The sequence below is a fragment of the Vigna angularis genome, chromosome 1, assembly GCF_016808095.1.
Source record: "Vigna angularis cultivar LongXiaoDou No.4 chromosome 1, ASM1680809v1, whole genome shotgun sequence".
NCBI classification, from domain to species: Eukaryota; Viridiplantae; Streptophyta; class Magnoliopsida; order Fabales; family Fabaceae; genus Vigna; species Vigna angularis.
Window position 1 is genome coordinate 60,707,530 of NC_068970.1, and position 107,333 is coordinate 60,814,862.

Sequence of the window (107,333 nt, forward strand, 5' to 3'; positions counted from 1 at the left end):
CACTTCGCCGCCGAGGGCGGCAACATGCAGTCCAAGATGGCTTTAGCTTATAAGTACACACGTCAAGACGTGAGTGTGACTTCTCCTCCTTCTTTTTCCTTTCTTTTCCCTTTTCTGACTCGTGCTTCATTTCTCTCTACGATCTCTGTGAATAGTGTGATAAATTGCATCACCATTGGTACAGATGTTTGACAAAGTTGTTAATCTGTATGTTGAATCAGCTGAAGTGGCAATGAATACTTTTCTAATTTCAAAAGATTCTCCTGTGATTAAACTGGTTAGGCTTTACAATGGGGCTGAGGAGAACAAGGAGGCTCTGAGAAAATCTAAGGGGGAAGAGGATGAGGGCTTTCAGATATTGGAATATTAAGCCGAGAAGGGGAATGTTGTTGCCATGTACAAAGTTGGCCTTTTTTACTACTTTGGCCTTAGGGGATTGTGGCGTGATCATTCCAAGGCATTGTAGTGGTTTTTGAAGGTTGTGGAGAAGGGAGAGCCCCCATCTATGGAGCTTCTTAGAGAGATATATGCTAGGGAAGCAGGTGTTGAGAGAAAACGTGACACGTACTTAATTTCATTTGAAAAAAAGAAATGCAACGTGGCATAGAGTAATAAGGAAAGGTGGATACACACGTGGTTCAACGTTTGTCACATCAAAGAAAAATTAACGCCGTTCAATTTTAAGGACTAATCATAAGAGTTTCAAAACTAAAAGGACTAAAATTAATAAACCTTTCAAAGAGGGACGAAACCCAAAATCGCTTGATAGTTTAGGGACTAAAAACATATTTAACCCAACTTTTATTTATAGATTTTTGCAGTGAGCTTTTGATTAACATTGGTCTAATTACGGTCTAACTGTAAGTAATTTACTTTATTTTTAAGTTGATCGGCTTTAAGATTAATCTATTATGACACATAATTCAGGGTTAGATAGTCTGCTCGATGCTCATCCAAGCTGAATGGCTAGCTATTTGAGCAAATGCTTGACTTATCCACCCTGCTACATGGCCGACTAGTCTGATTGATGGTCGGTCGAGCTGTCCTTCTCACTAGCTAGTGATTGGCTATCCGAACTAATACATAACAATCAACTAATATTTAGTCAGACTTACTGATTTATATTCCAAATTATGGAATAACGATCAACTAATACATGGTCGATCGACCTGTCTAGTAACTTGCTAGACTCATTTATTGATCACCTGAAATATAGTTGTTTCGTTCATATCATATTGTACACCTACAATATACTTAGTTACATGTCTACCATATACATCACATGACTAGTATGTGTGCATCAAAAGGTAAGGATCCATTACTAGTGACTCAGATGCAATGTGGGGCAGTGATGTAACGACAAGAGTTCTTAAGATAATTGTAAAGAGTAATGGTATTATGACACACTTTTTACATTCATTTGACACAGAATACAAGGATAAAATTGTCAGAAAAGTGTAAAGTTTTATATTTTTTCAAGAAAAAAGAGAGTAAAAAGTAAATAAGGATAATACAAATGAATGTATAAAATTTAGGTGTATCAAAGAATTATTTTCTAATTGCAAAAGGATGCACTAATGCAACACTAAATTTAGAAGTTAGCGCACTTGTGTATGTATATATATTGCGAACTAATCATTGAGAAAAATATTTAGGTGACACCTATCAAGAAGAAAACCAATGTTGAACCTTAAGATTTCTTTTGGTAGAAGTAATTTATGTTTGATAGAACATTTATCGATTTATCTTATTTCAAGAGCTAATTAATGTAATTTACAACAATTTTAAACATTAACATTTTTAATTTGCACCTAACTCTTTTTAAGTATATGTGAGAAATGATAATTTCAGTCTTATATATAATAATTATAACTATAATTATTTGATAAACCTGAATTTGTGATTGAAAATATTTGTTATACATATTTTAATTACATTTTATCAAAACTTGTTCTTTTTTACTTTACATATTTTTTGGTTATCGGAATATCTCAGACATGCATATAGTAAAAAGAAAATTTTCATGAAAACTTGATATAAAATAAAATATTAACTAAATGAAAGATATGCGCAAAATGATAGCATTCAATATGTTAAAATGAATTAGCATCATTTATATTTTATATTAATTGACTCACCCGTAAAACTAATGCAAGGAATTATTGCAGCAAGTGCTAATTAACAGGGTCTTGTACTGGGCTGTTTGTTTCTTCCTGCACTTTCGCAATTTCATCCTCCACCTTCTTACGCTAGAATAAATAGATCATTTAAGAAGTGTATAAAAATGTTGAATGAAATGTATGGAGGTGCTCGGCAGCTCATGTATTAATAGTAAACCCAATTCAGGTAAAGAAAAGCTTATTATTGGGCCAGAATAAACCCAAAACCAAATTTAGCAATAGAATTCATAAAAAGAAACACGCCGAGTATGCAGATTTTAACGGAGTTTTAAACCTTGTTCATTTGAACGGGTTAGGTATTGAGCAATTCCACTATTATAATTTTATAAATTTATTATCTAAATATTTTCATATATTTTATTATCATATTTTTTAATTGAGTTTTTATGTGAAAATTTAGAAAAAAACGGGTTTATAGAGTAAAAGTTGTCTTAAAATAATGCCATTATAATATTTTAATATTAAAATCTATAAAATATATTTCTAATAACTTGAATTTGTTATTATTAAATCATTATTTTTCTAAAACTAGGTTATATATGTAGTTCAAGAGAGCTCTTGATGAATCAGTGTTGTTCTAGGATCTAGATGATATATTTAGGTATTTAATTGAATTTCTTTTTATGGCAAATTAAGTTTTTCTTTTGTGAATAGAGTTCTAGAGAATCCCTTTGAGAGCAAAGACTATTTAACCAAGATAGAAAGAGTTAATTTTAATTTATTTCTATATGAATGGTGTTTTGATTAGTTGGTGTTGTGGTAATTGATTTTGATTGTTAAATCATATTTAGTGTGATTGACTTGGTGTGTGTAAAGTGTTTAAATATGAATTATGTGATACGTGTAGAACTTGGTTGGCATTGAGATGCAAAATATTGCTTAAGATGTCAAATTGGTATATCTATTTGATATTTGGTTAAATTGATTGAATTTGATATGTTGGTGTGTTGAATGAAGCATGAGATGAATTGTTTGAGTGTTCAGATTTATGTGTTTGTATTATGCAAACTTATTGAATAAGTTTTTTTCTCATTGAGCGACGAACGAAATTGAGTTTGATAGATAATCTTTTTCGAAAGTGATGAAATGTTCATTCTCTTGTTTTGCTTTTTTTTTTTATGTTTCAAAATCTTTTCTTCTTAATATAAATATTTTTTTAATACCTTCTATTCAATGTGAGAGTGAGAAGGGTGGTGGTGGTGACTCTCTTTATTGGTAGAGAGTGTAGTGTTTCTAGGATAGTGTCTCTATAAAAAATAGGTTTCGGTAATGAACCAAAACCTAAAATTTTATATTTATTTACCTTGTCTGAATATGTTTTGGTTAAAGAATCTAAATAAATTTTCTAAAATAACTAATGTCAAAGCCTATAAATGCGGATATCTTTATACATGTATCTGCATATAATTCTATTTACAAGATTTAACATTAACTTCGTGTTGTTTTTATAGTGTATAGATCATATTTTACAATATACCTACATATAACTTTATAATATAATATAACTTAAAACTATTATTGTAAATTTTAATCATATAATAATACCTTTTTACTACACAATACTAATAAATAATTTATTAAATTTAAAAATTAACTAAAACAAATTAATTTTCAAAGTATAATTAAAAAAAAATAAACTCGTATATGCACATATTTATCTCTTATGATTACATGAGAAGAGGAGTGACATAAGAAATAATATTATTATTGTTATTATTATTATTTATTACGTATTATACTTTTTATAATTCGTTATTTTAACCTAATAAATCAATATTAAAATCATATTATTTATTTTTAATTAATTTCTTTATAAAAATGTCCGTTATTAATTATTTTTTTATATGATCAAACTCTTTATTTAAATATTATATTTTTAATTATATATAATTATAACTTTTAAATATAATTATTTAAATAATTTTTTTTCAAAAATAATAATTATACTAATTTTTTAATACAAATATAAAATAAAACAAAAGAATATAAGACTGTGTATACACAAGTCAAAAACTAATTTAGTTAACAAAAAGAAATTGACATGTAGAAATTCAATTGAAAAAATTTCTATTTTTGAAAATTTGATGGACGATAAATTTACGTGAAAGTTTGAAAAGAATTTACAAAGGATTCGAAATAATTTAATTAAGCTCGTTTACAAAAGTATAATGGGATAAAATAATTATTATGTTATTTAGTTAATACAAAATTTTACATATAAAGACAATTGAAACATTTTATATTTTTAAAAATTTAATGAACCATAATTAAATTGGAAATAGTTTAATTAAGCTCTTTTATAAAATTTGACAGTAGATATATAAAAATATACAAGATGTCCTTAAAAAGTTGAAATTATTTTACCATAAATTTTGTGTAAAATTGAAGAAATTAACAATAAAATTCGTGAAAAAAATTGATGTTAAAGTTAGAACAGAAAAAAAAAAGTCTGAACAGTAATACGCAGGAACAGGAATTCATTTACCTCTTGCCCGTAATTGTTTTTCTAATTTAATGGTTGAGTTGTTGTTGAGTGAGCTCAGCCTTCACCAACAGAAGCACAGAAACAAAAGATTACTGCACGAATAAAGTCAAAAAGTCTGAATGGTTTTCACTCTGATCAATCTGTGAAGGTAGTGTTCAATTTCTCTTTCATCGCTATAGTTAATTCAATTGCAGATCTCGAAAGATTCGATTTTGTGTGTAATAACGGAATCAGATAAAATCAATCTTCATTGGAATTTTAGGAATCGAGGAAGGAAGGAAGCGTGAGGGTTAGGGTAAGGCTAAGGGTTGAGAAGGCATAGAAAAAGTCAATTCAAATGCCGGAAGAGGATTTGGTTGACATCAAGTTTAGGTTGTACGATGGCTCCGATATCGGACCCTTCAGGTACTCATCCGCCGCCACTGTCGATATGCTTAAGCAGAGGATTGTCTCCGATTGGCCCAAAGGTCTCTGTCTTGCTCTCTCTTCACTTGCCTCTACTGTAATCTTAAGATCATTCCATAATCTTATTTTATTTTCTAGTTTGCTTGATATAATTGAGTATCATTGACAAAATTACTATTCTTTTGTACAATACTGATAATAGAAGCATTACATTAGAAATTTATGGTAAAATTCTTAGCAAGGAAAATGTGGGCTCTTTCTGTTCGATTCAAATTGAAGTTTGGTGACATTTCTTAACTAAAGAGTGGTATTTAAACATTATAACTCTAATTTAGGTAGGGGCTTTTACATATGTTAGCCTTGTGAGTTTTGTTTTGTTATATTGATTATTCACGGATTTGAGTCCTTTTTTTACAACTAATTGAAAATAGGGTATGACAGGTTCTCTCTCGTTCTTTCATTTTATCTGTTGCCCTTCCCCCCTTGTGTAGGTAAAACGATCGTACCAAAGTCAGCTAATGAAGTGAAATTGATTAATTCTGGTCAAATCTTGGAAAACAACAAGACTGTTGGTCAATGTAAAGTACTATTTGGTGAGATTGCAGGAAGTATTATAATAATGCATGTTGTTGTACAGCCATCTCTCGCAAAAACTAAAGCTGGTAAGTTCCATGAACTTCTTATCTTAGGGAATACATAAAATTTTCAGTTAGTTTTTCTTAAGCTGTTTCAATATGTTACTTGGTATGAAAATTAAGTAGAGCACGTATCAGAACCAATTCCACGAGTTTGCAGCTGGATCTGCATGATAGATGACATGGTTTACTAATACTCTTATGGAACACCTCGGTCTCCTTTATCCGAAATAAATGATGTAGAACTGAGGGACCCTAGTAGATTAATTAGGTTAGCCAGCTTTTTCCATTAGATTAATTTTCTTAAATCCCCAATTTGATCACTGAACTGGTGAAAACACTTGTTTTATTGGATCAACAATAACTAAACTGTGGTTAAATTGGTGACACTTATATATTGTTAATTATATACAATATATTTAGTAATAAACTTACGATAATACCACAATAAATCAAGTTAGAGAAAATTTAAAATTACCTTAAAATTATTATATTGTGTGTCCTGATAATTTCCATCTATTGGTGAACCTGATATGCATTGTAATTTGACTTTAGGCATTTATTTGATTAAAAAAATATGAATTAACAAGAAATGTGTTATATACAACAAAAAGTAAACGGGTTCGCCATTAGTGGTTTTTGCAATAATTTTGTGCATCAAATTATAGAATTTCATTGCTTTGATTAGTTGAATAAACACCGTAAATGTTATTGAAAAGTGAAAATCAAAAGCTATATCGGGATAGTAGTTGATCATCTTTTGATTTTTTTTCCCAAACACAATTAACTTTTTGTGTTGAGCACCAACAGTCTTTGGTCCGGTTAGCACCATCTAATGTTAAGAGAGATTCTTGTGCTCACTTAGTCAATTTATAGACTATACTAATAAGTAATTGAACATGTATTCATTTCAAATGTGAAATTACTGTTTGGAACGACATTTTTTTTTACAATAATTTAACATAAACTTGTGTGTTATTTATCTTTAGTCTGAACAAGTTGCCTAGATTCAACTTGTATAATCGGTATTAGCAGTGAAATATTGTATTTTTGTCTCTTAATTGAGAATTTGATTCTCCCCTGTTTGGTTCATGTGGTAAAGGAAATAGGTATGCTTCTTTTTTTAGGTTCAAAATATAAAATGGTAGTGAAGTATAACTAAACATGTGAAAGTGCGGAATCTGATGTTCTTCAGTGTTATATTCCTATTTTATGTGCGGCACAGGCCTCCACATTCGATGTATAAATAGTAACTGTATTGCTTCGTAAGCTGTGCAGTTTATCATCCATGATCACATGTGGAGGTTTCATTGTCGGTTTGATTGTCAATCCATGTATCTTACCATTACTGCATTACTTCGTTTGGGGAAGGTAACTCTTAAGCAGGACTTGTTTTGAATAATATAACACCTCATACCCCCTAAGACATGTACAACACAATGTTAGTTAGTATTGCTCTGTTTTAGGGTGCATCAATTGTCCTGTGACGGAATTGGATGTGTTAAGTCACAATCGAATTGTGACATTCAAGTTGTTATGTTCTTAACTAGAAAGAGTTGTGTCTTGATTATTAGCTATTACTTTTAGTTTAGTGATAAGTGTTATAACAATTGGTACAATGTATAATTTGATTCTTATTGGAACAATTGTTTAGTAAAAGATTGTTGCGAGTTACACAATTATCCCGAGTTACACAATTATCCCGAGTTACACAATTATCCCGTAACATGGGTCAAGTAGGTTAAGTCACAATCTGACTGTTCGATTTCTGGTTGAACATTGCTTAGGGAGAGATTGTTAGAGGGATGCATCAATTATCCCATGACAGAAGTGGGTCAAGTCACGGAACAATCAGCTATAGCGGCCTAGTGAACATGTTCTGCCATTACGTGTTCAATTTAAATATTTTTTTCTTCTTTTTAGATTGTCGAAGCGAATATTTCCATCGAACAAGATAATTTTTTCTAATGAAAAATAATTATTTTTAAACATTTAGAAAAGTGAGCTTAAACATAATGTAAAATGTTAAAAATAGTTTCTTAGTATTGTTTTCCCTGGGTCGTTATCATTAAAAATTGTCAAGTTTAATAAATTGTTTTAAAAAAGATGAATATTATTTTCTTGATGATACAGTTCTTTGTTTTTGGGTAAAGACGCGGTGCTTACCGTGTAAAATAGTGAACAATTTTACATTTAGTGTGAAGCTTATTATTAGAAAAAAGATGAACGTACAAATCTTGATTACCATAGATTCTGTCATTTTACTTGTGTGTGGTTGGTGTCGGTGGTCTTGTATTTCAGAGATTCTTTAGATTACAAGACACTTGGGATTCAAACATAAGGATCCCTCTTTCTTCACCTCCGCAATTTTGCTGTATTACCTCTCGTTCATTCGGAAATAGGTTTTTTAAAATATCACATCAACTAGAAATAAAATCAATCTAAATTATATAAGTGGGTGTAAATTTCATCTTACAAGATGATTTTGTGAAGTTGAATTAAGTTTAAAATTTACTTCTTATAGAGTCTACCTTAAAGATTTGTTGTTTGTTAAAGATATTTTTTCATCTATTATCAAATCATTATTGAATGCAAACCTTATTTTATAAGTCATTTTTATAAAATTGAGTTAAAGTTTAAAATTCACTTCTTAACCTAACTAAAAGTAGTTATAATTTGATGATAGGAAATACTAATTTTTTTAATAATAAAATATATTCCGACTGGATATACTCAACTACTGAGGAAGGAAAATTTTAATAATAAAAATATATAATTAAGGATTTTCAATGTAGAAAAAAACTACAACAGCCATTTTCCTTTCAATTAAAAAGTTATTAATCTAAAGTGATTTTACATATAACAATATCTTTAGTCATACTCTCAATTGTTTAATAATTTATTCACAACACTTTTCACGTAATCATTAGCACCAAATTGTTGTTTTACGAATAAAAAGTATTATTTTTTCGAAAAAGGTCCTCAAAAGAAAGAAAATTATAAGGAAGGTGGCGTGGAGGACCAGAAGCAGGCCAATTGTGGGATAGTGCTAAGAATTCCAAACTTTTTAAATCAAAGGTAATTAACGAAAATAAATACTAATAATTGGGTATCCTATATTCGTGATTTCCCATTTACTTCTCCCAAAATTTTCGTTTTGGTTACAACTTTAAATACATATTACATCAACCAACAAAGTACTAATGAGCAGAATAATTAATATTGATTAATTAATTAATCCAGCATTTAAGATAGCTAACATGGTCATAGAGTATATGAAAGAAAATTAAGTGGAGGAAACAAACATAGCATGATAATAATAATTATTGGTATTAGTTATTGCATCATGCTCGAACCTTTTCAGTGGCTGGCTACCCAATAATTGAAAAGAAAAAATAAAAAGAGAGAAGCACGTTTATTATTATTATTATTATTATTAATATCCGCATAAAAGAGTAGTGCAACTTCAATTGCCTGTCGCTATAACTATAGTTCACAAGATGGACCCGGCATCATGATGCAAATACTGCCAAAGACGGTGAAATTCACCGTAACATTTTTATGGTAAATTGTATCTGATTCTTAGAGATAAACCCTGCCCTAGGAAGAACAAGAAGAAGAAGGAGGAGGAATTGTAATAAAAATTACGTATATATGAACCAAGATTCCAAAGTATGAATGAGTTGTAAGGCTTTAAGCCATTTGGTGGGTGACACATCAGAAAGAGCCATGGTGGGCCATGGGAATTTCGTGTATGTACCAGTAATAGTACTATGTTACATGATTTACCTCGTCTGAGGGTTCATGTGTGGGAGGTTTTTAAACAAAAGAGGTTAGAGAGTGCAATAAGGTAAAAAAGTATTTGGATAGTGCTAAAGCAAATACGGTGTTTGGGAGGAGCAACTGGAAAGTAGGTTAAAGCTAAATTCATGTTTTGCATCCCTCTCTGCAAGTTGACCAGCTCCTCTTGCTTTTGCTTTTCCTATAAATACCAAACCATGATGTGCATACAGACTCGTCCAGTTTAGAGAGAAATAGAGAGAGAACCAAAAACTTTGAAGGCTACACAAATCTAGAGATATCACTATTCCAAAAAACTTCTGTTAGATTCAATTCTAGAGACATGGCCATGCATCGCGAGTCTTGGGCTTTTGTATTCGGTCTTTTGGGTATACACTACATGCATATATGCTCTTTTACTTTACATTCTTTTCTCTTTCTCTTCCATTCCAAACGTTAATTAGCCACTTCCCTCTCTATATCACGCCACATTATTCACCATCATCATCATCAACTTGTTTACAGTGACCATCTGTTCGTAATATTACTATTGTTGTCTATTATCCAACATTAACTGAGATCTTATATATGCAACGTGCATATTGCATGCATATTTAGTGCAACACCAACAACTGTCAAATGTATTTGTAGGATGAGCTGAACAAAAGTTGTTGTTTGATATATTTCATCAGTACTGATGGGTGTTTCTTTTTCGATTTGCTTTTACAGGCAACATCATCTCCTTTGGAGTGTTTCTGGCTCCATTGTAAGTGGATCCTATTTTATTTTTCTCCTTTAGCATGTGTAATCTTTGTGATTAATCTTGAGTCATGCTGTGAAGTAATTTCATCAACCCTATAAATATCTGTTTGCAGGCCAACTTTTTACCAAATCTTCAAGAAGAAATCCACTGAAGGATATCAGTCACTTCCTTACGTTGTTGCACTTTTCAGTGCAATGCTTTGGATTTACTATGCATTCGTGAAAAGAGAAGCTGCTCTTCTTCTCATTACCATTAACACGTTTGGAATTGTTGTGGAATCAATTTACCTTACAATCTTCCTAGTTTACGCTCCAAGGAAGCCTAGGGTATTTATCTTATATAACCTTTTTTTTTATATATAGTTTTCTGAATTTATTTTCTTTATATATAAACTTTGAACTTAATTAAATGTTCTGATCTATTTTTCTTGGGGATCACAGCTTACTACCATCAAGCTTCTTCTCTTGCTGAATGTGTTTGGCTTCGGAGCCATGCTTCTGTCAACTCTCTACCTGTCTAAGGGAGCAAAGCGTCTTGCCATCATAGGATGGATTTGCCTTGTTTTCAACATCAGTGTCTTTGCTGCACCTCTCTTCATTATTGTAAGCCTTTAATGAAACCTAAAGAATGTTTTGTTTACAAAATTTCGATCTTTTCAAAATTAATACACATGAGCAAATAGTTAATTCAATTGCTATGATCAATCATGCAGAGGCGAGTGATTAAGACAAGGAGCGTGGAATATATGCCATTTACCTTGTCCATGTTTTTGACCATCAATGCTGTTATGTGGTTCTTCTACGGCCTTCTTCTCAGGGACTATTATGTTGCTGTAAGTTCAATGTTGTAATTAATTAATACTCCTACGTAAAACTACGAGGATATTCATGTTCTTTTACCTTTGAACTATTGTTGCATTATTATTCATACAAAGGTGACAAAGGTGCCTACGTGTCTTGCTAACTTTGTCCATTAATTCCCTTTTTGGATAAGCCCCTTTTGTTTTTCGTTTTACTTTAAAGGTGATAATGTCGAATCGATAATAGTACAAAATTAAATGTTTGCGTGCTCCATTAACTTGGAGTTCCATGAATAAATCCAAGTGAAACATGGACACCCCACATTCCAAAGTGCATCATTGTTTAATCAGATAAACTTTTATGTGTAGGACAATGTAATTTTATTTGATTCTTCTCTTCTTTTTGGATAAAGAGATGGAAAATTTGAATTAACGTTTTGCATTTTCGTGATGATGCAGCTCCCAAACACACTTGGGTTTCTGTTCGGCATAATTCAGATGGTGATGTATTTGATGTACAGAAACGCCACCCCAGTTGCACTAGATGAGCCGGTGAAGGCTCAAGAAGCGAATGGCCACATAGTTGGAGCTGTGAAGATGGGAACAATAGAGCCAAACCATGCAGGTGGTGGTCTTGGTGGTGTTGGCAAAGTCTGATTTATGATCAATGACCAAAAAAGAAATGTTTAAAAGAGAAAATAACCCAAACTTTCAATTACTTTACCGAGTGAGGTCACATCTAAGATCACTCATATCTACAATGCAAGAATAGTACGTAGCCTTTGGTATAAGTGTTTGGTTTGATTTATGTAAAGGTGTGGTTTAAATTTGCCAGTTCTGGTAGCTGTAACTGTTGGGCACTCATGTAAGAAAAAGAAAAAAAAAAAGCTTAACTAGCTCTTTAGCCACCCTTATATATATTGTACCACTACGTGTAACGTAGTGTATCAGTCAAACTCATTTCAATTCTCTTTTCCCTTGTATACGTAATTAATGTTTAAAGTTCCAGTAATGAAAATTAATCATTTTAGTAGCTCTTCGTCTCTATGTGATTTTGCAATTTAATTTATATCTTCATCAATCATTATCCAAAGTGTGTGAAATTGCTTATCGCGTTTAATTAAATGTTTATCATAAGTTATTAAAGCGATGGAGAAGTGGATTCTCTTTTCTTTTCATGTGTCATGGTAGGGGGCAGATAAGTCTCCTAAAAGTTTATTAAAAAAAACATTGTATATCTTCATGACAGTATTGTTCCCAGTTAAGGACAAAAATGCCAGACATTATGCATGATTATAGGATACTAATCTAATCAGGCTCGGTCGATTCCATCTTAAAAGGTAAGTGTTGAAATAAAGCAATTCCAATATTTGGGAAATCGCAAAAGCTCGGATTAGAACGCCGATGCTCTATTGACTCTTAATTAATTAAAATTTACTTAGGAGCGTTCTCGAAGTATTAACCTACCATACATAGGACAAAGTCAAACACAAAGAAAAGTGCTCATGATGAATCGTAAAAGTTAACAAGGGCATGGAAACCCACCCGTATCTATTTATCTTAATTTTATTAGTCTAGAATATCCATCAATTCTGTAGGCAATAACTTTTTTATTGAAAATTTAATTAGTTTTATTTTTAATTCATTTTCATTTAAAAATGTTAACAAATTACTTTTAATAAAACAAAATTCTCCTTTTAACATTTTTTCATTTCTAATGGCTAATTTTTTTTACTCCATTGAAAATACATTCTTGATATATTAAAAAAATTAAAATGTATTAAGAAAGCACAATAGAGAAACAATATAAAAAAACTCGAACAGAAAATTCAACTTCGAATAATTGTCTCACTTAAAATCAAATTCATGATCTTTAATCTAATATCAATTGGATCAAACATTTACAATTCTTCATAAGTGCAGGAACCCAAATATTATAATTGTAACTAGTTAAAACGTGATCATAAAATAGTTGATGTTATCTCTAACAAATTAAAACATTATATTGGATTGTAATCTTCATGGTTATAATTTATGTTTTTCTTTTTTTTCTGTCACAATATGTTTTATTAATTTATTAGAACAAGAATGTCTCACGCACTATATTTTATAATTTTACATTCCATTTATTTCATAAACCTTATAAATACACTGAACATTTTTACATCATCTCTCTCTGGTTACAAGCCTGGAAAAACCGAAGAATCTTACTATGTGTATGCAGAAAATCTATCTAAGTAAAACAACCTTATTTCAAAATAAAACAAAGCTGTTTATGGTATTTTTTGTTTACATTAACAGTCCATCTTCTTCAATTTTTGCTGAAACAGTTTTGCACATGGAAGCAAACGTAGCCTTAAAGAGATAAAACATTTTGCCTTTATTTTTTCACTGGTGTTACCGGTTAACTAACTACTTGTTCTCACCGAAATAGTAACTAGTCGGGATAGTGACTTGAGTTGAGTTGAAGGTTTGAACAATTGTACGGATCTCAGGTTAACCAAGTGCATGTGCATGGCATGAGAAATATCATTGTTTGCACTTTTTTTTAACAAAAAAACAAAAAATTGTTGAATTTTCTAGGGAATCTGATATTTTGAATGAAATGATAGAAAACTAGCTGATTTATAATGCCCCACCACCCCATGTTTGGTGGTAACCTCTCTTACAAGGTAGACACTGGCCGTCTCACAATTAAAGACCATACCTTTTTCTTCATAGGCAAAGCAAATCATATTATAGTGACAAGGACAACCTTCTACCATAAGGTATTCCATCTCAAAATTATAAAGTACTAAAATTCTATTCAATTTTTAAATAATATCCAAGTTTCAAAATATAAGATAACTAATAATATTTAATTACGTATCATGGATTAATTAAATTTATAAATAAGTGATATTGTAGAATCACATGATCTTTTTTTTTCTGATAAAACAGGAAAATTTCTCCATGCACCAAACCTTATCAGAAACTATATTCATCGACACAAACACATGCCAAGAAACACTATAATCAAAATAAATAATAATGCTTTCACACACAAATATTTTATATTTATTTGATATTATATTTTCTTTTCTTTTCACAAACACAAACATTCATTTTTATAATTATTTTACTCCTATCATATGTATTAAAATAAATGTCAATATATATCACCGACCATTACTTAATCAAAATATATAATTAAGATAGCTAACACGTTACTTATATATTATTTTATCATATTTGACAAGCAAAAATGTATATTGAGAAACCAAATAACACTAGCACCCACCCAAAAAAAATGAATGTCCAAGGTATACTAAAGCTTTGAGAAGCCTGAGACCAAATCTTAGGTACACAATACTAAAAAACGGCATAATTATTTGTGTAGTGACAAGTCAAAACAAAATCACCAAATGCATCTACCCCTCCAATCAATGACCATGTGGAAGGCCAAATTTCCGTCCTGCAAAATAACCCTTTTTTACCACCTTTGTTTACTGTTCAACATTTGCTTTATTCTACAGATGGTAGCAAAGTTGTGATTTGTATTTTCTTTTTTTCAACTTTGTGTCAGTTTCTCCATAGGAAAAGCTTAAACCTTTTAGAGTATGTGTCGCTAATTGGTGTATGCTTTTAATCAAGTGTCGCGTTCTGATCTGGGGAAGAAAACTACGAAGGATTTGTTTCAAATGATTAATTGAACTTTGGCAATTTGGAGAGTGGGGGATAAACACAACGCAATTAAAGGGAAACGGTACGTAGGAAGAGAAAAATGCACTAACTAAACGTGAAACGAAAAGAATGGGCCAAAGACTGAGAGAGAGATAACGCACGAAAGGATGTTGATGAGTATGCGTCTGAAGATAAGCATTTGATGGCTTTACGCAAATAAGTGAGGGAAGATGTTGCACTAAAAGTCGCCCATGATTGTGTTGAAAGATATAATTGCCATGTACAATACTTGGTTGCCCTGTTCCCGAATGCATAGATCGATAAGGCTGTGATGCAATACACCACTTGTTGGGTATCTTTAAAGACCTTCGTCAACCATACCTTCTACTCTTTCTTTCTCTTCTTTTTATTCCTCTTAACCCAATCAAATCATCTCCACCGCTTTCACTGCAACTCAAATTTTCTTAAACCAGTCTCAGTCACACCGAGGTATAAACGTATACTATGTTAAGAAGTAGATTTTAAGTCAAATTAAATCTCACATCGACTTGTAAAATAAGGTTTACACTTATATAAACTAACCTTAGTTTTAGTTGACTTCAACGTAAAACTTACATCATTTCTCATACCAACTAAATTGGTTTTAACTCAATAAATTAAGAAAATTATCATTGCTTTTGAATTTTCATTTTTATTGCAAGTCAAATTTTCTGAAGTCTCCGTCACAACAACTATCTTATTATCTTCATGTAATCACGTCGAGGTAAAAACATCATCTCAAGATATAATATATTAAAAAATGAATTTTAAGTTTAATTCAATTCCATGTAAAGTGAGATTTACACTACTTATATATTATAAACTGAATTTATCTCTAGTCGACGTGTAACTCCCAACATGTAAAAACTTCCAATACATCATTTCACATACGAACTAAATTGGTTTTTAACTCAATAGAATAAGTCAAATTTTCTTAAACCAGTCTCAGTCACGTCGATGTATAGACATCATTTCGAAGTATCATGTTAAAAAGTGAACTTTAAACCTAACTCAATTCCACAAAATCAATTTTAAAATAAGGTTTACATCCATTATATATTATAAATTGATCTTATCTATAGTTGATCTGAGATTTTCCATACATAAAACTTCCGATACATCATTTCACATACGAACTAAATTGGTTTTTAATTCAATAGATTAAGAAAATTATCATTGAATTTCATTCTATATTAGCCAATGATTGTGAAATAATGTTGTTCTAGATATATATGTATATACACTTATATGATGTATGATTTGGTTTTGGCTGTTTTGATTTATCAGTGACTGGACCTGTACCATGTGTCATGCATAAACTTTGTGGTGGACCTTGCTTAGCTCATACTTTAATTCAATCATATCTCACTCTTCCTACCTTTTCTTCTTTAATTCCTCTTTTCCCTGTTTAAACGTTTCAATCAGTTCAGTTACGGTGGCCGAACATTTATCTCAATATACGTGTTGCATTCGTCCCTCTCATCGTCTGCCACGTGACCGGTTTCAGATTTTATGTCTGCTTCGCCTTCTCTCCAATGAATCTGTGCGTCTGACAAACAAGATATACATGTGCCGATTCTGTCACATGCTCCATTGTTTGTGTCTGTCTCATGCAATATGTTTTCTGCTAACATCTTCTTCTATCGTATCAACTAATTACACTGTTTAAGATTTGGACGCAGTTCAATCGTGCATGCATCAGTACTAATTAACGTTGATATATCCTTAATGACTCATGCACTTTCAAAATTATCATCTTTTCTTAATTTGGTAAAGTTTAATAATTGAAAACTTTAACAAACTTCCTTGTTCCAACGCCCCTCTCCCAATAAATAGAAAAAAATTACGTATCTGTAAATTTATACAGAGTAAGACAATAATATTTTATCACAAATTTATCAGTGATGTTAAAAGAGTCGATTAAATGTTATTTATTTATTTGGAGAAAAGGTGGCAGAGAATTACTTTTGCCTTGTCATCGCAGAATCTTTGAAAAACGAACTTGACATGGTTTGTAAATTATAACGTTAATTATTGATTGATTAACTCTAGTGGTTATCATTGAAGCCGGCAACTTTACAACACTTTCTGTTCTGACCGTAGAAAGAAACTTTAGCGGAATATCATACAATTCAATCGTTTTCAATTTTTACAGTTACTGATAGTGAAAATCAAAACAGAAATAAAAAGCAGTTTTACACGTTGCAGAATTTAAGCCAAACTTTATATATATGTAAATAAAGGAGAGATTCTTTGCTTGTGGATTCAGTTCGACTAAAATTCATGGACTCTAATGAGAAAAAAAAAAGATGTGTTCTTTGGTCTCTATACTTCCCCTGTAAAGTGGACCTCACAGAAATTCTTTCTCCTTCATTATTCAAAATATAGATCTAAGAATTATTTGGTCCACATCTTTTATATGTAAACATTTTTTGGGTACACACAGCTTTTGTGTAGATTACATGCACACAAAAAGTTTCTCTAAAAAGAACAGGTCCCTTTCTTTCATGAGAAAAAAAAAGCCCAACAGCAACAAAAAATTCTTTTTTTAATATGAATATATATATATATATATATATATATATATATATATTGGTAACTTTCACCAGTTGTTTTCTGAAGCTAGTGAATCACATAGTTATTTAAAAAGGTTATGTAGAATTTTTTTTTCAATTTTAACTGATTAAAGAAATGCAATAAATAATATATATTTATTATTTTTATGTATATTAGAGACTAATTATTATTAAAGACTAATTTATATATTAATTCTTTAGTAACTAAAACATTTATAGTTAATGTTATAAACTAATTCAGATTATAATTCACAAGTCAATTATAATTTTTTTATTCATAATAAAAATTATTAATTATTTTTAGTTTATAAATTAATGTTTAAATTAATTATTATAGTGAATAATTATTTTTTATTTTTAAAATTGATTGTTGTTTAATGATTTTCTTGAAGCTAATGAAAAAAATTATATTCTATAATATTAAGTCGTTTATCTTTTAAGTATGGGTAAGATAAAGGTGAAAATATATATTATGCTTTGCGATATCTAACGTATTTTTATAATAAGTTTATTTTAAATATTTCATCTAACCTTAATCATTTATAACATGCAGGTTCGAACCTATATCAAGATCATTAGTATAAGATATTGTGGCTAAAAATCCAGCATATATAATTGTTGGACATTAAGGATTTAATTAAGTAAGAATAATTTAAGTAATTTTACAATAAAGAACTGGTATTTGCCTAATTGTCATTGATTAAAAAAGTATTTCAGGCATGAATTTTTAAGTGATTATTATAAAATTCGCATAATTTTATTGTACATATACATATGTTATAAGATGATAATACATACAATTTATATAATCCTTCATTCTGGTTAATTTTTCATATTTTATTTTATCTCTTATGTTCTCCCTGGAATGAGAAAAACTAATGAATAACATGCCAATATTGTTGTATTAAAAATATTTTAATTACTTTCTTAATTTTTATTCGTATTTTAAAATATTTATTTTAAAACCTAAAGTATAACACAAAATTTAATTTTAAATAACTAATTATATCATAAATGTAGGTCTAAAAGGATACAATTTTAGGTTGAATTAATTTTTTATTATCAAATATTATAATTGTGTAATTTTAAATTTTTAAGAATTTTAATTACATAATTTTAATTATCATTATTTTTATATTAAATATTTTTAAAAAGATATTGAAGTACGAGTAACGTGACAACTGGCCTGTTTATTTTTGGCATATATGTCACTTAATTATACTTTTAATTTATGAGACAAGGGATTAAAGATATATGCTATATATGTTAGATATTACATCAATTCTCATGTCATTGTCTAATGTGATATTAGTAAAATATGGCAAATATTAAATAGAATATTAATTTGATCCAAAATCACATATTACTCTGTTTTTTTATTAGAACTTGTTACACTAAAATCACATTCTAATATCTATCACCCAAACTTTATTTAATACATAGTATAGAAATAAAATAAACATTTAATATTTTTCTTTTGCTTTCATAATTTTCTACAAATGAATTGTATGTAATATGTGCATGGTAAAAATAAGCGTAGGTTTGTTTTTATTAGAATGTACTAATATTAAAATAACTTTTTCTTCGTGTTTTCACCAGAGTTGATATATTATTATACGGTGATTATCTTCTATAAACATTATTTTTTAAATAAGTGTAAAATATATTTTTTATCAATTGACAGTCATGTTCATATTATCAATTTAGTACAATTATATTTGTATACATGGAGCACATCATATAAATATTTCACAAAATATAATACAATTGTCATAAAAAATGTTAATTAATTTTTCAAATTTACTTTATTTATGAAATTGTACAAAATCTTATATTTTTTCCAACAGGAATTCTCATTGTTTGAAAAACCGTACGTAGACTGATATTTTCATACAAATTATATTTTACAAAACATAATTACTCTTATATAAAATGCATGGAAGGAAGGGTTAAGTTAGTGATATTATTGTCACCCAACTTTGATTAATACATATTTGACTTACTATAAATTGAAGATTAACTTGTGATATTAAATAATACACAAATTATTTTTTTTCCTTATTTATCTAACTTATTTTTTTTAAGCTTTAATTTTTTTTTTTTTTTTGTAATGTACTCACTCTGCTTTTATCGCATACATCATCAGCAAATATTAAAACAATAAATATTCCAATGATAAGAAAGATTAAAGCTGAAAAATAATAACTTTGTTATTGCTCTCTCCATCATATCAACTATTTTGTTATACATTGTTCCATTTTTGCTAGGGCTCTATATCTTTGTATAGCATAAAACAAAGTGGCATGAAATGGTTACAGAAATACCATGTTTTCGTTTTGTTTTGAAATTTTAAGGATGGTCCCTTAGTCGATGTTGTGGAGACATGTGTTCCAAGTAACATTCCTTGTTAAACTTGTCTTCCACGTTTCCACCAACCCAGTGTCGGCAAATGCAAAGCATTTCACGTTAAATCAGAAGATATGACTTTGGTTTGACTGGGAAAAGTGTACGCATATATATCTATATTTGTTGTATATACAACATGCTATATGTATAGAAGTAGTCATCTTCAATTTGAAAACCTATCTTTTCACCTTCTGAAAGCAACCCTCAAAACCAAATCAAGAACTCTGAAAACAACATATTCATTAATTATTGTGCTGTGTACTATCCCTCCAATATTTGAACACCAGAATCATTGAACAAATGGAGTTGGTTCAGATGGCATTAATGGATCAAAAGCACTCCCTTTTCTCTTCCTTAATAGAGTTTTCCTTGTGTTGTTCAACTATCATTGTGACATGTCATAGCTAGTTAACAAATATCCAACCCCCACAACCAAAATCTTATTTGCTGGGCAACCATTTTCCAAACAATCTCTTTCAACCCTAATCAAGTAATTATAATAATATGAAATCATTGTGCTTTTCTTTTCTAGTATAAATTTTTCAATCTGTCGTGAATGAATGAATGTTGTAAAAAGCATATAATTTCATTAGATCACACACTGTCAAAAGGTTTATAACTTTATACATCAAAATATTATTTATATTTTCAAGATGACAAGTGTATCTTATACACATACTTTTTATGCATTATTCAACTCTGGTTTTTCTCATTACATAAACTTTTACATGTAGCATGCAGAAAAACTTGTTTTTTTACCGGAACTCTTCTTCTTTGGCATAAGAAAGCTCAAGACTCTTTTGAATAACATTTTTTCTCTCTTTTTATTGGAGTGAATTTATTATCATTGAGAAAGTATTTAAAAAATAATTCAATTGCTATATTCTAATATTTGTAAACAACCAACATATGGTTAGAAAATATCTAGTATGGAAGAAGATATTAATTCTACGCAAATAATTCTTTCTTTTTTAATTTCTTTTTTTGTATTTTTCTGTATATGAATTGAAACAATCCTATTGTTCTTTTTAATATATTTGTTTTTACTCATAAAAAAATATAGAAAAACTAACTATTTATTTTATATGTATGGTAGCTTTCTAAATAAATCTTGGTTTTGAATTTTCGCACAAACATACAATAATGTTATAATTATCTAGCCGAAAAGGAAAAAAAAAATGACAGTCCTAAAATGGAATAGCTCTGAATAGCAAATATTTGGTAGTGATCTTAAGAGTGCTATTACATATTGTTTGAAGAGTGTCACTTTGAGAACACACATGGTTAGTTTGTAGCTTAGTTTGAATTTGTCCAATTAGATTTGGACCCTGCTAAGTTCAACAGTGTGAAGAATGCATTTTCTAAATGGTCAGAAAAGATACTTTGGCCCATTATAAAATTTGGGTATGTGATGATTGCTGAATGCTCCGTGGCCATAGATTTTTTGCCCTTAATGTCTGTCATTACAAATTCAGTAGACATGAAATTTCATCGATTTCATGATCACAGTGACAACCAGAATAGAAACCTTGTAATCATACGAGAAAGTTATATAGTAGATGATTGCTATTGAATATGGACAAACCATGCTCTCACTTTTCACAATAAGCTTTCCCATATCAGAAATAAAGTATTAATATAAAACTCATCAACTTTAGCAAACTGTCTTGTAATGATCAATCTAGTTCCCCATAATAAACATTAAATATATTCTTTTGAAACAAGGTAGCATCAAGAAAGTCGCTGTATCCATGCAGACAGCTTTTTTGTAAACATCAACTTCAGCGCCAAAAACGAACACTGATGTAGTATTTTTGTTTGTGTAACGTTCAATCATTTATACATGATTCTTCCCTTTTCTTTCTCAACTTATGATTGTGGTGAGTATTGTCTGACAATCAAACTTTAATGATGTTCTTGCTACTAAAGGCAAAGAACATAACTAAAGGGACTCTTGCATAGGGAAAAAGGAAAAAGAAGCCATGTTTCCCTCACAACTAACGTTATAAAATGAGAAACAGATACTTCAATGGCTTGTATAAAAGCTCTGGGAGCTAATTTTTAACACCAGTGTTGTGTATTTTCCTTTGGATTTATCTTCATCACTGAGAACTTTTGCATCAAAATATGTTGACTTTCAAGAAAAGGAAGACACTTTTATTATATGAAAAGCTTACGTACAGAAGATATGCATGCAAGTTTATATAAAGACCTGCAGAGATACAGATATAGAAAACTAACACTATAATAAGGAACGGAAAAACTTGTAACAGACTACAACTGAGAGAGCAACAACTAACAGAACCTAAACATGCTAACAAAACATATTGTCAGGTCCTGATTTGACAGAAGATGTGCGCAACTGACCCTCTGTAAGGTCCATCAGTGTACAACATGTCATTGGCAATTGAATCTCCCAATTGCACCAGAATCAAGTCTTCATCAGCATGTAGATAACAATATCAGTAAAAGCAAAAAAAAAAAATCTGCATGATGGCATTTGACTTTCCATTTACGTGTGTGGTTCTTATGGCATTTCCTTTATTTACATCTCTTTCGTGAGTTCTATAAACAGGACTATGACAACTAAATGATTTCCTACTCTTGCAGTTATAGGGTCCGTGCATCCAAATCTGTTCAATTTTAATGTTAAAGTTACTTCAACGTTGACAAATAATAATTAGTTTGACAAATAATAATTAATGTAATAGTAACATACTTACTTGCTTTAAACTTTTACGAATTAAATATGTTTTTAGTTTCTAAATTATCAATTGAATTTTGGATTTTATCCCTCTTCGAAAAGTTTGTTCATTTTAGTCCTCTTAGTTTTTAAACTCTTATGTTTAGTCCTTAAAATTGAACGGCTTTAAGTTTTCTTTGACGTGGCAAACGGTGAGCCATGTGTGTATGTCACGTTGCTTTTCTTTTTTCAAGTGCTCGTGCTCTCTCAGGAAGACTTCAAGGATGACCCTAGCGCCGAACCTGATTCCTCCACCGAATGGGATGAGTTCGGCGATGGAGACGCCCACAAATCTGAGGAGGACCTCGACCCTGAATCATGGCGCCCCATCTTCGAGCCCCCCTCCGGAGACCCCCAGCCTCTCTCGGAATCCGACGACGCCTACTACTCCGTCGTCGAAAAGCTCATGTCTGGTAACCCCGCCCTCATTGAGGACGGTGCCGTAGAGATCGTTGCCGCATCCGAGACCGGCCATCCCGCCGCGCAATTTGTTCTAGGGTTTTTGTGGGAAATGGGGCTTTTGAGAGAGCGAAGCAAGGGGAAGGCGTTTTTGTATCACCACTTCGCCGCCGAGGGCGGCAACATGCAGTCCAAGATGGCTTTAGCTTATAAGTACACACGTCAAGACGTGAGTGTGACTTCTCCTCCTTCTTTTTCCTTTCTTTTCCCTTTTCTGACTCGTGCTTCATTTCTCTCTACGATCTCTGTGAATAGTGTGATAAATTGCATCACCATTGGTACAGATGTTTGACAAAGTTGTTAATCTGTATGTTGAATCAGCTGAAGTGGCAATGAATACTTTTCTAATTTCAAAAGATTCTCCTGTGATTAAACTGGTTAGGCTTTACAATGGGGCTGAGGAGAACAAGGAGGCTCTGAGAAAATCTAAGGGGGAAGAGGATGAGGGCTTTCAGATATTGGAATATTAAGCCGAGAAGGGGAATGTTGTTGCCATGTACAAAGTTGGCCTTTTTTACTACTTTGGCCTTAGGGGATTGTGGCGTGATCATTCCAAGGCATTGTAGTGGTTTTTGAAGGTTGTGGAGAAGGGAGAGCCCCCATCTATGGAGCTTCTTAGAGAGATATATGCTAGGGAAGCAGGTGTTGAGAGAAAACGTGACACGTACTTAATTTCATTTGAAAAAAAGAAATGCAACGTGGCATAGAGTAATAAGGAAAGGTGGATACACACGTGGTTCAACGTTTGTCACATCAAAGAAAAATTAACGCCGTTCAATTTTAAGGACTAATCATAAGAGTTTCAAAACTAAAAGGACTAAAATTAATAAACCTTTCAAAGAGGGACGAAACCCAAAATCGCTTGATAGTTTAGGGACTAAAAACATATTTAACCCAACTTTTATTTATAGATTTTTGCAGTGAGCTTTTGATTAACATTGGTCTAATTACGGTCTAACTGTAAGTAATTTACTTTATTTTTAAGTTGATCGGCTTTAAGATTAATCTATTATGACACATAATTCAGGGTTAGATAGTCTGCTCGATGCTCATCCAAGCTGAATGGCTAGCTATTTGAGCAAATGCTTGACTTATCCACCCTGCTACATGGCCGACTAGTCTGATTGATGGTCGGTCGAGCTGTCCTTCTCACTAGCTAGTGATTGGCTATCCGAACTAATACATAACAATCAACTAATATTTAGTCAGACTTACTGATTTATATTCCAAATTATGGAATAACGATCAACTAATACATGGTCGATCGACCTGTCTAGTAACTTGCTAGACTCATTTATTGATCACCTGAAATATAGTTGTTTCGTTCATATCATATTGTACACCTACAATATACTTAGTTACATGTCTACCATATACATCACATGACTAGTATGTGTGCATCAAAAGGTAAGGATCCATTACTAGTGACTCAGATGCAATGTGGGGCAGTGATGTAACGACAAGAGTTCTTAAGATAATTGTAAAGAGTAATGGTATTATGACACACTTTTTACATTCATTTGACACAGAATACAAGGATAAAATTGTCAGAAAAGTGTAAAGTTTTATATTTTTTCAAGAAAAAAGAGAGTAAAAAGTAAATAAGGATAATACAAATGAATGTATAAAATTTAGGTGTATCAAAGAATTATTTTCTAATTGCAAAAGGATGCACTAATGCAACACTAAATTTAGAAGTTAGCGCACGTGTGTATGTATATATATTGCGAACTAATCATTGAGAAAAATATTTAGGTGACACCTATCAAGAAGAAAACCAATGTTGAACCTTAAGATTTCTTTTGGTAGAAGTAATTTATGTTTGATAGAACATTTATCGATTTATCTTATTTCAAGAGCTAATTAATGTAATTTACAACAATTTTAAACATTAACATTTTTAATTTGCACCTAACTCTTTTTAAGTATATGTGAGAAATGATAATTTCAGTCTTATATATAATAATTATAACTATAATTATTTGATAAACCTGAATTTGTGATTGAAAATATTTGTTATACATATTTTAATTACATTTTATCAAAACTTGTTCTTTTTTACTTTACATATTTTTTGGTTATCGGAATATCTCAGACATGCATATAGTAAAAAGAAAATTTTCATGAAAACTTGATATAAAATAAAATATTAACTAAATGAAAGATATGCGCAAAATGATAGCATTCAATATGTTAAAATGAATTAGCATCATTTATATTTTATATTAATTGACTCACCCGTAAAACTAATGCAAGGAATTATTGCAGCAAGTGCTAATTAACAGGGTCTTGTACTGGGCTGTTTGTTTCTTCCTGCACTTTCGCAATTTCATCCTCCACCTTCTTACGCTAGAATAAATAGATCATTTAAGAAGTGTATAAAAATGTTGAATGAAATGTATGGAGGTGCTCGGCAGCTCATGTATTAATAGTAAACCCAATTCAGGTAAAGAAAAGCTTATTATTGGGCCAGAATAAACCCAAAACCAAATTTAGCAATAGAATTCATAAAAAGAAACACGCCGAGTATGCAGATTTTAACGGAGTTTTAAACCTTGTTCATTTGAACGGGTTAGGTATTGAGCAATTCCACTATTATAATTTTATAAATTTATTATCTAAATATTTTCATATATTTTATTATCATATTTTTTAATTGAGTTTTTATGTGAAAATTTAGAAAAAAACGGGTTTATAGAGTAAAAGTTGTCTTAAAATAATGCCATTATAATATTTTAATATTAAAATCTATAAAATATATTTCTAATAACTTGAATTTGTTATTATTAAATCATTATTTTTCTAAAACTAGGTTATATATGTAGTTCAAGAGAGCTCTTGATGAATCAGTGTTGTTCTAGGATCTAGATGATATATTTAGGTATTTAATTGAATTTCTTTTTATGGCAAATTAAGTTTTTCTTTTGTGAATAGAGTTCTAGAGAATCCCTTTGAGAGCAAAGACTATTTAACCAAGATAGAAAGAGTTAATTTTAATTTATTTCTATATGAATGGTGTTTTGATTAGTTGGTGTTGTGGTAATTGATTTTGATTGTTAAATCATATTTAGTGTGATTGACTTGGTGTGTGTAAAGTGTTTAAATATGAATTATGTGATACGTGTAGAACTTGGTTGGCATTGAGATGCAAAATATTGCTTAAGATGTCAAATTGGTATATCTATTTGATATTTGGTTAAATTGATTGAATTTGATATGTTGGTGTGTTGAATGAAGCATGAGATGAATTGTTTGAGTGTTCAGATTTATGTGTTTGTATTATGCAAACTTATTGAATAAGTTTTTTTCTCATTGAGCGACGAACGAAATTGAGTTTGATAGATAATCTTTTTCGAAAGTGATGAAATGTTCATTCTCTTGTTTTGCTTTTTTTTTTTATGTTTCAAAATCTTTTCTTCTTAATATAAATATTTTTTTAATACCTTCTATTCAATGTGAGAGTGAGAAGGGTGGTGGTGGTGACTCTCTTTATTGGTAGAGAGTGTAGTGTTTCTAGGATAGTGTCTCTATAAAAAATAGGTTTCGGTAATGAACCAAAACCTAAAATTTTATATTTATTTACCTTGTCTGAATATGTTTTGGTTAAAGAATCTAAATAAATTTTCTAAAATAACTAATGTCAAAGCCTATAAATGCGGATATCTTTATACATGTATCTGCATATAATTCTATTTACAAGATTTAACATTAACTTCGTGTTGTTTTTATAGTGTATAGATCATATTTTACAATATACCTACATATAACTTTATAATATAATATAACTTAAAACTATTATTGTAAATTTTAATCATATAATAATACCTTTTTACTACACAATACTAATAAATAATTTATTAAATTTAAAAATTAACTAAAACAAATTAATTTTCAAAGTATAATTAAAAAAAAATAAACTCGTATATGCACATATTTATCTCTTATGATTACATGAGAAGAGGAGTGACATAAGAAATAATATTATTATTGTTATTATTATTATTTATTACGTATTATACTTTTTATAATTCGTTATTTTAACCTAATAAATCAATATTAAAATCATATTATTTATTTTTAATTAATTTCTTTATAAAAATGTCCGTTATTAATTATTTTTTTATATGATCAAACTCTTTATTTAAATATTATATTTTTAATTATATATAATTATAACTTTTAAATATAATTATTTAAATAATTTTTTTTCAAAAATAATAATTATACTAATTTTTTAATACAAATATAAAATAAAACAAAAGAATATAAGACTGTGTATACACAAGTCAAAAACTAATTTAGTTAACAAAAAGAAATTGACATGTAGAAATTCAATTGAAAAAATTTCTATTTTTGAAAATTTGATGGACGATAAATTTACGTGAAAGTTTGAAAAGAATTTACAAAGGATTCGAAATAATTTAATTAAGCTCGTTTACAAAAGTATAATGGGATAAAATAATTATTATGTTATTTAGTTAATACAAAATTTTACATATAAAGACAATTGAAACATTTTATATTTTTAAAAATTTAATGAACCATAATTAAATTGGAAATAGTTTAATTAAGCTCTTTTATAAAATTTGACAGTAGATATATAAAAATATACAAGATGTCCTTAAAAAGTTGAAATTATTTTACCATAAATTTTGTGTAAAATTGAAGAAATTAACAATAAAATTCGTGAAAAAAATTGATGTTAAAGTTAGAACAGAAAAAAAAAAGTCTGAACAGTAATACGCAGGAACAGGAATTCATTTACCTCTTGCCCGTAATTGTTTTTCTAATTTAATGGTTGAGTTGTTGTTGAGTGAGCTCAGCCTTCACCAACAGAAGCACAGAAACAAAAGATTACTGCACGAATAAAGTCAAAAAGTCTGAATGGTTTTCACTCTGATCAATCTGTGAAGGTAGTGTTCAATTTCTCTTTCATCGCTATAGTTAATTCAATTGCAGATCTCGAAAGATTCGATTTTGTGTGTAATAACGGAATCAGATAAAATCAATCTTCATTGGAATTTTAGGAATCGAGGAAGGAAGGAAGCGTGAGGGTTAGGGTAAGGCTAAGGGTTGAGAAGGCATAGAAAAAGTCAATTCAAATGCCGGAAGAGGATTTGGTTGACATCAAGTTTAGGTTGTACGATGGCTCCGATATCGGACCCTTCAGGTACTCATCCGCCGCCACTGTCGATATGCTTAAGCAGAGGATTGTCTCCGATTGGCCCAAAGGTCTCTGTCTTGCTCTCTCTTCACTTGCCTCTACTGTAATCTTAAGATCATTCCATAATCTTATTTTATTTTCTAGTTTGCTTGATATAATTGAGTATCATTGACAAAATTACTATTCTTTTGTACAATACTGATAATAGAAGCATTACATTAGAAATTTATGGTAAAATTCTTAGCAAGGAAAATGTGGGCTCTTTCTGTTCGATTCAAATTGAAGTTTGGTGACATTTCTTAACTAAAGAGTGGTATTTAAACATTATAACTCTAATTTAGGTAGGGGCTTTTACATATGTTAGCCTTGTGAGTTTTGTTTTGTTATATTGATTATTCACGGATTTGAGTCCTTTTTTTACAACTAATTGAAAATAGGGTATGACAGGTTCTCTCTCGTTCTTTCATTTTATCTGTTGCCCTTCCCCCCTTGTGTAGGTAAAACGATCGTACCAAAGTCAGCTAATGAAGTGAAATTGATTAATTCTGGTCAAATCTTGGAAAACAACAAGACTGTTGGTCAATGTAAAGTACTATTTGGTGAGATTGCAGGAAGTATTATAATAATGCATGTTGTTGTACAGCCATCTCTCGCAAAAACTAAAGCTGGTAAGTTCCATGAACTTCTTATCTTAGGGAATACATAAAATTTTCAGTTAGTTTTTCTTAAGCTGTTTCAATATGTTACTTGGTATGAAAATTAAGTAGAGCACGTATCAGAACCAATTCCACGAGTTTGCAGCTGGATCTGCATGATAGATGACATGGTTTACTAATACTCTTATGGAACACCTCGGTCTCCTTTATCCGAAATAAATGATGTAGAACTGAGGGACCCTAGTAGATTAATTAGGTTAGCCAGCTTTTTCCATTAGATTAATTTTCTTAAATCCCCAATTTGATCACTGAACTGGTGAAAACACTTGTTTTATTGGATCAACAATAACTAAACTGTGGTTAAATTGGTGACACTTATATATTGTTAATTATATACAATATATTTAGTAATAAACTTACGATAATACCACAATAAATCAAGTTAGAGAAAATTTAAAATTACCTTAAAATTATTATATTGTGTGTCCTGATAATTTCCATCTATTGGTGAACCTGATATGCATTGTAATTTGACTTTAGGCATTTATTTGATTAAAAAAATATGAATTAACAAGAAATGTGTTATATACAACAAAAAGTAAACGGGTTCGCCATTAGTGGTTTTTGCAATAATTTTGTGCATCAAATTATAGAATTTCATTGCTTTGATTAGTTGAATAAACACCGTAAATGTTATTGAAAAGTGAAAATCAAAAGCTATATCGGGATAGTAGTTGATCATCTTTTGATTTTTTTTCCCAAACACAATTAACTTTTTGTGTTGAGCACCAACAGTCTTTGGTCCGGTTAGCACCATCTAATGTTAAGAGAGATTCTTGTGCTCACTTAGTCAATTTATAGACTATACTAATAAGTAATTGAACATGTATTCATTTCAAATGTGAAATTACTGTTTGGAACGACATTTTTTTTTACAATAATTTAACATAAACTTGTGTGTTATTTATCTTTAGTCTGAACAAGTTGCCTAGATTCAACTTGTATAATCGGTATTAGCAGTGAAATATTGTATTTTTGTCTCTTAATTGAGAATTTGATTCTCCCCTGTTTGGTTCATGTGGTAAAGGAAATAGGTATGCTTCTTTTTTTAGGTTCAAAATATAAAATGGTAGTGAAGTATAACTAAACATGTGAAAGTGCGGAATCTGATGTTCTTCAGTGTTATATTCCTATTTTATGTGCGGCACAGGCCTCCACATTCGATGTATAAATAGTAACTGTATTGCTTCGTAAGCTGTGCAGTTTATCATCCATGATCACATGTGGAGGTTTCATTGTCGGTTTGATTGTCAATCCATGTATCTTACCATTACTGCATTACTTCGTTTGGGGAAGGTAACTCTTAAGCAGGACTTGTTTTGAATAATATAACACCTCATACCCCCTAAGACATGTACAACACAATGTTAGTTAGTATTGCTCTGTTTTAGGGTGCATCAATTGTCCTGTGACGGAATTGGATGTGTTAAGTCACAATCGAATTGTGACATTCAAGTTGTTATGTTCTTAACTAGAAAGAGTTGTGTCTTGATTATTAGCTATTACTTTTAGTTTAGTGATAAGTGTTATAACAATTGGTACAATGTATAATTTGATTCTTATTGGAACAATTGTTTAGTAAAAGATTGTTGCGAGTTACACAATTATCCCGAGTTACACAATTATCCCGAGTTACACAATTATCCCGTAACATGGGTCAAGTAGGTTAAGTCACAATCTGACTGTTCGATTTCTGGTTGAACATTGCTTAGGGAGAGATTGTTAGAGGGATGCATCAATTATCCCATGACAGAAGTGGGTCAAGTCACGGAACAATCAGCTATAGCGGCCTAGTGAACATGTTCTGCCATTACGTGTTCAATTTAAATATTTTTTTCTTCTTTTTAGATTGTCGAAGCGAATATTTCCATCGAACAAGATAATTTTTTCTAATGAAAAATAATTATTTTTAAACATTTAGAAAAGTGAGCTTAAACATAATGTAAAATGTTAAAAATAGTTTCTTAGTATTGTTTTCCCTGGGTCGTTATCATTAAAAATTGTCAAGTTTAATAAATTGTTTTAAAAAAGATGAATATTATTTTCTTGATGATACAGTTCTTTGTTTTTGGGTAAAGACGCGGTGCTTACCGTGTAAAATAGTGAACAATTTTACATTTAGTGTGAAGCTTATTATTAGAAAAAAGATGAACGTACAAATCTTGATTACCATAGATTCTGTCATTTTACTTGTGTGTGGTTGGTGTCGGTGGTCTTGTATTTCAGAGATTCTTTAGATTACAAGACACTTGGGATTCAAACATAAGGATCCCTCTTTCTTCACCTCCGCAATTTTGCTGTATTACCTCTCGTTCATTCGGAAATAGGTTTTTTAGAATACAAATTTTGCACTCACTAAAGCATACTAATAGGCTTTTTGGAATGTATTGTTTACACTCCATAAAGTATATTCCAGAATTAGTGGGAAGTGTCACAAAAAAACGTGGAGGAAGAAATATCCGAAATACAAGGTGGTGGTTCCCGAGCTGTAATTGTATTTTATCTGGTAGAGGGTATTATGATACAATAATATAGTAATAATTGTTTAAGGAGATACCTAGGTTAGACAGCAGGTGAAGAGTCGACCCAGACATCGAAGCATATTTCCACCTTTGAAGTTTTTTTGCACCAGTTACTCTGTACCTTTTGTTTGAAAGTTGAATAAACAATACAGTTTGATATTTCCATTTCTGCTCCTATTTTAACAGAAAAGAAGGTGGATGATTCACCCAAGAAGGCTGTCTGTTCTTGTTCTATATTATGAAGACGGTTTGTGAGTTGGATTAGCGTAACCTCCTTGGAGATCAAGAGTTTCTTATATGTGAAAGTGTTATTTTAATATAGATTCCCAAACATGATTTTCTTAAAATTGAAAATACTTGTTTATATAAGAAACTTTTAATAATTTAAAGGAATCCATGTTTCTGGAATACATATTAAAATAATACTTTTGTTAATATGAGAAACTTTAGTGAAAGCTGTCCTTGTATATACCCTTATCGATCATCAATGGCATGAATTGTAGAAATCATCTCTGCCGGAACAGACTCCTTTTTCAGTGTCCTTTGTGTAAAGTACTTATATATTAAGGTTGCGTTTGGAATGAATAATTTAGAATTGTAAAGAAATTTAGATTTTAAGAGAGTCTCGATTGCTTCAAGTGAAATTTCTGTATTTTTACATTTTCTTGTTTATATGAACAAATTATTTCGTTTTCCATATTAAAGTTGTGTTTGGGCAAGTCATTTAAATGCTTTCATTTCTCAAGAAAATATATTTGAATAAAAAATAGATTTCTCTTTTTAAAATATTTAATTCATGATAAAATAATTAACTTTCCTTTTTAACACATTATATTATTCGAATGAGGGTTTTTTTGTAATGATTTTTTTGGTTTTGATATTTATTTCTCTAATTGTATTTTCTATTCACAACAAAGGGTTATGTGGTAGTAACTAATATATAATTTGTGCCTTTCATGTTAAAATGACCTAGATGTAGAGGTAGAAATCCAAATCCTACAAAACCAAAACTTCCAAGTATTCGACTAAACAAAGTATATCATATAATAATATAGACTTTTAACTATGCTTCTAACAATCCCAAAATTGTATAAAAACTACTACAAAACAGACTCGTGAGTTTACTTGATGCCCATTTCCTATTTGTCTTGTGAATTTCTTCTTCTGTGTGCGACTCTTGTGCAGCATATTCCACTACACCCACAAAAGGAAATAAAAAAAATTAAACATTTCTCAATCCTTTTAATGACTAATAGACTTAAAACTAGCATAGAAAAAGGAGCTGGTAATTATAGAACATCCTAATAGTGTAAAGATAACTTAAAGCAAATTGCAGAATGTCAATGTAAATAACAATTGTAAATCACCATCAAACGTCATTCCACAAGGGGTTTAGCTTAAATACATAAATCATATGTTGATCTCCACGTTTTCTTTATAATAAATTGAGCAAAGAAAACTACACTACATTTCTTTGATATATCCCAACATATATAGCATAACATTAATAGGCATTACCAATACATACAACAATACGTGAATAGAAGGAACACCAAATAATATAGAAGGCAATACATTCTTTTTTCAAAAATATTTTAGGCATGTAAATAGAAATACCAAAATTGGAAAATAATTGTGTAGAGGAGAATGCAAAACATTCTATATCCTTATCAAATTTGACTACTAGCATAATTTATGATGAAGCTCACTTTGTTTGTCCTAAATTTGAAACTCGTAATCGCATTTTATCATTACTAATATCATCTTATAATTATTATTATTGATTTTTATTTCTAGAGGTCAAGTAATTTCCACTAAATTAGTTCTCCTTGACCGAGTTTGATATTATCAAATGAGACTCTTGTTATGAGTTGTTGATTTCAAAATATGCACAAATACACTATAGTTTTCCATTTTGGAAATCTAGTTATAATTCACTGTGTAGGTCTAGAACAACTACTATTGACCAAACGATACATTTTTATATATGTAAATATTCAATTATTAGTCCCTAATCAATTGAACTGTGTTTTGTGTAACTAAATAACTTCCAATCAACAGAATATGTTACCAATATATATTTTTAATTATTTTTTTTAACATGAAATTATTTTAATTTCTAAGAAGTTGAGAAAATATAAGTTTACTTTTTCTGTTAAATTGAACGAATAATTATGAATTTTTAATATCATTTATATAAATTCGATGTATCATTTAAATTTTAAAAAGGTGCAGATGCTACAAATATAAAAATACACTTTAAATTGAGTAATGTTATATTTTATCTTATACCATGTTACACTAATAATGAAAAAAATCTTATTATTATTTTCTATAATTACACTTCATATATAACAGAAAATAAAACAAAAAATAACATATTAATAGAAATAACAAACTAACAGACTGTATAAAAAATTAACTGACTAAGAAAAATATATTAATCCTTTATATCTAATAAATAAATCCTAATAAATAAAATATGATGTCTTTGGCTACAAAGTATACACACATACATGAAATAGGGAATTAGTAACATGTATAATATCATGATGCATCGAAAAGGAAAAAACCTAATTTCGAAGTAGTCATTTTTAAATCCAATTCTACATGTCAAACTTAACTCCAAAAAATTGTGATGATAAAGAGTATATATGAATATTATTAAGAAGATATACTTTAGGCAATAGACAATCGATTATAAGATCAACTAACTATTGTTATTATATAAGTTTTAGATTTCGTGAAATGTATACTTAATCGTATCGTATTTTTAAATTTTGAATTTTATTTGACATCAGTGATTATTGTTATACTATATTGGCAGAAGTAAATTTTTTCACTTCTAATTTTATATCCTAAATAAATAAATAAATAAAACAAACCATATGAGTAATTAACATGGGTTCTTTTAAGATTAAATAAACGACGTCGTTTTTCTAGACGTTAACTGGTTTGAAGCCGCGTCGATTCTAACGGGTTCAGCCGTTAAGAGCGAATGCGGCTTTCAGTTGATTTAATTCAGCAATTTATTTTTTTTATATTTATTTTGGTATTTAATTTTGGCCTTATTGTTGTTGAGTTCGTTCAGTGCTCACCAACAGAAGCAGCTGAAGAAAAAGGTGACTGCACAGCAAAGGTAGCGAATAAAGTCAAAAGGCGGAATGGTTTTCACTCTGATCAAACTGTGAAGGTAGTGCTCAATTTCTCTTTCATCGCTGTAGATAATTCAATTACAGATCTCTGAAGATTCGATTTAGTGTGATAACGGAATCGAATAGAATCAATCTTCATTGGAATTTTAGGAATCGAGGAAGGAAGGGTTAGGGTAAGGGTAAGGGTTGAGAAGACATATAGAACAAGTCAATTCAAATGCCGGAAGAGGATTTGGTTGACATCAAGTTTAGGTTGTACGATGGCTCCGACATCGGACCCTTTAGGTATTCATCCGCCGCCACCGTCGATATGCTTAAGCAGAGGATTGTCTCCGATTGGCCCAGAGGTCTCTCTCTCTCTCTTCACTTGCCTCCTAATCAATTTCAATTATTGTTCATCATAATTTTTACTTTTGTTTACTCATTCCTTTAGTTTTGATTGTTAATTTGTTAATCAGTCTTTGGGAACTTTAAATTTTAATCGGATAGTCCGGTTTAGAGAGTTCAATCTATGCATGCATCTTTGGGTGTTCAAAATTCCGGGTTTCCATCCGAGTGTGAACATATGTGACTGATCGTTGAAGTTTCAAAGGATCATTTATGGCTGTGGATTGTTTGATTTTTGGCGTTCTGGGAAAAGTCTTATTTAATTTATTTTATCTTAAAAATTGGCGAGTCCAGAATTTGTAGCTTTCATTGAGAACTGTGTGTACTGATATTTGGAAGACTGTGATTGGGTGTGTCAAGTAAAATTTGAATTATATTTCCCAAGTAAAGTTTCGTAACCTGTGTATAAAAGACCATAGATTGGACTGTCACAGTCATAGGTTCATAACTGATGGTTATTGTTATTATTATCATTAAAGTTGCAGAATTGCTTACTTTTTCTGTTGTCATATCTGTGCTAGTTTCATGAATTTGAAAGTGAGCTTATTGGGGTGAGGTCTGAAGAATGAGGACAAAATATTTTCACCAAATTTTTTCATACAAGCATGCAGCACTTGGTTTTTGTAAATGGAGTAAAATATTACTGAACTGCTATGGTTATTCTATTATGACCACTATGATGAAGCATACCCATTTTCTACCTTCCTCAATCACATATTAATAGAAATTAAGGATTTGGTTACCAATTCACATGTCAATATTGGTGAATGGTTTTACACAAAATTTTATCAAGAAATCTCTTGCACTGCTGAAATCAATTGTACCTCTGGAAGTTGTAAGTTATGTTGAAATATGAAATAAGTTTATTCTTGCAAAAGAACAAGTATCAAATCGAGAGGACCAAACCTGAAGAAAGACCGGAGTATGGTTTTCCATGATGTAATAACCAGGTCCAAATACATATTGGATCTATAACTCATGGATGAATCAGGCCAGAAGACTTGAATTGAATTGAATGAAGGTAAACTTGGAAGTCTTGGCACAGCATGGCTACCTGTTTAAGGAGTGGCTAAAACCAGTGCCCAAGGCTAGCAACTGCCATAAAAGTTGAGGCAAGGAAATCTGAACTGGTCAGCTGTGAATATGGATGGGATGCACTGTCATCCAGTGGGACATGAGACTGAGGGCACTGCATATAGCTAGTATGTGTGGGTGTGCGGTTCAGAGGTTTTGCACAATTTCTAATGAAAACCATCTGATTAGAATGGTGCCATTAGTCTGTTGAAAGGAGGCCATGATGGTGAACTAGATATTGCATTAGTGACAGAGAAGAAAAACACGCCAGAAAAGTGAACAGAACCACTAATGTTGATTGGAAAACACTATGGAAGCATAAGTAGGAGGTAAAACTAGATTGTGGTTGTTGTAGTTGCTGCTCAATTAACAGAAGTTTGTAGACACTGGACAAAGTTCATTTGGGAGAGTAGGACCAAACAAATTGAGCTCTTGATATATTGGAACTCAGATTTAGCAATTGAAACTGTGATGGAATTGGTCATGAAGGATGACATTGGTGTAATATTTGAAAAAGGTGTTAAAGGGAGAAATAGTTTATATCACATGATGAAAATGTTATGATACAAAATTCTGACACTCCTATTTATTTATATTGATAATGAAGGACTTCGAGGATTAAAACATAAGAGTTTTGGAAGTAGTAAAATTCCAACCCAACCTGATTCCTAACATATTAAGTCTCTTACAAGAACCCTTATATTCCAACAAGTTGCATATTAAGAGCTTTTCACCTTGTTTCTGTATCACCCTTATTGTGAAAATATAAAATGATTGGGAGATGCTTAGATGAACTAAAGATGGCCAACATGAATTTAGTCTTTAGCTCATTTTATATATTATTTAGCTTTCCAGTTTGTTTGATATCATTTAATGTCATCGACTCAATTACAATGTTTTTGGTAAAATACCGATCACAACATTAAGTTCAGAAGTATTACATTAGAAAGTTGTAATTAAAACTCTTTGCAAGAAAAATTTGGGCTCTTCACTTTTTCAATTTAAAAGGAAGTTTGGTGACGTTTCCTGACTAAAAAACTAGGTGATTAATCATTAACATTCTAACTGAGGTATGGACTTTTATATATGACAGCCTTGTGGTGAATGTTATTATGTTATGTCTCCAACTATTCAGTCAACTTCTTATGATTATGCATTTGGGTTTGGGCCCTTTTTCTACAACTTAATGAAGTTAGGTTATGACACGTGTTCTCTCTTTTCTTTTCTTTCTCTGTTGCTCTTCCTCTGTGTAGGTAAAACGGTTGTGCCAAAGTCAGCTAATGAAGTGAAATTGATTAATTCTGGTAAAATCTTGGAAAACAACAAGACTGTTGGTCAATGTAAAGTACCTTTTGGTGAAATTGCTGGGAGTGTTATAATAATGCATGTTGTTGTACAGCCATCTCTAGCTAAAACTAAAGCTGGTAAGTTCCGTGGACTTCTTGCTATAGAGAATATAAATATTTTTTGGTTAGTTTACTTTAAGTTGTTGCGATTCTTTACTTGGTATGAAAATTAAGTAGATCTCAATCAGAACCAACTTCCACGAGTTTGCAGCTAGATCTGCATGACGATATTCTGACTTGGAACATCTCATTCTCATGTAACTGAAATAAATGAGTAAGAACTGAGGGACGTTTGTTGCTTAATTAGGTTGGCCACTTTTTCCCATTAGAGATTAAGATTTGAAAATTATATTGATGATTGAACTGGTTAAAGAAAGCACTTCTTAATGGTTTGTTGGATCAACAGTAACGACACTGATCAAATATGTGAGAGTTATATATTTTTAATTTTATACAACATATCTAGTCATAAACTTAAGATAAAACAATAACTAATAAAGTTAGCAAAAATTGTAAGCATAAAGTGATCACATTTTATGTCCTCAAAGATTAAAAATAGTAATAATAGCCTAAAAATTTCTATCTATTGGTGAACTTATATGCATTTTGATTTGGAGTTTATTTAATTAAAATAATTCTGAATGAATAAAAATATGCAATATATATATATATATATATATATATATATATATATATATATATATATATATATATATATATATATATATATATATATATATATAACTGGTTCTTCATTACAGGCATTTTCGATAATTTTGATACCAAATTATAGGATTTAATTGCTTTGCGTAGCTAAATAAGCTGTATAATTATTTTGGAAACTAAACACCACTGGCTATAGGCTTATAGATGATCAGCTTTTGATATTTTCATAGACATATTTAACTTTTTCTTTCATGTATTGAGCACTGGTTTTAGGTCCGATTAGCTCGCACCATTTAATGTAGAAAGATTCTCGCGTTCAAATTGGCACATTTGTAGACTAGACCAATAGGTAGTTTGGCATATATTCGTTTCAAATGTAAAATATGGATCAGAGACTTTGACAACAATTTAACATAAACTTATTGTGTGTTATGCATTACATTTCGTCTACACAAATTGCCTAGACGCAAGTTGTATAATTGATGCTAAAAATGCTTATTTAGCAGTGAGAATTTGATTCTCCCCTGTTCAGTTAGGTCCAAATATTAAAACTTACGTATGATAAGCATATGAGAGAGGGGATGCAAAGTCATTCAGTGTTATATTTGTTTGGAAAAAAAATGTTTTTTTAGTCTTAATACTTTCAGTCCAGTGTTATATTTGTACTTTCATGATGATGAATTTAGTCTTCAAACTCAAAAAATGTGAATTTAATGTCTCCTAACTTAAAAAAACATGATGGATTCTTAGAAAGGAAGGACTAAATCCACATTTTTTTGAAGTTTGAGAGCCAAATGAATCAATATGGAAGTATAAGAGTCCAAACATATGAGAATATATGCAGTCGACCTTGTGAAGGTACATATGAAATACAAATCAAACTGCTCCCCAACTTTTCTTTAATAAATTGTCTGTCATGTCAATTTGTTTTGGTCCATCATGCTGAATAGAATTATGAGCTATGCTGATTTCGCAATTGTTATCACATTAGAGCAGCTACACAGGTCCATCCGATTTAATTTTAAAGTCTTCTAAGATAATTTTCAGCCAAAGCAATTCAAAAGCACCTCATGTCATAGCTCAAAATTTGGATTTAACACTAAGATCAAGCTACAACATTATGTTTTTTTTTTTTACTTCTATACAAGTTACTAAGTTTCTTCTAAGAGGTGCATTATCCAGTAGTAGATCTCCTATCACTTAATGATCCAATAAAGTCAGCATCAGTATAGGCTTCAACAATTGTATGTCGATTTATTTTTTTATAAAATTCCTCTTCATAGTATCATGTTAAAGTTTTGCAAAATTCTGTAAGTAGACTTCTCTTGGGCAATGTATAAACTGACAAACCAAACTAACAACAATGCAATATTTGGCCTTGTATAAGGCAAGTATACAAATTTTCCAACCTGATGTTGATACCTCTCGTTATCAACCGCTACACTATCATTTGCATAACACAATTTGAAGTTCGAATCCATGGTAGTACTTATATGTTTACAGGCTGCCCTACCTGTCTCCTTAAGAAAATTGGTGACATTTTTTTGTTCAGATATGATAATATACCTTTGGAGCTGGCCACTTCAATCTCGAAAAAGTATTTCCACTTCTCTAGTGTTTTTATCTCAAACTCCTTTGCTAGATGTTGACTATAATTATTGTTCCTTCCAATCATTACCAGTAACAATAAAGTCATTTACATACACTAACAAGACAATCACTCCCCGTGAATATGAGTGTTCATGAAGAAAGTGTGATCCCTATGGTTTGTTTGTACCCAGAGACTACCATGGCTTTAGTAAATCTCCTAAACCATGTATGAGGAGATTGTTTATATCATATACAAAATTGGTAGGAACTTCACATTCTAGGGGAACCTTTATATAGATTTCTTCCTTGAGCTTCCCATATAAGAAACCATAATTTGTAGCAGGAGGTAGTATGATTTGAACTGCATTCATCTTAGCAAAGGTCAAGTAATCAATCCCATTGGTTTGAGTGAAATCCTTAACAACCAGTCTTGCTTTATATCTCTTAGTCAATCCAACTGACTGCTTTCCTTCCGGCATAGAAACCAATTCCATTCCTTTTTTGTCTCTGATGCCTCCATCTCTATATCCGTTGCCGACTTCCATTTTTTTTCTGCTATTTCCTCAAAAACATTAGTAAGAATTGAGTGAGTTTGAGTTTGCAATAAATGTTTTATGGGTGGGAGATAAATTATGAAATGAGACATAATTGGAGACAGGATAGAGTGGTTTCTCAGTGCATTTTTTGGTTCCTTTCTGCAGGGAAATGGAAGATAAAGATCGTCTTCTACTAATTAAATTTCTGTTACAGTGTGAATGATTATTTATTTTATTTTTTTGTAAAATAGGAAGGTTGGAATTTGTTCCCTAATGTGAAGTAGTTGTTTGGGGCTCTTAATTTGTTAAACTAGGAGTGACCTTCAGTCTTCTTTCATATTCAGTTTGTTTTTCAAATATTTTATCAACTTTAGGATCATTTTCAGTTGATGGGGTAGAAGAGTTGTTTGTTTTGACTTTGGCACCAAAATTGTAAACTCGAGGCTAGGAAGGACAAGAGCCTTAAATGAGTTTCCTTATCTTGCAAATTGTCCTCGAGATAAGGTTGTTTGAAAAAACCTTGATCTTCAAGAAGGTTTCATTTTGAGACAAGAAATTTGAAGTAGGATGTTAACATTTACATCCCTTATGACTAGAGGAGTAGACAACAAACACATATTATAAGACTCTACATGTCTTCCAATACCTTGACTATGAATGTGAACAAAAGAGGTACTTGTAGTAGACCTTTGGTGTAAGATTATTAGTAGTGGGTAAATTAGGATAGAAAACAGGAATTTACATAGCGCTCTTGAATTCCAAGATTATAGAGTATAATCTGTTAATGAAATCTGTTGTCGTGAGATCACCTTCTCCCCAAACAATTTTTGAAACAGTTTTTGGAGCAATAGTACCCTATTTTGAACAAAGAGATGCCCATTTTTTCATTCAGTAGTTTCATTTTGTTGAGAAATTTTAACACAGATTCATGAGTTATACTCTCTTTTGACAAAATGATGTAGTGACATCATTAATATTATTTTCCATTATCACACCAAAGTCTATGGAAAAACCAAACTGATTTTAGTTGTGGAGAAATTGGAAAATAGAACTTGAGACTTGTGTTTAAGAAGAAAAGTCCAAGTAACTCAAGTCATCAATAAAGATTATAAGATATGGAAATAAACGGACAAACTTATTGCAAGACCGGCTATCAAACACAAGCTCAAAACTCTAACAGAAAAGAGGTTGCAAACAAACCCTTAGATGATAAACAAAGGACGAAACATGATTGGAATCAACATGCAAAAGTAACGTGGTTCAACTAAAGTGTTAACAAAGTTCAATTTACGTCCATGACAGAATTCAATATCATAGAGATTACAACTTAAAGCTTCTCTCTTATAATGAACTCTAGCTCAAATCACTTAACACAATGAAAACATTTGAACAACAACTCTAAGTTAGCTTTAACTATCACTATGGCTTCCTATACATAGTACATAACTCCCACAACTAACTTCCACAAAATGTAACTAAACAAGTGGAGAAGACACATGAACCTTGCTTCCCGCTTCTGAGCTGAAATGTCACTTAGGCAATTGTTCTAGACTATATTAGTCTTAGTAGAAGCTGTGAAAATGGTATTGTATTGAATGAAATGGTTCTCTTACATGTTACATCCTTCTCCTTAATCCTATATTTATAGGATTAAGTGAATGGAATACACACTCACATACACTCACATACAGCACATACACACTCATATCTAAATACAAATACAATAATTCTAACACTCCCCCTCAAGCTGGAGCATACAGATTGTATGTACTAAGCTTGGAATAGATGAACTCGGTGTTGAACTAGATGATTTGTCTTCAAGAGTGTGAGGCAAACATAGATGGACTAACAGCAGCTTGTGAAACTTCAACTTCAAAAGTGGATGAAGAAAAGCAGTGGTGGCCAATGACAAACTGCAAGGACTGATTCTCCAATCAATGATGGATGAGTGACGGGATCAACAGTGGTAGCTGAAAGCTAAGAGCTACAAAACTGCAGGGACTACACTAAATCCTCATCAATGATGGCTGGGTGACGGGATCAACAGTAGTAGCTGAAATCTACAAAACTGCAGGGACTACACCCATATACATGTGACTTGCAGTGTCTTGGAAATGTACTCCCCCTTAGTGTGAACGGCGGAAATGTGGAATATCACAGTTGCTGGACCACTAAAACAAAACACAAGATTAAGCTATAATGCTGAAACAAAGGCACCAAAGATCCAAATTGGAGGTCCAAAATTCTTTGCTGGACAACTTCCAAGTGGTGATACGTAGCAGTGTATCACAAGAAGATCGGGCTAACTCTAGCACCGAACAACGGCTGTGCCGAACAGCAGCAAATAATGCAAGAAGATCGGGCTAACTCTAGCACCGAACAGCGGCAAACAGTGCTAACTCTAGCACCAAACAGCAGCAAACAGTGCTAACTCTAGCACTGAACAACGGCAAACAGTGCCAAACATCGAGCTAACTCTAGCACCGAAAAGTGGCAAACAGTGCCGAACAGCGGCAAACTTCGCTTGGACAACGACAAAACGGCGCCGGACAGCGGAAACGGCACCTGGACAGCGGTCAATAGTGGCTGGACAGTGGTCAAAAGGCGCCTGGACAGCAACAAACGGCGCCTGGACAGCGGCAAAATGATGCCGGACATGGGCAAAACGGCACCTGGACAGCAGCAAAGGGCGCGGGACAGCGGCAAATGGCGCCTAGACAGTGGCAAATGACGGCTGGAACAATCAACAGCGGAGACGAAGATGGCAGCAATGACTGCTCTGAGGGTCGGAACAGAGAGAGGGAGCTCCGGCGACGGCTATGGAGGTGTCGCGGTGAAACTCCGACACCAGGAAGGCGGCGCGTGCAGAACACGCGGCCGAAACTCAGCTGGGGACAGGCGGCGCGTGGAGGCGCGGTGAGCGGGTACAGAGACGGCGACCACCGGGGTTAGGCCGCGCTCGAAGAGGCGATCCAGATCCGCTCGTCATCGGTCGAATCTGCGACGGTGGCCGGCGGCGGACGGTGGTCAACGGCGGACTTATTTGGCCCTCGTGGCGGCGCGTTCGGAAGAATCAGACGCCGGCACCGGTGGGGCTGGTCGTCGCTCGAGGAGACGCTCCAGATCTGCTGGTCACCGGTCGAATCTGTGACGGTGGCCGGCGGCCGGCGACGGAGTGGCCGGAAAGAAGCGCTGCGTGGCGGCGCGTGACAGAGAACTGGCTCTCGAAACTGGCGTGGTTGGCCGTCGCTTGAAGAGACGGTCCAGATCCGTAGGTCACCCGTCGAAACTGTGACGGTGGCCGGCGGTGGCGACGGCGGCGGTGACGGAGTTAGCAGCGACTGCTGCGGAAAGAGGCGGCGACAGCAGTGGCTGGCTGGATCTGGACTGGTGCCGACTGTGGCACAGATTTAAGAAGAAGAGAAATGCCCACTGAAATATGAGGGGCTGAAGCTGTAGGGGCTGTCACCGGAAATTTTAGGGGTTGCCGGCGGCCATGGCGGCCGGCCGCCGGCAGACAACAGAGACTCCAGAGGTAGATCAGAGAACCTGCTCTGATACCATGTGAAAATGGTATTGTATTGAATGAAATGGTTCTCTTACATGTTACATCCTTCTCCTTAATCCTATATTTATAGGATTAAGTGAATGGAATACACACTCACATACACTCACATACAGCACATACACACTCATATCTAAATACAAATACAATAATTCTAACAGAAGCCAAAAGACTTGTTAAGAAAATGAACCTCACGACTAACTCAACCTTATAAATTTGAGTTAGGAAAATGAGGTTTGCATCATCTTATATACTATAATTTGGTCTTATCTCTAGTCAATGTGGACCCCTTAACACACCTCTTCACACTATGGACTAGGCATCTCTATAGTGGGATTGGGGGGAACTGATAGCAGGTGACGTGAGACCCAATAAACTTGACTAGAATGGGTTATGAATGATTGTGATACCATGTTAAGAAAGTGAACCTTAAGTCTAACTTAACCCGAAAAAACTAATGTAAGGTGATATTTCCATCTACTTATATATATATATATATATATATATATATATATATATATATATATATATATATATATATATATATTATAATTTGGCCTTATCTCTAGTTAAGATGATTTTTTCAACATTATTAGGAAGTAGACTTTAAACTTAACTTAGCCTCACAAAATTTGCTTGTAAGTTGAAGTTTTGACATTTATCTATATCTTTAGTTGATATAGGATCTCCAATACACACCCTCACGCCAAGGAATGAACATCTTGAACATGGGATTAGATATTTGCGGGTAGTTTAACAAGTGTCCTACAGTGGGTATCAAAGCCATTTAAAGTTTATCCTAAGGAAATTCATTGGATTATTGTGTCACCTCTATTGGGCTCCTATTGGACCATCCACTAATTCTAATCTCATGTTTCAAGATGTTCATTCTTCGGCATGTGGGGTTGTGTTGGAGATCTCACATCAATTAGAGATATGAGCAAATTATAATATATAAGTGGGGTGCAAACTCTACTTTACAAGTTTATTTTTTGAGATTGAATTAAACTTAAAGTTCATTTTCTAAGATGTTTTACTTATACTTGCCGCCAAATATATTGGGAGACACATCTTCTACTAGACAATATGATGAAGTTAGACAGCCTAGAAACCTTGACAAGATTTTACTAAACTAATATCTGAATAAAACACATTAAGCCCCCACACATTTGGAATAGGAGACTGATTTAAAACATCACTTTACACACATTGCTTTTAGATAAAATAGAAAGGAGATGTACTTTTGTTGTTACTTAATGGAAATGGTATGCGCTTATGCTTACAATTTCACTCACATCATTAACAGCTTTCAACGTTTAACTCTAAAAGCAATCATTGAAACATATCCTTGATGGTTTAAAAAACGGGTGTCCTAATCGAGAATGAGAAGGGAAAATTCTCTCCATTTCAACAATATAGACTCTGAAATGGCCTATTCCTTTTTCTAGTGACAATTGTCCTCTCTGAACCTTTGTTCTGAAAAAGACAACAATCATTATGAAATATGACCGTACAAGATAGGTCTTTTGTAAATTTTTGTGTGGAAACAAGGTTCTGTGGCATGAAAAACATTTTTCATAAAGTTTTGAAAGAAATTTTAATATTTCCTATATCATCTGGTGGTTACAAGAGTGTCACTGTAGTTGCAATTATTTTATTTCTAGGACAAGGAGAGAATATGTTTAGGGAGTCATATGATCTGCGATTCAGGAATCGAGTATCCAAAAAGACGGGAAAAATGTGAGGCTCTTTGCCCAAATGGAAGTGGAATCATACTTGAATATACCAAACACAAGTAGTTTAATTTTTCATATTTATTCAAAGAAGACTTGGAGCAATAAACCCCTAAACAAAATCACATGAAAGTTGTCAGGAAGGTTACTGGAAAAGTAGTCAGAAAATTATTAGAGACTTATCAGACAGTAACTGGAAAATTGCCTGCAAGTCACTGAAAAGGTGACATTCTCAGAAAAGCTGACAGTCACCGGAAAATTCTGACAGCTGCGAGAGCCCAATCGAACTTGCTGAACAACTTGATGTGGAAGCAAAACCCCCAATCAGGACTTGCAGATTGACTTACTAAGATAATAAATAACTATTGCTATTCTGAATAGAACAACTAAAACATCACAACTTCTTAATGTACATTAAATTATGCCAAGCATAACTGAATTTCCTGAAAAAATAATGAACATTAAATGCTTTTATTTCCACACGTACCATTGTGGCATTGCATCAATAAATATAACTTACAATTACTGTATTGCATCCATAATGTAGCTTACTATTACTGCATGCATCCATCAATGTAGCTTACCATTACTGAATTAATTCATATGGGGAAGCTAACTGCACGAACACTCCTCTGTTTGGACATGTTTTCAAGCATGTTTTCCCTAACTCCTGTACAAAATATGCTTGAATGATTGAGCATATTTTCTTACAGCTATTAGGACACTGGTATTATGATTTTTTTTAATAAAATTTATTTTTTGATCATTTAAAAAGGTCAACATAAGATATAACATTTAGAATATTAAAAATAACGTATTAGTATTATCATAAAAAGGTTATAAAGATCAGTAAGTTTTAGAAAGATGAATATACTTTTCTTGAAATCTCCGTTATTCTGAAGAGACAGAACTGCTTATATTGTGAAATAATTGTTGAAATGTAATATGTTTTTAGATATAGGCTCTGTAGGAGCCTACTGTTTACTGTTTATTGTTGATTACTGTTTTTCATTATTGTATAAGTATGTGTTTAGTGTGAAGATAATAATATGAAAAAGAGAGTTTCTTTCTCTTAATTCTTCAAAATGGTATCAAGAGCCAAGCACCGGGGCTCTCTTCTGTAGACGCCATCAACCACCAGCTGCCGCCGTCGCCGCCGTTTTCGCCGTCGCCGCCGTTTTCGCCGCCGCCGCCGTCGCCGCCGCCGCCGGTACCCCATTTTCTCAGGAAAATTTAGGGGTTTTGTGCGCCTCCGTGAGCGCGACCCAACCCTGGTGGTCGCCGTCCCTGCATCGCCCTCACGCGCTGTCACGCGCCGCCGCAGCCCGCCAGATCTCGCGCGCTGTTTGCTGAGCCTATATCTGACCTTACTTCCCTGTTTCAGTGGGTGTAATTGATACCTAGGGTTTTCTCTCTCCCAATAGTTGAATATCTCTCCAAGTCTGGTTCATTTTCCGATCTGTAATGGCATCTACTGCAATTAATTCCTCTCTATCTACAACTCCTATCATTACATCTACAAAACTCAACTGGAAAAATTATTTATCTTGGTCTTCGGCAGTGGAATTATGGTTTCTTGGTCAAGGACACCATGATCATCTAGAACAAGATATCTCTATGGTTCCAGATGAAGAAAAATCTCAATGGCAAAAATTGGATTTTCAGCTATGCGCAATTTTGTGGCAGTCAGTGGAGCAAGAGGTTTTAGATATCTTGAGACCCTATAAAACATGTTCATCATTCTGGAAAAGGGCAGAAGATATTTTTGCTAATGATGTACAACGTCTTTTTGATGCAACCCAAAGAGTAGCTTCTCTAAAACAAGTCAACCATGACATGGTTTCTCATATAGCAAAGGCTCGGGCTGCTGTAGAAGAATTAAAGAACTTCTTTGTAGCTGATTCATTAGAAGGGATCAATAAAAAGCTTGACAAGTTTTACATGGTCCTAATTCTGAGAAGCTTACACTCCGATTATGATCATGTACGTGATCAAGTTTTAGCTGGTGATCAAATCCCTTCAATGGATGGTTTGGTTACTCGACTTCTTCGAGTACCTCCATTGGTGAAAGATGAGAATTCAATCGATGTTATTGGAACATCAGCTATGATAATGCCACAAGGAAGAGGAGTGCCACAAGGAAGAGGAGGAGGCAGAAACAACCGAGGACGTGGTGGTCGTAGCATACGTCCTCCTCCTCAATGCACATACTGTAAGAAACTAGGCCATACTCGAGACAAATGTTATGTTCTACATGGATATCCAGACAAAGTTGCTCATGTGTCTAAATCTGGTGATCTAGAATCCAGAATTTCAAATGAAGAATATGAAGAATTTTTACGTTACAAGTCTGGAAAACCGTCTAATCCTGGCCAATCCTCTGTCATGACTAGTGTGCCTACAGCCAGCCTATCTCAATCTGTGGAAGGTCATAATCCATGGATTCTGGACTCAAGTGCCTCAGACCATATCTCTGGTAACATTCCTTCATTTTCTTCATTGTCTTCTCCAAGAATTCCTCATCTCATTACCGTTGCCAATGGATCAAAAGTGAAATCTCAGGGAATTGGAACAGTTTCCTTATCTCCTTCACTAAGTTTAAATTCTGTGTTATATGTTCCCAATTGTCCATACAATTTAATCTCTTTGAGTCAGTTGACTCGTACCTTAAATTGTTCCATAACCTTTACGGCCAATTCTTTTGTTATACAGGAACATGGGACAGGTCGTCTGATTGGAGAAGGACATGAGTCTCAAGGACTTTATTTCTTAAAACCTCATTCCTCAGTTTCCTGCTTTACCACTTCATCCCCCAAACTTCTGCATGATCGTCTAGGCCATCCAAGTTTGTTCAAGTTGAAGATGATGGTTCCAAGTCTCAAAAACATCCAAGTCTTAGATTGTGAATCTTGTCAATTAGGAAAACATGTTAGATCTTCCTATCCTAAAAGATCTGAGACACAGTGTGATTTTCCTTTTTCAATAATTCATTCAGATATTTGGGGACCAAGTCGTATTACTTCATTTGGTTTTAATTATTTTGTAACCTTTATTGATGAATTCTCTCGATGTACTTGGGTTTATTTAATGAAAGAGAGATCTGAACTTTTGTCCATATTCAAGTCCTTTTTTATTGAAATTAAGAACCAATTTGGGAAGACAATTAAAATTATTCGAAGTGATAATGCTAAGGAATACTTCTCTCTAGCATTTTCTTCATTCTTATCTTCCCAAGGAATTTTACACCAGTCAACCTGTCCTCACACTCCACAACAAAATGGCATTGCAGAAAGAAAGAATAGACATCTCATTGAAACTGCACGTTCCTTAATGTTGAATACTAATGTTCCTGTACATCATTGGGGCGATGCAGTCCTCACTGCCTGTTTTCTTATCAATAGGATGCCTTCTTCCTCTCTTAATAATAAAATTCCTCACTCTGTCATTTTTCCCAACGACACTTTATACCATGTTTCCCCACGTGTATTTGGGTGTATGTGTTTTGTTCATAATGTTTCTCCAGGTCTTGATAAGCTCTCAGCAAAAGCTATCAAGTGTGTTTTCTTAGGATACTCTCGTCTTCAGAAAGGGTATAGATGTTATTCTCCCTCCACAAAGAGATATTATATGTCAGCTGATGTCACATTCTTTGAGGATACACCTTTTTTTTCTTCCTCCATGGAGGATCGTTCCTCTGTTCAACAAATGTTTCCTTTACCAACATGTGATCCTCTAATTATTCCTGATTCTGTACCTCAAAATCAAAATCCAAATAACATTGTTCCTCCACCTCTTATCACATATCAACGTCGAACCCAATCTCGAACTCCTAACACTGACGATCCTCGAGACTCAGATCCTTCTGCATCAGATCCTCAGACCATGGATCCTTCATCATCTTCACCTTCTACTGATTCAGATGATAATTGGCCCATTGCCCTCCGTAAAGGTATTCGTTCTACTCGCAATCCATATCCTATTTATAATTTTGTGAGTTATCATAACTTGTCTCCTACATATTTCTCCTTTGTTTCCTCAATATCATCGACTAAGGTTCCTAATAATATTCATGAGGCACTTGTTCATTCTGGATGGCGACAAGCCATGGTTGATGAGATGAAGGCACTTGAACACAATGGCACTTGGGATCTTGTCCCTCTTCCTCCTGATAAGAAGCCTGTTGGTTGTAGATGGATTTATACTGTTAAAGTTGGTCCTACTGGTAAAATTGATCGCCTTAAAGCTCGACTGGTAGCTAAGGGCTATACTCAAGTTTATGGCCAAGACTATTGTGATACTTTTTCTCCTGTGGCTAAAACCAGTACCGTTCGTATTTTTCTTGCTATGGCTGCCATTCGTCATTGGCCTCTTTATCAGTTAGACATTAAAAATGCCTTCCTTCATGGTGATCTGGAAGAGGAGATATACATGGAGCAACCTCCTGGATTTGTTGCTCAGGGGGAGTCTGGATTAGTTTGTAAGTTGCGTCGTTCCCTTTATGGCTTAAAGCAATCACCTCGAGCTTGGTTTGGTAAATTTAGTCAGGTGGTGCAAAAATTTGGACTGAAACGTTGTGAGGCGGATCATTCAGTGTTTTATGGTCACTATTCTCCTGACAAATGTGTTTATCTCATGGTGTATGTTGATGATATTGTTATTACAGGGAATGACATCACTAGAATTAATCACTTAAAGAATCATCTGTTCAATCACTTTCAAACTAAAGATCTGGGTCGTCTAAAATATTTTCTTGGTATTGAAGTGGCACAGTCAAAAGAAGGTGTCATTATTTCACAAAGGAAATATGCTCTTGACATTTTAGAGGAAACAGGTCTGACAAATTGCAAGCCCATTGACAATCCCATGGACCCAAATCAAAAGTTAATGACAGATCAGGGTGAACCTTTCTCAGACCCAGAGAGATATAGAAGACTAGTTGGAAAACTCATTTATCTTACCATAACAAGACCTGATCTTTCTTATCCAGTTGGAGTTGTGAGTCAATTTATGCAAAATCCACATGTTGATCATTGGAATGCAGTACTTCGCATTCTCAGATACATAAAAGGAAGTCCAGGACAGGGACTATTGTATGAGAACAAGGGAAACACTCGGATCGAAGGATATTGTGATGCAGATTGGGCTGGTAGTCCAATTGATCGAAGATCTACTACAGGATATTGTGTTTTACTTGGTGGGAACCTTGTATCTTGGAAAAGTAAGAAACAAAACGTTGTTGCTCGATCTAGTGCTGAAGCTGAATACCGATCTATGGCTCTGACTACATGTGAACTTGTGTGGATTAAACAACTTCTTCAAGAATTGAAGTTTTGTGAAAATGAGCAAATGAAACTGTACTGTGACAATCAAGCAGCTCTACACATTTCCTCCAATCCTGTGTTTCATGAGAGGACGAAACACATAGAAATTGACTGTCATTTTATTAGAGAGAAGTTGTTGTCAAAGGAATTGGTTACTGAATTTGTCAATTCTAATGAACAACTCGGAGACATGTTGACCAAATCTCTAAGGGGGCCTAGAATTCAATTCATATGTTCCAAGCTTGGGGCATATGACTTATATGCTCCAGCTTGAGGGGGAGTGTTGAAATGTAATATGTTTTTAGATATAGGCTCTGTAGGAGCCTACTGTTTACTGTTTATTGTTGATTACTGTTTTTCATTATTGTATAAGTATGTGTTTAGTGTGAAGATAATAATATGAAAAAGAGAGTTTCTTTCTCTTAATTCTTCAAAAATAATGAACAATTGTTTTATTGTTTTGTGAAGCTTGATATTATAAGATGGTGGATATACAAATCATAATTATGAAAATAGATCTTGTTATTTTGTTCGTGTGTGGTGGCTATTTAGTTGTCTTGTATTTCTGAGATTAGTCACGTCAGTTATTTCTTTTAGATCCCAAGAGATTGGGATTCAAATACAAGGTGGGCTCTGGAGCTGTAATTTTATTTTTTTTCTGGTAGATGGTAATACGACATAGTAATAATTGCCAAAGGAGATATCTAGGTTAGACCCAGCTTCGAAGATTGTGTTTTTTTTTTAACCAATTATTCTTTAGCTTTGATTTTAAAGTTGAATAAGCATATCAGTTTGATTGTTGCATTTCTCTTTTTCCTTAACAGAAAAGAAGGTTGATGATTCGCCCAAGAAGGTTGTCTGTTCTTGTTCCATATTATGAAGACAGTCTATGAGCTGGATATGCGTATCCTTATACATCATCAATGACTCGTGAATTGTAGAAATCATGTGCCTGGACAAACCTATTTCAGCATTCCTGTGTAAAGTACGTATACGGGCAACTATATATCCATAGAAAAGTTTGTGTTAATGGTGACTTCCGAAGATGCTGTCATTCTTTTATTACAAGTACTACAGCCTTGACATTGTAACCATTGATTGGTACTGTTGTGCATCAAATTGTTGTTTTGAATTTGCAATGACCTGCGTGATATCTTATGTATCCCAGAGTGCCTAAGCACTTGTGCAGTGTTCACTTTCTCATTCTATTGTCTTCACATCACATGGATAATTCACTCACACCTCTGTTTCCAGGTTTAAAGTATTTCAATGAACTAAAACCTCCCTATCGTACTATAATGACAAAAATAACTTTTAAATTCTTATATTCTAGAGAATGTTTTTCGAAATGTATTATATAAAGTTTTTGGATTATACGTTCTAGAAGTATTTTAGAAAATCTTTTACAATAAGGATTTTGGATATTATTTGGAATATATAATTTGGAATTGGCTTTTAAATATTTTAAATTGATTACTTCAGAAGTGAGCAATTTCATTAAGGATAACATTTTTTTTAGTAATTGGAAATACATTTCATGATACTTGTTCCGGGACACAAGTTTGAAACATTTCATAATGGCATTTTTGGAAAGTAATAGTAAAAGCTTTCAGAATGGAATTTAGAATTTGGAACAATAGAATCTTTTAATTCTTCTTTTTCATCATTTTCTTTTCTCTACTAATAGAATTTGGACAAAAGTTATCTATTTTAACTTCTTTTAATAATATTTTCTATAAAATTTTAAATATACTTTTAGGTTATTACTCAATTATTATTAATTCTAATCATTAAATGGACATAAATATACTTTATTCCTTTTATTTATTATTACTGACATTTATGTTTTTACGCTATAAGTTATTTTTATGCTTTAGATGAAATCAACCTTTATGACTAACTTGAAATTTTTGTATATTAATTAAACCTGTATTAATAAACAAATAGTATAGTTCAACGCTTTAACTTTCCTTACCAAATGAAATAATATTATCGAAACCTATTTTTAATTTATACAATATCAAAATTTAGATTCTCTGTAACAAATAATATCATCAAAACTTATATTTAATTAATTTAGTTAAATTTTTAACACTTAAATTTTAAATAATTCTGATTTTTTTTTCTTTAAAGTTTAGGCAAAGTAATTTAAATCCCATAAAATTTAAAAAATATTACCTCGTATCTAATATATTAAACTTGAAAGAATAAAATAAGTTTAAAATTACATTTTATTAGCTTATGAGAATAAAAAAATTAAATTTGAGAAACTAATTATAAATCCAACATAATTCAATTTAATATTATAAAAAAATTATATTTGGTTTATACATCTATCAGTTAATTGTAGTCTCCATTCATCCGATGGGCAAATAAACATTTTATTCTAGTCTTATAATGAATAAGAAATAAAGTCTCGGGTGAACCAAAAACAATGGTTAAGAAACAAAGGTAGCTGGAACAGACATATTCAAAAGTATCAATGGCACCCCTATAGGAGTAACAAGACAATTTTACTAAGACGTTTTAAAGGTTCAACATTTTAGGATTGATGAGACCGGGCAAAACTGAACATTAGTTAAGAGAAAGGTGAAACATATGAATCATTTCTCTTCTATCTGGCCACAATCTTCTATTACTACGGTTTCCGATGTCTTGCCACTTCCCGAACCCACCTTCTCCATCTCCTTCACCACGCTGTATCCATCAACAACTTTTCCAAACACGACATGCTTTCCATCAAGCCACGGGGTCTTTGTAGTACATATGAAGAACTGAGAACCGTTTGTATGGGGTCCAGCATTAGCCATAGATAGAATACCAGGGGCAGTGTGCTTCAACTTGAAATTCTCATCTTGAAATTTGGAACCGTAGATTGACTCTCCTCCTGTCCCATTCCCTCTCGTAAAATCACCTCCCTGACACATAAATTCTGGTATAATACGATGAAATGTTGACCCCTTATAGTGTAAAGGTTTCCCAGATTGTCCAATCCCCTTTTCCCCAGTGCAGAGAGCCCTGAAGTTTTCAGCTGTTTTTGGGGTTGTATCGGCAAACAACTCCATCACTACTCGCCCAGCTTTCATCTTTCCAATTAGAATATCAAAGAAAACTTTCGGGTTTTTAGACATATTGATCACCACTTCCTCTGCCCGCAATGTAATTTTTTAGTTCCTACACAAATAAAGTTGTAAGATGTCGCTACTTGATAGCATAGCCATGTCTTAGTTTTTCTTTGCTAAGAAATAACAGTAATGATACTCAGAAACAAAAAATACTGTTAATTCAAAAATACTAAAAACGCGCTGGATTTTCTGTTTTGCTTGAGATACAAGAAAGAATGACACTGTTATAATATTTGCCACAATGCGTAAATGCTATTCCATACGAATTGCAAAACACCAAATGACATTCACGGCGGCAATGTTAGATGTAGCTTAGGTTTATGTTTTGTGCTGACGGCATAACTAATCAGCACAAGACCGTCCATAAGCACAGCAACTAAAAAACATCATCAAAAGGGAACAAGTTTTCACCACAAAATGTGGTTCCTCAAAGGAAACAAATCAAAAAGTGATTTAAGCCCTAATCAATGAAAACAAACAGTAACTGGGCTAATTAGATAATGTTCATCATCCTGAACAAAATCCTCAAGACGTGAAATGTAAAAGGATTTTAATTAAAAAAAGGATGACATGCGATTTAGCACAAGCTTTGAACTCACAGACTATAATAGTGGCTGCAAATCTTCGAAATGTGCAATGGCAAACTAAGGTCGAGGGGTTAAAGTTAAGTACGAACAATGAAAGGGGACGACAATGGCAAAAATAGAGAGCATACCGGCACATTAGATCCAAGACAACTGCACAACTAACATGCAGTCATCTAAATATTTACCCAGGTCACTATAATGCTTTAAAAATAAAAGCCTGCATATCTACTCATTAGTCTGATAAACATTCTTAAGCCGAAAATACAACTTTAAGCAGATCTGGATCCACGGATTTGAATATAACAATCACACAAATCCAAAAAATCAAATCAGTAATCAATAGTTTATGAAAACACACAAAAGTAAACAAAAAAGAAACTTCTTTCAAAAACATCTTATCCTTTACAACCAACAACTTCAACGATAATCGAAGGAATAAGAAAATGATTTAGAATACAAACTAATCTATAGAACATTGATGAATTGAAGAGAGAGAAAACCACGGACAAAAATAATCATAAGCTCCAGGAAACACAATCCGATAGAATACGCATCAATATAAGGATTAAGAACAGAGCAAGACACCTTGTAAGAAGCTGCGGCTAAAACCCTAGCCCCGAGTCGAAAGATCGAATAGAGTGAAGAGAAGTGAGGCAAAGAGGGTTTATTTACAGCTGCAATTTTTTCCATCAGTTTACAAAAATACCCTTTTTATTTTATGTAATTCCCTTTGTTACATAATTTATCTATTTGTCTACGTTAAATAAACGACGAAAATGTCATTTTTTTTTATTTGAAAAAAAGGAAAATATCTTCTTAATATTGATTGGTTTCAAATATACGAACAAATAACATAATAACACATAATTAATTGTCAAAAAACTATTAAAATATCATAATCTTTAAAAAAAATTATCAAAACATATGATATTATGTTTACTAAATCGTTTGATAAGATAATAAATTAAATATTTCAATAAAAATGACTCGATACTCTTTAATTTTTGAAAAGTTTAACAATATTTTATCATCGAAAAATAATTTAATAATTTCTCAAGAAAATAATTAACTATGGTTTCTTATGAAAAAGTTTCACCCATATATCAAACATCTTTGAGCTTAATTATTTTAAAGTTGAAATTAACATTCGATTTTTAAAAATTGACAAGGTGGAATGATAAGATCAAACATAAACGTTTACTTGTTCAATTGATTGAGAAGAAATGAACAAACATAGACAATGTTTTTTCTACAAGGGTGAATTCACCGAATAAGAAGGAAATTTGTTGAACAGAGAATTTCAACCCTGTGTTGGTACAATCATGCATCCTCATGCCTATCCCTCTTCAGAAAATACGCCTTCATCACTGTTCAACTCTTGAATATCTTTTTCTGCATCATCCAACTGGTCAAAGAAAAGAAATAAGAAACTTACAATTATACCAAAACTCACATAAAAGTGAAATAAAGACAGTGATGTGACTATACATTTAGCTTGGATCCCCGTATGTAATAGCGCGAGGTTTTTGATCCACTATCTTCAAAATATTCGTTCACCTTTTTAGCTGACTTTTCAGCTGTAAAAATGTTTTGAGTTTTATCCTTAGACAAAGAGCTGTCGCTGATATCATCGTCATCATCAGAGAATGAGTATTCAGTCATTTCAAAAGCTTTAGAAATCCCATGAACCACGAAGTTCTCGGAAGTGATCATGTCAGGTGCCACAATCTCAACACCATTAACGAACATGCCAGGCGCGAAATCCAGAATCCCATCAATCTCAAGAAGCTCATCAGGCACGAGCGTCTTCAAGAGAGTCCTAACCGGCAGAGAAGCGAGTTCTTCGTAACGAAACCTCTCGGGAAGAATATGAAGCCTCACAGCTCTATGAAGCAAAGTCGAAGGGTTGGAGCCAATCAACATGAAATCAGGAGGAGCAAAGATGGTAGCAAAACCCAAACTACCTGAATGATCTTTCTTTATTCCTTCAAGAACCGAACGCAGTGCAACGGAGAACGAAGCGTACCCTTTTGCACGGAGCAAGTGAACAACGCGGTTCCAGCGAACCCCGTTCTTGGAAAGGGAGTCGTTGGAAGAACAAGTGGGGGGTCGAATGAAGAAATCCAAACCCCGTTGAAGAAGGTCTTGCGGGTGCAAGGGGGAGAAGGGTGCAAGAACGCCATGCACGGCTAGTTGGTCTCCGAGGAAGATGTTAGGGTTTGATATCAAGACGTTGTTGATCTCGACGGAGTTTCTTGCAGGGTCAACCTTGGTGAGGGAAATGTTTTTGTGGCGGAGGAGGGTGGTGAGGCAGGTTCCTTGGGACATGTTGAGGAGGTCGTGGAAGGAGAAGGGGTTGGAGGAGGAGGCGGTCGTGGTGTGATAGAGGAGGAGGGTTTTGAGGAACCAGAGAGGGTGTGAGGTGTTTCTGATGGCGGAGTCTCTGATGGCGAAGATGGTTGAGTTTTGGGGCGGTTTGAAGAAGGAAGGAGAGTGGTGGAGAAGGTCTGCCATTAGAAGGAAGCCAGCTCTTCGGAGAGCGTTGGAAGCATTGAGAGAGATATCATGGTGTATGGGTGTGGCTTCTTGGCTTGAGTTCTTGGATTCAGAGGAACGAATTGCAGAGGATATGGCGATGATTCCAAGAGCTATTGAGGCTGCAACGTACAGTGGGAACCAACACCAACGGGAATAAGCCATCCACACCACTGCATCAAACATACAACTTCGGCTGTTTATTTATATCATTGTATCAGAAACTATTCCCATTTTCTTTTACTGAGGGAATGGATGATAGAACTTATTCTAAGCTCATCAAAATTCAAATCAATGCTAGCATTTATACCACGTATTCTCCCTCATCAGATTCACCTTTAATGTTGTGAAAAGAAATCTAAATTATCAAATTTAATCCATAATCATTCAAAACTATATTACATTAAGTCTATTTAAATACATGTATCTCAAACTTAAATTTGTATACTTATATTTTAAATGAACTTTTAGATTTTAAAAATCCAAAATTATAAGTGCATTGAACCAAAAAAACTTAAGACTAGGTTGATACTAAGCATCTCATGTTAAAGATTAATCTAATATGCTCCGTTTATTTTGTAACATCTCATAATTTGTTAAACAAAATATCATATGTTTTTTATAAAACATATAAAAAGAAAATATATAATTTATCAGTTATCCAAAATAATAAATATATCAATAAAATTTAAAAACATATTTATAGAACCTTCTAAAATAAATAATCTCTTTATATATATATATATATATATATATATATATATATATATATATATATATATATATATATATATATATATAACACATAATAAAATTCATAGATTAGGATTTTCAGTTACTCTCCACGACATAATCACACATTTTTACTTAAGATTGGAAATTATTGAAAGTGTCATAATCATCTCCGAAACTCCTACTTCAATACATAATACAAAATAACAACCATAAAGAATTTTCCATGAAATCTTTCTCACATCATACTTAATGCACACTTTTCATTTCATTTGAATACTATCATATATATATATATATATATATATATATATATATATATATATATATATATATATATATATATATATATATATATATATATATATATATATATATATATATATATATATATAACACATAATAAAATTCATGCACAAACTATCATAACATGCAATATTTATCACTAAACAAATATTACACTATCAAACATACCTCCTATTCATAAGAATAAAAGAAAAGAATCAAAAGAACCTAACCCATTAAAGTGGCGTTCAATGTAACTACCCTGGCGCTTAGCCCCAACACTACTGGAAAAGTGAAGCTCAACGTAACTATTCTAGCGCTCAACCCTAGCACTACTGGAGAAGTGGCGCTCAGCGCAACTTTCCTGGTGCTCAGCCCCAACGAGAGCAATTGCTCTTGGGTTTGACAACGCTTAGATGCCAAAAGTGGCGCTCAGCGTTCTGGAGCCCAAAGGCTCTCGGGTTTGACAACGTCGAGCGTCACACAGGATTCTGGAGCCCAAAGGCTCTCGGGTTTGACAACGCCGAGCGTCACACAGGACTGCTCAAAGCCATACCAGATGCAAGATAACTCAAAACTAGCTTTGGTTGCCTTCAATATCCATTCAAATGATCAAAGTGGCATCATAGACACTAAAATTGATCCAAAAGTAGGTTTATAACTTAAATTATATAGCAATTTGGTGATTTGGTCAGGAATCAAAGTTCAACCGATCAACCTACAACTCATAACTCATGTATCAGAATTCAAAAGATTTAAACCATGTTTTCCAATGCACTAACTAGCCAACTAAGTCCTAAATGGCCTTATAATAAACACTAAACAACCACTTTGCTCAAAAGACCCTTCCTCCAAGATTTAACCTATTAAAACCCTTATTTCTTGCCTAAAACTGATCCCTACGCTGTCATGTTGACAAACCAAAAACTCTGAAAGCTTATATACCAAGTTTTATACAATTCACATAAGGTTTTGTTGAACTAAAAAGCTACAAAAGTCTTAAGTGACCTAAAAATCAATCCCAAACACCAGGTTTCCCTATAAAACCACTCCTCAAGAAGATCACCTATTAAAACCCCAAATTAATCCCAATACTAGCCAAAGATTTCACCTTCCATTACCTTAAGATTAAACAACAGTTCTTAACCAATTGCAACCTCAATTACAACAACTCTAGTGATCAAAACAAACAATATACAATAAGAATTCATCACAATCATCTCCCAATATCAAATATCACACATATAGGTCAAGCCCAAGCAATTACACCAACACACAACAAAATCTCCACAAGTTAAATATCTTTAATCAAACTCTAACATATGAATTTAGATTATTAAAGCATTAACATAATAGAAAAGAGGTATTTAACTTCCCTTACCTGTTAAAAACTCAAATCAGCTCTAGAGAACTTTACTCTGCTATCTTTGCTCAAAGAGACCAAATAACACCTACAAACAACGAAAACATGATCAGGGTATGTCATTAGAAGCATTGATCAATATAGAACCTAAGGAAACACTTAGATGACACATGCATAGGAAGCAAAGTACACATAAAGAGTAAGAACTTAAGAAAAAGAGTTGAAACTAACTTACTCTTTTGGACAAATTGATCTGATAGGTTGGTAGACCTTGCATTAAGGATCACAAAGGCGTTTCCTAATCTTCAAAAAGATTAACAAAGAAAAAGAACTCCTAGAGAAAAGTTAGAGAACTCTAAAAAGGTGATTTCTATTCAATTGCTCAATCTAACTACCCAAATTGCACATGACAGTTTTCACTCTATACAAACCAGATTTCTACAAAGTTAAGCCCACCAAATCTTAAATCACCTAAAAACAGTCAACAAACTTCAAACTTTCTCTAATAACCACTCTTACAAAATTTTACCTGTTAAAACCGCCATTTTAAGTAAAAAATGCATCATTCTTCTAATCTATGATAAGACCAAGGTTTTACAACCATCTTTCAAAACAACATAGTCAATCTAACATTCCCAAATTCATTAAAAATCAAATACAATATCAAAATTTCATCTACACACAAGTATTCATGAAGTTCAACTCATATAGCAAACTCCAAATAGTAACTTCACATACTAAATGTCATGAATCAATTATTTTCACAATACAACCACTAAACAATCATACAAACATCAAATAAAACTTGTCTATCAATTAAAATCAAAGAAATCCAGTTTCTCTTACCTGGTTGATGCTCAGACATTTCCAAGAACTCTAGAATTCCACCTACGACTCCAAGATCTCTATTTGCTCCTACATAACAATTTGAACAAAGTATACCCTCAGTACCAATGATGAATAAAAAGTCTTAGAGAAGACTCATACCCCAAAAGAGTGGAGAAAACACCTACATGCAAAGACACCAAATTTCAAGGAAATAGGTAAAAATTAACTTACTTTTTAGTTGAAACCAATCGGCTAGGAATGAAGATCCCTCCTCAAAGATCCCTTAGGCAGTCTCTGATCTTCAGATAGATGAGTAGGAAACTAGAACTTCTAGATAGAAGGCAGAAGAATTTTAAAGAAAGGAGTTTTAGAGAGATAAAGCTTTTTAGATAATGAAACTCCTTATTAAAAATTATATTTATACTTTTGATATTTTTGGAATTAAAATAATGGAGTATCATTATTTAAAACACTATACTGCATCCATTACTCGATTTTCTTCTACTGCATCTAATACTCAACCTCAAAAATTTTAGGTTCTTAACTCTCCCCAACAACAAAAATATTCGACCTCGAAAATTGAACTTACCAGAAAAGAAATGTGGATATAACTTCCTCACATCCTCCTCTAACTATCAAGTAGAGTCACATGTTCTCCCGTCCCAGACTATCTTGACTAAACTGATGGATTTTCCTTTAAGCGATGTTGTTTGGTGATCTACAACACTAACAGGCAACACCTCTAATGAAAGATCTTCCTTAACTTGCAAATTCTCAACATCCAATACATGAGATGAACTAGGCATGTACTTTCTCAACTGATAGACATGGAAAATTGGATGAAGATTAGTTAAATGAGGAGGCAAAGCTATTTCATAAGCTACCAGTCCAATTCTTCTCAAAATCAGATATGGACCAATGAACTTAAAAGATAATTTCCTTGAGTGAATAGCCCTTCCCACACCAGTGGTTGAAGTTATCCTCAACATGCTCCCCCACACAAACTCCAAAGGTTTCCTCCTCTCATCCGCATAAGACTTTTGTCGACTCTGAGATGCCTTCATCCTCTCTTGTATCTTCGTCACCTTATCTGTAGTTTGCTTCAACAATTCTGGCTTGACCAAAACTGCCTCACCGTCTTTATACCAACATAAAGGGGTTTTACACCTTCTACCATACAGTGCTTCATATGGAGTCATCCTGATGTTAACATGATAACTGTTATTATAGGTAAACTTCACTAAAGGTAACACTTCATTCCATCCACCCATATGATCTAGTACACAAGTTCTCAACAAATCTTCAAGTGATTGAATTGTTCTTTCTTATTGTCCATCAATCTAAGGATGATGGACAGAACTCATGCTCAATATATTATCCAAAGACTGCTGCAACATTTGTCAAAATCTAGAAGTAAATCTAGGATCTTTGTCTGACACATTACTTAAAGGTACGTCATGCAATCTTATTATTTCCTTAATGTAGAGTTTTGCCAATTTGACCATTGACATCTGTAGATTAACTGCTAGAAAATGTGCACTCTTTCTTAAACGATCCACTATCACCCAAACTGAATCATGACCACCTACTGATCATGGCAGATGGGTAACAAATCATAGCTATGTTATCTCATTTACACTATGGCACCTTTAATTGTTGTAACATCCTTTCAGGTAGTTGATGTTCAACCTTTGCCCCCTGACACGTTAAACAAGATGCTTCAAACTAAGCCACATCATGCTTCATGTCCGACCACCAGAAAGAATCCTTTAGATCTTGATACATCTTGTTCATACCAGAATGAATACTCAGACGACTTATGTGCCTTTCTTTTAAAACCAACCTATTCAATTTGACATCATTAGGAATACGAACTTTGTTTTTAAACTTGAAAACCCCATCAATACTCATCACAAAATCTTTAGCCGACTCAAATCCAATCAACTTCATAATCTTGTGTAAACTAGGATCTAACAATTGTTTATCTTTAACCAAACTCAAGAAATCACTAGATATTGTCATGTGACTACATCTAATGACATCTTTTTCCCATAACCACCTGCAATTTCACTCTTCTAAACTTCTCCACTAGCTCAAGTTGTTTGACCATCTTATATCCATTGCCTTTCTTTTTAAAGCATCTACAACCACATTAGCTTTTCCCGGATGGTATAAAAGCTCTAAATCATAATCTTTTAAAATTTCTAACCATCGCCTCTACCTCATGTTTAAATCCTTTTGATCAAACCAGTACCTGAAATTGAGCACTACACAAGTAGTATCTCTATGTCTTCAAGGCGAACGTCATTGTTGCTAACTCTATATCATGAGTGGGGTAATTCTTCTCATGAACCTTTAATTGCCTTGAAGCGTATACCACCACTTTCTTTTATTGCATAAGCATGCAATCAAAACCCTGATATGATGCATCACAAAAGACCCCAAAAGATCTACTTGTGTCAGGAATCACTAACATTGGGGCACTAGTAAACCTTTTCTTTAACCCTTGGAAACTCTCCTCACATCTATTTGTCCATGCAAAAGGGCTTATCTTTACTAGTTAACTATGTTAAAGGCGCTACTATCTTGAAAAATCCTTCAATGAACCTTTTATAATAACCAACAAAATCCATGAAACTCCTTACCTCGGTCATAGACTTTGGACGCTCTCACTCTATCAATGCATTCACTTTTGTTGGATCTAGAGAATTCCTTGGGCTGATATAACATAGCCTAAGAACTGCACTTCTTTCATCCAGAATTCACATTTAGACAACTTAGCATACAACTTTTTTTTCCTCAAGATGCTAAGAATTGTCCTCCGATGCTCCTCATGCTCTTCATATGATTTGGAGTAAATAAGAATGTCGTCTATGACGACCACCACAAACTTATCTAGAAAGGTCCTAAAGATCCTATTCGTATAATCCATGAACAAGACAGGAGCGTTAGTCACACCAAATGGCATAACCACATACTTATAATGCCCCTACCAAGACCTAAAGGAGATTTTCTACACATCTTCAGATTTGACCAATATCTGATGATACCCCAATCTCAAGTCGTTCTTAGAAAATACCACTGCCCTATGCAGCTGATCCATTAGATCATCTATTCACGAATATTTACTTTTGATGGTCAACTTATTTAACTACCTGTAGTCTACACATAGTCTTGAACTACCATCATTTTTCTTCACCACAAAATCAATACTCCTCAAGGCGACACACTGGGACGAATAAACAATTTCTTCAACAACTCATATATCTACTTCTTTAACTCAGTTAGCTCAGCTAGAGCCATACGATAAGGAGCAATTGATACTAGTCTTACTCCCGGCATCAAATCAATTGAAAACTCCACCTCTCTCTTAGGAGGCAAACCAGACACTTCATAAAAAAAAACATATGAAAAATCCTACACAAAAGGGATCTTTGTATTCTTTTCACCTTCCTCCACCACCAGATGAGTTAAGATTACAAAGCATAAAGACCCGTCTTTAACCTCCTTAACAATCTGACGCGAAGACACCAACTCAACATTTTTTGGTTGCAATCAATAGAAATATGATTGGCAGATAATCAATTCATCCCTAAGATTACATCTGACCCTTGCAGGAATAGACATATCATATTGACTTTGAAGATATGACCCTCTACCATCATCGAACATCTAACACATACTGTAGATGTCTTCACCAAACCTGAAGCTAAGGTAGATACAAAAGAATCATACCTCAACTCCACCACATGCAAACCCAAATCTTTAACACAATTTTCTGACACAAACGAGTGTGTCGCTCCAAAATCAAATAACACACAAAAACTTCTACCAAATATAACACAAAGTGTGTTTATACCCGTCATAGCATAAACTCAACCCGAAGCTTGAGGTCTTTCACCCGTTTTTTGTTGCTGAACAGCTCGTTGAGATTGAACTCTAGCTACTTCGCGTATCACTCGACTGTATCCTCTGACTCTATGAAAGGTAAAATATCACCTATAACATCTTTTTCTCATACCAAATGGTGATCATTGTCAAAGATATAACAAAACACAAAGAGAATAGAAAACCAAGCAAGCAAGGTAACCTAGTGTACAAAGAAATTATCATATCATAACTTAATATATCAAACTTAAATCAACAATTCACAAAATTCTATAAAACAAATATATATATATATATATATATATATATATATATATATATATATATATATATACACACACACACTAAACTTCGCGTTTCACTCGATTGTATCCTGACTCGATCAGAGGTAGGCTATCACCTATAGAATCCTTTACTCACACCAAATAAGGATCATTACCAAAGATTTAAACAAAACATACAAAGAACAGAAAACCAAGCAAGCATATACAAAGAAATTATCATATTATAACTTAATATATCAAACTTAAATCAACAATTCACAAAAATCTATAAACTCTGCAGAGTTATAAATAGGGTGCTGACATACAATAAATGACCTCTAAACTCAATTATCCGGATACAATGTTGACGTAGACTTCACTGAAGATATGCACCCATGGTAATATTTATACTTTGCAGAGTTATAAATAGGGTAACTGGACCAAGTACACATGAGCTTAATCTTCCACTCTTAGGACCTAAAAGGCTAGAGTAGACCTCATGTCCTTCTCTCCACCGCCTCATTCATCTCCACATAAGTTGAATCGTTGATAGAATGTTAGGATATCTTCTCTCTGAAATCTCACTATCAAGCACTCACCACAAATTTCTTGAATATAGAATCTCTCCTATAGATTATTCTTACAAAACATATCTTTGATTCACACACATGTTTATACCATTCCAAAAGCATTAATAGTTATCAAAATATATCCACTTTAAACCAATTCAAACAATACCTGCATCAGAAGCTTTCAAATAAATTAACACAACTAAAAGAATGTTAGTGCCCAACACTAGATTCTGGCACCAAACGAACAATTGTAGTGACGAAGAGGCGCTCAGCGCCAAAGTCCACCGCTCAGGGCTTATGAGTCAGTGAGCTCTCTGACTTCCTAGCGCTCAACATCCTCAAACTCAGGAGCTCTCGGGTTTGATAACACTCAACGCCCTACAGGGCTTCTTAGTGCTATACCATATGACAACAACTCTAAAATTTGATCTAAATGGACTCAAGACCTATTCAAAAGGTCGAATTGGTATTCTTAACACTACAATTGATTTGTAAACAATGTTGAAAGTTCCATCGACTAGAGATAAGGCCAATTTATAACATATAAGTGGGTGCAAACCTCAACTTAAAAGCCAGTTTTGTAAAATTTGAGTTAGGCTTAAAGTCCACTTCTTAACATGGTACCAGAGTCAGGTTAGAGTCTATCCTAGCGATATTTGTTGTTTGTGGGCATGTTGTTCCACCCGTTATCGGGTCGTTATTGGACCACCCATTAATGTTTAGTCTCACGCTCAAGATGTATATACTTCGCGTGAGCAGGGGGTGTTGGAAGTTCTACATCGACTATAGATAAGGCTAATTTATAATATATAAGTAGATGCAAAGTTCACCTTACAAGCCGGTTTTATGGAGTTGAGTTAGGATTAAATTCCACTCCTTAATAAACATATTTATATCTTTGATTGAATACAAATATCACCCATTTGAACCAGAATTCAGTTCATTAGCTCAATCTAACTACCCAAAAATGCACATGACAGTTTTCACTCTACACAAACCAAAATTTCTACAAAATTAAAAGCCTACCAAGTCTTAAATTACCTAAAAACAATCCACAAACTTCAAACTCACTCTAATAACCACTTCTATAGAATTTCACCTTTTAAAACTCTCATTTGTTCCCAAAAACGAATCATTCTTCTAACATATGATCAGACCAAGGTTCTACAATCTACCAAAATAACATAGTCAATCTAACATTCCCAAATTCATTAAAAATCAAATACAATATCAAAATTTCATCTACACACAAGGATTCATGAAATTCAACTTACATACCAAACTTTAAAAGCAACTTCACATACTAAATCTCACAAATTAATTTATTTTCACAAATCAACCACCAATCAATCATACAAACATCAAATAAAACTTGTCTATCAATTAAAATCAAAGAAAACTAGATTCCCTTACCTAGTTGACGCTAAGAACTCGAGAATTCCTCATATGACTCCAAGATCTCTATTTGCTCCTACAATTCATAAAAAATGATCATAGTATACCCTCAGTATTACTAAGCAATAGAGAGTCTTAAAGAAGACTCAGGCCCCAAAAGAGTTAGAAAACACCTACATGCAAAAACACCAATTCTTTTTAAAAAAATATAGAAATCAGCTTACTCTTTAGTTCAAATCAATCGATTAGGAATGAAGATCTCGTCTCAAGAGTCCCTCAAACGGTCTTTAATCTTCAAATAAATGAGTAAGAAGTTAAAATTTCTAAAAAGAAGACAGAGTGATTTTAAAAATAGAAGTTTTAAAGAAATAAAGTTTTTTAGACAATGAAACTCCTTAATAGAAAATTTTATTTATACTTTTGATATTTTTTGAATTGAAGTAATGAATTACCATTATTTAAAACATTATAGTGCCTCTAATATTTGAATTTTGTTAGTATCTTCATATTTCGCCTCCCTCAAATAATTCTTTCTCCTATCAAAATTTATAATTTAAAAAAATGAAGAACCATTTAATGAATTAAAGGACATATGAATTTGTTATATTCATAAGAATATTGGACTTAAAAGATAATCAATTATTCTATATTCATAACATATTACTATAAGTAGATTATAAATGATTATCATAATTAAGAACTGATTACCATAACACATTTCAATGTGAAATCTTAGATTGAAATTAATATAAAAACAAGTAAACTAAACTATGTTCTACAGTTTTCATTCAAACTTAGTTATACTAAAATCAGTTTTACTCAATTTTAAATTAAGTAGACCCAACTGTTCCACATCAATGTTTAACAACCTTCGTATAATAATCAACTTCGTCTAACCGCCTATCAACTTCTCCCCCAAAAAACCAGGCAAAATCCGCCCCAAGAATCTCACCTGGTACGAGTTCTTTAGCCTAGTACGACACTCATGCTGTGAACGGTGAGAGTTCGAACTAAACAAAGGGAACAGATTTCAATGATGTAGAAGCAACTAGCAAATGCCTCAATTAAAATCGAACTAGTATTTGAGAACGATACTATTGCACGAAAATTGCTCCAAATTCCATGGTAAAGAACATTGTTCAGTTAGTCTCTAATTCACTCCTCCGTACTGGACAGAAATTTTAATATCAATGAGGTGTTAGACGTGAAACTATACAATCAATTTACAGTATCACCCTACACCCTAAGTTAGAAGATTCCAATAAATGATAAAAGCAGCATCGCAGTAAAACATTGGTTCCCAGTGGCAGGTAGGTACAACACTCAACAGAAAATGCAATAACAAGGCCATCATTATCGTTCTAGTTTGCTACTTGTAGACTTCTTTTCAAGTACCCGTATCTTGTCAAGCAGCTCTTGGATAGTATTCGATGCCTCCTACAGGACCAAAAACAGGTACTGTAATTGCAACTTGTTTTGGATTAAAATAAAAGAAAAAGAAAAACATAGCATATTCTTTCTTTTTTATATATATTCAGGGAAGGGATGGAGGGGGATTAGCAGAGCATTAGATAAGAATAACACCTGAAGCTTCTTTCTTAGATTTTTCTCTTCAGCATCACGTCTTTCCCTCTCTTCAGAGAATACATCAATGAGAGTTTCTTGATCACGGTTCAACTCTTCAATCTTTTTTTCGGACTCGTTTAGCTGACCAAGAAATGAAATAGGAATTTTTCAACTGAATTCAGAAAAGGACAAAAGAAGTTTTATAGGTTGTACAAATTCATCAACTATCATAATCCACGACTTTTCTTTTTTTAATTCGTTTCAGCATGAGATGTGCGAATAAGATAATCCCTAAGGGTTGAGCAATATCATAAATTGTAAAGTAAACTAAATTTGCATGAGGATAGACTTCGAAAATGCAAGTTCGACAACATACCCAACATTATATTAAATTGTAAATTCACTACGGGGGACACTTCACTTTTTCTTGGGTTAACCTCACCAGCCAACCTTCCCTAGGTAGTCTTGTTCAACATATTCACAACCAGCTCTGTTACTAATTAACAAGTCCAAGCACTATAAAGTACACCCTCCAAGCTTAGGCAAAAACTTAAATACTTTATTAAACATCTCATATTACACAGCGTGGAACTTCAGTGTCCCATAACACTCAATCATAAGCAAATCAAAGACTATATTTTAAACAAGCCTAGGAATAAAAAAGTTGAGCTTATGTGTACATCTTTCCCTATAGGGAAGTCTTAGTATCACTTTTAAAGGTTCTCCCAATAGTAGTTATTCCATTACAAAGGTACAGTATAGCCAAGAAGGAAGCCACTTGAACACGTTTTCCCAAGCCTTTCACAATTTATTTTCTTTAGGTGAACCGAGTATCCCCTAGTTAGGAGTCAAAAAATAATTTTTCAAAATAATTCCATACACACATGTCTAAAGTCCAAACCCCTGATAATATAACTTGACACTTGTTCATATACATTTTCAAAGTTGACAAAAAAAACCATATCTTCCTTTGGTTTCGTACCTTTCCATCAAATCCCATGCAAGATATGAAGTTTTTCTTGTAGACCTTCATGACATAAATCTGAGGTGTCCTCAATAATTGCAATCTCTTCTCTTAATCTTTCTTGCTCAACCATCTTTTTTCCCATAATTTCTTAGTGTGTTACGGTCTCCAACGTCTCACACCTTACACTTTGTTGCACCCTTTATGGTTTAAAGTAATCTCCTCAGGCATGGTTTAGTCCCTTCACCTTTGCTATGCTTGAGTTTGGTTTCACTCATTGTGAAGCTAATCACTAAGTCTTTCACCTCCACTCACCAAATGGACTTTGCATCTATCACGTTATGTATGTTGATGTCATCAATGCCAATAATTATTAGGAATCCTCCATCTCATCTCATCCCCACAATCAATTTCAAACCAAATCAAGGACTTGGGTTCACTAAGCTACTTCCTCAACATTGAAGTTGCCCGATCATCCATTAACATTATCATTTCCTAGAAAAAGTATGCCTTAACCTAAATCCAGTGTGTGCTTGATTGATGGCCATGCAATATTTTGATGGGCCATAAGGTAAAGCTTCATTCAAGTCAAGGGGAGCCAATGAAAGACCCTTGAAGATAACACCATCTAGTGAGGAGACTTAATTACCACTGTATCACCAGGCCAAACATCAAATTTCCAGTTAGTGGGGTGGGGTTAGTCAATTCTTGTTGGATCCTTGGGATAGTCATTCAAAATTTGTCTTGTGTCACTTTCGATACCTCAAATATACTAAGTCACTAATTGATATATGAGGATAAAGACAATTCCAAATGTCTATTACTTGACGCTAATTGGAAAGGATTACATTAAAAAAGACGTCCACTTCTTTGATTTGCATTCTCATTGGAGGAAACTTGATGTCCTGAAGGAGAAAGAAGCATAAAAATAGTTTCCAAATCCAATGAGATTACATGGCTAAGGAAACTCTTCCAACAACAAAAATTTGGAGACATTCAAGGTACTGAACTCGTGTGATACCCAAGTTTGTAGTGTTCTAAAGTAGACTCTTCATCCTTCCCTAGAGCAAATATTTTGCACCTATCAGACATGTGTTGGGGTTAAGGAACAGACTTGATTGTTGTACACCAACGACACTAAACAACTTTATGACTTTTGTCAAAATTTCTTAAGTATCATCACACCTAAATATATTGATGGCTCAATGACCAAGTACTTAGGCACACATGACTTCAACAAACTACTGCCTCTTGCTTCCACTCTTGCCTGGCAACTCGAGCAACACCAAACCTTCTTTGTGATGATGGCCTTGTATGGGCTTCCTAACGACTATGCGTCAATTCTTGACCATATAGTGGGTTTATCTATAGTACCCATATTGAACTCTATTTGGTCCACTTGGTTGCGTTCCAAACCAATTACCTATTGACATACCTCCAATTATATCTCCTGGTGATTCCTCAACTTTTATATCTCAATGTAATGATTGTAATAACTCTCACAAGCCAAACATAGGTCATCCCAAGTGCAACCATCGCAACAAGCTTACTCACACAACTGAATGGTGTTATGCATTTCATAATCACCCACTCGGTTTGCAGTTATTACCCAAATAACTCCATATGTTCCCCTATTTCTTGTGACACCCCATTTGAGCATTCCAAACCTTTGCCTTTTTCCACAACTTTCTCAAATGCTACGAGGAACATTAAACCTCTAGTTCCATTACTTATATTGCACATATATGCATTCGTTTGTTGGCCTCACTCACTCCTCCTACTTGGTCCTTGGATCCTCGATTCCAATGCAGCTCTAATCATATCTCTCGTAATGAGTTTCTTTAGTCTTTTCTTTCCTCTTATGATAATTTACCTTTTGTCACTATGGATAATGACTACTAAGTCTTGTCTCATGGTGTTGGTATTGTTCACCTTCTCCCTTCTCTATCCATTGACAATGAACTTCATGCCCTTGGATCTTTCTTTAATTTATTATCTCTTAATAGTCTCATTCATTCCCTTGACTGTATTATTTATTGACTAAACAATTACAAGATTGGAGTTTAGGATAAATGATTGGCATAGGATGTGGTCTCATCGTCTATATCAATTTTGTACTGATGCTCATGCTTGCTCAATGGTAAATTCCCTTCTCTTATCCATGCTCAATTAAGTCATCTTACCTTTGCATAACTATAACATCTTGTACTACATCTATCTATGTTATCCACCTTGTCATGTTTGTCGTGTCAATTAAACAAACACAATTGTTCTTTTCCAAGGAGTGTCCCCAATAAATATTTGTCTCCTTTTACATTAATTCACTTGAATATTTGGGCTCGAGTAGTGTTACATTTGGGATTTCAATATTTTGAAACATTCATCGATAATTATTTTCGATGTACTCAGTTGTTCTTAAATTAAAAATCATTGAGTTGTTTTCCATACTTTAATCTTTGTATAATGTAGCGTAAACCAGTTTGGTATTTCTTTTATACTTTCCATTATGATAACATTTGTGAATATCTCTCCCATTCTTTTAAGACATTCATGACCTCCCATGGTGTTCATCATCAAACCTTGTGCATATACCCCACAACAAAATGTGGTGGTAGAGAGCAATAATAGACAGCTAACTAAAACAATTTGAACCATTTTACCTCATGGTTGTGTTCCTCAACAATTTTAGGGGGTTGTTTTCACAACATGCTATCTTATCAATTGCATGTCATCTTCCATTATCAACAACCAAATATCTCACTCTATCTTGTTTCCTCTCATCAATCTTACCAAGCTTTAACTTCTCATGTCTACAGGTCCACCTGTTTTGTAAACACTCTTGGTCCTAGTTTTGATAAACTATTAGCCAGGTCTCATGAGTGTGACTTCTTAACCCTCAGTCTCGAAAGAGGTATAAGTACTTTTCACCCTCCTTGATTGCAATTGATGTCAACTTCTGAGTCTTTCCCTACTTTGCATTGATTTAATTTCCTTCTCCAAACCTCCACTACGACTCGTGTCTTTGACCTTGCAAACATATCCAATGTACCACCACACCCACAACCTTACCTCCTCTGCATGTTTATCATTGCAGCTAATATTCATGGCTTGCTATTGTGACACCTATTGACTATATGGGATGCCACCTCCTCCTGTATTACCTCCTGAGCAGATCTTCCTACCATCCCTTGTAAGGGTACATGCTCTGATAGGAACCCAGAATTTAAAAAAGACAAAAGAGTAATATTCTTTATTGTATAGAGTGTATAGAACACAAAGAATAGGAGAGCACTCTCTCCTCCAAGGGTTTCCCCTTCACAAAGAGCCAAGGCTCAATCTACAAGATTATCCAAAAGTGACTTCACACAAGAGCTCCCTGCCTTCTTATACAGGCCCCCCAACCAACTAACCAAAACTCCCAACTAATTCCTAAATTGTTTCGTTTTATTCTGCACACATTACTCATTATAACCTATTACATTATATCCTATCATTACACCCTGCTGCAAAACAACCTTGTCCTCAAGGTTGGTATAGTAATGCTTGTTCCTATGTCTCATCTTCATCATAGGAAGGAAACCCACTGGCTACTGCCCTCCACTTTAAGGTATGGAGGCTTGGGTGGTGGTCTATATGAACCCTCTCCTTGACCCGAATTGTTCATCCTAGAAGCTAAAAAGGAAAGAACTTGTTGATCTGACCATCCAATTTCTTCATCATCATCATGTTGAAGTAACTGTTTCCTCTGAATGTTGTATTGCAACCCTGCAAAGACATATCTCTGCCATTGGTCTTCTGTTGTTTTATATGTTTGTGACAACCATATCTTGAATACTTGGATGAATTTTTCTCCGCTCAAAACAGCGGCATCTTCTACTTTATTTCCAGCCATCATAGTCACCCTGTTCCCACCATATTCTGCTTTCTTTCTTCTGTCTTCACCCTTCTTCACTGTTTTGACATACACACCACAACCTACCCCACTATCTCCCCTAGAAACAACAGCTTTTGCCACTTCCTGGGCAGCAGTAAAAACAACAGCTTTTGCTATTTTCTCAGCAGCAGTAAAAACAACTTTTTCAACTTTCTCTGCAGCAGTAAAAATAGCAGTTTCTGCAACTTTCTCAGCAGCAGTAAAAACAACTTTTGCAACTTTCTCAACAGCAGTCACATCAATGTCTCCATCACATTTTTCGTCATTGCCTTCCTTTCCACATATATTTTCTTCTCTCCTATCCTGCCCTCTAATTGTTGCCAAACCATCAACACTCAAAACAGCAGCTTCCGTTTCGCTTTTCTTCTCACTATTGGTTGAACTTTCTCCTCCATATGAGGGTTTCTTGGCTTTCTTGATGTCTAGCAGACTATCTTGCCCAACCTCCATACTTATCTTTGCTTCTTTCTTTCCTTTCAAGACATCTTGAAGAAATTCCTCTCTCCTTCCTATTTTTCCTCTGTTAACAGAATCTTGATCTCCATTTACAGACCCTGGACTGCCTTTTAATCCCTTTTCCTGGTTCCACATCCTTCCTTCAAGAATTTGCAAGATTTCTCTAGTTTCCTGCCGCATTTCTTGCATATTTCTTCTCAATTCTTGCATATTACTTCTCCACTCTACCAGGTTCATTTTCAATTCTGCCCTCCTCTGTTCGCTGGTCCTCCTCTCCAAGATATTTTCTCTTCCTTCCATGCTTCCACCCTTTCTTGATCACTTCTTGATCCGCAACCTTTGATCCAGCCGTCCTCTCCTAAGGGTATCCGGCAGGTCGGACCAATTGATAGGAACCCAGAATTTAAAAGAGACAAAAGAGTAATATTCTTTATTGTATAGAGTGTATAGAACACAAAGAATAGGAGAGCACTCTCTCCTCCAAGGGTTTCCCCTTCACAAAGAGCCAAAGCTCAATCTACAAGATTATCCAAAAGTGACTTCACACAAGAGCTCCCTGCCTTCTTATACAGGCCCCCCAACCAACTAACCAAAACTCCCAACTAATTCCTAAATTGTTTCGTTTTATTCTGCACACATTACTCATTATAACCTATTACATTATATCCTATCATGCTCCAATCATAATCCTTCCCCTCATTATGATTGTCATATCCAAACAAAACATTTGAAAAATAAACTAATTTGAAATGAGAAAAATTCAAATTCAATGAATTTGAATATCGTAGAAATTGACAAAAGTACCTAACCAAACGCAAGGTAGTGATGGTTCAGTCCATTGGGGACTTTCTCAAACCTGAACCAATATTAATGCTTCAGTGTTGTCTAGGAGGAAGCCAGATGGTGAACAGAGGAATTTCTTTGAAAAAAGTACCAAAAAGAAAGGGTCTATGTTTTAGGAATTTCGAAAATTTCCATATTCTGATCAATGCAAGAAGAAAAAATTAAGGTACTTAGGTTTGGGAGATAATAAAGCCTTAAACAAGGATGGAGAAATAATTGACCCTGATAACTGACATGTCGGTAGTTGGGAGTTGAAGATTCAGGACCCATTAGAAGTAACAGTAATTGTCATGTTTTCAGTTATAATAGAAAATGTTTGTGCATCTTGTACGTGAAGAAATGGGGTCTTATCCTTAGCAGTTTTGATGCATAGCTATTGAAAGGTTATCTTATTCCCCAAATAAACCTACAGTACTCCACGGCAAAGAGTTTCTCTAACTCAATAATGACTCCTGGAGATGTTGTTTTAGTATACGGAACTTACAATAAAAGTCTACATAGAATCTGTTTAGACAAGTTTCTATATAAGAACTTCTAGGATAGACATACGAAGAGATAATAAAATGAGTTTCTCCATAAACTAATTTGTAAAAGTTCTCTCATAATATTTCTAAATTCTTAAATTTAACTTGTGAAGAAGATCATTTCATTTTTTTTTTCTTCTTATTTTTTCAGTCTGAAAGTGCTTATAGAAAAACTTACCCCAGCGGACTCCTAGTGTAGAATCAATAAAACAACTAACTAAATCCAGACAATAATCAACCAAAAGCACGAAAATAGCTCTATTCTAATTGAGCAATTCAAATCAAGATAAAATCCCGAACAAGATAAATTCTCCGAGAGAAAAAAATGGTTAACACAAATAATCCTAGATATTTAAAATAAAATAAGCACTTAAAAGAGTAAAAGTGCTAAATAAATTATAGAAACTAGTAAACCAATATACATCATTCAATGACACCAAATATTAGCTTAAAGTGCAAAGATCATGGTCCAAACCTGAGTTTCGAGAGATTTACACTTGTCTTTGTCATGCTGCAAAGCTTGAGACACTTCTAAAATTTCCTCTTCCTTCTTCTGTAATCTATAACAAAAAAAGAAGGATAAGGCCCAACGAATAAAGTTCACAAAAGAAAGCAATATATACAGTGAATGTTCGAAACATAAAATATACCTTTCCTTCAACTCACGGTTCTCTTTCTTCAATTGCTCAATTGTCAGTAAATCATTGTCAGGTAGTGGTTGGTCGCTATTATTTACATCCTTTCCCTGCACTCAAACATCAACTCTTTTTTAAGAGACATCTTAAGACAAAACAAGAATTTCTAGTTAAAAAGCACTTTAGACTTAGTCATCTTCACCATAACTCAGATTTTAAAGGAACTTTTTCTCAATTAAATTATAGAGAAAAAAACTCATTTTGGACCATCAATAGTATTGAACATAATATATTGCATTTACGTTAGCCAGTTTAGCTTAGAGGTTAGAAATAAAACACTAAAATGATCAGCAGATTGAATTATGTGCCATGATTACTATTTAAAGAATTCTTGGAAGACGGTAATAAAATATCAGCTTATTGGTACCATGGTAATCTGGCTAACTGGCACCAGTTAAAGGCCAGTCATACAATATTTATAATCTACTAAAAACTATCAAACACTGTCTTTTACCAGATAGTTGGCACCTATGACCTCCATGCTCCCTCAAAAATAAGACAAGCTTTGCCGCATTGGACATTCTCATATTCCAAATTTTTCTCTTATTTTTCATTCATAACTATCGATAAAAGCACAGAAGCAATAAATTTCCAATTCCACCTTTTCTAGCCCTTACGTGTTAATAATTCAAGTTCTAATGCCTACATATATACTAGCTTAAAAAACGAGAATGAAAACAAAATGAAATAAAGGTGATCATATTTACCACCTTTATCTTGGATGTGGATGCCCGTGTGTACGGCGAGGCTTTTCTATTTGATGTAGTGTCTCCATTCTCATTTTCAAATGATTTCTCAGTGGTAGATGCCTTCTGAACTTTTGATTTCTCAGCGGTAGATGCCTTCTGAATTTTTCCTTTAGGCAAGAGATCCTCACTGACATCATCATCAGAGGATGATTCTTCGGATGAACTTTGTATTATATGTTTAGGAGGAGAAACAGGAGATCGGCCATTAATAAATGCACTATCTTTTTCTGTTTGTTTTTGCATCCGTTTCTGATTTGGTTGTGAATGCAATTTGTCTGATGTCAACGGCGTTACCTTGCCATCCATGGTAGAATATTTCCTTTTTGATTTTGATGGTTCTGGAACATATGCAGGAGATGTGTCTACAAAAAAAGATCCATTTGTAGAATACCATATGGTCATCCACAACATAATTTCAATCACCGAGTGAGCAGAGCAGAGCATAGCATCAAACAACAACAGCATGGCCTCAAATCATACCTTTATCACCAGAATCTCTTATTTGTATTTTATTTCGATTGGAATAACCAATTTTATGGGAGTTAGTGGCCCTAAATAAAATACACAATATTACTCACAATAGTCCAATGAAGAATAAACAATAGTCCAATGAAGAATAAACAAATACCAGTATTTTTTCTGCATTTGTATCAATTTAGACTCCAGTCTTGATAAAACTAATGTACGCTCAAAGCCTTGTTTATCATGAGCAGGTTCAACAAAATTGGCTTCCAAGACACCTGCAAATAGAAATTAACCTTATGTTAAATGAATACACCGGACTTGATAAAGGGAACTCAGAACTCAATGAACATAGAAAAGGTTCAACCAATGACCCCACGTCCTCCACTTCCAGCTGGATTCCAGATCCTCCAGAAAGGCTGACAATCAAGAAAACAATTCGTAAAAGTTGTGACAATGTTTTTGGATCCTACAAACAAATAGAACAACTCCACCAAGTGGCAAAGTCCATATTGATTGTTTTATCATGGAACCGCTTGTGACTGTTAGAAAGGACATCTAGTGTGCTTCACTTGATATGAAAGTTCCACAGACAATAATTTAATTTAATTCAAAAGAAACTCCTTACAACAAGGTCAACTTCAGCACAGATAAAGCAAGATTATTTTCAGAACAATACCCAATAGATGCATCTAATTATTAAACCTCAATAGCCCGGGGATAAATTGCAAACTTTCTCCTTTCTATTAGAGGATACTATTTCTTAGCTACTGTTGCTATTCATAGCTTACTGTTGGCTATTCCCCTTACTGGTAATTAAATTAGCAAGGAGATATAATGTCTCCTTTTAGCTTGCACAGAAGCTATGCATAGCAGGTGTGAAAAAACACAGACCATTGCGTACGTTTATATCAGAACCAACACGTTCTAATTTCTCTCAAATTCTCTAATAATTTCTAAGAATGAAAAAAGGAAGACAAGGGTGACATTACGCAAATAAATAATAACAATTATAAAGGTTCGGCTGATTGTGATTTTAGCTGGCATGCAAAAACAGAAAGTATACATCAAATGACCAACTAAAAGTCTTGCAGATTGAAATCAACAAACCCAAGTTAAAAAAACTGAAAGATATTCTTCATTGTCCCAGAATCACCATCCCCACAACAACTTTGAAAGGGAGAAAGAGGATAAGCATCACATATGACTTTCTGATTTGTTCATCATAACAAACCCTACCTTAATGAGTCGATTCTTATGATAAACATTAAAACCTGAAACATCAACATGGTGAACTGCATCCTTCACAAATCCAATGGTAACAACAGCAACCATCTGTCACAAGATCTAGATGAAATCAGATTTCTGTACAAGTTGGGAAATACCAAACACAAATACATTACATTTGAGTCCTTGGGAAGAAGCCCATCAACTCCAGCTTGAGGCTTGTAGGTCACTTCCTGAGACATCATCATATCATTCACTATGTTGTGATGCAAAATATCTTCCCCGCGAAGAATAATTCGGAAGGCAGTAGGAAGCCTCAGATATAAAATTGAAGCATAACTCTGGATAGGCAACAAAATTATAAGTATGATTATAAACACACAAATCATAAATCAGATACATGTCTATTCTAAATATAGAACAGAACTGAGGTGTTCAGAGACTAATAGATGGCATAAAAAGGAAGGGGGTATGGAAATAGGAGAGAACAACAAAAGCCACTTCATTTGTATACATGAAATACGAAGGAAAGAGATAAAAAAACAAGTACCACTCCAATTTATTTTCATGCAAAAATTGTGAGAAATGGAGCAGAAATGCACACCAGTTTACATTTTGTTCTTTATTAACCATCGGTTACTGCAACTTATAATCAATTTGCAGGAAGGTACAATTGATCAAGACAGGCAAAATGAAATATAATTGGCTGAGCATGTGGCCTTGCAGAATACACATGATCAATTATTATATGTAAAAGTTGATTATGTGGCAATCTTTTATTTTATTTCTTATTTCTCTCATACCTTTTACTCTTAAACCAAACACTTAATTTCCACTTTATTTCACAGTTATTCGCATTCACTATTTCTAACTTGTTTCTTTCCTTTCTACCAAATACACCCCATATTACATATAAATATTACACTACATATTAAATGCACAGTGAAGCAGGAATACCATGCAGAAAGCAGCAAAATATGCTTTTTTTCTACACAAATATTAGTAGTAATAATAATCATCTTGATTTACCCTTAGTGAATGCCGATAGGTCAAAAAATGTCGAGAATTCGGAAACTCTTTAGCCATCTGTATGTTTTTCTCATCTCGATTAACACCTCTTATTTGGATATCCTGACACAAACCATAAAAGTATCAAAATTTGTGATATTTGCTCGTACAAAGAATTTTTCTTGAGGGAGGATGACAATCTTCGGTTATCAAGCATACATGTGGATCAGCATCGAAATCAAGTTCCAGTTGACCTTGGTCATCTTCCCAAAGATTGTATATGATCACTCGTGTACCATGATCTTTCACCAAGTTGAACTAAAAATTAAGACAATAACCGTTTATCAACAATATAGACATGAAACCATGATTCATAGAATTACGATATTGGCACCAAGAAAAGCAGACGTTATGTAAGAAAAGAAAAATATCAGATTAATATGCTCTTCAAACAATATGCAATTACCTGACGAAGAAGATCAGCCTCATCAGAAAATGGTGACCACTGTACCATTGTTTCAACATTTTTATTCCAATCATCCAGAGTAGTTCGTATTATCTTATTCCATTGTTGTCCTCTTCTTTCATAGTCCAACTTTAGTTTCAGCAATCAATAGTTAGATGCATAATTTAGAAGAACATATTTAAACAATGAAATTAAAATTAAATAATTCATCCAGTCCACAAAGCCTATCCCATGTTTTGCAGTCCATGATAGATTCTTTTAGTACACGAATCCATCTAACACTCACACAACACGAACTTGCGAGGCAACAGAGACAAAACTGTATATTCTTGTATTCAGAGAATATTACAAGAACAACACTCACTCTCAAGGGAGCACTCTCCCTCCACAGGAACAACCTCCTGTCTATACAAGAATATCAAAAGCTAGCCCCTTTACAACAGCCCACAACCTTTTTATAAGGTTCCCCAACTGTTAACAGTGTCTCTAACAGTTAGACACTCTTCCTAACCGCCTAACCACCCTCTTAATTTCTCTTCCTCCTCCCATACACTCTTAATGTCTAATTTTAGTCCACAAACATCCTGACCCATCCCATGCTTTCCAATCCATGAATAATGTTTTGAAAACCTAGTGGCCCTCACAGCAGAAAATTCAGATAATCATTGCAAGGTTGAGCCAATAATGACAAAGGTCAAAGATGCAATGTATATTGAGAGCACGGGGAAGACTTTTGTGTATCATAGGAGAATATGCAATACAAAAATCAATATAAATGCTTTAGTTTCACTCCTAATAATAAAATATACTCAAAATAACTAAAATCTACAAGTAAAGAAAACAAATTACCATGGGTACTACAATGTCTTCCTTTCCCGTACTCCTCAAAAATGTGTAAGACAGCAAGCCTATGCTTTGAGTAGAGCTAATAAAACATCCAAATCACCCATTAGATATATAAGCAAGTCATGAAAAACGATAAATTTATAAGAACAATAATTATCATAGTTTTATTATTATCATTTAGTTAACTCTATTATGTTATGTATGTCTTACATAAAAAAAAAAAAAGTTGTTGGACTAAAACTGAGGCACAACATTCCGAAATGTCATAAAGAGAAAAAAAAAACAAAAACCCTAATATGACCCAACCTACAATGTATGAAATGGACAATAGAAAGCAAATGGGAGAGTAGTTGAGGTTGCAAAGGAGAACATCGCTACATAACACAGCTGAGAAAAATATCAACAAAGATATCTTCATTTGATACAACAACACAACGCCAAAACCCAAACAGACAGAGGCTTGCAAAACAGAGCCAGTGAACCACGGAATTATCACCTGGATGCATTGTGCATAAACCGTGACCCAGAAACAAAAACATCAAATGTCATTTTTTATTTCCTTTTTATTCTAATGTCAACCTGAGCACAATTTTATGGTTCTCATGTGATTTTGATAAACATGATAGCAGGCGGTAGACAAGGACACAAGACACTTCAAGCACAATATAAACAGTGGCTATTAATAACAGCAATTCTACAATTACTGGTTGACAGTAGTAGACCAGGTAACTAAAATGCTAAATATATATTTATTCCTGTGGAACAAAATCATTGAACCCCAACAAACAAGGAACACTTGATATGGGTGTGTTTTAAGCTGCACACTTAATGTAAACATGCTCCTCAGGATGACAACTACAGAAACTTCATCAACTAAAATTCACAAATGATAAAAGATAAGCAAATCGTTTAGCTTTTCAATGTGATAAAAGAGAAGGTTAAATATGTTTCTAGTCTCTAAACTTTGTCACGAAATTGAAATTCATCCATGTCCCAAACTTTGGTACATTTTGGTCCTCATACTTTAAAAATGAATGGATATAATCCTTTTAATCCAATGATACAATTTTTTTTGGGCTTGTTAAACGACATTCCCGACTGATATTGAAGTGGGAACATGTCAAAGAGTGTAAACAACTCAAATGCTAACATGAAACATGTTTGACACGTCAAAAAATTTAACGTAATTGGATTAAAAGATTATATCCATTCATTTTTAAAGTTTAGGGACCAAAATGTATCAAAGTTTGGAACAAAGACGAATTTCAATTTCATGTCAAAGTTCAAAGACTAAAAACATATTTAACCCTAAAAGAAAATAATATCACTTAACTGCAATAGCAGGATAACCTTACATTGAATAGTTCTTTTTTAATGTGATAAATGAAGAACTACCTCACATAATTTTATAAGGGAAATATTATTACATAAATACAATAGCAAGATAACCTTACATTCAATTGCTATTATAAATTTGGTAAAAGGTAATAATATATCATTGTGTATGAAAACAAGCATTATAAATCCAACAAATACTTAATCATAACTAGATTGCCTCACAGCAATTTTCCCCCTATGTGCAGAACATATCTCAAACTAGGAAACAAATTTGAATGAAGCAAAAAGGGATCTAAACAAACCTTGTCCCATCTTTCCCCGGAAAACGGGAGAAAACAATTACATCAGCCCCTAGCCTCATGGTACTTGTCTTAAAGCCATTTCCATCTATCACATGAACACAAAAAGATAAGCATACTCCATTTGACAAGAATATTCAACAAGATTTACATTCTACCCGGAGTAAAGGTTTACATTGTCCAATTGTGTTCGCCAATTTGCTTTTCACAGAATACCCCAGTGACATGCATTGACGCATTTTTTCAGGATCCATCCCACCACCATTATCTGAAATAGAAATTAAAGATCAAACATTTTAGATTTTTGACAATAAAAAGAAAACGAGAGTGGTAAAAAGAAGAGAGAGCATATAGCACTTTTATTGTGATTCTACTAATAAGAGAAAATCAAATTTCTAAACCTTTTTCACGTGTTCCTCTCATGTCAAATAATAAATTTTACTTTTCAGTGGAGATGGCAAAACGATCTTATGTTATCTCTAAGAGTTGAACACGTTTGGTAGCATCAAATTAACTTATTTTCACTTTCTCTTATATATACAGTAACCCATCAGGACTTTTTTTTTGGTTGTGAACTTGTTGATGTAAATGTGCAACAGACCAGTATGGAGTGGTTTATGGTTGAAAGTCTGAAAATTTTAAAGAACTACTCATCAGGACTCTTTTTTTTAATTTCAAATTTTGAAATAAACTCACTTTGAAAGCTACTTATCATGTCAAATTAGTTTAAGGGTTTTGTGTGTGGTGGTGGTAAAGGTTGTCAAATTCAAGTTAAGTTAGCTTAAACTCTAAGGAGTTCACTATCATAGGTAGTGGAAACGATTTAAATCTCTATCAAACTCTTTAAACTCATGTAAACTTTCAAGTCAAGTAGTGGGTCAATATGTTTGAAATCATACAAAACAGGTACACAAGACAAAGTTATCACACTCTTAATTTTTGCTATATCTCTAGACAATATGCTATCACTCACAAATGTTACTACAATAGGCTCTTATAAGATCTTAAGTGGATTAAATCTTAATTCAACACTACAAACCTCGCTTGTAATATAAGGCTTGCTACTTTTCCTTATTATTAAAGTTCAAAAGTTGAATTATTATTGTTCTAAATGTATTATGTTATGTCCTAGCAAGTCGGTTTTGTGAGATTAAATTAGGTATAAACTCACTATTAGAGATCTCACATTGACTAGGAATAAGGCCGAATTATAATATACAAGTGAAGTACAATCCTCACATTACAAGTCAGTTGTAGAGTTGAGTTAGCCATAAACTCATTTACTAACATAGTATCAAAGCCATATGGAGCCTAACCTAGTCAAGTTCTTTGGAGCCATTATGCCACCATTATTAGGCTCCTGGTAGACTACCTAATAATATCTCTCAAATTTAGGATAGAATTCTTTCTTATTATTTCTTATGAGGTTGTTAACCTCTATTTGTATACATAAGTCAGCAGCATATTTTAGGAAATATGGGCTGCTAATTCTACTGGACAAATCCCTAACATTACGGGATCAATCAAACATAAATAGCCTATTAACGGCAGCACCCAGCAGTTACAGAAATACAGCACATTTAAATAAAAGACTTCCTAAAATACACTATGCCAATTAATACCACTCCAATCACGGTTTTGACACTCCCCCTCAAGCTGGTGAATAGGTATTTTCCATTCCCAGCTTGGAGACAATTCCTTCAAAGTTAATGCAATTCAGTCCCTTGGTGAGTATGTCTGCAAGTTGGTTCTGAGTAGATACATATGGTGTGCAAATCATGCCACTGTCTAGCTTTTCCTTTATAAAGTGTCTATCAACTTCAATATGTTTGGTTCTATCATGCTGCACCGGGTTATGGGCTATGCTAATTGCAGATTTATTGTCACAATATAGCTTCATAGGTTCATCCCACTTTATCTTCAAGTCTTCCAATATAATCTTCAGCCATAAAAGTTCACATATTCCGTGGGCCATTGCTCGAAATTCGGCTTCAGCACTTGATCTAGCCACTACACTCTGTTTTTTACTCTTCCAAGTCACCAAGTTTCCACCAAAGAAGGTGCAGTATCCTGTGGTTGATCTCCTATCTACCACTGACCCAGCATAGTCTGCATCTGTATATGCTTCAAGGCTTACACTCTTGTTCCGTTTGAACAAAATCCCTCTTCCAGCGGTCCCTTTCAAGTACTGGACAATTCTAAGAGCAGCTTGTAGATGTGCTTCCTTTGGTTGGTGCATAAACTGGCTGACTAGACTTACAGCAAACGCAATGTCTGGTCTAGTGTGCGATAAGTAAATAAGTTTGCCCACAAGTCTTTGATACATTTCCCTGTCCACAGCAATATCATCCTCCATACTTCCCAATTTTATATTTGGATCAACTGGAGTACTCGCTGGTCTACAGCCTGTCTTCCCTGTTTCTCTAAGCAAGTCTGTAATATATTTTTGTTGAGATATGAAGATTCCTTTCTTAGAATGAGCCACTTCAATTCCCAAAAAATATTTAAGCCTTCCTAGTGTCTTGATTTCAAATTCCTTGGCAAGACATTCGCTTAACACTTGCTGTTCCCTTTTGTCGTCCCCACTCAGTATAATATCATCTACATACACTAATAGAATTGTTACTCCCCCTGAAGCTGAATGTTTGATAAATAATGTGTGATCCCCTTGGCTCTGTTTGTAGCCTAGACCTGTCATTACTTTGGTAAATCTTCCAAACCATGCTCTTGGAGATTGTTTCAGCCCATATAGAGCCTTTCTTAATTTGCAAACAGTTCCAGCAGCAACCTGTTCCTTGTAACCAGGGGGCAACTCCATGTATATTTCTTCTTCAGGGTCTCCATGTAAAAATGCATTCTTCACATCAAACTGTTGCAGATCCCAATCATTATTTGCTGCTAGTGATAATAATACTCTGACCGTGTTCATCTTAGCAACCGGGGCAAATGTCTCCAAGTAATCAACTCCATAGGTTTGAGTGAAGCCTTTGGCCACCAACCTTGCCTTGTACCGTTCAATTGTCCCATCAGCCCTATACTTTATTGCATATACCCACTTACATCCCACTGGTTTTTTTCCAGGAGGTAGGGTGACAAGTTCCCAGGTCCTATTCTTGTTTAACGCCTCCATTTCCACATCCATGGCATTTTTCCATTTCCTGTCAGACAATGCTTCAGATACAGAGGAAGGTGTGTGTGTGGAGTTGAGGTTAGTGAGAAAGGTTTTATGGGTAGGTGAGAATTTTTCAAAGGATACGAAATTTGATAGTGGGTAAAGTGGCTGTTGGGTGCAAGTTCTAGTTCCCTTTCTAAGGGCAATGGGTAGATCAAGGGTTTCTAGATTTTCAGAAACAAACTCATTAGAATTATCAAAATTTATAGGATTTGAAGGTGTTACCTCATGTAGTGATGGTGGGTTGGATTCTTGGACATTGCTAGATTCCAGAATGGCCTTTTCTCTCCTTGAGTATACCTTTCCAAATTTGCCACCACCATCAGGTGCAGATCTCACGGGTTCAGGTGCAGATCTCACAGGTTCAACAACAATGCTGCCATTTGTTCCAGTTTCAGGCCCAAACGTCATGTTTGGGAACATGAGAGTCTCATCTTCCTCTCTAACATTCTCCCCCTGAAGATGAGGCTGTTTGAAATAGCTCTCTTGTTCATTGAAGGTGACATCTCTGGACACATAGAATCGTTTTGAACCGGGTTGAAAACATTTGTACCCTTTTTGAGTGGTAGAGTATCCTAAGAAAACACATTTGACAGCTCTAGGATCCAATTTCCCCCTTTCATTACTATGAACATGTACAAAGGATACACACCCAAATATTCTAGGTTGGAGTTTATTTGTAGGGTCAAGGTGTGGGTAGAATGAGGATAGAACTTCCATGGGACTTTTTGAGTTTAAAACCCTAGTAGGTAGTCTATTGATTAGATAAGTGGCGGTAAGAAGGGCTTCCCCCCAAAATCTTTTAGGAACATGATTTTGAAAAAGTAAAGCTCTAGTTTGATCTAAAAGGTGACCGTTTTTCCTTTCTGCAATCCCATTCTGTTGAGGTGTGTTCACACATGAAGACTCATGGATTATCCCTTCCTTTTGGCAAAAAGAGTTTAGTACAAGATTAAAGTAGTCCTTGGCATTATCAGACCTCATTCTTTTGATATTGACCCCAAATTGATTTTTAATCATAGAGACAAACTGGACAAACACAGAGCTAACTTCAGATTTTTGTTTCAATAAAAAAACCCAAGTCACCCGGGTACAATCATCAATGAATGTTAAAAACCATTTAGCACCGGAAATATTAGGAACATAAGCAGGACCCCATACATCAGTATGAACAAGAGAAAATGGGAAATGACTCATCTTATTGCTCATGGGAAACGGTACACGTTTATGTTTTGCTAACTCACACACCTCACAATGAAGACTCTCCACACTTAAATTTTTAAACAAGGAAGGAAAGAGTACTTTCACAACTCGAAATGACGGATGTCCTAAACGGCAATGATAAAGTTGAACCTTCTCTTTATTGGTCATGATGGATTTAGAGATGAGACTCTTGGTAGGCAGATTAGGATCCTCCATGTAGTATAGGCCATTCCATTCTCTAGCATGTCCAATCGTCCTCCCCGAGTTCTTGTCCTGCAATATACAAGTGTTGCTATAAAAAACAACATTACATGCAAGATCTTTAGTGAGCTTTTGTATAGAAATTAGGTTGGTGGATAATTTGGGGACATGAAGGACATTTTTTAAGGTTATGGATGGGCTTATTTGGACTTCTCCTTGTCCGGCTGCAGTTATGAGGGTTCCATCTGCTGTGGAAATTTTCTTGTTACTAGGACATGGGGAATATGTGGAGAAGTATTTAGGTAGTGGGGTCATATGGTCAGTGGCTCCAGAGTCTAATATCCAGTAATGTGTAAATGGTGTATCTGAAACATTAAGTCCAAACTGTAATGGAACCTTACCAGAATATGTCAAGGAGCACGTACCTGTAGGCTTCTCCAATTTACTGAGGATGGATCTTACCCGTTCTATCTCTTCATGATTCAACTGGACAGATTCTGCACCTTGTCCATTAGCAATATATGCTTGCCCTCCTCCTTTTTTCTGTGGGCCTCCCTTCCATCCCCATTCTCTGCCTGAGGTTTTCCCATCTTCTCCTTTCGGCCCCCATTCTTTGTTTGAGGTCCTCCCATCTTTCAGCCCCCATTCTCGGCTTGGGGGCTTTCCATGTAATTTCCAGCACTTTTCCTTTGTGTGGCGTGGCTTGTTACAATGGGTACACCAAATCTCCTCATGTCTCTTCTCCATACTAGGACCCCAGTTTTTCTTCTGGTTGGCAACCATACTTGTTCCTCCTTCAGCTATCATTGCAGAGCTTTCGGTGGTTGAGGTTTCCAGCATCATCCCTCTTCTGCTTTCTTCACTCCGAATAATGGCTACCACTTCATTTAGCCCTGGGACTTTCTCCTTTCCCAAGATTTGAATTCGGACCTGGTCATATTCAGGATTTAAACCCACCAAAAAGTCATAGACCCTATCTTGTTCAATAAACTCTTTTAGAATTGCTGAGTCTTCTGAACACTTTGCTTTTATAACCCGATAGTGATCCAATTCCATCCATAGGGACTTAAGTTGATTGGCATATTCCGTTACAGATTTACCTCCCTGTTTGGCAGCCACGGTTTTCACCTTTACATCATAAATTTGAGCAGCATCCTTGGCCTTAGAGTAAGTTTGTTCTACTGCCTCCCAGATTTCCCTTGCTGATTTTAGAAACATGCAAGTATCACTGATTTCTGGAAACATTGAATTCCACAGCCACGCCATGATCATGGAGTCTTCTTCATCCCATGACTTGAATTTGGGATCCATCTCATCCGGTGCATTACCAGTCAGGTGACTGATCTTCCCTTTCCCTTTCAGTATGGTCCTAATAATTTGAGACCATTTGAGGTAGTTTTTTCCATCTAACCTATAAGCGGAATGGATATTTTGCAGTTCTCCAGCCGTCTGGATTCTGTCCCCAGTTTCCAGGTTCACCACTTCAGCCATGACTAGGTGCACTCACGATAAGCAATGAAGGCTTGACGGTGGCACAGCAATAAAGGCTGGTGCAGTTTTAGGTTAAAGGTCAAGCAGCAATAAAGGCTGCGATTTAGAATAAATAACACGGTCAGAGACTCCCAAGAATCGGGAGCTCTGATACCATCTCAAATTTAGGATAGAATTCTTTCTTATTATTTCTTATGAGGTTGTTAACCTCTATTTGTATACATAAGTCAGCAGCATATTTTAGGAAATATGGGCTGCTAATTCTACTGGACAAATCCCTAACATTACGGGATCAATCAAACATAAATAGCCTATTAACGGCAGCACCCAGCAGTTACAGAAATACAGCACATTTAAATAAAAGACTTCCTAAAATACACTATGCCAATTAATACCACTCCAATCACGGTTTTGACAATATCTAATCACACATTCAAGATATTCATTCATTGATCCTCACCTTACAAGCCAATTCTAGGAGAATGAGTTAAGCATAAACCTAGTTCCTAGCATTATGTATTTATGTCATAATAGTTGTCTAAGTAGAACTTTTTATATTAGGTAAACTCTTACAGGTATGAGTCAAGTCTATTGGTCAAGCATACAAAATTTCATAAGTTCAAGTAGACTTCAAATTTGACAACTGTGGTGGTGACAATGTTAGTGGTAGTGATGTCAATGGGATTATAGTGCAGCAATGATGGGAAAGACCACTATCAAATATAATGAGAGTATGTTGATTTAAAACCATAAACCAAACTTGCAAATTATTTTTTCTTGATCTTGAAAATGAAATAGAAGTTTGGTGAAACAAGTTAATCATTTCATCTCCAGTTTAGACAAATGATTTTGTTTTGAAAATCAAAAGCTCGCAACCACCCTTAATGGGCAAGTATTAATGTTTCTAGTTCTGGACTTCCAATGTACTGGTGACACTTTTTATGGACTGATTAACGGTCATTAATTATGGTTATGGATACATTTTAAAAGGGTTTTCTTCTATTTTTTATTTATTTGGTAGGTCACCCTTTCATAACCTTTTTTTAAGTTATGGTCAATTACACCCAACCCAGAGATACCTAGGGTTGCTTGAATATTTTGAAAATGGGTTGAACTCATTTTGTCACAATGTAAAAAGGTGCAGGGGTATGTGTACCTGGGATATCAACTTAAAGAAATAAAGAGACTATTAATGAACTAGTGGTAGGCCTAAATATTTAAAGGAATAATAATAATGTATTCTCCAAATAACCGATTCAATCTTAGCATGCACTTGTTTAAGACAAGTTGCGTAAAGTCGTATGCAAGAATTTCAGAACAGAACAAAACAGAAATATAAATTAAGACTTGCTTTCTTCATGGAGGAATAAAGGCCACATATTCTACGAAATTTTACAGGATACTCTTGCACACCCTACTTCCTTCTGTTTTACTAACAAAATCAATCATCATAGCTAAGAATATGCTCCTTTTCTCCTCTCGTATATCTTAAGTAAACATTATATGAATGAAATACCTTCGATCAGCAACATCCTGGAGCCATCTTTCTTATTTATAAGCATATCTACATTAACGTATGTCGCCCCATTACAAACCTGAACTCAAATTCAAGAAGTAAGGCAGGGCAATAATTACAAGCGGTGCTTTATTAAAAGGATGGGAAAAAACACATACCTCATCCAATGAATTGTCCAAAAGCTCAGCAAAAGCTACAGAAACGTAAGATAGCTAATCTAAGTATGCTAAATAATAATAAACCTCCAAGAATTAGGGGAATGAAAACAAAAATATAGTTAATATCACAAATAATCATTATCCAATAATACAAATTTGCTCATTTCTCCCTTTACCTCCAAGAGCCCACTTGTGGCTTGTGGCATTAGAGTGTAAAAACTTGGGGTGAACTCTGACATGATCCATACCAACTGCAGATTTTAGAAGAAATATCAGGTTAAAGTTACATTGCCAACAACACAGGCTGCTTCAGAGAACCACAGTTTTGTGACAGCCAGACACCAAAAAGTAAACAAAAAAGGGCAAAAAAATTATCTATAACAAAGAAGGTTCAGAAAGGGTTGCTTGTTGGACCTTGATTAAACTATCGCGTCCAAATCAATGAATGACTATCAAAACTTAACAAGCTCACAACGATGATCCTTGATCAATCAAATCCGAACATAATAATCAAGAGAATCATATTACATACTCAATAGCTACTCATAGTGTCAACCTCAAAAGCATGTAGAAGTGGATAAAATGATCAGTACTATACTAAGATTATGCGTACAAAATAAACATTTTCAGATACAACTACAAAAATAAAGACCAATTCATCATTAATAATAAAAAAATCATAGTCTAGATATACCATCATCATCAATCTTAGTCATAAAAACTACTCTGTAACAACATCAACAAGCCTAAAGGAGATGAAGAAAGAAAAAATACCTGTGCACTATAATTTAAAAAGTACAGACCTATGCAAACTAGGAAAAAGCTGGGAACAAATCATACTTGTGGAACAGAGGTGAACAAACTCCTGAGATGAGAACCTAGGGCGGACAGAAAAGGAAAGGGTTTTGCCCACTAAATACTTGGTTGGGCCCCTGAGAGTTATGTAGTCCTGAACCATATCGAAAATAATACAAGCCTGAGAGGATAGGATGGATTGCTGAGTTTTTTAGAACATGACAGAATACTGACAAGGTAGGGTAGTTGAAAAACATGCTGAATGAATACTAAGCTGTGAGGATAAGATGGGCTAGCTGTGTTTTCTTGCAGATGACTGGATTCTAACTCTCAAAATCCTTCTCGTGCAAAAAAAAAGAAAGAAGATAAAAGTCAACAAGAGATGTTGCTTATTTTCTACTTTCTTTATTTGAAAAAAAAATTATCAAGCGTAAAGACAAGTTGAAGACCTAGAGGCACAAAGAACTACTAGTCAAGAAGCACAAGGGACCGTTACAAGGTCAAGTGCTAAAAGTTAGAAAGCCAGATCATGAAGACCATCAAACTTCCCTTAAAAATGTAGAGGATAATAACAGAGCTTGTAAACAACAGTATAGTTGCATTAGACAAATCAAGATGCATTGTTTATAGAAGTCCCATAGGTGTTTCCAAGGAGCAAACACAAATCCCGCAAGTGGGAACGCAATTGTATTAAAGATCCTCAATAATGAAGTGGGACTCAACTCACTTATAGGAAGTGGGGATCCACTTTTTGAACCAAAACTTGCAAAGGGAGCTAGCACTTTGTGATGACCGAACCCTATTTTGTTTGGTGTGCTTAGGGAGTTTCCTCGATCCTTGTTAGAAAACTCTAGTTAGTAGATAGGAATGGTTTAGTTAGTCAAAGCTTCTATAAGTTTTTCTTGCTCCATCATTTGTAGATAACTTTTGTTCAATTAAATTTTATAGGTTTGTTATTTTTTTTGAGAAAGATTTTCTCTTCTTGTGTTTGAAACTTACTCTTAATTTTCTCATCTTCTAATTGCTTAATTCAAACTATTGACCCTCACTTGCACATATCATTTTTTATGAATGTGATGTGTTCTACCTCTCTTTTTCTCCTCCGTGCTTTTATTTCTTTAATTTCTTTGAATTCTTGGCTGAATAATAGAGTTCTTCTACTTTCTTAATAGATGTTTTGTAGAGGCTTAACTGATTGATGTTGTAAGATCCTTCCAAAGATGAGTGGGTTTTTCATCACAAGTGTTACAAAAGACTTCGGAAAAAAATGGTGTCCCTTATAAGCATGCTATATAAGACGTATGAAAGAGTAACTACAATACCAAGAACTCCGAGAGGCAAGGCTAAAGATTTTCTTATAAGGATAGTGTTAGAGATATCATGTTGATTAAGAATATGATATATATATATATATATATATATATATATATATATATATATATATATATATATATATGTTAGGATATTTATCCTATTTATCATTATTATATTGTGTTAATGGTTATCCTATTCATCATGATTATATTATGTCAAGAGTTACCCCATTTATCGTGATTATATTGTGTCTAGGGTTACCCCATTTATCGTGATTATATTGTGTCTAGGGTTAACCTAATTATCATGTACTCTTGTATCAATTTATTCTTATAAATATAAGATTATGAGAAGGATCAATCAAGCCCTCTAGAATTATTTTATAGTTTAATTCTCAAGTTGGTATCAGATTCAGGTTAGAGTCTATCCTAGCCATATTTGTTGTTTGTTGGACATGTTGTTTCATCCACTATCGGGCAGCTATTGGACCACCTATTAATGTCTAGTCTCATACTCGAGATGATGTCTATACCTCGGCGTGAGGGGAGTGTGTTGGAAGTCCCACATAGATTAGAAATAAGGCCAATTTATAATATATAAGTGAACCTCACCTTATAAACCGGTTTAATGAGGTTGAGTTAGGCTTAAATTTCACTAGGGTATCAAAGCACGATTAGAGCCTATCATAGCGATATTTGTTGTTTGTTAGACATGTTCCACCCGCTATCGGACCACCCATTAATGTCTAGTCTCACGCTCGAGATGATGTCTATACATCGGCGTGAGAGGAGTGTTAGTCCTACATCGACTAGAGAAAAAGTCAATTTATAATATATAAGTGGATGCAAACCTCACCTTATAAGCCAAATTTATGAAGTTGAGTTAAGCTTAAAGTGATTAAGTTAGACTTCAAGGTCACTTTATAAGATGGTATCACACTCTATCTTATCAAGATTTGTGGGATACATCTCTTATCTTATAGGTTAGTTTTGTAAGTGTTAGATGTTAAGATGTGTGTCTTTGTTATTTGGGCTTAGTCTATTCTGTATTAAGGGCATTGGCCCATATCTTACAATATAAATAAACTACCCTATGTGTAGTCTAAACACACAAGGGATATTTTCTCCCAATCTTCTTTATTTCTAATATGGTATCTAGAGCACAGGAATAGTTCCAGTCAACTCCACGGTCTCCGGCATCCATCACTGTTGCTGTTGTCGCAGTCGCCGCCGCTGCCGTCGCCGGACCGCCGCCGGAGTTCCAGAATCGACCGGCGACCACACCATCGGAAGCGTCTCGGCCGGGCGACCACCGTCGTACGAAGATCGCGGCGGTCGGACCTCTCACGCGCCGCCGCAAGAGTCGCCGCTGCCGCCGCGCGTGCCGGCGCGTCGCCGGAGCTTTCCACCGCCGATCAGCACCGCCGTGATCGCCTCCTCGCCCTCTTTCTGGATCTGTGGTCGTTGCATCAATCAGAGCACTTTGAATTTTTAGGGTTTCTCCCTCTCCATGGCTGCCCAACTTGATGATCGGAGTCAGTCTTGCCAATCAGGTAAAGGACGTCCAAAATGTGACCACTGTGGCAAGCTAGGCCACAAAATTGATAGATGTTATGCGCTTCATGGACATCCTCCTCGACCTATAGCAATGGCTAATTCTGATCCACCTCTCCCATCACCGTCTGCAGACCATCCTACATCAAATCCCATAAATAACCCTTTACTCTTTCAGGAATTTCTCAGATGGTATGAGGATCGTCAACACTCTAGTTCCACTACATCTGCTTCTATTACACGCACAGGTACTCCTTTTGTTGGTCTGACTCACTCTCTCGGATCTTGGGTCCTTGACTCAGGCGCCACCGATCATATCACTGGTAACAAGTCCTTGTTTTCTTCCTTGTCATGTTCGGTTAATTTACCCTCGGTAACGATGGCTGATGGGTCTAGAGTCTCATCTCGTGGTATTGGTACTGTTCATATTTTTCCCTCCATATCCATTGATAATGTACTTTATGTCCCTGGGTCTCCGTTTAACTTATTGTCCGTAAGTCGTCTAACTCGTTCCCTTAATTGTGTTATTTCTTTTACCAAAGATTTTGTTTGGTTGCAGGACCGGAGTTCGAAACACATGATTGGCACAGGATGTGAGTCTCATGGCCTATATCATCTCAGCCCTTCTCCACAAGCTGGCGTAATCATGGAGTCACCATCCCTTCTTCATGCTCAGTTAGGTCATCCCAGTCTTGCCAAACTGCAGCAACTTGTTCCGAGTCTGTCCAAATTATCAAGTTTGTCGTGTGAGTCTTGTCAGTTAGGTAAACATACTCGTAGTTCCTTTCCTCGTAGTGTTTCACAACGAGCGTCATCCCCCTTTTCATTGGTTCATTCTGATATTTGGGGACCTAGTCGTGTTACGTCAACTTTAGGATTTCAGTATTTTGTTACCTTTATTGATGACTATTCCAGATGTACTTGGTTGTTTCTCATGAAGAATCGTTCTGAGTTGTTTTCTATTTTTCAAACCTTTTTCAATGAAATAAAAACTCAGTTTGGGGTTTCTATTCGCACTTTACGCAGTGATAATGGCCGTGAATACCTTTCTCAACAGTTTAAACATTTTATGGCTTCTCATGGCATTCTTCACCAAACCTCATGTGCTTATACCCCTCAACAAAATGGGGTGGCTGAGCGCAAGAATAGACACCTTATTGAAACAACTCGTACCCTTCCCATTCATGGTCAAGTACCCTCACATTTTTGGGGTGATGCTGTTCTCACGGCATGTTATCTTATCAACTGCATGCCATCTTCCGTCCTAGAGAACAAAATCCCTCATTCTATCTTATTTCCTCAAGACCCTCTGCATCCATTACCTCTTCGAGTTTTTGGGTCTACATGTTTTGTTCATGATTTTAGTCCTGGTCTTGATAAGTTGTCTCCTAGGTCTCACAAATGTGTCTTCTTAGGATTTCCACGGTCACAAAAGGGCTATAAGTGTTTTTCCCCTTCCCTCAATCGTCATTTTATCTCTGCTGATGTCACTTTTGATGAGTCTTCTTTTTACTTTTCACATCTATCTTCTAGTTCTGTACCTCTCCCTGTTACTGTTGATATTCCTCTTATCTGTGATCCTCCTGGTGATGCTCCACCCATTTTGTCTTCTCCTTCTTTAGACTCTCATTCACCACAGGATCATCCTTCACCTCCACCCCTTCAGGTTTATAGTCGCCGTAATTGTCTCCCTCATGACTCACTTCCGGTGCCGCCTCATGTGTCTCCTCCGGCTCCAGCAACTGAGTCTGACTTGCCTATTGCCCTCCGTAAAGGTATACGCTCTACCCGTAACCCTTCCCCCCATTATACTGTTCTTAATTACCACAGATTATCTCCATCTTTTTATACTTGTCTCTCATCCATTTCTTCTGTGTCAATTCCCAAATCTGTGGGTGATGCCTTAACTCATCCCGGTTGGCGTCAAGCTATGATGGATGAATTAAGTGCTTTACAGGAAAGTGGAACTTGGGAGCTTGTCCAATTACCATCTGGAAAGTCTGTTGTTGGTTGCAGGTGGGTGTATGCTATCAAGGTTGGTCCTGATGGCACCATTGATCGTCTGAAAGCTCGACTGGTTGCCAAAGGCTACACACAGATTTTTGGTTTGGATTATGGTGATACTTTTTCTCCAGTGGCAAAAATGACCTCTGTTCGCCTGTTCATTGCCATGGCCGCTCTTCGACAATGGCCTCTTTACCAACTTGATGTCAAAAATGCTTTTCTCAATGGTGATTTGCAGGAAGAAATTTATATGGAGCAACCGCCTGGCTTTGTTGCTCAGGGGGAGTCATCTGGATTGGTATGTCGTCTTCGCAAATCCTTATATGGCCTAAAACAGTCTCCTCGGGCCTGGTTTGGTAAATTCAGTTGTGTTGTTCAACAATTTGGTATGTCTCGCAGTGAAGCGGATCATTCAGTGTTCTATCGCCACTCGAGTGCTGGATGTATCTATTTAATAGTGTATGTCGATGATATTGTTCTCACAGGAAGCGACTATCTTGGCATCTCTCAGATGAAACAACACCTTTGTCATCATTTTCAAACCAAAGATCTTGGCAAACTCCGGTACTTTTTGGGTATTGAAGTAGCACAATCCAATGATGGTATTGTCATATCTCAGAGGAAGTATGCGTTAGACATCTTGGAGGAAACAGGGTTAATGAATTGTAAATCTGTTGAGACACCTATGGACCCTAACATCAAACTCCTACCAAATCAGGGGGAGCCTTTCTCAGATCCTGAACGGTACAGAAGACTAGTTGGTAAATTAAACTATCTTACTGTTACGCGTCCTGACATTTCCTTCGCAGTTAGTGTGGTGAGTCAATTTCTAAACTCCCCATGTGAAGACCATTGGGATGCAGTTGTTCGTATACTGAAGTATATTAAAAGATCACCTGGAAAAGGTTTGCTATATGGCCCTAACAACGATACAAAGATCGTTTGCTATTCAGATGCTGATTGGGCTGGTTCGCCTTCTGATAGGAGGTCTACTTCTGGATATTGTGTCTCTATTGGTAGCAACTTGATATCTTGGAAAAGTAAGAAGCAAAGTGTTGTGGCAAGGTCGAGTGCAGAAGCAGAATATAGAGCTATGGCATCAGCTACTTGCGAGCTTGTGTGGCTTAAACAATTGCTTAGTGAATTGAAATTTGGAGATGTCACTCACATGATACTTATATGTGATAATCAAGCTGCTCTCCATATTAGCTCTAACCCTGTCTTCCATGAGAGAACCAAACACATTGAAGTTGATTGTCATTTCATTCGAGAAAAAATCATATCTGGAGATATCAAGACTGAGTTTGTTAACTCAAGCAACCAGTTGGCAGACATATTCACTAAGTCCTTACGAGGACCTAGAATTGATTATCTTTGTAACAAGCTTGGAACATATGATTTATATGCTCCAGCTTGAGGGGGAGTGTTAGATGTTAAGATGTGTGTCTTTGTTATTTGGGCTTAGTCTATTCTGTATTAAGGGCATTGGCCCATATCTTACAATATAAATAAACTACCCTATGTGTAGTCTAAACACACAAGGGATATTTTCTCCCAATCTTCTTTATTTCTAATAGTAAGATTAAATTAATTTAAAGTTCGACTTTGACTTTATAAGATATAGGATTATGTCAGGGTCCACCTTTAGTCATTACCTATTCAATTTAGTACTAGATATATCGGCATTCAAAATGTCATTCCCAATTGCATTTTTTTTGGATGTTGGAAGTCTCACATCGACTAGAGATAAAGCCAATTCATAGTTTATAAGTGGATGTAAACATCACCTTATAAGTCGGTTTTTGGGGGTTGAGTTAGGCTTAAAGTCCACTTCTAACCGTCGACGGTATAGTTTGATTGTCAGGAGAAGAGGTTAACTCTAAACTTCTAAATTTGTATATTTGGGTTCGACAGAAATTTATGAAATGGTATAACTACCCTGACATCTAAAAGGCATCTCAAGAATCTAATATTCATTCTAATTTTAAACTTTTGGTGTTAGAACATTCGTGGTAAATTGCTTACAGTTTGGAATAACCATAATTAGAAATTAGTGGAGAAACATGCATTGTGTATCACCATTGTTTATCTTTACATAGTTGGTGTCATTTCCGTACTTTCTATCAAACAACTGACAGGAGGCTTTATGGTTTCATTTTCTTGATTTTTTGTAGTAAAATATCAGTGGAATGGCTTCCAACCGCGGTTAAAAAATAAATAATTGAAAATAATGAAAAACAAATAAAAACATTACTTTTTACCACTGATAGTTAAAGATTAAAGGCCAAAAAACGAAAACAAAATATAAAATAATTTGAAACACAACCACTCCTATTATAAGTAACAGTTCCATATAACATAACCAAAAGAAAAAGCACCTGTTGAAAAATCAGAACCACCACAGCGGGCACCATCGTAATCCCCAGCCTTCCAGAACTGCTTGCAGCTATTCACTCCCAATGTATGGTTAGATCGTGATGCGGAATTAGAAGCCCACTCTGGCGCCGGCAAAGCCAGCAGAGGTGCCGGTGGAGAGGCCTCCGGAGGGAGAGGGCTGAGGAATCCAACAGGCAAAACCATTTCACCCTCCGTCCTTCGCTTCGTAGAAGGACTTCTTCCGTTCTCCGAATCAACATCGTTCTCCGAATCGCTATCCGAATCGCTGTCGCTGAGTTCGATGACGGAGTCAGGAGGAGGCGCCGTAACAGTTTCGGTTCGCGTTTTCCTCTTTGTTATAATGGGAGCCTCCGATACTTCCTCCTTTACAGAGACATCCATCCCGCTTAAATGGACAAAGAAAAAGAAAATGAAGATTCAAAAGATTTAGTAATACCCAAAATATATGAGAGAAGATTATTGTGCAGATTTGAAAATTGAAGATTATGATCCAAGAAGGATTGAGGAAAATCTTAAGCAAAAGGGTGATTTGAGTCTCTCTTGGGAGGGGAAAAGAGACTGAACAAATACTCTGGTCTTGGGCGGAAACTCTGGTGCACCAACTCCTCAATTTATTTTTCTAAACAATCTGTGACCAAGTCATACAAACTCCAAGAATATGTTTTTTATTTTAAAAAAAAAATTAAAATAGATTGAATTAGATTACACAAAAAAAATTTATCAAACCTAATTTACATATACAGCGATTTTGTGTTCCTGTTTTTAATAATAAAAAGTTATAAAATTATTATTCTAATTTATAAAAATAAACTAAGAAGTTTTATAATTTTTTATTATAAATACTTTTTATTATAAATAAATAAATTTTATAATTTTATTCTCTATAATTTTTTATTTAAAAAATTAAATTGGTAAAATAGTTATTTTAATTAAAAGAACAGTTACTAAAAAAGTAAAATTGAAAAAGATATATATTTATATTAAAATAAATAATTCTAACAATGTAAAATTAAAATAACTGACATGTTTGATAAATAATTATAAATATAATCATTTATTTTTATGAAGGATTTAAAATATTTTATAAAAAAATATAATTTTTCTTTAAGGAACAACTTAAAATTTTCAATTTCAAAATTTGGAAAGATTACTTAAGTTATTTAAACTAAATAATTTTAAATGCTATCTTAAAAGAGGTAAAGATTTGAAATAATTCTGTCTTTTTTTAATTGATTTTAGCTGGATTCTATGATTAAGTTTTTAGGATAGTTATTTATGTATTGATAGGAATTAAAAAAAATTTAATATTATAAAGTTATTTTGTAATTTAAATTGTAAAAAATATTATTTTTAACATTATTATTTTTTTGTCTGATATTAGTTAGAATTTTATGGACTAATATATTAAAAAGGAGATGAGATTTTTTATTGATATTTGTAATGGTTTTTTTTATCAACAAAATAAATCTTATTTGTTATCAATAATTAAGAGTTTTTTTAATGTTAAATGATAAAATTTCTAGTGAATATTAACTTAGATTTTTTATCAATATTAATTTAAAAGAACCAATTTACATCATCAACTTAAAAAAAATCCTTCAATCATCAATATCAAAAAATTAATAATCAATACAATTATGATTAACATCATACAAAAGTAATCTTGATTAACCTTAAATATTAAATATTGAAGAAGTTTAATTAAAAATAATATAGACTATGTGAAAACCTATATATAAAATTTAAGATTAGTATACATGTATATATTATAATAATATGTTCTTCTTTATCAATATGTTATTATAATAAAGTAAGAAATGTTAACCATTTTGAGGAATTCGTGTTGTGTTCTCAAAATAATGGATATGTTTACGGATTGACTAAATATATGATGAAATATTCAAATAGAACTATGCTGAATAGAAATTATAATGTTTAGTACTGAAAATATGTTAGTCCCGAGACAACGGTTGAGAAGACTGAGACTTTTCACTTAAATATTAATATTCTTAAACAAATAGTTATATTAAAAAAATAAATAATATATAGGTAATGGTGAAATACGTGTGATGTTATAATAATATTATAATGAAATACATGTAACTTTAAAATACATTATAATAAAATATGTGTGACGATACATCGGTGTGAAAGAAGACAGAACTTCTATGGTGAGTATGATTTTTGAGGGGGTTACAGTTTCTATTAGTAGAGGTAAATGGGTTAACTTTTTTTTTCTTCTGTATGATTATGGACATGTTGAAGAGCTTAGTAATGAGGTTGTAAAACTTACATTTTTTTTTGTTGCTTTTTTATGTTTTGTGCACATTGAAATAACTTGTAATGATATGTTTCTCTAATGGTTCTGACATGATCGTATTTGTGAATGGTTAAATATTTTGGTTGTTTATAGTATTATAGTGATTCGTGGTTGATAGGATTGGAAAGTTCATGTGTTAAATTGCGTGTTGGTGGAAGTCTAACTCAATATTATAATTTGTTGCATTTTCCTTTAAGTATAAAGTATACTTATTGTTTCGATGTAGAGTGTTAATGGAAGTTTAACTCAATATTATAATTTGTTGCACTTCCCTTTAAGTATAAGGTATACTTATTGTTTCGATGCATGATGATGATAGTAATAATTTATGGTTTTGTTGTCCTATATATTATCAATATTGGTTATAGTGTTGTACATAATTTGTGAAGTGATTAGTGGTTAAAAGAAAAGTGTATAATGGTTAGTTAATCAAGAGGGAAGACTACCGTATTATTTTAGTTTGAATCGTACTTTTTATCCCGAGATGTTTATGATTTTAACAAGTGGTTAGTAAAGTATTGAACCGTGCTAGTTAGGCTTGAAACCATGTTGTCTTTAAGTTGTATTGAGCTATTGATATATTGAACCATGATGTTTTTGGGTTGTACATGTTGTTTATGGTTGTACTGGATTATTTTGAGTTTGAACAGTGGTGTTGTTTAAGTTTAAATATATAATATTTAGATGTTGAATAAAGTATGTTGATGGTTGGAACCAAGTTATATGTAACTACGTTCGTACTATTAAGCTTTGATACGTGTTTATTAAGTCTTGAACTATATTGTTTCTAGGTTATTCCATATTGTTATTATATTAAGCCTGTAAATGTTTTCCTTAAGATTGAATTAGTGGTTATAGGTATGAACCGGATTTATTTAAGTTATATATGAGTTGTAATAGTTTCAACCAGCACTACTAGGATTTGTTTTGAACTATTCAAGTGGTGAACCAAGATGTGTATGGTTATTTGACAGAGTTTGGTTGTTTGGCCGAGTTGTGCTATTTGGCTAAACTAGGTTATTTGACAGAGTTTGGTTGTTTGAGTGAGTTGTTTATGATGGTTGTCGAGTTATGTTTGTTGGGTGTTGAGTTATGGTTGAACATGGTTGAGTTGGATGCTGCTTGTTTTACTTTATGGATTAAAATGGTTGGATTGTATGTGTGTAATGAAAACGTGCGTCTGAACGAAAGGTAAGGATACTTGACGTAGTAGTTCCAGAGATGTACTTGCCTAGTGAAACCTTCTACAAGAGTGATGGGGAGTAGCAATGTGTACTTGCCTAATGAAGCTGTATAGAAGAGTGTCGGGGAGTAGCAATGTGCACTTCCTAGTGAAGCTCCTTGAAAGAGTGGCGGGAAGTACTATACTTGCTCGGTGAAGCTCTTTCGAAAAGTGGTGGGAAGTGGTGTGCTTGTAAAATGAAGCATTCTAGGAAAGTGGTGGGAAATGATACTTGTGCTGGACAATTACGTGTAAGGATTATGTTGTAGATTGAACCTCTTAGGCTGAAACACACGTAGATTCATGATTGTTGGTTGATATATGATAATAATTGCTATTTGAAAATACATATCAAAATATTGAATGAGGCATGTTATGATGTGATTATCTTTACTAATTGTGTTTTCTTTTAACTAAGCACACATTTACATGTTTGTGGTTGTGGTTTCCACCTGTAATGATGGTATGACTTGTGTTATATGTGAATAAATAATGTCGTAGATGATGGTTTAGATGCACAACAATGAGGAGTCTGGGGATTATGTTGGGAACATGTTTTTTTTTGTATTTCAAATGTATTTTGAATAAAATTTAAGTCTTAGACTATCCTTAAATGTTTTCTTAGTATTGGAAATGAATTTAGTGAGTGACAAATTTGGTTGATGAAATAAATGACCATTTTCATTTCCTCATTCTATGTTGACAACTAAATATATTTAGCATATGTACGAAAATATTATAAATTTTAGTAGCATCTTAAAGGAGTGTTACAGGATGTCTTGAAGAAACATAGTATCCATGAAAGTGATAGGTGCATAAATTTTGTGAGAGGTTGCCGCGACAGGACGACAAACCGTAAAAAAGAAAAATAAACAATTTTGAAAACAGAGTTTGGAGTCACCACTATGGTTTATTTTAGAAAACTATGAAAAAAATTGGAAAAATAACACATGGTCTATAAAACCAAAGTTTGGATCCGGGAGTCAGTTACACTTAGGAAAAGTGTTAGCACCCTATTATGTATGTCTGAAGGCAATACTAAATGTATGAAATTGATGTCATTTACAAAATGTTTTAATTGCTTTTCAAAAATAACACTCGTACAAGCTTTGAGCGAGTGTGAAAAATATTTTTGACAAAGTGACCTCTAGTAGAAGTTAGCAATGAGCGACACTTAAATGGCACTAGAAAGAAGCCTTTGTTTAAATTTTATTGGGTGTCTATTTTTTTGTTGGGCAATTTTGTTTTACTATAAGCCTCTGTTTAGATAGCATTGGGTGACGAGGATGTGACATTGGGCGACTATTTAGAAAAAGTATATTTTGGTTTAAATATTTATATCATTATTGGTTTTAAAAAATTTGAATCTCAAGTGACTATTTTCAAGGAAAAATGCTACCGTGTAGGATGTCAAAATGTATTGAAAGGAGATTCCGAGAGTGAGACTCTAGTAACTATACTAGTATCTAACTCACATAGAGTATGATATCTAAGTGGTGGGAGACAAAAAAAGCTTCAGAGTCAGACGACGATATGATATAAAAAAGAAACATACTTAAGGAGCTAGTGAAGTTAATTTTGACATGACTTATTGAATTAGATTGGTTTTATCTTAATCCTATTTTTATCATGGCATTATAGATAATGAATAAGTATGACAGATAGATCATCTCATAAATTCATTCAATACATTAATCTTTTAGAAATATTGTGTATAAGTATTGTAGTAATAAGAGTACTCTCTCTAGAAATGATGAGTGAAACTTTAGAATTACATCGTGTGAAATTTAAACAATACACATGTTAGTTAGCTTTTGTTTGTAGTATTATAAAGTCTTTTTTATGATATATTGTTCCATATATTGGTTTTCCCTTAAATGTGTTAATTTATTTTGTATTTCTTTGTTTGTTTTTCTTAATGTGTTAATAGTAATTAATATGTAAGTAGAAGTAAGAATAAATGGAGTTAGTAGTTCGACTTATATAATTATAGAAACAAAAGGTCATTTAGTTAAAATAAATTTAATGTAATATATATACATTAAAAGTTTTTTTTCAACATCATCTCTCTCGCTATAAATCACTACTTTCTACCTATTAGATGTATTACCACTCATGATAATACATTAATAAATATAAAATCACACTATTTACCTTATCTCACTCTTCAAAAGAATATGCAGACGGAGACAATTATACTCAGGTCAGAAAAAAAAAAATATATATATATATATATATATATATATATATAACAGTAAAAGTTATCTGGGATTTATCTCAATGGTATATTGAAGAGCCAAAGTTAAAATTAATAGTTAAATAAAACAATTTACACTAATCAATCAGGTAAATAATTATATTGTTATTTTTAAAGCACGTAAGGATATGTTATAATTGTAATATGTGAATATTTACCATATGTCTAATATCTAAAAATTTAACATTATCTATGTTTTAATATTTTCCTTCTTTATTTTTATTTTACACACTATTTGATATGCGTACTATTTATCTAGTTAATAACTCGAATTCATTTTTAACAGCTACACTTCATTTATATATGTATTAAGACATCTACTTGCTCCATCCACTCTTTATTATTTCTCTCTATCTCATTTTTTCCATCTAATTTCTTTATTCAACATTTTTAATTATTTTTTTCACTCACTTTCTTCATCCATTATTTTTAATTATTTTTGTACTCACATTGTCTTTTAATATTTCCACTCATAATTTTTAATTATTTTTTCTCCACCATTTTATCTATCTAATTTCTTCACCCATCGTATATTTATTATTTTTCACCATCCATTTTCATCATCTAATTTTTCTACTAAAATTTTTAATTATTTTTCTAAACCCATTTTTTTCATCTAATTTTTTTCATCCATCAATTTTAATTATTTTAACCCATCATTTTCAATTATTTTCACCCATCATTTTCAATTATTTTTTCTTTATTTCTCCCTCTAATTTCTCTACATTTGTTATTTTTCACCACCCATTTTCTTCATATAAATTTCCACCATCATTTTTAATTATTATTTTTTACCTATTTTCTCCATCTAATTTCGCACTCATATTTTTCTAATTATTTTTATCCACACATCTTCTCTATTTAATTTCTCCACCCACATTTTTAATTATTTTTCTATATCCACTTTTTTCATCTAATGTCTCTACCCATCATTTTCAATTATTTGTATCCATAAACTTTCTTCGTCTAATTTCTTTATCCATTATTTTTCTCCATCCATTTTTTCTACCTAGTTTCTCTTGATCATTTTTAATGAAAATACATAGTATGTGTATTTACAATTTTATTAGATTAAAATACATATAATTTTATTGAATTTATGAATAGTTAATTGTAAAAATAAAATATGTGAGTATTTACATTTATTTTATATTAAATTTAAATAGTATGTCATTATTAATTAGATAACATAAAATAATAAAATAATGTTATAGATGCTTTTGGTAACTATAATTATAAGTAAAACAAGATTAAACATACTCATTAAACAGTATTGAACACCACCAATATAAAACTGTTGGTCATAAGTTCATGTCCCACAATTGTATCTTTCTTCCTTCAAATTATTGCATATTGAAATCAAAACCTGATGAGTGTGAGCATATGGTGTGGTTGGAGACGCGTACATAGTCATGAATTAATTCAATGACCTTGCAACATTTTATTTTAGAAAAAAGATTCACATAATTAATTACCTGGTTAAAAAAATATTTTGGTATATATATTTTTTTTACTAATTTTAGTTCAAGAAAATTTATCTTAATAACTAGAAAGGGAAGTAAAAAAATCTTTTAATTTGATAAATTTCTCTTTTATTTCTAGATTATTATTTGGGCAAGTGAACCACTCCATTTATTTAAATGTTGCAAGTAGTTCAAAATTGTGTGCGAAAATTAGTAATTATTTGTTTGGAATTGAAGTCTAGATTTAAGTTTAATATTGAGTAAAAAAACAATTAATAGATACAATAACTTGTAAATTCTTTTTTTTTTTAAATTGAGTTCAAAAATCTATGTAAAAAGACCAAATAATGTGACCTTAAAAAATTGTGTGAGAATTACAGTTATAGGAAAGAAATTTTTTTACCAATCCATCCAACCCCTTCAAATTCAGTTTCTTAACCTGAAAAGTCAATTGTTTATAAGATTACACCTTATATTTTCCTAAACTATGTGTTTAAAATACAAAAAACATTTTTTTATTTAATAACCATTTGTGGGATTTTCCCATGGCATTAAAGTCACGATTTTTTTTTTAATTATTTTATTATGAAAAGCTTCTAGATGTCTTTTCTTTTTCTTTTTGGTCAGCGATAGCAGGTAGGAATGCATATATTCGGTGAAACCAAAATCTTTTATTTCTAGAAGTGAAAATGATTATAAGGTCATAAATATATTTTAATTAAAGGTTTTAAATATAGAAAGGTAGAGTCATTAAATGACCATATATGGAATTTGTCCAGACTATCAAAACAAGTGGATATTTTATACAAACAACTAAAGTTAAATTTATTATAGAGAATTAATTAACAACAAAATATAAACAAGATGGTGAAAATTGACTGTTAGTTTTTAATTTGATTAGTATTTTTTTTTATCTGCACTTTTACTGCTATTAAATATTAGGACTTTAAGCCAAACTTGATTAAATGTTTTAAATCACTGTTCTCCACATATTCAAAGTAAATGGGCACGTGCAATGATTTATAGACACGAGGTCTTTTCACATCATTGAGTAACATAAACATAGGATGAAGAGATTATAGAAAAAAGATACCCCTGACAGACAGAAAGTTTGAAGTGTTAACTCTTCACATTCGATACAGGTAAATTCGTTAAACAATATAAATACTTTCATAATTGTTATGTTAAAAAAATTAAGATCACTTAATCTAATTTATAATTTAATACATACTGTTTTAAAAGTAAATACATTTATTTTAAATCTTAATTTGTATTTTTTTATTTTTAATTCAATTGAATTTGTATTAATATAAGGTGGATAGTTTTTTTCTTTTTAATTTTGAAAATCCAAAATTAATTTAAGATTTAAGTTATATATTCTTAAGTTAGATTACATCCATATAAAATAGGATAGGAAGAGTCTAAAACAGGATAGAATCATACAAGACTATGGACTAAAAGTTGTTAGTATATTACTGTGAGACGGTTTGTTGAATCCCATAAATTGGGTTCACATACATGTTATATGTTTTTAGATTCAAAGTCAAATAGTTGTATAATGAATTTGTTTGTAGTTTGGTTGTAAATTGTAGGTTGTAACTTCCAGATGTATTAGAACATGGTAATAAGACATTAGATAAAAAAACAAGTATAAATGGTCACTTTTAGTATATATTTTTGAGTTGGAAAACAAGTATGAATAATATTATTGTCAACATTCGATCAAAAGTGATTCAACATTTTAAATATTAAACTCGTTTTTTCATGTCTTCTTCTTTAGAATCTAAACACATTATCTTTTTCACTTCTTTATTTGTTATATGGAAATGTAATGTTTGTAATGAATAAACTTATTATTATTATTAAGTGAGAGAAGCTTATACTTTTTTTTCTTTTATGTTGTGTATATAGATTGATGTAACTTAAATTATCTTATTAATTTTATTTGCTTTTTATTGATAAAAAAACGTAAGGTTGGACTAGTCAAATTCGTGACAAGTAAATTCACATTTTACCTGAGTCAAGTTAGACTACAACAAGCATAGGTTAAAATAAGACAAGCCAAGCAAAAACTAGGTTGAGTTAAGCTAAACTCATGACAAGTCAAGTCAAGCTTAGATGAGCCAAATTCAAGCTGGGCTAAGATAAGCCAAGGTTAGTATAGTTGGGTTGGATCTAAGTCAAGTTAGGTTGAGTCAAGATCAAGTTAAGCTGATCAATTTTGGCTTAACTCATGTTAGGTTGAGTAAAGCTTATATTAAATTGAACCAAGTCAAGTTAGAGTCATATTGGGTTGAGTCAGTTGTGTCTCGAATCGAACATCTGGTTTAGATCTAAGTTGGATAAAGACAAGTCAATTGGGAATAGATCAAGCCAAGTCAAGTTGAGTCAATTTTGGAAGTTAGGTTTATATCAAGCTAAGTTAGGTTATACCTCTGAATTCAAGTTAAGTCAAGTGACACCTATGTTAAGTTTATTCTAATCAAGTCCATGTCAAATTAACCGAGGACAAACTCAAGTTAAGTTTGATTTATGTTAGGATAAGTCAAATTGATCTAGTTGTAAGTAAATCAAGTTAAACTAAACTTAGATCAGATTAGGAAAGGTTA

At 33.4% G+C, this 107,333-nt stretch overlaps 8 protein-coding genes across 20 annotated transcripts; 4 read left to right on the forward strand and 4 right to left on the reverse strand.

Moving 5' to 3' along the window:
* The first annotated feature begins 4,658 nt into the window (after nt 1-4,658).
* LOC128197660 (membrane-anchored ubiquitin-fold protein 3-like) lies at nt 4,659-8,108 on the forward strand. The gene is made up of 3 exons (XM_052879836.1): nt 4,659-4,813; nt 4,928-5,132; nt 5,562-8,108. Exons 2-3 carry the CDS (start codon nt 5,003-5,005, stop codon nt 5,768-5,770), a joined length of 339 nt encoding a protein of 112 aa, XP_052735796.1. The 5' UTR covers nt 4,659-4,813; nt 4,928-5,002; the 3' UTR covers nt 5,771-8,108.
* A 1,601-nt stretch (nt 8,109-9,709) lies between these two features.
* Nucleotides 9,710-12,080, forward strand: LOC108323668 (bidirectional sugar transporter SWEET14). Its single transcript, XM_017556164.2, has 6 exons — nt 9,710-9,874; nt 10,215-10,251; nt 10,361-10,574; nt 10,689-10,850; nt 10,961-11,080; nt 11,507-12,080. Exons 1-6 carry the CDS (start codon nt 9,829-9,831, stop codon nt 11,702-11,704), a joined length of 777 nt encoding a protein of 258 aa, XP_017411653.1. The 5' UTR covers nt 9,710-9,828; the 3' UTR covers nt 11,705-12,080.
* Nucleotides 12,081-27,691: 15,611 nt separating this feature from the next.
* On the forward strand, nt 27,692-31,973 carry LOC108335775 (membrane-anchored ubiquitin-fold protein 3). The gene is made up of 4 exons (XM_017571962.2): nt 27,692-27,846; nt 27,961-28,165; nt 28,595-28,765; nt 31,522-31,973. Exons 2-4 carry the CDS (start codon nt 28,036-28,038, stop codon nt 31,575-31,577), a joined length of 357 nt encoding a protein of 118 aa, XP_017427451.1. The 5' UTR covers nt 27,692-27,846; nt 27,961-28,035; the 3' UTR covers nt 31,578-31,973.
* A 2,395-nt stretch (nt 31,974-34,368) lies between these two features.
* Nucleotides 34,369-51,919, forward strand: LOC108345274 (membrane-anchored ubiquitin-fold protein 3). 3 transcript variants are annotated; one of them, XM_017583866.2, is made up of 4 exons: nt 34,370-34,528; nt 34,641-34,837; nt 37,205-37,375; nt 51,533-51,919. In XM_017583866.2, the coding sequence occupies exons 2-4, from the start codon at nt 34,708-34,710 to the stop codon at nt 51,586-51,588; spliced, it is 357 nt and encodes a 118-aa protein (XP_017439355.1). In that variant the 5' UTR covers nt 34,370-34,528; nt 34,641-34,707; the 3' UTR covers nt 51,589-51,919. The 3 variants fall into 3 exon arrangements, with proteins under 3 accessions (XP_052727807.1, XP_017439355.1, XP_017439363.2); XM_052871847.1 differs by lacking the exon at nt 51,533-51,919 and having other exon boundaries at nt 34,369-34,528; nt 37,205-37,595; XM_017583874.2 differs by lacking the exon at nt 51,533-51,919 and having other exon boundaries at nt 34,392-34,528; nt 34,617-34,837; nt 37,205-37,595.
* A 1,210-nt stretch (nt 51,920-53,129) lies between these two features.
* On the reverse strand, nt 53,130-55,152 carry LOC108321495 (peptidyl-prolyl cis-trans isomerase CYP19-3). The gene is made up of 2 exons (XM_017553268.2): nt 55,006-55,152; nt 53,130-53,882 (listed from the first exon to the last, which is right to left on the reverse strand). Exon 2 carries the CDS (start codon nt 53,837-53,839, stop codon nt 53,312-53,314), a length of 528 nt encoding a protein of 175 aa, XP_017408757.1. The 5' UTR covers nt 53,840-53,882; nt 55,006-55,152; the 3' UTR covers nt 53,130-53,311.
* A 453-nt stretch (nt 55,153-55,605) lies between these two features.
* LOC108321471 (fasciclin-like arabinogalactan protein 21) lies at nt 55,606-66,608 on the reverse strand. Of its 10 annotated transcripts, none has more exons than XM_052876019.1 (7): nt 66,506-66,608; nt 66,300-66,357; nt 60,395-60,493; nt 59,571-60,250; nt 59,354-59,423; nt 55,909-57,128; nt 55,606-55,825 (listed from the first exon to the last, which is right to left on the reverse strand). In XM_052876019.1, exons 6-7 carry the CDS (start codon nt 57,118-57,120, stop codon nt 55,757-55,759), a joined length of 1,281 nt encoding a protein of 426 aa, XP_052731979.1. In that variant the 5' UTR covers nt 57,121-57,128; nt 59,354-59,423; nt 59,571-60,250; nt 60,395-60,493; nt 66,300-66,357; nt 66,506-66,608; the 3' UTR covers nt 55,606-55,756. The 10 variants fall into 10 exon arrangements, with proteins under 10 accessions (XP_052731979.1, XP_052731971.1, XP_052731970.1 ...); XM_052876011.1 differs by having other exon boundaries at nt 60,395-64,135; XM_052876010.1 differs by having other exon boundaries at nt 60,395-64,141.
* On the reverse strand, nt 60,799-61,362 carry LOC108325346 (uncharacterized). The gene has a single exon (XM_017558412.1). It carries the CDS (start codon nt 61,360-61,362, stop codon nt 60,799-60,801), a length of 564 nt encoding a protein of 187 aa, XP_017413901.1.
* A 737-nt stretch (nt 66,609-67,345) lies between the features above and the next one.
* On the reverse strand, nt 67,346-98,076 carry LOC108343374 (protein MICRORCHIDIA 7). 2 transcript variants are annotated; one of them, XM_017581623.2, is made up of 20 exons: nt 97,444-98,076; nt 89,576-89,650; nt 89,400-89,434; nt 89,242-89,320; nt 81,834-81,926; nt 81,662-81,746; nt 80,025-80,100; nt 79,176-79,304; nt 78,929-79,027; nt 78,731-78,832; nt 77,878-78,042; nt 77,714-77,809; nt 76,842-76,893; nt 76,641-76,752; nt 76,493-76,563; nt 75,974-76,374; nt 75,219-75,313; nt 75,044-75,128; nt 67,866-67,988; nt 67,346-67,718 (listed from the first exon to the last, which is right to left on the reverse strand). In XM_017581623.2, the coding sequence occupies exons 1-20, from the start codon at nt 97,841-97,843 to the stop codon at nt 67,635-67,637; spliced, it is 2,457 nt and encodes an 818-aa protein (XP_017437112.1). In that variant the 5' UTR covers nt 97,844-98,076; the 3' UTR covers nt 67,346-67,634. The 2 variants fall into 2 exon arrangements, with proteins under 2 accessions (XP_017437112.1, XP_052731296.1); XM_052875336.1 differs by lacking the exon at nt 79,176-79,304.
* Between the last annotated feature and the right edge of the window lie 9,257 nt (nt 98,077-107,333).

What these genes read in the sequence shown, in the direction of transcription:
- LOC108335775 (XM_017571962.2), top strand. Translation starts at nt 28,036, where the DNA reads ATGCCGGAAGAGGATTTGGTTGACATCAAGTTTAGGTTGTACGATGGC. An exon ending in TGTCTCCGATTGGCCCAAAG is followed by an intron (nt 28,166 to 28,594) that starts GTCTCTGTCTTG and finishes CCCCTTGTGTAG; the next exon opens with GTAAAACGATCGTACCAAAG. An exon ending in TCTCGCAAAAACTAAAGCTG is followed by an intron (nt 28,766 to 31,521) that starts GTAAGTTCCATG and finishes CTATTTTAACAG; the next exon opens with AAAAGAAGGTGGATGATTCA.
- LOC128197660 (XM_052879836.1), top strand. Translation starts at nt 5,003, where the DNA reads ATGCCGGAAGAGGATTTGGTTGACATCAAGTTTAGGTTGTACGATGGC. An exon ending in TGTCTCCGATTGGCCCAAAG is followed by an intron (nt 5,133 to 5,561) that starts GTCTCTGTCTTG and finishes CCCCTTGTGTAG; the next exon opens with GTAAAACGATCGTACCAAAG.
- LOC108321495 (XM_017553268.2), bottom strand. Translation starts at nt 53,839, where the DNA reads ATGTCTAAAAACCCGAAAGTTTTCTTTGATATTCTAATTGGAAAGATG.
- LOC108345274 (XM_052871847.1), top strand. Translation starts at nt 34,708, where the DNA reads ATGCCGGAAGAGGATTTGGTTGACATCAAGTTTAGGTTGTACGATGGC. An exon ending in TGTCTCCGATTGGCCCAGAG is followed by an intron (nt 34,838 to 37,204) that starts GTCTCTCTCTCT and finishes TCCTCTGTGTAG; the next exon opens with GTAAAACGGTTGTGCCAAAG.
- LOC108325346 (XM_017558412.1), bottom strand. Translation starts at nt 61,362, where the DNA reads ATGACTCCATATGAAGCACTGTATGGTAGAAGGTGTAAAACCCCTTTA.
- LOC108321471 (XM_052876019.1), bottom strand. Translation starts at nt 57,120, where the DNA reads ATGGCTTATTCCCGTTGGTGTTGGTTCCCACTGTACGTTGCAGCCTCA. An exon ending in TACGGGGATCCAAGCTAAAT is followed by an intron (nt 55,826 to 55,908) that starts GTATAGTCACAT and finishes TTCTTTGACCAG; the next exon opens with TTGGATGATGCAGAAAAAGA.
- LOC108343374 (XM_017581623.2), bottom strand. Translation starts at nt 97,843, where the DNA reads ATGGATGTCTCTGTAAAGGAGGAAGTATCGGAGGCTCCCATTATAACA. An exon ending in TGGACAATTCATTGGATGAG is followed by an intron (nt 89,321 to 89,399) that starts GTATGTGTTTTT and finishes ATTTGAGTTCAG; the next exon opens with GTTTGTAATGGGGCGACATA. An exon ending in ATAAGAATCGACTCATTAAG is followed by an intron (nt 76,894 to 77,713) that starts GTAGGGTTTGTT and finishes CTTGATTGTCAG; the next exon opens with CCTTTCTGGAGGATCTGGAA.
- LOC108323668 (XM_017556164.2), top strand. Translation starts at nt 9,829, where the DNA reads ATGGCCATGCATCGCGAGTCTTGGGCTTTTGTATTCGGTCTTTTGG. An exon ending in GGAGTGTTTCTGGCTCCATT is followed by an intron (nt 10,252 to 10,360) that starts GTAAGTGGATCC and finishes ATCTGTTTGCAG; the next exon opens with GCCAACTTTTTACCAAATCT. An exon ending in ACGCTCCAAGGAAGCCTAGG is followed by an intron (nt 10,575 to 10,688) that starts GTATTTATCTTA and finishes TGGGGATCACAG; the next exon opens with CTTACTACCATCAAGCTTCT.